Raw genomic sequence first — 121,896 nt, forward strand, 5'->3', positions numbered from 1 at the left:
TTGATATTCGTTGAAATTCATCTCTTCCAATACATTCCACCAAACAAAATTACCAGCATAATTGACCCACTTGGGAATAACTCGCCTTTATCTCATAGATGTAGTATGAGCTACTGAGGTGTCCTTCTGTGAGCTAAGACATGAGATATCTCCGATGGGACCAAGGCGATCTATAGGTATGTACAAGTAGTCACTGTTCTGAATTTAGACTGAAACTCCCAGAGGACTGAACACAGTGAATTTGTTGTTGTTGTTGATTCAACACGGAATGTTGGCAGGTCGCTTTAGCAGAAGGCATCTTTAAAGAAGACATCTGTAAATGCCTCCTCTAAGTCATTTCAAGTTAGTAGTAATTCACTTAGTTGATTTGATGGGGGCAGCTCTTTTTCAGTTACCAAGGCACTCCAGGTCCTTGCCTTCATAGAGATGGCAGCACCAGTCAAGAAGTTTTAAACTCACTCTCCTGCATTAAAAGGTTTTTGCATTGTAGCAGTTTGGTTTCAGAGTGCAAATGACATTTGCATAGAGTTGTTATGAGTCATGGTTTGACATCTTTAGATGGGATGGGGTGGTAGTTCTGTCTCAGGAATAGTAGTGTCAGCATCAATAGCTCAGGTGTAGTGCTGCTTAGCTTGGTTATCAATAGAGGACTCTGAACTCTATGATTTCAGCTTCTACATTTCATTCATGTTGAGTAGTGAAACTTCAGTGCTCCCTTCCCATGTATTACGTAGCCACTGAAAATTAGAAGCAGCATCTATCAAGCCACGGACTAGAAAAGAGCTTGCAAGGTCATCTGATCTGTCATCTTCCTCCAAAGAAGAATCATTGCTGCTCTAATCGCAGAACATGAAAGGTGACACAAGCTCTTCCACAGTCTGAAGACAGGGGTATCCATCAGAGACAGTTCTGTGAGACGACTGTGGTATTTATAGTTCTGAATTCTCTATTTTGCTCCAGTTTCCTGTCACATAGCCTTTGGCAATCGCTGCTGTCTCAACTGTTCCCTTCATGTTTCTTAAGATAAAAGTATCTCTGAGGCCAAGCCGCGAATCCTCTGAATTCAGCAAAGTGGAAGTAAGGAGACTGCTTACTGGTGTGAGCGAGGGAGGATTTGGAGTCTGGACATTCTACAAGTTGCACTGTTTGACCTTCAGCTTGGGTGGTCGGACCGATCTGCCTGGCTCCTGTTTGGTGCGTGGGAGTCGCGCCGTGCAGGATCATGCGTCTGTTTATCCCTGAGACCGACGAGTACATTAGTGAAACTGCATGCACAGCACTGGCTAATGATGCCGTTTCTGCTGGTGATGGAGTCAATGGCTCGAAAGGGATTATGTTTGTTGACAGAGAGCACATCTGGCTGCCACGCAGCCGTGTTCTCCAGAGAGCTAATTCTGTCCCGATTTACTCCCATCCGGTTCATGGCTCCAACTCTTCCAGATGTGCCACATGTTGAGAAATAGAATTATTTTATCAGTGACTAAATCTGGATAGAACTTGATCTTCTGTTTGTGCCTGTAGGTTTTGACTTAATTTTAGTGATGCATTTTGAATGGGGAGGCTCAGTACAGGTGCTTGCTGTATGTCTACGTCTGTAATGTCAGCACTCCTTGACAGAAATGCAAAACTTCTCCAAGTGCCCTGTTTTATTTAAAGCATTGTCTCTCCTCTTTAAAATTTTAATTTCTGGGTTAGAACAGCTGCACTGCTTAACAAAAGAAGTTTTTATGTGAATATAAAGAATGATACTAGTAATAATCTCTTGGCTGCTTTAATCTTAGGATTGCTTAATGTTGCAGCAGGAACAGAACTGGAGGATGGCACTTTTGGTTTTCTTTTGTGTGTTTGTATGGGCAGTTCTGGTACTACATTGTTAACTAAATATGAATTAAATGTCTTATTTACCTGTGTCATCATTCATCCTGGTTTTATTTCTTTTATGATAACATAAATTGCTTCTTCTTTCTAATGGCAGCTCCTCCAAGTTATAAAATAAATTGTACCTAGAATGTACTAAAGGAAATTCAATTACACAGTTACATATCTTAATTTTCACCTTGCTATGACCGATTTCTCTGTGTTTTCTCACTCACTTCAGCACATTCTCAGGAAGTCTTTTGTTACATCTTCATTTGCTTTTAGGAATTTCCCACTTCCATCCTGCCAAGATCTGGCTAGGAAGCCAGGTGAAAATCTGAACATTGACTGTTGAATTTGGGGAGAATATCCTGTAAGTGTGTTCTACCTGCTTGTATGCCTTCTCTGACAGTGCTACTTCTGCTCTCTTTTTGGCCCTCTAGTGAGGTAGAAGATTGCAACCATCACTTTACAGATGAGGAAGGTATTTTTGACCAACTAGTGAAATTTTTTTAAGCAAGTTTCAAGCTTCTTTGCTCATTTGTATACTTTTGATCTTTCGTATTATATTTCTGTAGAATCACAGGATATCCCAAGTTGGAAGGGACCCGTAATGACCATGGAGTCCAACTCCTGGCTCCATGCAAGACCACCCAAGGCTTTCATCAGAGCTAGACAGCTTGCATTTTCTCTGTCCATGTCCTCATCCAACTGGCCACCCTGTGTGCTCATATATAAATACAAATAGTTCTTGCACTTCTGATTATAGGTTACTTCTGTATCTGCACAGAATTGAGATTATGGGATCGTGAATGTAGAACAAATTGAATGGAGCTCATCTAGTAAGCAGGAGCCAAAGGAATGAAGATGAAACTTAGAGCTGTGTACTTCTGTGTTTAAATTTAAGTAATGACAATGATGATTAATGTTTCTGCTCCATCTTTCCTATCTGTGAAACAGGCATGGATGTGTTTATACCTTTCTAACAAAAGCTCTGAGTGGCTTAATTACTACATTGAACATGTCAGCTGCTAATACGGGTGTTGCATCACTAATTCTCTAATTGCAGCTTTCTTTAGACTTCCACAGTGATCCCAAATGCGATAACTCACCCCCTCCATTTTTTTTTTCCTTAAGAGAAATATTCTAGCAATGCTTGTTTTCTGTTTGTTTGTTCCTTTCTTTTTTGTAAAATGTCAGTGATTTACAAGTGTACTGTAACTAATTCTCCACTGTAATTTCCTTATGCTGAACAGACTCATTCTTCAAACACCAGCCACAGTGAGCTTGCAAAGGAGGTTAAAATACATTTTAAAATTAAAAATACATTTGCTGCTTTGAATGAAACAGTTTCCTGGTGTCTATCCTAAAGTCATTTAGGGAAGAAAACAGCAGTAATACATACCATAACCCTGCCCACTGCAGGCGGTTGGACTCAGGGATCCTCAGGTCCCTTCCAACTGAAGGCATCCTGTTATTCCATGATTCTAATTCAACACCAGTACCAGAAAGCCTGCAGACCGAGTTCTGGTCTGCAAGAAACAAGGCAAAATCTCAGTTGAAAGAAAAGTACAGCATAAAGGTCTTGGTTCAGATGAGAACCTATGGCCTTCAAACATCCTTCTCATCAGTTGAGTAAGTTTTAATGGTGTGAGTTAGAGGTGAAGGGGCAGATGGTTGTGCAAAACTATAAAACCAGAGGTTCTAAATCTCCTTCCCACTACTCTGAGTTCAGTTCAGCTCCCTTTGACCTCCCCAGAGATGTGTGTACCATTGTGTAATGCATTAGAGAATCCTGTCTACACAGATTCTACAGTTGTTTAAATCAAAATGATGTTTAATTAAATGTCTGCTGTGGGCGGCCCTGATAAGTGTATTGGAAATACAGCAGTACTAGTGATCTTAAGTAATCAGAAATCTAATCAACCATACTAATCTGCAGAGCCATAATTCTGGTTGTAATGACTGAAAATTATTTCTTTGTATACTGTGCTTCTTTAACCTACAGCCATTTCAGGCTTTCCTTTTTTCTTTCTCCTCGTACTTAGCCAATGAGTTCTTCCCTGTCTACTTCATGCATTTCAATTAGAATATATTATTTTACTAAATCTGTTCTCTGACATATTCCATGGAGTACTTTACAAGAGCACATCTGCATGGGGGCTATAAGAAAGGATGGATCTTTTAGCTTTGAGATGATCATCTCATTAAGAAATAGGTGAAGAAATAGGTTACTTCTCAGCTCTGCTCTGGCCTTCTTGATTCCTGCTAATGTTTAGCAGTCTCTTGGACCTAAAAACTCCTTTAGAGAATCAAAATTAACCAAACCAATAGTTCATCTTAGTCAAAAGCGTAGCCCATCTAATATTTATTGTATCCTCCTGAAATAGTACAGTTAAATGTACCCAATAAATTTGGTTTGTAAAGAATTAGCTTGATCACACTCATACTGTTCAAAGATAATAAACTCTCTGGTTTCTCTATTCACACTGAGGACAAGCTAATGTTCATGGATGCTGTTTAGCTCTGATCATCTCACCATTTGTCCCCATAGGTAGCAGTGAACTGTGCCACTTCTATGAGGCAAACTCTCAGCCATAACCTGACTACAAAAGACCATCCTACTTAGAGTAAGTGAACATTGCCTGGAATGCATCTTTTACCTGGGAATAATATGTTCTCAAGTGTCTTGTGCAAAGAAAGTGGCAGGCTGCTTTCAAGTAATGCAGTCCGTAGGAACTTGTCAGCTCAGGGCAGGACAGTTCTGGCTGTGTTTTTCTGCACTAGAAAAGCAAACTGGCTGGGTGCACTGCACTGTGGGGCTTTGCTTCCCAGCTTAGAGCAAAGATGCTTCTCCTGGACTCTGCTGTGCACAAATAAGCTGACAAACCTGATGAATGGAAAATCCTTGTACCTCTGAGTCAAGAAAAGCACAGAGGTGATCTCAGCAAATGTTCCATTCCAAATGCACTTGGATTATCAACTGTAGCCTAAGAGCAGCTGAGCAGCATTCAGAACACACCTTTGGAACCAAAGCCACTCGTGCAGCTGGGGATCTGTCAGTCAGCCTGAAAACAAAAAGATCCCACTGGCAGCATGCAGTTGCGATACTTGGGGTCTGTGTCTGTTTTCTTCAGGAGGAATACTGCAAATCTCCTGAGTATTTAAAACTTTCTAGTTCTTGCCCTGTATCCTTTTCAAGAATTGAAGGACAGTGTTTCTCCTCAAGCTATACACTCCAGAAAAGCGACCTTGCTGAGCATGTGTTCCTGGTATGCTTCTACTTCTGATCCTGAGATTAGACACCTATGTGTGTAGCATGGGTCATGTGCATGACTTCTTACCTGACAGAGCAGGGGAAGGAAGCAACACTGAATCCCAGGCTTCGCTGCACGTCTGGTGCTGTAACCTGCTGTAATTCTGGCAATTTTTCATCCTGATTATTTCAGTGTCAAAATGCAGTAGATATGAGCAAGGTAGAGCAGTGTCTTCAAGGAGGAGCTGAAAGAAGCAGACTTATGTGAATTTTGCTAAGACTGCAGAAGGGGGAAAGACTGCAGACAGAGGGGAGTCAGCCCTAAGGCTCACTGCTCTGTCACTTCTATAGAACTGTATTCATTACAGCAGAGTATTGCATTTCTTATCCAGATGATCAGCATGTCACAGTTTTGCCTGCCTCTTCCTGTACATAAGTCTCATTTTATGAAGATGTGAGTCATCTTTAAAAATATTTAGAGCCATTTTGATGTTCTCCTTATTGCATTCTCATTCCTTATCCTGCCTTGTCTCTGGTGTATCCCACCAACCTCTTAGCATCTCCCTGCAGGGCATGCAGCCTCACATCTCACTTACTTCGTACAACCTTCTGCCTGTTGCACATACATTGGCCCTCATTGCATTTTGCAGTGATGATGGCACAAGGCATTATTCCAAGCACGGAGGGAAGAGAATAAAGCTGGGAGCTGAATTTCTGCTTTGTGCTTCTGGCTTTGCTGCCAGCTGCCTGGCAGTGCAATCATCTAGTTGGGAATGCTGAAGCAAAGAGGGATAACTTCCAAAGCGGCTTCACCTTTCTAAGGAGATGCTGATTTTGTGGTTGTTCAGCCTTGTTCAAATAAGCTGCAGAAGGCCGGAGGTCAAAACTCCCAGGTGGGGGAGGTCAAGTTGTTCTCTAAGAAGGAGAGACAGGTTTGCTTCTTTGGCCTTCCTGAATTCAGCTGCATGTGGCAAAAGAAGCTGGTTGATAACACAGTTGCCGAAGAGCATGCCTGTCAAAATGAAGACCTTTCTCTCAGTGATATTATCTTCATTTAGTAAATGAAAACCTGCCACTCACAACTCAGGGCATGGGAGGAGATGGCCTCTTCTGGTAATGATTTTGTTGATTACTTTATCTTGGATTTAATTGCAACATGCACGATTGGTATGTTCCAGGCAGTGTGTCATCTGAGAAACAGGGGAAAGTGAGTTGTTTGCTCTGCTGAGAGGTCAGGCATTTTTCTTCTTTTCTTCCTGTGATCTATTTTGTGTGCTCTCTACTCATGCACATTAATCAATGTAGGCAGCCTTTAATTATAGGCAAATTGTACTTCCCAGATCAGCACATATTCTAAGGGATGTGCTCACATACAAGAAAAACTCCACGAGCAAAAACGAAAAACTATGCTTTGCACTGGAAGGCATCTTTGTGACCTCATGAAGTCTCACCCTGACCTTTCAAACAGGTGGACTTCAAGGAAAGAAAACTTGTTTTCCTACCTCTGTAAAACAAATAAGTGATCTACAGTCCAATACTCTTATGATCAGAAGAAACAAGGAGCAAGCACATCAGTGAAGTGCCTCCCAGCAGGTAGGTTTCAGTGAGCATGTTCAGTGGACTCAATGAACTATGTTGCATTTTGGCAATTTTTTTTTTGATGCTGAACATGTGTCTGTACGGAGGATCAAGAATAGGCTTGCAAATGGAGTTTCATGACCCTGAATTCCACAGTTTTGCTTTTGGCTGCCCGGCAGCTGCTGGCTCTATCCTCCTAACAACAGCATTAATCTGCCAGTCCTCCAAGCTGTAGGTAAAGTTTGGTGGTACAGAGGAGGTGTAGGATGTTCAAACTGTATGGAAGCATAGAATTGTTAAGGTTGGAAAGACCACTGAGATCACCAAGTCTGACCATCAACCCATCCCCACCATCCCCCAACAACCATGTCCCTCAGTGCCACATTTCTTGAATCCCCGTGGTGCATCCAGTGTGTTTCAAATAGGAAACCAACCCATAATCACCCTGAAGGAATTAACTCTTTGGGCTGTAGCAATGTCAGAAAGGAAGGAAGAGATGTTAATTAGTACACAGGCTGTTACTTATGAATACAAAAGGGTCTGAAGTTTGGAGATGGGGGAATTACTGATGAAGTCATGCATGCAGTTCTTCGACACAAGGTTCTTCTTCCTTGGAAATCTCTCCCTAACTATTTTAGAATTCAGGGATGACTGGGAGCGTTTGAGATGTTTACCTGGGGGGAATGCTTGCTCTGTAAACTGGTGCACTGTGAGCCTGAACAAATGCAATGCTTGCACCAAAAGCTCACGTGCTTTCCAATCGGTATTCTGAATTTCTGTTCCTTTGTTCTTTGGGCACTAACCTGTACCTAAAGAAGTCATATCTAAGCCCTTGCCTTGCCATATCAATAGTGTTAGATACCTGTGCCATGTTTTGCACTGCACTGTGGAGTTGAATGCAGACAACAGCAAGGAGTTCTGCCTATTTTCTGTTGATACCTAATAGGATGCCTATATTCTCTTCATTTTACGTGATTTTGCAGCGTTTTCTTGTCACACATGAGCTTTTTCAGAACAATTCAAAGTACAATTGACAATAATACAAAGTGCAATGTGACATTGTCACGCTGCCTAGATTAAGCAGTGGTGTAAGGGAAGAAAGGAAGGCATGAAAGTGCTTAGGTTTTTGTACCAATGCATTAACTATTCTCCATTGTCCTTGGGTCTGTAACATCCTCCTGCTTTACACTGCCCACAGACCACACGTGGTCAGGGATCTGAGCTGCAGCTCACCGTGTCTGAATCCTGCCCAGAGACAGCATTCAACAGTTCTCTTCCTTCAGAATTAAAGCTGGTTTACCTGGCAAATTATACAGCTGTAAGTGCAGCCATCAAAAAGATAGTAAATATGTATCTCGTGTAGCAAAACATCACTGCAAGTTACCCTGACAGCTCATGACAATCTGATGTATTACAAATGCACATTTTAGAGTGTACTTAACCCTAGCACAGAAGTATGCAGGAAAAGCTCAGCTCAAATGGTACAAATGAGTGCACATTGTAGAATGCAGCAGTGATGTGTTAGAACCAGTGATACGATTTTTAAAGTGAGCAGGCTTAAAGACTTGATGTGTGCAAAGAATTTATCAAGTGGGCCAAAGGTAGAGAGGGAACTGAACTGCACAGTCTGAAAAACACTGTCTGGCCCCTCTATTTCTATCCTCGACAGGTTGGCACAGCTACCTGTAGCCATCAGAGATTTCAGGAAAGTCACTTGTTCAAATGGCTTGATCATTTGGGAGTTCTTCAGTTAGACTGTTAAATACATGCAGTGCCTCTAATAATGGATCCCTCACACAAACTGCTTTATCAGATAGAATTCCAGGCACCAAAACTGCAGGACCTGTTGCTTCCTCTTCCTCTTGTTGCTCTTGGATACTGCAGAGACATTGGGATATCTGGTCATGCAGTTGTTTGCAGCCATTTGATTCCTGCTACGTTCTGTTTCATCTCACCAGCAGGAGTTCATTATTCACATTAATGTGAAATGCACGCTGGCTAATAGAATTCATCTAACTTGTACCAAAACTAGGGTTAATACCACGGCCATTATCACTGCAGCTCTGAGAGGAAATGCTGTTAATGTGAATAATCTTATAATGAATAGTCTTTTTAATAGCCTTTGGTTTTGTATCTCATCCAAAAGGCAGGCACATCGTTCGATAAATTAAAGGGCTACCTGGCTCTTGTGAAGCTGTTATCACAGAGCTTGTTAATTGCCATATCCAACATTAAGTGGGCTTCCTTAAAAATCCCAGGTTAGTCACCTTCACTTTGGCATCATCTGGCCCTTATCTGACTGCAAAGAGTGTTCTTTCCTACTGCACCACTCATTGGTAGTGCACTGGTCGTGATCTTTGCCACTGAAAGTTCTGTAGAATTAAGAGCAACAAATTTATAGCTGAAAATGAAATAACATGTTTCCTTAGCTGGAAGCTAACATGCATTCACATCGTCTGTGAATTTGGCATAGAAGGGAAAAAGCAATGCAGGCTGAATAGCACATTACATCACTGTCTTCTTAAAGCTTAGAGAAAGTAGAAATCTAGGTGAAGAAAGTTTCATGTACCTTAGTGCAAATTTTCTAGAGGATACAATGTCTGTGTTTGATGAACTTGTTTATTAGTTTGCTTACAAGACTACTATACATTGATTTATTCTGAGAAAGCCCCTCCTTTTGTAGACAACTAGTTTACTACAGACAACACTTAGGCTCTTGTTGTCTCGTTATGGTAATCTGCATCTAAAGGACTCTAAAAATGTCTTCAGTGAGTCCCGTAATTATGAAAATAATAGTAATAACAGTGCATTATAAACACTTCCTGCATTCTGCTCCTGGCTGGAGAACAGAAATGAATTGGAGGCTTGAGGTTGGAATGGAGATGATCTGGTCGCCTGCTGGACTTGGTTTCTCTTCCTCATACAACAGCTGTAGAGAAGACTAAAAAGATGATCAATGGCAAGAATGGATTCATGAATGAGACTGGCTGTTCACTAGAGCCTCAGATCTGTTTGCACCTAATTCTGAACCAACATTTTGTTTCATTAGCATCCCCTTGACCTCGTCTTCCAACGCGTGCATTGCCTCGCTCTACCACAGCCTGGCTAACTTCTACCTTCACCCTGTTTTATAAGAACAGGATGGATATTTCTGTGCAGTTCTTTCAAGATCTGAACAAGATAACTAAAGAAAACTTCAGATCTTACTATCTGCCCCAGAAGGGTTATCGTTACATTAGTTAGGAGTTAGACTGATTAAAATCTGTGTCAATCCTTAATGAGATGCCCTCTGTGACTGATCATTTTTAATAGTCCCTTTATGACCCTCTGGGAGAAATTTAATTTCTTAACTACATTTACAGCAAAAGGCTTCCATGTGGGCACCAAGAATTTGTTGGATTTGAGTGCTAGCTCTAATTTTTTTTCTAAGGTGGAGTAATTTGATGATGATGATGATCTCACAGTTAATCTTAGTGGATGTTTCCTGAGCTCTTCTAAAATTCTGAGGTGGGTCTTGCTCAACACGACTCATTGCAGAGCTTCTCTCCTTTTTGTTACTGCCAAGCAAAACCATGCTACAAGCCACAGTGATGCACCGAATCATCACTGCCCGGATAGAGAGGCAATCAGTTTTTATCTTCTCCTCTCTGTGCTTCTCAACGTCTGAACAAGCTTTGGCAAGCTAATTTGCCATGGGAATTTTCATCTGAACGTACCTGGGGAACTGGTTGAAGTGGAATCCAGGTACTGGGTGTAGACAGCACCTCAGCAAACTGCCTGAGTCAATCAATGCCACTCGGAAACAAATTTCCCCTCACCCATCGTGTTATACGCAGATCTCCCATCAAAAGGTACCAGAAGCTGCCACGGAAATCTTCACATGAGAACAGACTGAATGTGGAACAACATCCAACATTTTTTTTTCCACACAATTAAAAAGGATTATGGACCAAGTTTGGATATTTTCCAGATCCCTTGAACTCTACTTTGTCAAGAGTCTCATTTATCTGAAGGCAAGGAGATTATTCAGTCTCAGTCCTACAAAGAACCTTCTTTCACCCAAACAGCACATTCCTATTGAAAGCTCAGGGGGTCCTTTCCAGGCTAGTTTGCATGACACGCAGGAAATGCATGAGATCTGCATAGGTATGTTTAATGAATCATGATTTTTGCATGTCAGCAGTGAAATTTGAATAATGGATAATGCATATAATCTGTGCACATCATCAGGGGGTTTGTTAGAACACTAGGATACTGATCCCCAACCTCTTCCTGCCTACCACAGCAGTAATTTACACAGGCTGCTCTTGCATAATTGGTTTAGAAGCACAGGAGATTTACCTTCTCTACCCATCTCTTCCACCCAGCCTTGCAATCTAGACAGCATAAAGCCCCTCCTGTCTCATGGATGCAGTGTGAGGGCACCTGCCTCTTACATCATGGCTGTGTTTTGTACGGCTTCTCTCTGCACATGCTGTTCTCTAAGATTTGTCCTCACTTCTAAGGCATGACACAGACTTCAGCACTTAGAAAAGATGTAGAAACAAAGATTTAATTGATTAGCAAATGTGGAAGATTTGGGATAAACTTCCAGTGGAAAATTTGCAAGATGGAGAAAGCTCGTGCTCATCTCTTTTCATCCAAGTTATCCAGAATATTTGTATCTACAGTGCCTGCACTCAAGACACAAGACTAAGGTAGAATCTTTTTCATTATCTCTGTTCCCTTTTATGTGAGTGCAGGGACAAAGCTTCTCAAAGGCATTTATTGAATTCCTCCCTTTTCAATAAAGAAAAGAAAAAGGTTAGTAAATGTTTTATCTGAGCAAGAAGCATCTCAGATGAGCCACTGTGGAAAGAAACAGCTGCAGCAGTGATGTTCACAGGATGAAGAGTTTGAATAACACATGCTCCTTTACTAAGAAAACTAATCCGAAGGTCAAGTGTTCATGCATTTGGTAACAATTCTTCATGGAAGGCTGTACCTCAACTCCAGTAATGCTTTCTTTCTAACACACGGGAGAATGAAATGGAAGGCTATCGAGTTTTGAAGCCTCCTGATGACTCAGCTCCAGTGGGAATAGATGGCTTATTGCTGCATGTGGGCAGATCTCGATCTAGATTCCATTTCTCCTCAACAGAAAATTCATGCTCTCAATAAAGAAATATCTGTAAGAAACTCCTCCTTGCAACGCTCTTATCTTCGTGCAGACATCTCTCTCCTATCATGGTCGTTTTAACTAATCAGTCATCTCTGAGGTTTGAAAAGAAATTCTACATTTGTTGCAAAACATGGCTGATCAGCTGTTTGGTAACTGGTTCTCTATGTAAGTTGTGCTGAGGGCATCCATCGATCTGCAGCGCTTGGACACGCGGTGCTTCTGTTCCTGATTATCTTAACATAAATAAGTGAAGAATGATTTGAGCTCTTCTGTAAGGAGAAAAAAAAAAAAAAAAAAAACAGGATTTTGAGTTTCCTGCAATTCATTTCTATCCAGGATCATGAGATATATGTCAAATTTCATACAGGCCACACGTGTCTTGGGAGCTTGTTTCCCTTCCAGAGTCAGAGATTAAGTGCAGTTGACTCTGCATGCTGTTTTGAGGTTTTAAGTGGTTGCAGATTGAATGTGGCTAATGTTGCATGTGCAGATTGCAGTATTCACATAATGAACCCTGTGTCAACCTTTATTTCTTTCTAAGTGATGTATGAGCTCTTCTTTGACAAGCATGTTACACCAATTGGAGCAAGTGAAGCACTACCTAATGGTTGAATATTATTCAAAGTATTTTTGCAGCCTGTCCTTTTAATTGTTACGTGAAAAGGTATTGAAGGGTTGCATTGCCCTCTTTGGAGTGGGAGTTGACCAAATTTCCTGTGTAGGTATTCTGACAGGAGAACCATTTCAATGCCAAAGGTGTAGGCAAGTTGTAATCTCAACTAGTTCTTGATTTCTTGGCCTCATAAAAGCAGGTGGGGAACTGGAGCCTTGCTTGCTTGAGTTGATTGTGCACAGCCGTGCTGCTTTCTGCTCTCTGATGCAGAATTATTAGCAGCAGCTTCCCTATTATCCTATTGCTGTCTGTAAGCACCTGATAAGGAGCAGGAAGCACTAGAAGATAAGGAGATGGAAGCTGCCACAGTTTTCAGCCCTGAGCATTTGGAGAGACACTGAAAATTGAGTGCTACATTCTTGTAATACCTGTTTGGAGAGGGAGAGCCTTGGCAGCGTGGTGCTTCTTTTGACTCATCAGTGCCGTTCCTTGTGCAAAATATGAAGGTAGAATCTTCAGCTGTATTCTTTATTGTCTGTTACACTTAGACACGTTATGACCCAGTTTATAGATTGAAAACAATACAGCCTCATATAATTTACTAAGAGATGTGGCTGTCTATTTGTATTGTTTAAAGTACGTTTTTTAGTACAAGGGAGCACTTGGCTAGGGGGAAAACAACTGGATGGTTTCCTGAGAAGGTTTTGCTCTGTACAGCCAGGAATAACTGGTTTGGGTTACAAAGCTGTATCTCCTTCACTGTTAGCCTTCCTGAACCACCAGGAGAGTGTCAACGTGACGCATGATTCAACAACGTGCAATGCAATGGCACTCATGCTCCTTTGCACTTCATCTTTCAAAAAACAGGGAATTCAATAAGAAATCACTACTCTCACCCTATCGTGTTTCAGAATAAATTAATTTTTTATTTTGCTTTGTAATTTGGTGTATTACATGGTGTCCAGTTAAACTCACTGGAGGCTGTCAGGCTCAAGTTAACGAGATCTTGAAATACCAGTGAGGCCAATGAACCTTTTCCAAAAAAAGTCCACTGGTGCTGTTACTTGTAAGCTTTTCCCACAAAAACTGTCAGGTCAGCAGATGTCCACTGTGTAGCCCATTCTATTGGTGGTTGCTATTGGTTTATCAATACAGATATCTATTTGCAGAGGTGTGGGAATATGTATCATTTCAGGGGTCACAGTTTTCCACCTGCCTGAGAATATCAGACAAGAAAGAATAGCAAATGTTCTTCTCGTTTTCCTCCTCATTGTCCCCACACCATGCCTTGGAGGAGTAAGTAGAAGTGCAGGCAGTTGGCTTGGCCAAGAGCTGCCAAGGTAAGATGTGCAGATGGCAGAAAAATCTCAGTCTTTTGGAGCTGTCTGACCTCTGATGGATGTGGACAGCCACAGATGGCTGATAGTTCTGCAATAGTCCTCGAGCTGAATGAACTTTCAGCCATGCACAGATTACTTCTCGTGTAGAGTACATTTATCTGAGGTTCTACTTCAATTTTTCCAAACAACAACAAATGCCATCTTTTGCTCTTTAACAAAAGAAAAACAGGGAATATGGCTGTGCTGTTTGTGTCTAGAAGCTGAGATAGTGGTGTCCCATCACTCCAATACAGTTGGATGTGAGAACAGGTTGCAGTTGTTTTCTCCTTTCTGTTGTTCATGACTTTTGAACAAAATGCTCATGTGTTTCTTGGACTGTATGTTTATAACAATGGCCTGGAAAGTAGTGAATTGCTTTGGGGGAGACTTCACTGCCCATCTTAAAACTTCTGAAACATCTCCATTGCACAGTGGGAGAAAAAAGTCAAAGACAAAATACACACGGGTACTGATTAAGAGATACCTTGAATAATAGTTGCACAGCAATGAGAATGCTATAATCATATTGTTTTTAAAAGCAGGTCTGTCATTTTGCTTCATGGCCCTGCTCACCATTCCTGAGTTTACTTGGGGAACAAAAGGAAACTCTAATAAATCATTGGCTGTCAAATGATACAGAGAGCAATAAAGGAAAGAAGTCATCACTGTTTTGGTTCCAAAGCCAAGAGCACTCCAACAAATTCAAGGTCACCCATGGGTGCTGGCTGGAAGACGAATGGCTCAGTGTCACTTGCAAGAGGGTTTTCCTGCAGTGCCCAAATCCAGACCAGCAGTCAGAGTTATCTGTCTTCTGGAGGCCTCCTGAAAACCACAGTGAGGCCAAGGTCACTGGAAACTGCTTGGATAATGGATGTGTTCTCCATTGTAAAGGGTAGGGAATTGCTGAACAGGACAATTAATGGGTACTGCTTGGGGGTGGGAAGGTGAGAGGAGAGGGTCAGGAGAGCTGCTCTCACCAGAAGGTTTATCAGTGTCCTTTCACAGCAAAGGTACTTTTAATGCTGAATGGAATAAGGAACAAAGAGGAAAAAGAAAAAAGCATTCAGAGTAAATCAGCTACCAGCAATTAGGTGCAAATATTCTGCTCTGTTGCCCACGTGCACCCTATGGATGTGCTACATTTTCTTTACTACTCATACTTGGAAATGACAAGTTCCATTGAAGCTGACACATGCTAGATGCATCTGGTAGTCTGCAAATCGAGTTATCACCTCCAAAATGTACTATGTACAATTGCAATCACAGCTCCTGCATAATGGGAAACAAACAATGAGAGTAGTTTCTGTGCTTACTTGTTAATTATTGCCATGCTTAACTTTTAATTTATTCAATTTTTAAGATGCATCATCTTGAACATCTGTTACAAGGATATTTGGGGTTTCCAAATGTGAACAGAAGCCAATGAGATCAAAGGATGAAAATCTCATCAAAAAAGAATGTTCCCTCCTGCACTGTCATACAAAATATCACTTCTAAGAATTACTAATAAACGCATGTGAAACTGAGAATCCTAAATTTCCTTAGCATTCTGGAAAACATGATGGTCACTGTTTTGCCCAATTCTGATTCTTCAGTCCCAGCAGATTCATGTAATGGAATCAGTGAAAGAGAGACTACAAAATAAATTCTTGCTTTTCCCTAATGTTGATTTAGTGACCATTTCACAACTGTTCCCTTAAAAAGAGAAGAAACTTCTATGCCAGGGAAAATTCTTTGTGGCTCAGCTGCTGCAGAATTAACTGCTCTCGCACATCTAACTCTCTTTCAGAACTCAATCAAAAATTAAAATAACTTTTATTTTGCAGAGGTGTGTCTGAAGCTGCTCTGGGTGAGTGAGCTGTGCTGGAAGGAGTTGTGTGAAGTAGTTGCTTTGTAGTTAAGGAGCTCGGCTTCCCCAAGGCCTGAGTGCCTCCAAAGTCCAAACAGCTCTTTAAATAAATCAACATATTTCTTTCTTGACATTCTGAGAATCTGAATTTGAAAATCCAGCCAGGTGATGTATGTTAGAAGTACTCTCCATCTTTAAGGAGCCTGCATTTCATTAGGAAAAAGACGTGTGAAAGACCTTCAGAGTTGGGGAAAATGCTTAACTGAGCTGTAAACAGAAGAAAAAGCCAAAGCTGTTATGAAGAATACAATTGAGAAATATTTTCCCATTAGATACCAGAAGATACTCTTGAAGTTCTACCAACTCCTTCGCCATCTTTCCTTCCCAGGGCATAACATGGATTTCTAACAAAATAGGATCTCAGTAAACCCAGATCTTAGTTAATGGCGAGTGAGTCCCGTTTGTGAGGGTTTGTTGAACCTCCTCGGAGATATTTGTTGTCTTTCCTTGCTGCCTTCAAAACCAACTTCTCAATCTACAGAGACTGCAGTCCATCAGACCCCGTTTAAGCATCAGTCTGTGCGCTGAGCAGAGCCCTGAGCACACGCCACGTCCCTTTGCTATCAAGAAGACTTTCAGAGGGGGTTAACAGTCAGCATGGGCTGAAGTGCTCTGGTAGATGGGTGCCAACAATGTACTGTCACTGTGTTGGACAGCATCACTCTGTTGTCAGCACCACTCCTGGGCCAGAACCCTTCTCCGACCAAAACCACCTTTAACCCTGTGGTCAGACCTGGTGTCTGTGCAGTTGGCTTTGCTAGTCTCAGGGAAGCTTGCCCTACACAAAGAGAAACTTGTTGTTGAAAAGGGTCTGTAATGAAAGCTGACTGCAATAATTGCAGGCTGTTACATCTGCACATTTGAAGGTTAATTCACGCACTGCATTCCAACAGCCAAATATCCAGGACATGACTGTTTTTAAAAATAGACTGCTTGGTACAAAACAAAACGAGAGGATATGGATGAAACAGCAAAAGCCCACCTGATTCCAGTACTACAAAGCCATCAATGACATACAGCAAGGAAACTTGTGCCTATTTAACTACTGGTTTTGTTTTGTTTTTTTCTGGCATGCAACAGAAACAAGTCTGGTGCTAGAACAGGGGGTCCACAACATCTCCTTATGTCTGAACCTCCTCTTTTTTTTTTTTTTTTAATTCTAGATGTGAAACTTGTGTGTCCAAGTGTGATTAAGCAGAATACAGCCAGGATGGGTGTTCCAACAGTGCTTCCTCAAGGCTTGCAGTCAGAAAGTGGAGGGTTGTATGTACAAAACAACACATAGCACAGCAGGGGGAGAAAACAATTTTCTAGCAAACATATACACACATATCTATATGCAGGACATTGCTGCGAAATGCTGACCTTTTCATTCCCTCTTAAAGTACTGGCAGTACTAGCTTCATTTCCTTCTCTGCTGTTTGCAGTGTGGCCTGGCTGCTGCTTTGCAGTTTGTGCTCCCAGAGCCAAATCTCAGTCCCAGTGAAACTAAGGGAGTTCCTCCCTGCAAGGGAGGGGTAACCTCTCCAAGGAAGATTACAACTTGGCCTTGTTAGGATCCAGAAGATCCAGCCAACAACATAAATATAATGGCAGAGCTCTGTGTTTCCTCCTAAACGCAGCTCTCATGAGGATGAGTGGGTGGGACGTGCATTTGTTTTTATGTTTGTTAGATTATATTATCATGACATAGAGTTGTTTTTTTTTGTTTTTTTTTTTAAACCAGATACTGCATTTACACAGATATTATGTACCTCACTTATGAAGATAATACACCCTTTGTAACGAGCTGAAATTGGATGCAGAGCCAGGGAAATGAGCTGGCTGGCTGCTCTCTGGGCAGAACGCTCCCCTGTGGGCACTGGCTGTGGTCACTGTTGTTTTTCTGTTGATAGGACTGTGTGTGGAGCATGTGGAAAGGAAAAGGAAAGGTATTCGTGTTTGGTCTTCAGCCTTCCAATAAACGGCGTGCTTTTTCTGTATTTCTTCCCCACCACTACCACCACCATGGTCTTCTCAACAGCAGGATTCATTTCCTTTGCCTTGATCTAGGTTACTGCCCTCTGGTTTGTGATGAAGCAGCCTCAGACCCAGGCTAAGGGGAGGAGGGATGAGACTGGGAGCAGTGGGCTGAGTGATTAGTAAGTGTTCTTAATTCTACTGGGCTCCAATCCTGCCTTACCTGTCTGTGGCCTGCTTGCAAAGCATTCAGCTCCTGCTGAGCTTGGAGAGAACTGCAGTGGCCCTAATGCAGTCACCTGCTTTGGAAAAGAGATGTTCATGCATAACTTCTCAAACCAAAAAGGCAGCAAAATTGCAGCTCTCTTTCTCATCGAACTCCTCCAGTGTTGTTAACATCTGACAGAGCAAGGCTGAGTGTTTGCCCTGACCTTCCAATGTTCTATTCCTGTCTTTCTACAACAGACCGGCTTCATGGGGCTGTATGTTTGGACCCATAATAGTGAAGGGTTAAAAAAAAACAGGAAAATTCTCACCTGCTCCAGTGTTGCAGTGGTTCAGAAACATTTCTTTGGATCTGAATAAAAATGCAAAATTTTCTTGATAAGCTTCTGCATTTGATATGAGTAACGAGAGACTTCTCACTGTTGGGGTCTTGATGTGTTATGTAGGACAACAAGGGAGCAGATCACGGAAGCAGATACATCCCTGATATGGCCTTATGAGCCTCATTTATCCATTTCAGGCCCTCATGTGTGCCTTCCTTCCCCTCCTCAGTGCAAACAGCAGAACACGGGACGTGGTCACTTCTCTCTTCTGAGGCAGAGCTGAATATAGTCTTGTCTATAAGGCCTGCCAGCTGTGGAAGCCTGAGAGATGAATGAAGGTTACAAACAGAAGTTTTGGCAGGCGTCCTTAACAATAAGTTTTGGCTTAAAAATACTCAGGTGAATGTTTTCAATGTGTTCGATTCCTTGACATGTCCAAATTTCTGTTCAACAAACCACCATAGATGTGACCTTCTGGAACTATATTAACCTTAGTCTGGCAAGGTTTTGGCATTTCATAATCCGATAGTTATTGCCAACATCCTTTTCCTTCTCTCTATTCATCTATTAACGACATCTGTATTCTTTTAAGGTTTTTTCTATACTTTGCTGCTGCGTAGTGAGTATAGAAAGAGACAGAGAGAGTTGTGGGCAGTCCTTTATCCACCTGCCCAGAGAAGAAATGTGTGCAGGAGTCAGTAGTAAGTCCTGAACTGGGGGCACACGGGGAGGGGAGGAGATAACTGAAGGGCTGGCGCTGGGAGATGGCAAGTGGGAGGTCTGGCCTATTCTCTTGCCCAAAATATGAGAGTTTTCCAAGTCACTGGAATAACTATGGAAAGCAGACAGCAGCACGTTTTGTTGCATCAGCTGTAGTGGAAAGCTTTCATCACAAAAATGTAATTGAAGCTTTCGTTTTCGTGGCAGCTCAGTGTTGCAATGGCTGCGTACTCCACTGATGAGTGGAATCTCAAGATTCAGAACACGTTTCCTTTGAGGTTAGCAGGGGGAGTTGGGAAGGAGAAACAGCCAGGTGGTTTTGAGCACATACCTATCTGTAGCACCCTTCAGCTTATTCCTCAGTATTTCCAGCCTCAGAGATATGTCAAAGGATGTTCCTCCTCCAGAGGTTATTGGCAGGAATTAATCAAGGATTTCTCATTGAAACGTCTCTGTTGTAAAATAATTCATTAAAATCAAGCCTGTTTTCAGGAGAGGGCTTGTTCTGAGGCTATCCTATCACATTCTGTCTTTTTTAATCATTCTTGCAGGGGAGGTTTTGACATTGTTGAAACATCTGCTTTGAACAATTTCTTTTATAAACTATGCTCCTTGAAATATGTAAATGGAAGTCTAAATTGAAAAAGATAAGACAAAATGAAGACTTGCACTGGAAAAAAAAAAAAAAAAAAAAGAGAAATGAAGGTGAATTTTTCATTCCAATATAAATGGGGAAAAAAAAATAAATAAATCACGTTCATATTGGATGGAAGGATGTTTCTCCTTTTGTTCTCAAAATGGATGGGTAAACATTTAGCTGGAAATAAGAGCACGGAGCAAATTAGCAGTTAATTTCTGCTGTGTGTAATTCCTGATAGCAGTGTGTTATTGTGTGATGTGACCATTCACTGCTCCTGGAGCACTGGCAGGAGCACTGGGCTCGCTGCTGGCCCCTGCCATCACCATGTTGCTGTTGATGCTTGATCTTTAATACTGAGTTCTGCACACCTCAGTCAAAACCCTCTGGGTACTCCAGCTTTGTAAGGACTGTGGGGTCCACACAAAGGATTGTTTGCTGTAAATTTGTGTTTCTCACCCAATTTCAGATGCAGCTGTTGCACAGTGATAGGTCAGCAGAGAGAATCAGCTTCCAGCTTCATTCCAATACCATGAGGGCAAGATGGGTTAATAACTGAGTCAGCTGGAAATGGGGAAAACATGATGCAAGAAAACACAGGGCAACTACAGAATGATGCCAGTCTTTTCATTACATCTCTCACAATTGTTTCCATGCAATCATTCTGGTAGGTTGAGGGTAAGGCTGAAAATCAGAGCTGGTGTACATTAATGTCATCCCAGCAGCCTGGTGGAGTTGTGTTATCTCAAGCAGCTTCCCAAGAGGGGCTTGTACAAAAAGGACAACAATATGGAAGTGACAATGTTATCCTGACTGCTTAAATTTGCTCCACCTGCTGCTGCAGCAGATAAAACTGGAGGTAATGTGAAGAACTTGCTAGAAGAAATTTCCTTGAAAAGTCTTTGCAAAAGCCGTTGGAGCTACAGCAACATGCTTCTCATTTAATTTGGATTTGGGGTCATATTTGATATGCTTAAATATAAGGAACAAATGAGGGAAAAGAAAACAATTATTGTTTACTTGAACTGCTCTTATGCAAAACCCAGCACTGGTTTATAGCTGCTTGGAAAAGCAGCCTGAACACAATTGCCTTTCTCTGCACAAGAAGATACAGACTATGGCTGGGAGGCAGCTGGTGTTGTTTGCTCAGCTCTTTAGCAGTGCCATTCTCTCCAAACAGTCTGGATAGACTCTCTTTAAAGGAAGAAAGAAGGCAAAAAATACAAACAAACAAACAAAAAACCCGTAATCATTTCCTCAGCAAAGGCATCTAAAGGAACTTGAAGCCATTTCCCCTTGTCCTATCACAACAGACCCTGCTGAAGAGTCTGTCCCCTTCTTTCTTACAGCCCCTTTAGATACTGAAGGCCACGCTCAGCTCTGCTCAGAGCTTTCTCTTCTCCATGCTGAGCAGCCCCAGCTCTCAGCCTGTCCTGCAGGGAGGAGTTCCATCCCTTGGGGCACTTTTGTAGCCCTCCTCTGAACACACTCCAACAGGTCCATGTAATGCTCATATTCTTCTTGCCTATCAGACGATGCCACCTGTGAGCATGCTTGATACGTACCTTATAATTTGTCATGGATATTTCTGTGTTTCCAAGAAATTATTCTGACTGCAAGTTAGTAAGAAACAGACTTAAAAGGCTTTAAATACGTCAATGATTTTAAATACGGAGAGAAGACAAGTATGCCAAAATCTGATTTTGAAGTGTGACTGAATCAAACTCCCCAGGATTTTATTATAGTTCTCATAGCCAAACTTCAACATCATGGAAAGCTTATAAGTATTTAGACTGGATTACCTACACAAGTGTGACACCAGCATTTCCTGAAGAAAAAATCTTATGAAGCAAAATGAAATCAATCACTAATATATTGTCTTCCATCACACATCTTCATTGTCGGAGCAAGATAAAAGTGAGGCAATAGATTTGCTATTCTTTTTCTAGGTGTACCTTTCTAGGTGCGAAGCAGCACTGAAGGAGGGTACACACACACTGCTATGGAAATCCCAGCCTTCAGATCAGTCAGGTATGGATTTGTGGGTGCTGGACGCCTATATTGTGGTTGGACTTAATCATCTTGTGGGTGGACTTGATGATCTTGAAGGTCTTTTCCAACCTGAGCAATTCGATGATTTTACATCCTAACAGTGGCACGAGGGCAAGGTAGTGTTACTGCTGTGATCTGATCTCCTTGTCCCACTCTTTGGGAGATCTCCCATCCCTCTCATCTTTCTTGCCCTCTTCTAACCTGTGACTCTTACAGCTCAAACACCCGATGGGCAAACAAAGCTTGGGACCAATGTGTCCCTGCTAGCCTTTCTTTGGATAATTTCCTGTGAAGGTTCGATGGCACAGCACCATTCACTCTCCTCAGCCCTCTGTATGTGGCTCATGTGTGGGTTGCTGCTTTCTCCCTGGGCAGTTTCCTCCATACATCAGCAAACCCTGATGTGCAAGGCACTGTCACTCACTGCCACAACAGCAGTCATGCGTATGAAATGAGGGGCATAAAAATGCATTTGCATTTGGACCGTTCCATACATTCCATGTAAGTTTTGGGCCAAAGCTTATTTTGGACCAACAGAAGGATGTGAGATCAGCTCATGCAGTGGTTTTTGGAACAGGTGTGATTCAGCTAACAGTGTGCTTGTGTCAGGTTGGCTATGGGCTCAGGGCTCCTTTACTTGGAACATCAACTAATTTAAACTCAGCTGCGTTCCTGCACACAATACCTTGAAGACCTTGCCGTTGTTATCCAGAAGGTAATTCTTTCACTTGTTTTTGCCCAAGTTTATAGCAATTTGAAGCTAGTTGATAGTGCTGCCTTGGAAACAGATTCAGGCATAAGCACAGTTCTTTCTGGACTCTGAACAACTACAATGAAATGCGTATCACCTGCCTTTAGCAGGGATGCTGCAGAGCAGCACACCCAGCTCTCCAACCCTCAGCACAATCAGAAGCATCCCCCAGTATGGACAAGGGCATAGCCAGGCTGAGCTAACTGGGAATTTTCCAGGCAGCTGAGATGTTCTAAAAGATTTTTGGGGCTTCTGAACATCGAGAGAAAATGCAGTGGCCCTGGTTTGGGGGCCCATCTTGCACTTTCCACTGATTGAGTGCAGTGGGGCTGGCAGCCAGTATAGAATGTGTGTGTAAGGGGGGTCAGCCTCAGGCTGAAGGGTAGAAAGGGAGGCAGGATTTCGTTCATTTTAAGACTTAGGCTTAACCCTTCTAAATGTAGTGCTATCACACGGAGCTGCAAGGGTTTGTTCTTGTTTAGTTTCCCTTAGTCAAAATAATTCTCAAATCCCTAGTGCGAGTACAATGAAACCATTTATGTTAAAACTAGAGTGGGAATGGGAACTGAGTGCCGTTTCATGACAAATTTCATGGGTTTGTCTTTTTTGTTTCCTCTCTTTTTTTCTGAAACAGAAAACCAAAATGCCAGAGCTCATTTTCTTGAAAACAGATTCTGAGACAGGATCCAGCCCCTTACCCATATGGCAGTAGCCTGGTGGGAAAGGTCAGGTTCAAACACCTCCTTTAAATCTGGCCTTCCACACTGGAGGTTGGCCTTTCTGGTTTGTGTTTATGTCTGTCTGCTGGTCCGTCTGCCCCCACAGCGGATGGATGGTGGAGAAGAACCCATAAGGAATGCTTTATCTGCCTGGCTCTGCCAAGCAATTGCACTGTGAGCACAAGAACCTCTTCCCAAGTAATATTTCAAGGGAGCTGATGTTTTTCCACAGAAAGCTTTGGTTTCAACAAATCAGCACTTTCCAACGGGGAAGTTTTGCCAAAGAAATTCCCCAAATATTTAGTTGTGGTTGTGGTAGCTCCTCAGTAGGGGGAGTTCTGGTATGCTTAGTTATAGGTTCACGTCCAAGGATTTGGAGAACGTCACAAAGTGCTTCCATGAGTGTGGCTGGTATATGAGGAAGGAATGAGAGCCCCTAGGGTTTCTGCTCTTCTTTAGCCTTCGTTAACTCCCATTTTGCTTTTTTTCTCACGCTCCTACATTAAGCAGACACTGTGTACCAGTGTGCTCCACTCTGATTCCCCCTTGGGACAAGTTATTCCAGGGCAGACACCTTTCTACCATTCATTCTGTGGGAACAAAAGCAGCGAAATAACACTCCGATGGATGTGTTGCTTTTACCTTCGACTCATCTGTTTGTTCTGCAAACACGAGAACCCATTTAAAGCGTTATCTCTGCCTCAGAAGTTTATCCTGCTTCTAGCTCTGCCCCTGAAGCAGATCATGTAAGCACTGCTAATTCCACAGCAGGAGCAATCAGAGCAGGAATGGAGTAATGTGGGAAGAGAGGGAGGGAGGGAAGATGGTAGGCAATGCCAAGAACTGAGAAGGCATATTCCTCAGGTAAGAAGCAGATTAGGAAGCAGGCGTTGGTCTGAAGCCTTTTTTTTTCTCTCTCTTTCACTCCAGCTGTTTCTTCTCTGCTTTCTGCTAGTGATGAACAGCAACGCAAAACAAGCTGCTACAAGCAATCTGCTTTCAGCTCAGAAAATGGCTCTCCCTGCCCTCCCACCTGGCTGCCAGACCTGGCTCTCCCCACTCAGCAAGACCTGTCCTCCCTTTTACGTTTGTCAGGCCCAGAGTGCAGCAGGAGACATTGGGTTTCAGTGCACGGCATTTGTTCCATCTCTGCTTTTCCCCACCCATCCCCCTCTGCTCTCTCCCCTCCCTCCTTGTTAGACGTGATTACATGTTGTTTGGCCTCATTCCACTTAGGTTACTTTGCTGTATCATCCTGAATTTGTGCATAGCAGAACAGCTCCGAAGATCTCTCAGTTTGACCTGAATGATAGAGTAAGCAGAGTTCGTTAAGATAAATAACAGCATGGCATGAAACGTAGCCCTGAAGTAATCAAAACTGAAGTTTGAAACAGTGTCTGAGTGTAAAGAAGTCTGCTGCGCTGCTGTCTGAGGCAGCCAGAAATGGGGTCTCAAAAACAGCCTGTTTTATATGCTCTATTTAAACCTGTCAGCTCTCCTAACAAAGACATGGGCAGAACGAGGGGAGAAGAAGCAGTTGGGAGGGGGGATATCTGTGACCATATTATACAGCACCGAGCACATAAATTCCTCCCTCGATCCCTGAAGCTGGGATGTCTTTCATGTTGTTGTTGCTGTTGTTTTTACTGGGGCCAGTGGCAGAGGAAAGCTGTGATTTAAGCCCAGGAGTGGAAACGTTTTCTATAAGGCAAACTTTCTGTGCCATTAAATGCAGCTGATTGCCTCCTCCTACTTGCTCTCCCGTGTGTGTGCCTGTCCTGTTTCTTTAACCTGCTTGTTTGCAGTGTTTGGAGTGCTCCATTTTAAACTTCCTGTGACTTTTCCCCCGCTGTCTTTAAACCTCTTTGTTCCTCGATTCAGCTTCTTTTCCTCCAAACGTTGTGTTATTACTACTAAACTTTTGCTCTTAGAGCAAAGGTTAGAGGTCCAAAGAGTAGTTGAGAAGAATGTGAAGTTTTGTACCTGTGAGGCACGAGGCAGGGTGCAGCAGAGGAGGCCACAAAGCTGACTTATTCTCTTGCATTCTGCTATCAGCATTTACCACTGTCAGAAACAGGATTCAAGGCGAGACGATCCAGTTCTGCAGCTCTTTATGTTCATCACTGAATTTATTTTGGCAACTCCTCCCCTGCAGCTTCCATGAATCTACAAATATGGTGTATAAACCAAGAGGAAAAGTATAGCCTGGTCATCCTGAAGGAGCACACAGTGTAAAGATACAAAGACAGGCATGGGTTGATGGTCAGATTAGCAGATGTTAGAGATTTTTCCAACCTCAGTGATTCCATAATTCTAAGAAAAACTCATTTCTAATTCTCTGCAGAGCTATTCTTCTCACAGCTGAGACATTTCCAGTCTTTGTGCTTGCTCACTGGAAACAGAAGCAATTACACCTGACTCACAAGTGCTGTAGGAGCAGGCATTGTGTAGGTAAATATGTTTGTGTTACTCAATTGTGAAAAGATTTTGGCGTCCTCTGACCCCATCCTTCGTTTTGCTTTGGGTCTACCACTGACATGAAACTCCACAAAGCACATGAGTAGTAGCTGTGCCTGCTGCTGTATTCTGTTTTCAAAGGCTAACAAGGGGTTAAAAGCCTTGCATGGTCTGAGAGGCAATGGGAGGAGTGTTTTCAAGTATTTGCTGGAATGTGGTGTGTGAAATCAAAGGCTGAGACACTTGAATCAGTGAATCACAAGGTTGGAAAGGACCTACAAGATCATCTGGTCCATCTTGGAGGAAGACTCCACGTTAGGGCCTGCAGGAACAACTGGTTTTATCCTCTACACTATTCTAGGAGGGTCCTCCCCTCTCTCCAGTGACCAGGGCCCCATTTCACCCCAGCAGGAACTTATTGCCTCACTGCCCCAGTGCAATTCCTGCAGCTTGCCTCAGCTCATAGAGGCACAGGCAGTTCCAGTATCTGCTTCTCTTTGCTCATTCTCTGTTGCTGGAGCTCTCTGCCTGTCCTGCAGCCAGACAAAAGCTTTGACTAGCACAGCAAATGTGTAGGAATTAGTCCCTTAGGGCAGGATGCAACTTCTAAAGCCAGCTTCGACAGCAGTAAATGCATTCCCACAGCACAGAACTCTCTAGCAAGTGAAGAGCATGGCACTTGTAGGCCAGCAGACAAAATTAGAGAAGCCCCAGGACTCATCCAAAGGTTATAACAAGGTTTGGTTACGCTGAGAGATTTCAGAGGTGGAAAGAGCAAGTCCTAAGCAAAACCCTGTGAGCCCAACTTAGCACACCAGCTGTAAAAGAAATCATAGAATCATTAAGGCTGGAAAAGACCTTTAATGTTGTCTAGTCCAACCATCCACCTACCACCAATACTGCCCACTAAATCATGTATTTAAGTACCACATATCCACGTTTCTTGAACACCTCCAGGTTCAGTGACTCCACCACCTCCAAATCTAGAGTGGTCAGAAGCATACTGCCTTCTGTACTCATAAGGCTTCTCTTTAAATACATGAGCAAGTAAAGCCTACTCACCATCTAGATGTGAAATACAATTTCTTGAGTATGTGAGAGGTGATACGTAGGGAATTTTTCTACGTGGTGTTTCATCCAGGATTAAATCTCAAGGATACCTTCGGTAGAGCATACAGAATTTTCTCTTACGGAATGAGATCTTTCCAGAGTGTAGAAAACTGTTCTGGAAGAATTTAATAGCTCATATTTTAAGTTGGTCTACAGGAGGTCCAAGACTGCTGGAGAGTCCTACCTAGTCTGCCTCTCCCTGAGCATCTCCCCTGTGTGGGGCAATCAGGAAGAGACGTGTTCTTCTTCACTGAAGGTTTAGCAAAGGACAATCACATTGGATATTGGGAAAAATTTCTTCTCCAAAGGAGAGGTGATGCAGTGGCACAGCTGCCCAGGGATGTGGTGGTGTCACTGTGCCTGGAGATGTTCAAGAACTGTGGAGATGTGGCACTGAGGGACGCGATCAGTGTATGGTGGGATGGGTTGGGGTTGGCTAGATGACCTGAGAGGTCTTTTCCAATCTTAATGACTCTATGATTCTATTCAACAAGATTCTGATCTATGCTTTTTAATGAAACCTTGTTCCCACCAACAGGAAACATATTGCAAAAAATGCATGGTTCACTGCCTGCTGTGGTGTCAAGAACTGGTCTCTTGTTGCCTTGGGTTTCTATGTGCAAGAACAGTGTTGGATTCAGTGCAAAATGGTGAGGTTAAGGGGGATTGGTGGATAAACATCATCACGCGAGTTCCAAATCCTTAATTTGCAGATCATCAGCTTCACACTGTAACTCTTGGGAGACAAGGTCATCTGCTCCATGTGCTGGGAAGGTGCTTCTGCAAATAAGGGTGTTTGTTCAACATTGCTGATCCCTGCTGATCCGTTATGAAAGCCACATTAGTTATTGTACCCACACACTATGTGCAGTCATGTGATGCTTGAGGCCTGAAATACATTTAGCGAGTCAGAAGAGATAAGGCAGGCTACAATCTGGCTTTCTTCCCTTAGGTTTGCAGAACGTGTTTGCAGATGTGTTGATCTTTAGGAGGCTGGCAGGAGGAGGGGGAGCATTTTCTCCGATTGCCTATTTCAATACCAGAAGATGAGGTCATCTTTAACACCTCCAGTAGCTGTGAAGGCGTCCCTCCCACAGCCTGAGCTGTGCTGTCTCCATTTTGCATCAATAATGACTTCCAGCCATCGTGAAGTGGACGTGGCTGTGGTCATTTCACCTGTTTTCACGCGTGATCTGAACAGGTTCCATCTCAGTAATGCCAACTGCAGCCAATGGGTCAAAGCAGATCACCTAATTATTAAACCAGTGTGCAACCAGCATCTCATCTAAGACACTATGCCACATTATATTTTGGTTCAGCAGCACACGCACAGCTTTTCTTCCATTTGTAAATAATCCTTCTCCCTCCCAGACTTTAAATGCTTCCTGTAAAGCCATAGATGCAACTTACCAACACCTCCATGCCTTACTGCAAATGAAGGATTCATAGCAGTGGCCGAAGCCATTGAATATTCAAGGATGTGGGCAAGCTTTGTCAGTCACTGGCTAAGAGAATGGCACAGATGGGATCCAGGAGGGGAGGTATTCTCCTCCCTGAGCCAGCTATGCAGGTGCAGTCTCTATTCCAGCTCTCCTATGGGACATTTGTGCTCTGAGGTGTTGGTGCATCACCAGAGGCTCATCTGCACCTCTGCTGCCCCAGGAGCATGCAGTGCCTGACCTGCTCGGCCCACTTTGCACTGCAACAGTAAATTAAACATCTTCATTAGCTTATTTGATAGTTGAATAAAATGCTTTGAAACACTGGCACATTAACTGCAATCAAGTTTTGAAAGGTCTCTGGTTGCTGGAAGGAAATTAGCCTGATAAATCGCTCTTTTCAATTAAACAAATGGGTAATTTTTCACAAGCAAGCCCAGAAGCTATATCATTTGGGAAGGGTGGTTTTGTGTTGTTTTTCTTTTTTTTCTTTTTTCTTTCTTTTTTTTTTCATATTTTACAAACCATTTTTGTTAAAGAATGGATTTATTTGGGGACTGATTGTCACCAGACAGCAGCACGTAAAGCCATCCTGTCCGTCTGCCCCACACAACCCCGTGGGGTCTCAAATTCAGCCTGCTGAATTGTTCTCCCAAAGTGATAACAGCTAATGGTGTGACCTTGGTTCTTTGCCTGCCTTCACGCTCCTCTGTTTACATGTTTGTGTAAGGAAGCATTACCCTCCCTGGGTCAAAAAGGCCTGTTTAACTGAAGCAAAGAGTCCCAGGATAATTATAGTTACTAAGTAACTTTCATCTCAGAATGAACTGGTTAAGGCTATTGAGATGTGTGTTGGCTTCTCCTTCGGTCCAAACCATCTGACCTCAATATACCTCCAGTCCTCAACGCTCTGAAGACAGCCTGCATTCAAAAACTGCATTCCCCGAGCTTAAAAGCCAGCACAGATTGTGTCCATTGTGTACTGAGTCTGGATGGGACTCCAGAAATGCACACTGTCCCCAGTTTCACACCAGAGCTTTAGACGTGCTAAGAACTTCATATGCTCTATGGCAGAAAAGTGAATGTTAGTGTAAACAACAGCGGCTCTGGATTTGTCTCGCCTTGGGCATATTTATCCAGGGCACTGCCATTACATCATTCACATTAAGACTTGTATTATCGGCTGTTTCAGATCCTAGAGGCTGACACAAGCTCTAGTCCATAGGTCAAGATGCTGTCAGACTTCAGATGATCCTGAAAGAATAACAGAATGCTGCCAACAGCAGGGAAATAGTAATTGCAGCAGTGCCGTGTCAGACAAATTGCGTGAGGGAATCTAAATTATATTTATTTTTTGAAAACGAGGCTTTATTGCTGAGAATTTAGATACTGCGTGTTAAAATCCATCTGTAAAAGGCTACAGCTTCATCTTTGAGGACTGAATACGGTAATTTGGGGCTTTTTATGGTGTCGGAAGAGACCACAAATGATATAAGAACTTCCTTCCACCAACTACATAAAAAAAAAAAAAGCAAAGATATCCTACTGTACTTTGGAGTAACTGCATAAAACATGATGATTCATGTGATTAGAAATTCTCCTTTATTTTTCCTCTGTGCACAGCGCTGCTCTTGGTGAACTGTTCATCACAGTGCGTAATTACATTCCTTTCACCTCAACTGTTTCTACGTTTTTTCATTTCTTTTTCCTGAAATGCTGATTGTTCTGGAGTGTCTTGATGTGCCTGGAAGCAATCTGTATGCAGAGACTCGGATGTTGGCTTATGAGAAATTCAGCCCTTGGACAAAAGACTGCCAAGATGTGGAGTCCCTTAGCGGCCTGATGGTGCCCAGCTCTATGTGGTTGCTGCTGAGATAAAAGTTCAAGGCAAAAGTACAGAGCATCTTCTTGAACTCAGGGTTATTGTACAGCCCTGCTTTCCTCCTGAGGACCTCCACTGTAGGCAAACAGTGCCCTGGGGTCAACAGGAGATGGCTCTTGCCCTGCTCACCAGCATGAAGCTCCATGTCATCATGAGCAAAAGTGGAGGTGTCTGAGAACTGTTCGAGTACAGCTTGCACTTCCACCCACCTCAGCCTCAGGGCTTCTGCACTTAGACTTCATTAGTGTCACTGGTGGTCTCTAACCTGGAGCACTCATCTACTGGGATGGTCTGTCAAGGCTCTGCTCTCCCTCGAGCAGCAGGTGACTCACAGTGCCTAGTCCTAGAATCATAGAATCACAGAGTCATTACAGTTGGAAAAGACCACTAAGATCATCTAGTCCAAGCACCATCCCATCCCACCATAGCACTGACCGCATCCATTAGTGACACATCTCCATGCTTCTTGAACACCTTCAAGAACAGTCACCCCAGCACTACCCTAGAACTGCTGTGCCAATGCATCACCACTCTTCTAAGGTGAAGTTTTCCCTAACACACAACCTGAAACTCTCCTGGCTCAACTTCAGCTCCCCGAGCTCTGAATGGGCCGTGCCTTTCATCTGAAACACAAAAATGGCATCTGTCCAAACCCAGATCACAGCCTCACACTGAGGTTTGTTTTGCTGCTATCTCATCTTCCTGTTTTCTTGTCCGCTCTCCCCATCTCTTTGTTCTGTTTGCCCAGACTGTGCTGTGGTAACTGACGTTGGGAGCTGTGTGGGCAGGGAATGGGTTTTGTTTTTAATAAAAAGGGAAAAGAAAAAAAAAAAAAAAAAAAGAAGAGAAAAAAAAGAGCAGCATGGTTACATCATCTTGCACAACAGGTCCCCGCTCTGTGGCTGGGCCAAAAGAGCCCGTAAGAGCTGCAAAAAAAAAATTACGAAAAACTCAGAATGGCAATAATGAAATGATATCACAGCGTGTTGTATGTAATAACAATACGTTCTAGTCTGCTCCTTGCATGGAAACTCCCAGGTATACCTGGCAACAAGGGAGAGAGAGAGAGCAGAATGCTAATGACAGCGGAGGGGGGGGGAGGGGGGCACCTAATAGCGCTTTGGCTAATTGCCAGTTTGCCTGCTCTGGAACAATCTGCCCGTGCTGAGCTAGGCATATTTTTGGCGTGTAGAAAATGGGGTTGGGTGTTGATATGGGCTGTATGTTTTCCTAACGCTTCCTACAAGTCGGTGGTGTAAAAGGTCTGAGGAGACACGAGGTCTGCGTGCAGCCCAGAGAGGCCTTCAGGGTTTGGAAACCCATAGCAGCGAGTCAGACCCAAGGAAAGAAACTGCAATTGTGGAGAGCACCAGATGTAAACTTACAGAATGGAGAAGTATTTTTGTGTTCTGTGGGTTTGGGGGGGGGATTTTTTTTTTTTCTTTTTTTCTTTTTCTTTTTTTGTTGCTTGTTTGCTTGATTCTTCTTTTTTTAGTCAATCCAGATGACTGACTCAGGGCCTCTTTTCTCCTTCCCCGCAGGCAGAACAGAAGTCTCTGCTGATTTGCTTGTTGCAAAAGGTCCCCGCTGACTTTACCTTTGGGTCTGTTTTACCATCTCTCATTGTTTCACGTAAGCATTTCTCTGGTAATTAGACTGGTAATGACACAATCCCTGGTGGCCCTCTTGGAGCATCAGCCCTCTCTGGTTGAGAAAGCTCTGCTCAGAGGCGGCGTATTTTGTCTCTAAGTGAGGAGTCCGAGCGTTGTGAATGTTGCCCCGGTTATGATGATTCCTTTTAAAAGAGGAAAGTTTTTGCTGCGTTTCCTAGAAGTGATTCAAAATGCATTTGTTTGGTTTCCTCTGGAAGCTCACAGCAACCTTGGAGGTGAATGTTTTGTCCCTGGCTGCTTCCTTCTGGACTCTGAGGCCTGCACTGTGCCGGAGGAGCACAGATAGCTCTGCGATTTGCAGCTGCAGGTGCAGGCACTTTTTGTAGCTGGGCACAGACACGTTCAGAGCTTTGAAGACCAAGACCTTGAACTAGCAGTGGAAGCAGATTAAAAACTCTCTTCAGCTTCCTAAACTGCAGCTGAACTTCTGCATGAAGCGACGAAGGAAAACAACCCCCTGGTTTCCAAGGGCTTTTTTAAACACAGCAGAGATTTGATGTTTTATCTTTGTTGCCTTTCCTCTAAATGATTTCAAACTACCCATGGATATGAATGCCTCTAATTTCAAGGTTTTCCTTTTGGAATACAACAAAGTGAAGGCAGCATCTCAGAAGTTTGGCTGCAGGCAGGAGAAGAACAGACACGTCCATGAGGGGACACAGCCATGTGTGGGAGCTGGAAGAATAGAGAGGGTTGGGAAGTTCTGGTTTCAGAAGCTTGTCCTCAGAGCTGGATGAAGGGGGGTTCTGCCCTAAGAACACAGGCTCTACAGGCTTATTGTACAGCAGCAGCTCCTTTGTCTGTGCTGGAAGGAAGAACGGCCTGGTGATGAGAGGCTTGGCCATTTGCCCTGGCCACAGCCTGTGCCTCAGTTTTCCCCATGTGTAGAACATGTTACAAAACCCATTTGAGGTCTACTAATGAAAAGTGCTGTGGTACTATTGGTCTGACTTTTATTCCTGCAGAATTAGTGCAGCCTGAAATCAGAGGGAGCCCTTCTGCAGGGAGGTTAGGATCACCTTTGTTCAATGTTCTAACAGCACTCGCTTGCCCTTGATTCCCATTTTAGTCCATGTGGTGTCAGTAGGGCTGTGGGGAACCATAGGCTGGGTCTGGTCCCTGGGTTTCCTCTGCTCTGCCTGCCATTGCTGATGAGTGGCAGGGCCTTCCAGTTGTTGGCTGCCATACACACAGCCTCTGAACAATTGTGATTCCACTTCTGTTACACTTCCATGGAAAGTGGGCTGTTTCTTGTCCTTTTTTCTCCGTTTTCATAGAGTCATAGAATCATAGAATGGCCATCTGGTCCCACTACTTGCAGTGCACAGGGGCACCCACAGCTCCATCAGGTGCTCAGAGCCCTAATCCAGCCTGACCTTGGGTGTCTCCAAGGACGGGGCATCCATCACATCCTTGGGAAGCCTGTGCCAATGCCCTAGCATCCTTACTATAAAAAACTTTTTTCTTGTATGCAATCTAAATCTCCCCTCTTTTAGTTTGAAACCGTTTCCCCTCATCCTATTACAGCAGACCCTGCTAAGGAACCTGTCTCATTCTTTCTTATCACTCCCCTTTTTTTTTTGTAGGGAAACTAATGCAGGCTGCATATCAGCAGTGTAGGAGAATGAACCGGACAAGAGGAGAATATTTATTTATTATGAGAATGTCTGAAGTTTTCCTTTCTGCTGGCTTTTGGGTCGAGAAGGAGCACCCTGCGCGCCACCCAGAATCAAAGGGTCAGTGCAGTGAAAAGAAAAATCAAAGAAAAAAAAAAAAAAGAACAGCAAGGAAAAGGAAAAAAAGAAAAAAAGAAAGGAAAAGGGAAGAGATAGAGTAACAAGTAAAGCTTAAAGTTTTACATTAAGAAGGAGAAGAAAAAAAAAAAAACACAAAAACGGTGAGGGTGGTTACAATGGGGCCGACTGGGCTCCGGGTCCCGCCCGCTCCCGTCCCGCGGCGGCGCGGACTCCAAGGCCCGGCATGCGGCGGGGCGGCGCGCATGCGCGTTGCGGCGGGCTTGAGTGGCAAGTTGTTTGTTCAGCGAGCCCAGCTGCTCGCCCCGCGCCGCTGCTCTGCCCGGCTCCGCTCCGCGCCCGCCCCGCAACTTCGGCACCCGCATCCCCGCCCCCGGAGCCGGGTAGGGGGAAAAGGAGCCGAGGAGAGGGGAGGAAAAAAGGAAAAGAAAAAAAAAAAAAAAAAAGGAAAAAAAAAACCGAAAAAAAAAAAAAAAACAACCACTACCAACAAGGCAGCGACAATAACAGCACCCCCCTCCCCCTCCCCATTCAAAAACACAAAATAAACCCCGGGGATAGATGAACTACAAATGAGAAAGAGGAAAAGATGGAACTGCACATCCTAGAGCACAGGCTCAGAGTGGCCAGCATAGCCAAGGAGAGCATCCAGTTGTTTACCTATGGATTAATCAAACTTGCTTTCCTGTCCTCCAAGACGAGGTAGGTGCCGGGGATGGGATCCGGGGGGCTGTCCTGGCCGGGGGGGAATTTGGGGGGGGAACAGCCCCTATTTGCTGAATGGGGCAGCGTGCCGTGGTGGGGGCAGCCCCGTCCTGCTGGGTGCGAGGGGGTGGGGGGAACCCGGTGCTGTAAGGGTGGGGGGCTCTCAGCTTCCTGCGAGGGTCACCCTCACTGCGATGGGGCGGGGGGCTGGGCTGGGGGTACCGTGGATTTAAAGGGGGTTGGGAGGGGGGGGGGTGTGAGGCAGCCCCCGAGGCGGGGGGCTGAAGCCGGGGGGCAGCTTCCTTCCGTAGGGTTTGGGGGGGGTTAGCGGCTCGCTGGGTGCCCCCCGCAGCGCTCTGTCCCCGTCCCAACCCGGGGCTCAGCGCTGGATTTGGGGTCCCGCAGTCACGTCGGGGCGGCCCCGTGGGGTCCCATTGCTCGGCCCGGGCTGGGAACAGGTGGGGGGGCCGAACAACAAAGGACAACAGCGGCAGCAGCGGGAGGAATGGTGCTGCTTTTTATCCTTTTTTTTTTTTTTTTTTTTTTCCCTTTCCTTCCCCCCCACCCGGTTGTTGTTGCTTGCAGCACTTATTCCAAAAGCCGTGTTTGCCTTACGAGCGCTGCCAAATTGGTGGATGGATGGGGGTGGTGGGATGGGAGGGGGGTTGGGGGGAAATTCTCACCTTGCACTTGGTCTTCTATAAAACCCGTGCTGTTGGGATAGCTTTGTGGAGAGAGAGGAAAAAGAGAAAAAAAAAAAAAAAAAAGGAAAAAAATGTAGTGGAAGGCACCGGGAGGAATTTTCCTTTTTTAGAGGAAGGAAAACCCCATCGCTCTGCCCGGTTCCTTGCACGCATTTCAGCGCCTGGGCCTTCCCCAGCAAAACAACTGGAATTGCAAATGCTTCTTCTCGTGGCTTCCCTCGGCTGGTTGACTTTGTGGCTCTATTCAGAAAGAGGAATGGCAATGTAAATAATACAACCCGAACTCTTCTTGCTTTTCCAGCCTGGTAATTAGTATTTCAGCTTTCTCCTCAGATTGCATTCTTGTGACGAAGGTGGGAAATTTTCTTTGGCAGCGGGACAATAATAAATAGCTAATAAATTTCCTTTTTATTCCTGAAATTGTTTTAGCCCGAGCTGTAATTCAATCCTCTCCCTGCAATAACGCTCACGGATGAATGGATCTATTTGTGGTGTAATTTGATTACGGTCCCTTATCTTCCAGCTAAACTTCATGCATTGAAATCTCACTCTGATTTGGGGCTCATCCCATTCGGTTCAATGCTGTGCAGTGTGTGAATATCAGCTCCTTGTTTACTGCCATCCCTGAGTGCTCCACGGGGTACCCAAAGCTCTTCAGGCTGATATTGCTCTTTTTCATGTGTTTTTTCATTACTTATTGAAAAGTGGTTGCTGATTAGGGGATGAGTGGGGGGGTGCTAATGCATAAAGTATCACCATTCACGTCAGCAAGGAGACCTTTAAACCTGTCTCTTCTATTGCATGGGCTGGGTATTGGTGGGGTATTGACTTATTTGTGTATTTCAAGTTCACGGCCACTTTTGCTTGGTGTTAAATTCATCTCTGGTGTTGGAGAGGGGTCAGGGCAGCAGGCAGTGTTGATCCAGGTGTGCCATCCCCTCCTGCACGCAGCACTTGGATCAGAGCTGTGCCTGGTTGCTGCTATGGGCTCCGAGCCTTTCTGTGCACACAGAGCACCACCAGCAGTTCCGTGGAATCTCACTGGTCAGGAAAAGCAAACTGTTTGTGGAAAGGTTTTGCTTGGCTTGGGAAGCTTGTGTTTATTTCTCTTCTGCTTGGTTGGTTTTTTTTAGAGGTTTAGGAGAGAGGAGGGAAAGCTGGTGCTGCTCTTGGGACAGCGGGTTGTACCACGTGCAGATGGGATGCCCAGCCCATAGGCTGGTGGTGTGAGAAGGGTGGAGGTCTTCAGTGCACCAGATCCCCCCCACTTCTTTAAGAAGTGCCCTGGGGATGGCAGCTTACAGCAGGGCAACTGTCCCCTCCTGAGCACCCTGCCTGAAAAGGACCTGGGAGTGTGGGAAGGGAAAGGAGAGGGTGCCCTGTGTCCCTGCTGCTCTTTTCGGGTGAGGTTTCAAAGTTACTTACTTTCACCACCGATGCTTTTCCCATTGAGACCTTAAACAGAGTGTTTATCTGTGCCCATGGGAGATAATGATCTGTGGGATGGATGCAATCCAGAGAGGTGGCAATGACATCGCTGGTATCCTTGTGTTAGGAAACGCTACGGTTTTACAGAGCCTCTTACTTCTGAGGGGTTATCTGGGAGGAGTATTGGAATCTCTTTCACATTCTTACACACTAAGGAGAAGGGCTGGAACAGATTTTAAAATCTTGAATGTTTTTCTTGATCCTCTCGGGAAGGAGCAGTAACAAATACCCTTCTCTTTAGTTGGCCTTTCACCACTTTGTCTGCCCCTGTTCGTGTCACGAGCCTTTTAATTTAGCTTCTGTTACAACAGCAGTATTTTATTCAATTTTTTTTATTATTATTTTTTGCACAAAGAACAGCAATTTTGGAACGGTTCCGATGGCCAGAAGCAAGAAAGCAGTTAACGAGGTGAAGAGGTGAGAGCAGCAGTGAATAAAGCAGCGGGGCTGAGCGGAGCTGCAGGAAAAACAGTGAATCATAACTTTGCATTTTATGCAAAGGTGCCTTAAGACAGGTAGCCCGGTGGTAACTGATAGTGAAACTCCAGCTTAGTTGTGCTGCTAGTGCTCTGCTTGTGCAAATGAGCACAGATCTATTGATTGTAGCTCTGCCGGGCACCCTAGTGGAGGATCTGCTCCATGTCATTTGTAGTTGCATACTGAAATTTGCATCTATCTCATCTTCTTTGCTCTTGCTCTCCTCTTGATCCTCGTAGTGCTTTACTGTGTTTGACTTGAGAGTTCCTCAGTGCCAAGGATCTCCAGCCTGTTCCGAAGGTGTGCATTGAGTTGCTGGGTGTCAAAACACTTGTAAGGACATCTTTGCCCCATCCCTGCAGGCATTCAAGGCCAGGCTGGATGTGGCTCTGGGGAGCCTGGTCTGCTGGTTGGCGACATTGCACATAACAGGGGGTTGAAGTTAGGTGAGCATTGTGGTCCTTTTCAACCCAGGCCATTCTATGATGATTCTATGATTCTCTTTTTACTACATTAATTATGAATGGAGAAGGAGGACTTGGGTAGCTCTGAGCCACCAGCATGTGTGGTAAGGAGGAGTAAAGAGAGCATGACCTTCTCTTTTGGGTTCATAAAAATGTGCATGGAGAGTTCGAGTCCTGGAGAGCAAAGTGGGGTTGGGGTTCTTCCAAGCACTGTGTCTGTATAATATAATTAGCCTCTGTTTGCTGGTATCTGGGTAATGCTGTGATGGACTGTTGATCATCAGGAGTCAATGAGTTACCAAGCAGCCTGCCCTCTCTTGGTTCCACTAATATAATGCTTCGGTGGTAACCAAGGAATTACAGTACCTGAGAGAGAAAGGTATCCCTTAAGGTCTAATGATGGTGAGTTACAGCTAGGATGAAGTTGAGTGCAGTGAGAAGTGAGGAATGATAAACATGCAGAACAACCTGGATTTTCTTCCGTCTTTGAACAAGCAGTGGAACCAGGTTTGTTATTCTTGCTAAGTTTGTGACAGTATTTTTGGTGATCTGTTCTTTTTGCTTGCTAGTGTGTAAGAAACTGACACTGCTATTGAGAAACAACGTGGTGTTGCTATTAATATGAGTGTTTGTCATTACCTGATCACTTGCTTGCTGCCCAGGTGCCCTAAAATCAGAGGTGCTGTGATAAAGGTCCACTTTGGGTTTCAAAGCACGAAAGGACAAACAGATGTTTAAAATCTGTGCACTGTCTGAGGTCAGTTCAGGAGATCACCAGCCCTTTCCCTTTCATATAAGCTCAGCTAAATGAAAGGAATCTGTGCCCCTTATATAAAGTGCAGATCCGTCTGCAATGTGAAGTGATCTTCTGGCAAGGATGGGTTGCTCCTGCTATTAAAACCCCCTTCTCTTGGCTTGTGCCATTCAGTGTATCAGAGGAAGGCCACTGAATAAAGGCTTTGGAGGTGTTCTCTCACCCAAAGCAGGTTGCTTGTGTTGTGGCAAAGACTCCCAAAGGACTTGAGTTGGGTTTTATTTGATGTGGTTGCTGAGGTTTTGAGCCTTTCTCAGCCCCACCTGTTGGCCATCTGCTATGGAAATATCCACACACTGTTGTCCAGATGCCCTGGGAAGCCTTAAGCTACCTGCCTGCCTTCCTATAGCATTCCCATATATGTGTGTGGGGTGCAGAGCTTGCTGGTAGGCAGTCAGCATCATAAGAATCCAATGGATGAGAAGGACAGAATAGATAGTTTGTATTGGAGCCTCGTGAAGGGCATAAGCTCTTGAATTGTGCATGTCCTTCGTTTTGTGTTCCGGGCTGCTGGGTGTCCTCACTGGGCTGTGAGGACTCACTATTTTAATACACTGAACCTTTTAAAGAGCAGGTTTCCTTCCTGGTGGTCTCTTATTGTTCATCTTCAAATGCTGTTATTATTTCCCTTTCTTTCCCTCCCCTGGTGGGGAGGCTGCCTGGTGGGGCCCTGCTTTGTTTTCCTCCTTCCCTGCCATCCATCCCAGTGAACCAAATGAGGTTCCAAAGGCAGAACAGCAACTCTGGATCAAACCACAACCAGGCTGCTCCTGGTTGTAGTGGGGTGGTGGTTGTTCCTCGTTTCCCATGTTAAGCTGTTTCCATCCTTTGGTAGAGATATTGCACGGACACAGTACATCACTGAGGTACAACCCTCATGCCCACCAATGTTGAGCTGAGAAATATATATAAAAAAAAAAAAAATGGGGACAAAATATCTATCTTTTGCTACGTACCTCATCAAAACTCCCTTCAGCTGAGTATTTATTACTTTAGGATGGAAGTCAGTATTTAAATGGAAAATGTGGCTTTCATTAATTCCTGGATGGCTCCCTCTGCAATCTCGGTGCTTCAGGTCTGTTAGGGTAAGTGTGACAGCTGTGCATTTGTCATCCGGAAGGAGCAGTCGAGTTGTTCATTAACACAATAGTTTGAATCCACAGGCAGTTCCTACCACTGAGTTATAACTTAAATTAGGCCCCGTTTGATGGCTGAAACTATTTGACAATGCCTTGCTTGTGCTCTATAAATACGTAAATCTTTCCACTTAATTCGACTTTTTTTTTTTAATCTGTTGAGCACACTACCTCATTTATCTCATACACAACTCCTTAATCGTCCTGCATGTTTTAATGCGTGTGGACAAGGGCTACAATTCCTTTTTTCAGGGGAAAACAGTGCGGATTTGTTCTTTTGTTTACTGCAAACTCCAGAGTAAACTCCAACTCTGATCTGCTGATAGCTGAGGGCTGGTGAAGAAAGGATTATACAACAGGAATCTGAGGAAATAACTCCATTCATTGCAGCACCAACAGAGCAAAGCCTGTAAGTTGCAGTAACCATCAGTGCTTGCACTGGATGGTGTTAGCCATCTTTCCAACCTTAATGATTCCATGCTTTCAGAGTGAAAAAGATCACTCCCCCTGAGCTCAGCTTGGGTTCATAGAGCTGAATAGAAGGTGTAGTTGTTGGGAGAAAGAACAACAGACAAAAATGATGGCACGAAAGAAATGAAGATTGATACAGCCTTTTTTGTGACTGTATGATCCCCTGTTGCTATTGGACTTACTGTGCAGCGTTCTGCTGGGCTGACTGTGGAAATAAAGAATGATCTCATTTTCCTGGTCTGATGTATAACAAACATTTCGTATGGGTTAATAACTTATTTGGTTTTTTTTTATTTCACATCCTATTTAAATATGCCTAAACTTCTCACCAACCAGGACTGACTTCCTTGCTTTGATTAAATATGTTTAACTGGAGGTTAATACCATAAAGTATTTCTGACCTGCTGTTTGGAGGGCTCGCTGCAGTAGTGCTGCTGAGCACAACGTTGGCACAAGGAAAAGATGAGTGGTGAGTCTGTTTGGTGACAGCAAACCATTTGTTAGTCTTTGAGGGACTTCTGAGATACACTTGTATGGGCATGGCTGCATTGCTTGGAGGCCAAGTGCTTGTTTTTCAGACCTTTCTGGTCCAGTTCAGTTTCATTAATGTGATGGAATTGATGCTTTTAAGATGCATGTGCTATTGTTGTCTGGTGCTTGTAGGGATATGTAGGCTGTTAGTGTTGGTAGGAAGTCCTTGACCCAAATACTTCCAGTACAAACTGTTGATTAAGTGGGAACCCAGCCCTTTCAGAAGTCTGGATGTGTGGTTGATTAAGATATATCTGTAAAAGAAATTTCTTTTCCTTCATTCACAATGTGTTAGCATCTCCATCAAAGAGGATGCTGGGGATGTCGTAAGGAGTCGCAGGCTATGCAACGTAAGGACAGATTAAAATGCAATCTTGGGATGTTATATGAAATATTGAAATATGTGAATTTAAAAATAAAAGACGCTGGGGGAGCTTCTAAAGCTTGGAAGGGAAAATTTACAGGTTTTAATACGGATAGGACAGTTAAAATGGAGGTGTGACTTTCTTCCCATCCTTTTCTGTTCAGGCTTTATGGAAGCACTGTGTCAGAGAATCTGGGTGATGATACGCTCTGGTTTTGGTGATGCCTGAACACTTATCCTACTTTTGTGGTTAAAAGTTGTGTGTTCAGCACTGTATTATGTCACAGAACATACCCTGACATACAGAGGGAATTGGTTGCAGTTGACTTGGAGACCTTGATGGAAATGGCCTGTGTTAATCTTCCCTAACATTCGTAGTTTTTATTCCTTTTCCTAAATAAAGATTGACTCTCCTCTATTGATAACCTCTGAGGCGCTCGCTTGCACATAAATACGGTCTCAGCAAAAAGAAAAAAGATTGTTCTTAATAATGAGAGATACTCTGTATGCATCTAAGCAGCTGTATGCATTTACATAGATTTACTCAGTCTTTATTTTTTGAAAGTGATGGATGACTTATTTATTACATGATTAATCTTTCAGTTGTGATCTTTTTCGAGCAGCTTTTGGGTGGAAATTGAAGCTTGAGTTTAATGGGGTAACAAACAAGCATTTTCATTTGCTGTTTTTTAAGTAATAAACAAAGGCAAATGTGCTGAGCGCTTAGAAAAATATCTGAACCTATTTAGTGTTGATAGCTAAGCAATTTAATGTGATCCGTACTGAACAAACTGAACTGACAGTGACTTGGGACCATGATGTCAAGACGTGGGGCGGTCGGTCTCAGCTGCCCACAGAGTGGGAGAGGGGGAAAAGCAAACAAACAAACACCGACTTGCTTGCATTTTCAGTTCCTGATTTGTTTCTCAACCTGGAATGAACCAGTGATCGTTCTGAACTAAACTGAGTAATTAGCAATGAGAAAACATTCTCTTTGCAGAAGATGCTCTCGCTGTCAGAATGTGGCTTATTGCGTAAATGGACTGGATCCAGTTGCCATGTCACCCATTCCTCCTCAATTGCCTCGTTACGTGTGCTGTGCAGTTTCAGCAATAAATACACTTCCTTTGACAATTCTTATTCTTAAAGCCTCGGATGTCATCGCCCCAAAAATGACTTCAGGTATCTTCAAATCAGACGCGTTGATGTTAAAACGAAATCATACTTTTGTTCTCAAGTCTTAACTGAAGTGGGCAGGTTAGAATTAACATCTCACCACTGTGGAGATAAATGTAGGACAGATTATGATAGACTGAGATGGTGTGGCTCTGGATTTTGTCCGGTTCAATCTTGTACCTGAAGCCATGCACGTGGCTTTGCTATTTTTTGTGTTGTGTTGATCCTCCGGACATCACAGCTCCTTGCTCTGCTGGCACTGTTTTGTATCCCATATAATTTGTGATTTGATGCCTTGGTTAAACAGGACAGAGTGTTTTTTGAAGTGAGGTTATGTGACCTCTCAGCTTTGGAGAGATCCCTCAGTATGGAGGAATAACTGCTGTGTTGGTTTATTGGTCCTTTTTGTTTCCTTGTGAGCATTTTACTCCAAACTGCATATTGGCTCACACTGCTTAAAGGGAAGAAAGAAGGAGGAGAAGGAAAATTTAAAAAAAAAAAAAAAAAAAAAAAGCAGAAGTTTGAGCAGCCTTAAGCCTGCTCTGATTTAAACAAAGTAGAAGCCAAAAAATTCCATAGCTGGATAACAGCAGAGCTGGCCTTTGGAAAGGGCACGTGCTCATGTATCAGCACAGGCATGGAATTACAGTTTTAGGAGTGTTAGATGGATGTATGAGGCCAATGGAGCCTCTCCAACCCAGGCCTCTTCGTGGAAGTTTGATTTATGTCTTTGATATAAGTAAGGGAAAGTATTAGATTGGCCTGGAGTCCAGCTGTCCCCTGGTTTGACTCAGCATACAGCACTGTGGATGCTGTGCCCTGGTAACTCTTGTGCTGTCATAGGCCAGAAATCCTCCTCCTTTGCACAGGAGTGTGAAATCAGCCTGGAATGACAAATATAAAAAGACTTTGTGCATCCTGGACCCGTTTGAATGGCTTTGTTCATTCAGATGGTGGCTGAACTGTGATTTCCGGCAATGATTTAAATATGAAATAGTCTCAAAACAATATGGTTATCTATTAGCTCCTAATGGGCTCGTGAAGCAGTGTATTTTCAGTGGGTGTCTCATTATGGAAGTGATAATGACCTACTTACTGGGAGGGGGTGGGGAGGGGAAAAAGTCAGCGATGACAAATAGCAGGTATGTGTAAAATGTTTCGTGTCAGATTGGTGTCCTTCTGCGATACACTTGTACATCAGCATATGCTTCATGTTCATTTTCTTCTGTGTTCATAGTGTATCACGTTACGTACATCTGTGGCTGTTAATCCATGTCTGAGAGCCTTCTGTGCCACGTTACTGCTGCTCACCTCCTTTGGGCTGGAACATAACTGTGTGCTTCCTTACTGTTTTATAGGCAAACACTCAGAGCAGGTACAAGCTCTGCCTTTGGAATCATAGAACAGAACCATAGAATTGCTTGAGTTGGAAGGGACCCCAAAGGTCCAACTCCCTGCAGTGCACAGGGACACCCACAGCTCCATCAGTGCTCAGAGCCCCTCCAGCCTGACCTCGGCTGTCTGCAGGGATGGGGCACCCACCTCTGGGCAGCCTTTACCTTTCACGGTCCTATAGGTGCAATCTGGGTGCTGTTGTTGGATGAAATTCCCAGCCCTGAGACAACAGCTCCCACCTCCAGTGTTGTGGAGGTTGCTGTTAACTTGCTGTGATCCAAGTTCAGGGGATTGAGAAAAGGAAAAAAGGCACCTTTTGAAGGCAGCTCGTTTGGGTTAGGTTTATGGCACGGGCCCACAGAGGTTGCTGTAGTGCAGCCATGGGTTAGTTAATTTTAAGAAATCATTGTTGGAATTTTTAACCTTTATTACAGATCAGATGGTTAGATCATCTTGTAGGGATAAAATTAACATGTGAAGGTGTGAGTAATGTAGTAATGGCTCTTCCAAACTAATAGGATAGACACAGCTTACACGTATTACTAGTATGCTCTGAATATTACATTTGCTCCTTTTATGTTTTTAATTCCAACAGTAACACTTTTTTCCTTTTACTTGTCTTTGAAAGAGCTCAGTGACAGGAATAGAACAGTTCCTGGATTCAAAATAGAGTGGTACTTTTCCCTTGGCTTGTTTAAACATACGACGGATTATGTATTCCTTCCAGGATCAGCACAGAGAAAAGGACAATGAAAGAATTTTGCACTGTTCCTTAAATGAGTCTTCCACGAAGCAGAGCTTAAATTGGGTTGGAACCTTTTAATCGCTTGTCGAATGTACACAGTGTCAAGTTTGCTTCCCACTTAATGTTCACTTTAGATCAAATCTAACATGAGTTACCTGATGCAGTATTGTTGGAGGCCAAAGCACTTGTATCCTAAGGCTCGCTGGGGGCAGTGGGCCATAGATTCTGCAATACCTGCTACTGTGGGAGGGAAAGGATGCTTAGGGATTTCTTAATAATCACCTTCTGGACAGACACATGGCACACTGACAGCTTTCCAGTGCACAAGCATGGTAATGATGTGCCAAGGTTCATGGTGCTTCATGCAGAAGAGAGCAAAGATGCCTTGCTGAGAATTAGTTGGGTTAATCAAAATGGGAGTCCGTGCTTTTTGGTGGGAGAGGTGAAAGCCATGCTTCCACTTTGTATCAGCCACTTGAAACCCCTGTTGTCCTGCTGCCCCTGCCTTCATTTTGCCCTTTTCAGGCCCTGGTTTTTCTGGGTTCACTAGTGAAAGCATGCTCTGTTGTTTGCCTATATGTTGAGTTGAAAGATGTCCATCTGAGCTGCCAGTAATAACAGCAGTCTTCCTGAACGTCAGAAAGGAAACAGGAATGTACTTGCACGAGTGTGCTTGTGTATGTACGTATTAAAAAACCACACGTATGTAAGCGTGCATATAAAATACATACGTATATATGTTATTGCACAGTCAGAGCCCCCTTTTAATAGGAATTGCCTCAACTAGAAACGAGAGCTTGTGCTGACAAACAAAACCACATGCTTTAGGGGCTCTAATAGCTGTGCTTCAGGATGGAGGACGTCTCTCTTCCCGATCCCCTTCAGCTGACAGCTGCTACGGCGGAGGCTGAATGTGAAGAATACATTTTCAGGCTGTATCCTGGGCGCTGGGAAGGCTGTGGAGCTCAGAACAATAGCAGAATGCGGAGCTGCCAGCAGGGAGTCTGAGTGGACAAGTATAATCATGCACCGCTCAGCTTTCAAGGAAATTACAGTTAGTGCACTGACTTGCTCATAATAGCGACGCATTGTTTGGCTTAATAACTTATCAGCTCTCCAGGAACCAGCCAGCGATCACTGTCATCATACCCTGCTAATCATTCTGTTCCCCGTCTGCCCTGCCATGAACTGAGGACCTGTCACATCACCTAGAAAACTGGCAAATTGAGCACACTGTAATTTTTTTTTTTTTTTTTTGCTCAGAAAGAACAATATCGCCCACCTTTTTTGTTCTTTTTTCTGTCTCGGATGTGATTTCACATTTAAGGGGATTTTTTTGTTTGGTTTTTGTTTTTTAAATGTCAGGTTAAAAGCCTGAGCTTGAAAGGACGTCATCAGATTGTGTTGTGGTGGTGTTTTTTTTTTTTCCCCCCCATCTGTAAAGCCTGTGTTAAATTGCTCTTCTTTGTAGTAACTACCGGGGAACTGAATCTGAAATCTGCTTTTTTATGAACAGTGCTTTTCTGTAAAGCATTTGGTGTGGAGGGGCAGTTTTCTGTCTGCAGTGCCTGGACTTCTGTCTGTCACTGGTAAGCAGCTCTATAACAGCAAAGAGTGATTATCCCTGCTACAAAACATGGAATTTAGGCACAGGAAGGTGAAGTGATTTACCCCCAGGCACGCAGGCAGAAGCAGGCTGGTGTGAGTCCTGCTCCCAGTAGGTCGTATATCCTCCCTGAGTGCATTGGCTCCTTGTCAGGGCTGTTTGTCAGCAGCCAGCAAGGAAGGAGCTATTTCTGAGCGTTTGTTCCAAAGGAACAGTGGCCACTGATACTCAAATGCATTTTACTGGATAATATATCCACGTCTTTTCTTTAAGAGGTAATGCTTTAAATTCTTCTGGCTCTGCCTCTTGTTGCTGCCACTGCTTGTTTTCTTACAGCCCGGCTGTGCTGTGCAGCTGAAGGGCAGGGAGGGGGGTCAGGGCAGTGGAGTTTGGGGTTGTGCTTTGGTGTTGCCTGGATGTGTGGCTGGGGATGGAAAGCAAAACTTCCTGTCTGAAGACTAATCCACCCAGCAGTAAGGTATCTATAGCTTTAGACTAGAGCTTGGGTAAATCTGGTGCTGTAACCAGCTCCGCATAGCCTGGGATGGGCTGGATGACCAAATGTCAGCCCTGCTTTTAGGTGGGTTTTTGTAGTCCGTGCCAATCTGTGCTGCTGCGTACACGAGGAGCCTTTTCTTCGTTCACTGACAGCCACAGTGGCCAGAAACCAAACGAAAACCTGTCTTGTGGAGTGCTGCAGAAGAGCTCTATTTGCTAACCTTTAGGTGGACAGATCTTCCCATGGAGCAAAATGTCAGAGCTGTGAGGAAACCCACCCATGGTCTCAATCTGGGTCCATCCTTGGGACTGAAATGATGCATCTGAGAAAAAGGAGGGGGGAAACAGATGGATGTGCCCGAATGAAACAAGCCTCCTTGCTGCTCTGAGTAGCACAGGCAGCTGTAGGGATAATATCCACTGATCTCAGGGATTGTGCAAACAGTGGGGTGGGCTATTTTTATTAGGCCAGAATGAGTACACTGGGATTTAAATGAAATCCTGAGTATTTCAGTGTGTTGGGTTGGTTTTCAGTTGTTTGGGGTGTTTGCTTTGGCTTCCCTTCTCTTCTGTCTGCTGTAGCTTGAGAAAGACAATTGTATCTCTCCGCTGGTGACGACCAGAATTAAAATAGGAAGGAGCCTTCTGCTGCAAGATTTATTGCCTGGCACATCTCCGTTGTCTGATGAAGTGTCATCTCTCGTTGTGTTTTGAGAAGATGCTGCCTGACTGTGATATCTCCGAACCATATGAGAAAGCAGTTGGCCACATCTATTCTTGTCAATTATTGGAGATTTAATTCATGTGATAGAGTCCTTGTATGCAGTATTGAAGGATTTAAGTCCAGCCTCTGCTAATAGACAGAAAAGATCAGGTTGTTGTGAAGTGATTGTCTCTATAGAGACTTAGTTTTTTGCATGCTTCAAATGAATTTGTGATTTCTGGCATCAAGAGGTGGGAAAAGTGCTGAGTAAATCTCTCTCATTCCCAAGATCTGGTTTCATGGTAAGGAAATACCTGAAGCTTACAGGTGTGTCTGTCTCTCCCATATGAAAGTTTCCCACTCAACCAGCAGTTTGCTGTCTTCATTTGAAAACGAATGGCAGTTCTTCAGGTTGTTCCTACTGCAAACATGTCCTGTTTTGTTGCCTTCGGTTGCTGTAGGGCTAACAAATGGCAGTGCTTTGCTCCTTGCACAGAAAAACAGCTGATTTTCAGGTTATGCTTGACCAGAGTTTTCTCATGCAGGAGCTATTTTTTTTTCCCCCCTTCCTCGTGCCTACAGATACAAGAGTGTAAATGTCAATATCTGAGCCAATTACTTTGCTATGGATCTGCCCTGTTAACCTAATTCTGCACCTGGCAAAGATAGCAAATTTCTTTGCACTGATTGCAGCGAGCTGGAGCCCAAGCTGAAAAAATGGTGTAAGAGGCTCTGTTCTTGTAGACTTCTGTTGTCACAAATTGAACATCAGAATGGTTGAGGTTTCTGGGAAAACAAACCATTTTTGCTCGATTAAGCATGCATTACAGTTCTTGGATTAATTCATGCTATATTAAAGCCAGCTCTTGATTATCTCTGGGTGAATTATGTAAATGGAGAAGTTCCTGTACCAGAATGGCAGAAACACACCCAGGCTGGATCTGGGTGGGCAGGCTGAAAGCAGCATGCTGTCTTCCTGGCATTGCATGGTCCGTTTCCCAGCTCAGGAAGCTTAGCATGCAACAGGATTGGTGACAGTTCTTCCCCACCAGCCCATTCCAGGCTCATTTATATCATTTCTGCTGCTTAGTTTTATCTTGCCAAAGCTTTCCCAACCTGTTGTTCTGCATAACTGAAGCTTACAGTGCTCCCATCCTATTGCTTAGCAGCTCCTCTGCAATTTGAAGCCATTGCACTTTGTGCTGGGCTTAAAGATGCTGATAGAAGCACCTGCACCTTCAGTATCTTCCCCATAGATGTTTTCTTCCAGCTCTCATCACTGCTCAGGAGCAGCTTTGCACTGAGAATAGTCCACAGTACTTCAGAGCATCTCAAACTGCTCAGCAGTGGCTGGATGCTGTGCTGGGAGAAGAATTCAAGGAAGACAAAGTATTAGAATTCACCAAGAATCCAAGACATCTTGCATGTAGCTTTGGTTTTTTTGTCAATATATGTATTTTTTTTTTTTTAATAAGTAATTATGGGGAGCATGTCTTCTGCACATCTATCCTACTAGCTTAAGTGAAGGGATTGTTCTGTTGGATACGATACACGGTATTGCCAAACTCTACCTACTTTGCTGAGGTGCTTAAATAATTCCGGTTAAGACATGCAGTTATTTTCTCTTTGCCAGATCTCTGTCACCTCTATGATTTCAGTGCTTCGTTTGGTGGTGTTTTCCAGGAGCCCTGCATGGTTGTGTTACAGCTTGGTGGTACAGGGCCACTGCAGTCAGGGCATTGCACCCAAGGATGAAGTCAATGGGAGCGTGGCTCAACACAGAGTGGTTTTGGTAGGCAAGGAGTGAGCTAAGCCTGTGTAACAGGAGAAATCATTATTTGATTGAAAGCAGTGGCTTCATTGACATTAATGTAATCGAAAGGGACAGACTTTGTCCCTTTCTGTTGATAGACTGAAGTGTTGGTTTTTTTCCAGCACTTATGTTCAGTTCTTTAGGGTCTTTTGCATGGTAGATGCTGCCTGTTGTACACACAGCTCCAGAATGACAAAAACTACAGCAGTTGCAGCTTTGTTCATTCTAACCTCAAGTTAAAAATGAGGCTCATCTTACAGAAATCAGTGAATTGTGGTTCAATTCTTAGGATTGCCAGGATGGCTCATCTTGGCCTACCTCCACGGCTGCAACACTGCTATTACACTAATAGCAAACTTCAGTACAGGTTTGAAGGAACAAGCTCTATTAAGCTTTTGTTAGTATTTTTTTTTTTTTTACCCATGGACCTGTTTAGCTAAGTGGCATCTCCTCCTGAAAGGTCTGTGTGTGTAGAGCAGCTTCTGTCCTCTGCAGACAACACTGGGAGCGTGTTTCCTTCTTGTTGCCATATGGAAAAGCAGTGCCATTTCATGCCATCTCTCCTCATACGCTTCTACAAATTAATGGCTGGGCTCAGACCTGGGGACGTGGCAGTGGAAATACCTGATCTTTCTGATTAGTGGGTTCATTGCTGAGTTTCTAAGGCTGCACCATGCCCTGTGGTGGCTTTCTGTCAGCGTTAACCTCTTTTTCTTGATCTGGATTGCTGACACTTAAATAATGACATCCTTCATGAAAGCAGTTTGCACCTTTCCCAAGCAGAACAGTGTTCTCTGTGGACACACAGCAGGATTAGTTCTTTTGGGTTGTGCTTTTGTCTTAATAAGAGTCCAAGGCGCTCGAGGATTCGGCGATTTATGTTTATTCATTTTCCAAAAAAAGAAAAAAAAAAAAAAAAAAAGGAAGAAAAATAAATTTAAAAAAAAAAAAAGGATTTTGGTCCCTTGGTCCCTCTGCTGACAGTTTGTCTTCAGCTCGCTGCCTTTTGAAATCGCCTGCAAATTCTGCGCTGGCAATCCGTCAATCTGTCGTCTGAGGCAGGGGATGAGTGACACTGCTTGTTTCAACATATCATAACTGTTGTGCTTGCTCCCGCTAGCCCTGTAAAGTCTTGTTATGTCAGGGCGTGTGGGAGGGGTTGTATATATTTTCGTAGTTGGAGGGATCTCCTTTTGAATCCTTAATGTTAATACATCTCGGGCTTTGGAAGGGTTTGGTTCTGCCAAAACTGTGTTGTTTTGAAGAAGTGCCACTTGTGCTCAGCTGGCCAAAGCCTTTGCTGTCGGAGCAGTGGGGTTTGGCTGCTTGGGGCAGAGCCTGTCCCTTTGTGCAGGCTGGAAGCTGTTGCATGCAGATGATGATGCAGCAAGCAGGCTTGAAGGCACAGAAAAACTTTGCGTTTGATATAGCAATGACTAAATCAGGTTTTCCAGCCTGTGTTTTGCAGGAGGTCAAACTGTAATTACAGAGCCTTTCATCTTCTTTCTCTCCCTCTCTCCCGCTCTGCTCTTCCCCTGATCTTTTTTGTTGATCTTCTTTCTCTTGAGGATGCAGAGAGCAAATTCCTGCAAAATTCCTGGCACGGAGGTACAGGCTGATAATGCTGGGTGTAATACCAAAGCGGGAGCTTTGTGCTGTTCTGTAGTTTCCAGCATGGGCCCATTGCAGTGTAGCTGCTAGAAGATCCCTGAGCAAAGCATCCTCATGCTCCGTCAGAGCCCAGTTCTGTGCCTCAGTGCTCAGAGCAGGCAGTGGCAGTGGTCTCAAACTGAGCATGGCAGGACAGAGCCCTTTGGTAGTGTTTGTGTCACAGGTACAGAATTGCAATCTAGGATCCTGATGTTTATTCTTAGCTCGCTAACCAATTCATTGCCAAGCCTCCTGCACATCATTCAGACCTAATCCTGACCACATAGCAGCCCTTTTGGTTATTCACTTGGGGATACGAGATCAGCTTCTTACCTGCTGTTTTTCTCTCATTTAGTAGGACTGGGGGAACGAAAATCACCCTCGTGCAGAAAGTGTGATAATCCATTAATGTTTGTGGAGAGATAATGTGGGCATCACCGTGTGAGGCCTGGCATCCGCGAACGGGACTGATTGATGGCAGTTATCAGCCGGGCCTTTGGAGCATGGGATTTTTGGCCTCTTTCATCAGAATACAGTTTTACGTGATTATAGAGGATAATGCTGGAAATGCCTCTGTTCTGGGCTTGCCACACGTCCAGATGGCAAGGTCAGCACAGCGTGGACCTGGCTCAGTTGCTTTGTGTGCCGGGATAAGTGCTGCTGCTTTCCCTCTGTGTGCTTCTGGCTCAGCTAGAAACCAGGCAGTTCTATGGCTGTCAATAAATCCAGAGAGCTGGAAATCATTATCTGCAGCGAACTCTGCTTTTATTGGCCTCCAATTAATTTCCCACCCCTTCTTCTAAATGTAGTTCTGAACCCCCAGAGCTCGGCAGTGGATATTTTTCTCTATTTTTTAGGATGTGTTTGTCAGTGTAGCAGTGCTTCATGCTCTCGCCTGTGGAGTGATGGGTCTGTCCCATCCCTGTAAGCACCATCCCATTGCTTACATAGATTTGATTAATAGGGCTTTAATGCAGGTTATGTGGGGAGGTTCAGAGGCAGAACTATTCCCTCCTGTGCCTTTCAGACTGGGAGGCATCCTCCTGTCCTCCTTCACTCTGAATGGAAGATTGTCCTGACCTTTCCAGCAATCCAGTCTTGGGGCCAGGGGTGCAAAGGGGCCATGGCAGCCATAGCCAGCAGCTGGAAGATGGCTTTTGGATGACTAAGGGTACATTGGCTGGCTTCCTTGTGTTGAGGGGTTCAGGGGTAGGTGTGAGCCTCCAGTTCCCTTATCTGTTCCCTTGTAGAAAGGTGACAACCCCAAATGCTTTTCACCTCAGAAGAGCAGGAAAATTCTTCCCCAACACAGTGGGTATCAGAAGAAGAACCAGGACAAATCCTTTGCCCTGCTCTCCGGGTGCACCTCAAGATGCACTCAGTTGTTGCCCAGCGTTGACTAAGCTGTTGTGTAGATAATACTTGTAGAATTTCGACCAAACTTGCCTGAAGACAGGGAGGCTCCTTTGCACTCTGATAATTTTTTTTTTCCCTGTGATTTGTACTGTGTTTTCAGCCACTTTTTCATTTCCTTTTGCTGACATTGGAGTATCGTATGATTTAGGGCTTTGTTTTTAAGCTTGATATGAAGGCTAATTACTTCCTTCTTGCATCCTCTCAGTATGAAAACATGGGACTTAATCTTTTACAAAAGAGAATGAGGAAGGGTTGTTGTGTTGGGTTTGTTGGTTTTTTTTTGAGGTGCGTGGAATTCTTTGGTAGATTTGAATTTATTTTTCATAGCACACACGACAACAAAACATTAGGAGCTGAGCTCCTAATGCATAGCTTTGTGTGGACAGATTTCTGTTCATTTTTGTACTCACTGCATCTAATTATGCAGTTACATTCAGCCTGCGGTGAGTACTTTTAGTAATTAGGGGTAAACTATGGATATTTGATGTTTATATAAAAGTCAGAATGTATTTGTCTTGTTTTCAACCCTGACTTGCTTTGATTATCCATCGCCTTGTAGGTAATTAAGCTGTATGCTTACTCCATGTCCTATTTTCTCATGCTCTCTCTTACCTTAATTTGAGAAGAGAGGGGAAAAAAAAACTACAGCAGGAAACTTGGGAGCATAAGGAAATTGCTTCAGTGGGAATTTGTGGCAGTGTTGTACAGAGGTGCAGGGTGGGCAGCCTGCTGTCTGGGCAGCTTGGCAAGGAAGAAGTCGTTGCTTTAATGGTCCTCATCAACTGCTAGCTTAATAGAGACATGGGAGCATCAATTCTTGGTATCACTCGTGTAATGCAAGACTGGCAGGAATCATTTTGCCTCTGATCAAAGTAGCTGTTGTTCAGCTTTTATCTAAGACTTCTGCTAATGGTCCAGCCAGTTATCTTTGTGGGCTGACTGAAGGCATGGCTTAGAAAATAGCTTTTTGGTGGATCAGTTTTTAGGGAACGCTACCTTGTTTTATGTTAGATGGGTTGTTTTTTTTTGCAAGGTCAACGTGCATAGCTGCCAGTATCCTGGGTTCATCAGGAGGCCTGCAGGCATGCCTCACTTCAAGCACATGAGTCACTCCGTTAAAATTTATTGCCTAGGTATGTGATTAAGTAACTTGATAAATGGGGAATGCAAGTTGGGAGCGGGGAGCTGTTCCCCAGTTCCCTCCTCTGGCCGGCCGTAACCCTGTCTGTGGTGGTGTAATTGCAAGGTTCGTTTGCTTCCAGGCTTTACTCATTAACTTTTTCAAAGCGTGTACCCTCCTTTTGGCAGAAGAAAAGCTGGGTGGTACTTCTGGAGACAGTCCTGTGGGATTCCAAAGTGATAAAAGCAGAGGGCTGCGTTTGAAAGCAGCTAAGTTCCGTAGGGTGTCATTGAGGATGATGTTTTGTCCATGGCTGGCTGAGCCATCCTCGTTGGTATAGAGGGATTGCAATTCTTTGAATACTTGACAGAAATAGTAACTTCCTGTAAGTGTTTGATATTCCTCAAGACTTTTTGAGCACGATGCATGAAAGACATGAAATAATGAAATCAGTGGTAAAAGCTTTGTAGCAAAGGAGTTTGCACAACCTACTCATGCCTGTGGCCGTTTTCATTGGAATCTAGAATAAAATTGCAGGATGGATGGCTTCAAATGTTTTCACGCAGATCTACTGTACATACACAATCAAAACAGAAACATTCATTTTAAAATCTTGATTTATTTTTTTTACTAAGAATTGGATTATTCTTACTGATGTTCCAGTCTGAGCCTCTTTAGTTACACATGTATCAGGTTTACTTTTTTTTTTTTTTTTCCTCTTGTTCAGATGCCTAAAATACGTACCGTGAACTTCATATGATCTATTTTTATGATCTGGAGTTAAAAACAAACAACTCATACGATGGGGTCAGTGACAGCAAAACAATCAGACTGGCATCACTGGCTTCTTTTCTGAGTCAAATCCCAAACTGTCATATCTACCTTTGAGAATGAAAAGATAAGGTTGTGGTTGGACCTGATGATCTTTAAGGTCTTTTCCAACCCAAGCTATTCCATGATTCTATAAGGAAATTGGTTGTTTTTGTTTTTTTTTAAACACGATAAGTGTGTAACAATATCTTCAGCTGAAGGTAGGCACAGATCTTACCCAAATGGATGGGCTCTGTTGTGAGCCTTGTAGGGCTTCTCATATGACTCTCAGCCAAAGCTTGGGGTTGAGGTTGGAAGGAAGAAGTCTGTACAGCCCTTACCAGTGAAGGGCCTCTTTGTCCAGCATTGCCTCTCAGCACAGTTCTACCAACTGACGTGGACTTCACAAATGTATTTGTAGTGTGTCAGCTGTTGGAGGCAGCATTTAAATGTAGACTTGTACGCGGTGATCTGGTTGGTAAATGGTTTAATGTTTGGCCATCTTCTGCCGTGAAGTTCAGGCTGTAAAAGCTGGTTTATTCTTTTAAGCAGAAGAAGGGTAGAATAAGTAGGAAAAAAAGCAGCACAGCACGACGTGGACAAGTGCTGATGGCATCTGTTCAAACAGGCAGAGACTTGCCGGAGGCCAAATGGAAAGAATGCGATTCAGTGGGCTTGCTGGAGTGGCTTCTCCAGGTTGCTACGGGAAATGATCTTTTTTTTGATTATTGCTGCATGGAATGTGAGCACTGAAGATGTGCAGACTGCCTGCTGGGCTCTGCTGCCTTCTGCTCGGTCGCTTCTGACCTGGGTGTGCAAGGAAGTGCTGCACAGTGGCCATGTAGATTCAGAGAAGATGCTGCCTGGAGACCTCCCATAGCCAGCCACATATTTTAGGAGCAGCATTACCACCAACTCTGAATAGGAATAACTGTCAGAGGACCAGCAGCATTTCATTAAGAGTGGTTAAGCCACAGAACACCTGTGTGAGGTAGGTGTGGGTCGGGCATGTCGTTTTCAGAAACAACATCCCCACATATCCCCAAAAAAAGCAGAAGGCTGGGCCCCAGCAAATAGGAAGACTGCTTTAAAAGTTGAGTTTTATTTAAATATATTCAGTATGTAGTTGTTGTTTTTTTTTCTCTGATTAGTAGCCAGACTTTCAATTTAGATTTATCTGCAAACAAGCCTGAAAATATTTACTTCTTCTGGTTGGTCTTGCACAATCGTGTTATTCTGGGTAGAGATTTGAGGGAATGATGCTTGCTTTCTTAACCACTTTGCAATGAATGATGGCATGGTGTTGTGCAGGAGGTGGGAGAGGTGAGTGGTGTGTTCCACAGCTGCAGTACCACAGCAGTTCCCTCTCTAGATTTGTGGAGATCATTCACTTGAATGCGATCCACTGCTTTTGCAGATGGTAATTCTCTCTCATTTCCAGCTGTGTCCTCTTCCCTCCTACCCAAAGGACCTTGGAGTAAGCTCTGGGTGTGAATATGTAAAGAGAAAATGGGAGGCTTTGGAGGAGGGGGAGGACTGATAAATTACCTTTGAGATAGGAATAATAAATATGTGGCTCTTGTGATAGAGGTTTAAACTAAATACTTACGACTGTATAAACGATCCTGCTCAGAAGACTTATTTGACATCTGAACTTGAAGAGCTTTTATTTCTTGTCTTGAGCCAAGTTTTGACTAAGTCTGGAATTTCCTGCATGGGAAACTGCAGGGATGTGGCTTCTTGGTACTTCATCAACATGTTTAGCCAAGGGCATCTATTGGCAACTCTTCCTGGAAGAGTGGCTTCAGACCCTTTTGCCTTTGAAACAGCCACTGTTGCAAGTTTTGAGCCTGTGCAGTTAAAGGGTAATTAGTCCAATTGTATTACTTGTGCTCAGATGATATGTGGTTGCACACCTTTGGGTCGTGAGAGCTCATTAATGCTCCCAGCAGAGTAACTTCCATGAAATCCCTGCTTCTGAGAGCTCCCAAGCAGATGAATTTTCTTCTTCCTGTCCTTCATCTTCACGTTTCCATCTTCCAGCAGGCTTCATGCTGCAGTCACAGGAGGCTGGTCCTGCCTCAGCCTCTCCCTTTGCTAGGGGAATGGATGATCTCTTACCCATGTCACCATGCCTTCCTCCTGCGGGCTGCTGTGTTACGACATGATGAAACCTGGGTTTGTTTGGTGTTTGTCAGGGGATGTGCAAGGAAATGATGAGCAGGAGGGAAATGTCAGAGGAGGAAAGCCAGACCTCCATTCAGTGTGAGTAGAGGGCCCACTTCTTCCCAGTGAGATGCCCAACTGAAGCATGGTTCTGCTATCAGAATGGCTCCCTGCCACGATTCCACATCCTGTAGGGGAGATTTAAAATGCACTTGAATTTTTATGTTGTTTGTGAGCATATATCCCAAATATTTCCTCTTCCCCACATCCTTCACTGGGCAGTCTGAGGCAGCTTTGTGATGCCAGGCACTGAAAGTCCCTGTTTTTTGACACCAGGTGTTTTTAAAGTTGTGCATGGGTTCAGAGAGCATCTCTCTTTTCCCAAAAATAGGCTGTTTTTTACATGCCCTCTCAGCAGTCAAACCCTGCACAAAGAAGCAGTGGCCCTGTAGCAATGAACTGGGCTGTTTACTGCATTGTTACAGTGTTGAATCAGCTTTCTATTTTGATGAGTATTTCACTGGCTTGCGAGGTATCTGTTTTCCAGAGACTTGCACTTTGTGTATTTTCATCTGCACTGCCCTCAAGTGTGAGAAGGAGCTTTTCAGTGGGAGAGATGGACCCAACCCTTAGGACCACCTCATATCACTGAGACCTGTCTGAGCACACAGTTTTGTCAAGGGTGTGAATGTCATTGGGAAAGGCAGTTTTCCAGGCTGTCACATTCAGTGTATACAGAATATTTTTATGACACAGAGGAATCCTTAAGCCCACTCTGAGTTTGCACTTGTTAGCTTACACAAACAACAGAACAGTTCAAACAGAAGCATGAAACCATCCCTGCCCTTTCACGTGCTGAACTGAGCTACAAAAGAGAGTTTAGAGAGCATATAAACCTGTAATAATTCTCCATTGTGAATGTCTCTGGTAAATTAAGCCCTCGGTTCCTGACACAAGCACTTCTTTGGAGGGCAGTGCTGTGGGTGCAGCAGTTGCCCTGGGTCTTCTCCTTCAGCAGCACAAGTCTGTGATTGTAAAAGCTGTAGGTGAGAAGCTTGGAGGAGTTAAACCTGACAAAACTGTGGGAAATAAACTGGTGATCGAGCTTAAACAGAGCCCAACTTCCGTTTTGTTTTTGCTGTTAAAAGTTTTACGGTTTCCTAACAAAATGCTTCCTGGAGTATATTGAATACATAGGTGGTTCAAACAAATCCCCTAAGCTTTCTGTATTTTCAGAGCCAGGGAAGTCTGCTTTCAGCTGCTTCCTTACAGCCATTGCAGAAAATGCTCTTTTGGAGAGGAAATGTTTCCTAATATCCAGCCTGAACCTCACCTGGTGCAACTTCAGGTCATCACCTCTCATCCTATCGCTGTTACCTGGGAGCTGAGGCTGACCCTTGCTTTGCCACCACCACCTTTCAGGCAGCTGTAGCAAGTGATACGGTCTCCCCTGAGCCTCCTCTTCTGCAGACTCACCTGTCCCAGTTCCCTCAGCCATTCCCCATCAGATGCTCCAGACCCTTCATGGCTTTGTTGCCCTGCTTTGCACATACTCCAACATCTCTCTTGGAGTGAGGGGCCCAAAAATGAACGCAGTAAATGCTCATTTATATATAATTCTATATATTTTTACATTTTTAGGATTATCCATATGAAAGCCCTTCAAAAACTACCTTTGAGCCCCCAAGGCAACTCGAGTCCTGCTCGTGGGCCTGGGTTACCCACCCGTCCTCCCAGACCAGAGAACTGGGAGAAATCTCTCATTACCCAGTAGAACTAACCGATTAATTAGTGGGGGACAAAGTGCACCAACCAATCTGTTATGCCAGATGGATGCTTCAGCATTAATTTGTGTTCTTGGAATAACTGGACACGGATACGTTTAGCACCGCGGCCTGGAGCCTGCTTCCATTGTGCTCGGTGGTGAAAATGCAGTTGGGTTTTAGCGATGCAAATCCATAAATCTTCAGGAAAAAATGCATTTTGGCATCAAGTGGTAGCAGTAAAAATGAAATGAATAAAAGCTGTCCAAAGCATTGGACTTTACCACCTTAAAGCAGGCATATTAGTGTGAAAACTGAAGTTATGCTTCTATCTCCCCAGAGCATTCCTACCACCGAATGCCAAGAAATGAGTAATCTGTGTTTTTGTTGCTTTTTTGTTCTTCTTAATAACTTTTAATGTATTTTCATAAGGAAGTCAACTAAAGCATAGTGCTGGAAAAGTTAAGGTGTGCATAATTTTCACTTTGGGAATGAGATTGAAGGAAGAAAGCAATAAAAAAAAAAAAAAGGTTATGGTGATTGCTTATTTGGCCACATTTTATTTTGAATGAAAGAAGAACAATTCTGCCCATATTTATCTTCCTTTGCATTCCTTTTTTTTTTTTTTTCCTCCATTTTTTTCACAGCGTGTCTGACAGATCCATTTCTTAGGCTGCTCAATGGAGAACTACAGGATCCCTGCCCATCTGTGGTCTTGTTTCAGTGGGAGCTGAGAGCTGTTGCTGTTTGCTGGAGGGAACGCATGATTACCACCTCTGTGGCATTGTTGGGTTCCCGGGGAGGATGTAGAAGAGCTCAGTGTGGTACTGATTGTTCCTCCACCTTTTGTACGAGGTTGTCATGCTCCCATAGGAAGCCAGGTATCTAGTCCAGTTGTAATTTGTAGAGCTTGAGAAAAGGCAGAGCAGACAGACAGGAAGAAATCTGCAGTTGTCTTGTTTTTTTCTTGGGAATTCTAACGAGCATCATGGAATTGTTTGAGTTGGAAGGGACCCTTTATGGTCATCTGGTCCAACTCTCTGCAATTAACAGAGATACCCACAGCTCCATCAGGTGCTCCGACCCATCCAGCTGACCTTGAATCTCTCCAAGGATGGGTCTTCTACCACCTCCAGTTGTGTCTGGTAGTTTTTGTTGGGTACTTCCAGCATATATATTACGATTTAAAAGCCAATTCAAATCGCTTCTTTCATTGCTTCATTATTATGCTTGAAAAATAAAGCATTTGGAATGCACAGGGTGAGCTCACAGACTGCAGCTCTGTTTTCAGTGCTTAAGCAAAGCGTTGAATTACTTTTACCTTTGTGATACTGCTAGGTTTATTTTTAATTAAGTGAAGTGTTTTAACATGCTCTAATTTGTTTTTCTGCAAATGTGTCTAGCACTTGATAGAGAGGGGCTGGTTCTGGGAACAAGACGTGCTCTGTCTTGCCTCATTTACCTGAGAGTTGGGTAAATATTCCTTGAGGACCTGAGTAGGAGAGGTTATTGATGAATTGCCTGCTATTACAGCCATGTGCAGACCCCGGAACACTTGTGTGTGGACTTCAGGGAGGAGGCAACGTGTCCAGGTTAAATGCTCTGATAGTGAGTTGTATTCTAGGAGCAACTTATTCCCTCAACAAACGGTGCAGAAAGCAGAGGTTGAATCTGAGCAAGTCATTAGCTCAACTCATTCTTACTCCCTGATGTACTCTCAGCCTACTTTTAAGGTTATACTCAAGCTTGAATATATATTTCCCTGAGAAAAACATGCCATAAATAATAAAAAAGTATTTCTTCAGCAATGCAACACTGCACAAGAAGTTCTGTACTTCTTAAAGCAAGTCAGCCCACGGGGGTGTGGGGGCCAAACCCACTGCAGAGCAGCCCATGTGCAGCTCTTTCTGCCAAGCTTGTGGGGTCTGGCATGGGCTGCATGGTGACCTTGTACCCTAAGTGGGGCAGCATAAGGATTTCAGAGTGGAAAAATAGGACTTGGCCTTTTCATTGCTGATTGTTCATGCGACTCTGTAGCATGGGGAAGAATTGTGGCTTCTACACCTGGCCTTGGCTTGGCTGTAGAAGATGGGGCAAAACTGCCAAATGGCTTAATCCGAAGGTGTGAAGGTCCTAGGGAAAAAGAGGTTCACAACAGTGGATAGAAGTATGGCAGAATCTGAGGAACCCTGCAGGGTGAGAGAATTCACAGAGCATCAAGGTCTGGGGCAGAGCTGAGCCACAGCAACACGTGCTTTGGTACTGAAACCTTCACCGTTCCTTCCTTACTCCCAAAAAGTAGATACAGGCTTAGATTAATCCTACCCTCACATCCTCTGCTTAGTGCAGGATTTGTAGAATCATTACGATTATAAAGCGCTCTAAGATCATCCAGTCCAACTGTCCACCTTCCACAATGCTGCCCACTGACTGTGTCCCTCAGTGCCACATCACCGTGGTTTTTTAACACCTCCAGACCTCCCTGGGCAGCTGTGACACTGCTTTGCCACTCTTTTCTGAGTTATTTTTCCTGATATCCAACCTGAACCTCCCCTGGTGCAGCTTGGAGCCATTCCCTCTCTTGCTCTATGTCCTTGTTCCCATCAGCTTTTAGTGTGTCTCCTGGTGTTACAGCTGTAAGGTACAGGGCTGAGATGCTCCCACCATCCTGCCATCCCATGCTTTCACTACAGATGAGTGAGGCTTGCTAAAATGGAGGCAGTGTGTGATGATGGTGTTTCTGAAATGGTTGCCTTCAACATAGAGTCTGACCAGCAACATTTTAGGAGAGGGAGAGGGAGTAAGGATGTGTCTGCAAAACAAGAACTGGCCGTGTTGTTCTGCTCTGCTTTGGTAGCAGGTAGGAAGTTTACCCTTATTTATTTAGTCTGCATTCAGGTGCCTCTCAGTATGACTTTCTTCCTGCCTCTGTGTTGGCCAAAGGTATTTAAGCAGAATATACACCTAGGTAGTAATTTTATGCTTGGTAGCTTCCAAAAGCTCAGAGGGGCTAAAGAAAGTTTGTGTTTGTTGTTTGTTTTGGAGGGCAGGAAGAAGGGCAGATGGGTGATGTTGACCTTGTAAGCAGTGTTTAGAGAGGTAGGCTGGAATTCATGTTTATAGCTACCTAATGCCAACTTGATCAATAAAAACCCTGTTAGGTTTCCAAGAGTATCAGGAAACCCAAGGTAGCGTTGGGAGAGGGATGGGAAGCCAGCTGCTTTTTATAGATCAGGTTGCAAGAAAACTTGGATTACCATGTGTTGTATTTATTGCCATAGTGGGGAGTGTTATGCACAAGGAGACGGATGCATTGCACGTGGTAGCTGGAAGTCCCTGCTGGTATGTGACTGAATCAGTGAGTGGCAGCAAGATCATATTAAGAAGTGAGTGCTTCCCTTTGCTATGTGGCAATGTTCTCTGTCTTCCATCCCAAGCAGCCTGTGTTGCAAGCACAAACTTCTTGCAGCACTCAGTGCACAGAGCTGCAAAACGGCACGCAGCCATTCGGTGTGCTGCAATGCCAGACCCATGGGCTGCTCTGGGGAAAGGCTGTCCTCAGGGTCACAGAGTGGTTTTTGGTGTCTCTATCAGGGTATGCTGGAGTGCAGCTTTTGAACTACTGCAATAAACACGAGTACCGTATTTGAGCTCTAATCACAGTTCTGTAGCAACACTGCTTAAATGTGTAACAACACATCCATGGGGGGGAGTGTAGAATTACACAGTTTATTCATTGCACAGGTAGGAAAAATTGCTCTCCTCGTGTGCCTCCTCTGTGGCTCAGCTGGGATTTATTGTCATTACTAAATAATGGCTACTTGCAAGTACAACATTTTCTCCCATTGTAACTGGGATTTGGAGGTGGAGAGGCAGCTCCCAGCTCCCCACAGCCACTGCTCCCTCCCAGCACAGCAGGCAGAGGCCCCAGTGTAGTTGTTCCTTTCAAATTATACATCTCTTAATGGCAATAAACCTGTAGGGAACTGGAGAGGTCTCCTGCAGCCTTCCTGGTGCAAGGAGGTGGTGAGCACTGCAGGAAGTGCTGTTCAGTCCTGTCTCTGTAGCTGCTTGACGGCTTTCAAGTGTATCTTTGGGCAGCAGAATCTTCCCTGAAGCCAAGCATTGGCGTTTCTGGCCTTCGTTTCTCCATCTCCCTTCCCTGTTTGCAAAGCAGGAAAGATGTTCTTCCATCTCTAACCTTCACTGCTGTGTCTGTCTAGGCGAGAAGATTGCTCACTTTGCAGTGGTAGCTTTGTAGGGGACACACATGGGACACAGCTTCCACTTCCCCGTGTTGTCATCCTCCAGCACAGCCTTGGGACACCACCAAGCACAAAACAACTTCAGGACCAGCATCTCTCAGTGTCGCTGTTGTTGCCTGGGCTGTTAGATTTGTTTGTGTGTTTTCTACTTCTTTCTAATTATGCTGATGTTTATGACTCAACAGCTGTAGTCTGGGAAGGGAAGCGGTGAGCAGCAGCTCTGCAGCTGACAACTGCCTGGTGCCTTGGCTGCCTGTCAGCAGAGGGCTGGGAGGGCTGTTTGGCCACTGCCTTCAATGGCTGAAGGCAGTTTTGGGATAGGTGATGCTCTCATGTCTTCCAGTCCTGTATCATCTGCTGTGTGTCAGTCTGAGTTTTGTTGTTTTCCCTTTGTGTTCCCTGCTAAAGCCTCTGAAGGTGCTCCTGGAAATTCTTGTACAGAGTCCTTCGCTTTGTGTTCCCTGCAGCCCAGCTTGCTGTGATGCTGACACCACAAGGGCTCTGGATCAAGCAACGGAATGGGGTTTTTTGGCCTTAAATGCTACATTTCAGAGTTCACTAATGATTTGCCACTTGATTCTGCAGCAAGGCCTGTTTTATTTTTTAAGGCAGATTCACGCTCTTGTGACTCAGGGGGTCACTGCTCCAATTCAGGAGCTGCTTCCACTTTCTGCTTCCAGCAGTGGGAGTGCAGAGGGATGGCAGGAGCAGACAGGGGAGTGAAGGGGCTGAGTGTCAGAGCTGTGCACAGGAGGGTGTCCGCATTAACGTTAGATGTGGCTCTGAGCTGGGCTCCGCAAGTGGGTTTCGCCTTTGTATCCGTGCGCAGAGATGAAAGTGATGAAGTTAATGGCAATTTACGCCTGATTGCTTCAAGGAGATGTGAAGACGTGTTTGTAAAATACATTTGCAAAGGATGCACGTCCCAAATTGCCCTTGTATCAGGTGGTAATGCAGAAGGGGCTGTTGGGAAGCCTGGTGAATGGTGCTGAGCGGGCTCTGGGCCCTGTGTTTCCCTGGCAGCATTTCACATGAGTTATCCCCTGCTCTGGTGGCTGTGTGCCAGCACACGGCTTTGTACCCAAAGCTCTGGGCCAGCATACAGTAATTGGTTGGTTTTTAATTTCTTCCCTTTCTTCAAAAAGGACTTCAAATGCTACAGCCTTGCCACGGGGGTATAATTACATAAGCCATGGAAATGTACTTCAGTGACCAGTCAAATGACTTTGTTTTTGCCAGTAGTTTCAGCTTGCCATTTATTAAGCCGTTGAAGGAATATAATTGAAATTCATTGGGGAGTTTAATTTTATCAAGCCTGCTGTAACTGCATGCTTTTGCTTTGTGTCTGCGTGCATTTGGGCTGCCTATAAATGGCTTGTTTGCTTTCATAAAGGCGTTAGCACAAAAGTGCAGCTGCGTGAGGAACAATCCCCGATCCCTGCCTTGTGCTGTCAGGGTGCAAAAATATTGACATAAACACGTGCAGAAATGGCCTCTGAGTGTTGTACTTGGTTGAGAAGTTGGATATTTTTATGAGCTCTGCTACAGCCCTTTGCCTCGCTCTGTTTTCAAGCGTAAAAAGGTGCTGGAGGCCCAATGCCATGGAGGTTTAGAGGCTGCTCTGGGGATGTTCCCTTGGTTTTGCCCCTCTGCCCATGTGTAAGCGCTGGGAAATGGGAAGGGAGGAGCCAAGGGACTTGCAGTGCTCCCACTGGGATTTCTGTAACAGGCAGATCCGGGGAGGAGTTCAGGCATCGCTGTCTGATCTCAAGACATGAATCTGCAGGAACCTTCTCCACCAGCTCCCGCTCTGCACGCAGCTCTGCCTCGATGCTGAAGCCTGGATGGAACCCTGCGGTCTGTCGTTCTGTGGCTCTTGGGTGTTGTGGCTCTTCTGTCATCGGGGACTCGGTGTGCTGAGCATGTGTGCTGCCATATCTTACAGCTGCTAAGCGTGCAATCACCACCATCCCCATGGAAACACGGGAACTTCTTTTGCTGTGCATGGTAGTGCCTAGTCTGGATTGTGATGCTTTGGCAGTGTTGGTCCTTAAAGCAGTGACCTTAGCTGGGAAAGGTGAGCATGTGGGTTACAGAGAGTTGGGTAGCAGCTCTTGCTTTGGGATCTTCTGCTCGGGGGGGTCAGGAACCCAATCCCTGGCAGGTGGGAGGGCAGTGGGGATGGGCTCGGCTCTGCCCCACAGACAGAAGGGGACTGGGGATGGGGGGCTCAGTACCATGCTAGGCTTTGGCTGAAGTTGGACTCGAGTCCTTTGAAACGTTGTTCTGTGGTCTGAGCGAATCAGCTCTTGCTGCTCTCCTTGTTTGCCTGGCATCCCTGCAGTTCTTCATGCTAAAAACCAAGCTGTTGGGGGCTGTTTGCACGGGCTGAGCCAGCACTGCAGACCTGCTTTGTAGCTCAGTCTCTCTCTTTTCTTTTAATCAAACTTTACAGTGTTCTAATTGCTTTCTAGTGGTTGTGCTCCACTCTGCTGACTCCATCCCTGAAAGGGTTCAGCCTGCTCAGTTTGCATCAGAGCTTCTGGGCTTGTTAGCCAAGTGCCAGTCCTCCTCAGGGTTTGTTTGGGTTGTTTTTGAAGTAGAAGTGCAAGAAAGGGCAAAACTACCCAAGAATCCTGCAAGGATGGTGCAGGAGGCAGCTTTGAATTCTCAAATTTGATTTGTATAACTCAGGGGGGCAAAAAACAAACAAACAAAACCATCAGTTCACAGTTGCATGAAGGTAAATGCATCAAAAACAGTCGAGAAAGTAAGAAATTACAGTTCTGCATGTAAATAGGTTGTGTTTCAGGCTTGGGGTTGCTACTGTAATCTGAGATGTTGAAAAGGGCAGAATGAAATAGGAGGAAATGGGTGGAGAGAGGGAGTCTTTGAGCAGCCTTTTGTTTCCCGTGAAGCAAAGGCATTGATTATGGGGGGATCTGCTGTACTGTTAGAGCAGTGCTGCAACTAAGTCCATCCTTGTAAGAGCCTTGGGATAATAAGAGCGTGAGCACAATTAGCTAATATGTTAATCACTCTCTTCTGCTTTATGTATGCTTCTAACCAAGGGGATCCAAGGCCCTTTTTGGTTGGTTGATGGCTCTGTGCTCTTTTGCCTTTACTTTCTGTAGTGTTTAAGTTCAAGAAGTGCCCTAAGAACAGCAGATGTGAATGCCAGTGGCATTAAACCAGTAACAGCAATTCAGTGCTTGGGAGTTAAGCATGGGGCTGGCTCATAGCTGCTACTGCATTGATCTCATTTGATAGGATTGTTCCAGCCCAGTGAATCACAGGCTCTTGCCTCTGATTTCCCTCCACCCCTGATGGCCTAATCCTCCACTCATTAAACTTGGTGGCAAAATTCCTGTTCCCTGTGAAGTTGCTGAAGATGCACCTTTTCCTGCCTGTGGTATTGTGCTGCCAGGACCGGTCTGATGGAGCTGGCAATAGAGAGCAGAGAGAAACCCCAGCTTTTGTCCCTGTGTCAGACAGGACTGAATCTAGCCCAGCATCTCTGATGAATTTAGTTGGTGAGAAACCTTACAAAAACATTTATTTTTAACCAGGAGTGATGCATTTGTGCTCTTACAGGAGTATAATGCTTTTCCAATGATTCCTCTAATAACAAATATGCATAGAAAGGAGCAAAAGCTCCTCCCAGTAAGAGCAGAGCCTGGTTTCTGCTCTGCTGAGAGGACCATGTGTCCAAGCACAGGGGCAGATATTAGCAGGATGGAGCTCCCATCTTGGGTTTCAGAGAGCACTGCCTCCACCTAGCAAGTCTTTCTTGTATCCCATAGCAGGAGGGAGCTCTAAGAGAGAAAATGTAGAGGTGAGCACTTAATATAACAGGCTTTGCACTGAAGCAGCAGTGCCCTCATAGATGCCCTAGTGTATGCCCTGCTCTTATTCCTCTGTAAGCTAAGAGGTGAGGACATCATCTCCAACAAGTGGAAGAGATGAAAGTTATCAGGAGTATTCAGTGGGACCTGGTCAGGCTGGAGGGTGAGTGGAAGGAAACTTGCGGGGTCCAAAAGGGGCAAGTGTAGGGGAATAACACATGGGGAATAACAACCAACTGCACCAGCACAGGTTGGGGGCTGACCTGACGAAAAGGAGAAGGACCTGGGTGATCTGGGAGAACAAGACAGTGCTGCTTTGTGTGAAGACTGCATCAGAGCAAGAGTGTTTCTATGCAAGAATGTGCAATTGTTATATTTTAAAGCCATAACTAGCTGTACTTGGAAACCCTGACTCTGTCTATTGCCTCCTTCTCTTCCCCCCCTCCCACACCTTGTTTATTTTTTGCCATTTGTTCTCTTTTATGTGCATAAATGCTTAATTCTCTCTGCAGATTTTTTTCCAGGGCAAGCAGTGATGTTGGTCTGGACATCAGATTTCTCTTAACTGGGGAAATAATTTGGCTCATACAAATCTGTTTCTTTCATCTATACAGTCCCCTCCTTCAAACGAGCTCCAGGTCATTTAAAGGGAAAGTAGCATTTTTTCAGATCTCCCCTGCCAAACCAACACTTGCTCAATTATCCTCTGAAAGAAAACGAGTGCTCATTTGTTAAATGATAAAAAAGCTGTGTGTTGGGCATGGCAATGTTCCTGGGTGGTCAGGCATAGGGAATGGGTTAGCTGCTTTCTCGCCTTGATTTTGCTATAGGTGAGGCTGATTCCTAGCATCAATAATTCCCGTTCCATTGAGCTGGCAGTGTTTTGTAGGATGGTGTATGCTATTGGGAATGGTGTTTTCCAGCATTTACTAACGGGTTGACTGAATACAAAGGGTGTTAGAGACTAATAAAAGCAGAGGAAGATAAGTTATTTCTTTGTTGTTATGGCTGGTGTATTAATGTGGAGTGATGCAGATATGAATTTATATAGAAGGATGTAAATGGTGTTTAAGATAACTGCTTTCCTTATGAAGATGAGGACAGGCAGTAATGGCCTTAAGTTGTACCAGAGTAGGGTCAGGTTGGGTATTATGGAAAAAATTCTTCTCTAAAAGAATAATAATGCATTGGCACAGGCTGCCCAGGGTGGTGGTGGGATCACCATCCCTGGAGGTGTTCAAGAACAGTGGAGATGTGGCATTGAGGGATGTGGTCCAGAGCAGTCACAGGTGTGGTTGGTGGTTGGACTGGTTGATCTTATTGGTCTTCCCAACCTTAACGATTCTATGGGTGAAATTTCCCCTTCCTCTCTTACCTGCTGTGGAGTGGAATTTCACGAGATGATCATGGGTGCCAAGAGAAAATTAGCAATATTAGATTCAGTCATGCCTTTAAATAAAAGCGAAAATAAAGCTGTCAGTCAGCTCCATAGCTTATATTTAGTGTGTCTGTTCAAAGATCTGCGGCTTGAATCAATCTGAAACCTATGCAGAAGAATGAATAAGAAGCCACAGCACGGATGAGTGCAAGATGACGTTCTGTTCCACGCTCATCATGAAAGTGTTTGGCATCACGAGCTCACGTTGCTCTCACTTGTTGTGTCTTCTGCCTCCTACCAGCCTGGAGAAGTGCTGGAGCCTGTGCCATTGCTTCACCACCCTCACTGTAAAAAAAAAATTCTTTCTTGTATTGAAGGAGATGTAATCACTCAAAGTGCCTGGCTCCTTTTGCACATCACAACCTGCCATGCCTGCTTTTGGAAGTCTGAGCGCTGGCTTTTGGTTTGGGCTGGTGTGCAATGTGGAAAAGCTTCTGTCAGCAAGGCAGAAGCAGTCAGAGTTGGTTTTCCCCTTGTGTCAATGACTAAAAGTGTACATTTCCCAATTTAACTACTGGAGTTTCTCCTTCAGCCTTGATTGCTCTGCAGCTTATAGCTAATATGCAGAAGGTCCTGCTACCTACACTTCTATGGTGATGCCTGGTGATGCCACTAAGAGGCATTTCCAGCCTTCTGGGCAATGACATCAGTGGGTAGCAAAGGTAACAACAGGCTGCTGTTGTATTTGAGAGAGATATTCTGTATACAGTCTCATGTGGAGGTGACTGAAAACCTTCAGACTGCTGAAATGAAAGTTTGCCATTCCTCAACCTCATACGTACTCCGGAGTCACAGAGTTGGTTTTTGGCCTCTTAGCAGAGGAAGGCTCCTTTGGAATGAATTGCTGCTCCAGCAGGGCCCTCCTTCATCCCAAAGCAAGCACAGCCACAGCCCCTGCCTCTCCTGTTGGCATCCAGGTGCTGGGGAGGCTGCTGGGCTCGGTGAGGCCTGGTTCTCATTTTGGGTGGAAGCTTTAATGCTCCCCATCAGCACAGCAGGCCCCGTGCTCTTCCCTTGGCTGAAGACACTGTTGGGTTTCCACCTTGTTCAGACAGCTTACGTTGAGCAGTGCCCCAGCTTTGCAGGATTTCTAACTCAAACAGGACACTGCCCTACAAAGCATGCCCATCACTGATAGAAATGGGCAGCAATGGGCTGGTTTCCTCTTGCTATCTCTTGCAACAGTTTTGCCTGGAGTCTGGCACAAAGGCAGCTCCAAGGGCTCTGTGGTTGGGATGTGCCCCTCTGGGTTCTCTGGTGTCCAAAAAGGTTCACATTTGTGGAATGGCCTTTCTTCAGTGCTGCTGCAGACAGGCTTTCCTCTTCTGTCCAGCACCTCTTTGAGCAGACCTTATTGCAGCTTGGTGCCTTTGCATTCTCCTGCATTTACTGAAAATTAGCCAGTAGGTAAAAAAATTATATGGAGGGGAGAGACTGCGCTTGCACAAATCACTTTTCTCTTTAAAACTAGGCCCAAAATAAGGGATTTGTCAGTATTTCCTTCCCAAGTCCCCCATGTCCTGCCTGTGGGAAGGATGTGATCCTCCATGCTCCGCTTGGAGAGTAAGAAAACAAGCAGAGCTTCTCATCTTAGCAAGACCTTGGTTTCTTCTGTGGGTTGCAGCTCCTCTGCTGCTCTGGATAGGAGCAAAAGACAGAATGGCAAAGAAAGTAAATAAGTGAATGGCAACTTCCTTCTGTTGGATTTATTCAGTACTTTGAGATATAAACATGTTCTTGATGACCAGAGAAATTGGCCATTCTGCATTAGGAAGCTTGATTGATGTTTTCAGCCAGCCTTTGTAAGTGGATCTTGAAATAACCTACAGGGAAAAATACAGCGTGGTGAAGTTCATTTAATACATGAGTACTCGATTATGTTTATGTTGGTTTTGTTTGTGTTTCTACTTAAGAAAATTTTGATCGTACAGATTTATAACCAATAAGTTACTTCATCCCTGAAACGCTCCTTGTGTGACATTAATAACCCCCAAACTAATGCAACTTCAGCCATGTCTGAATTTTAATCAGCGTACTGTTTTATTTCTAGTTGCTATCTCACTGTGACAGGATCAGATGGGCTTAATTATGGAACAAGATCCTGCTGTGTCTTACACAGGGGTGCTTGCCTCAGTGATGCTGCTCTTGAAGCACAGGGCTTCTTGGCTCCCATGGTCTGTACAACCTGCTGTCCCTATGGGGAGGGCTCAGCAGAGCTCCAGCAGAAGGACAAGGGACATCAGCATGGGGCAAACAGACCAGCATTGTGTGTTGAGATATCCCACGTTGAGAAAACAGTGAACTCTTTAGATTGGGACTGACGTACTGGAGTCTGAGGTCTTGTTTGTGGTGATGGAGTAGATTAATGCAGTATCTTGAACTGGAATAACAAAGAAGATTCTTGGGCTGGAATCTGGGTGCACTGTCACATCTCTGGAGAAGGCTGTTTTGTTCCTAACCTTCCAGTGGGATCTGAATCTTGGCACCAAGCAAAGAAAAGCTTGTTCAATGACCAGTGGGTTTCTTAGCACCTTCTGTGTTGCTCCCCTCCTTGATTTATAGCAGCTCCTAAGATCAGAGGTTCATTTCTGATTGTTCTCTATTCTTTCAGCAGCATCCACCCCCTCACTCTTTGATCAAAAACCCTACGTTGTTTACTTACTGACACAGGTCAACGACAGCAGGAAAAAAAATGGTGACTAAGCCAATTAATTGCTGCCTGAACAAAGCTTGCAGACTCTCTCAAAGTGTGAGCTCAACAGCAAAGCCCAGGGCTCAGCAGAACAGTAGAAGTCCATACCGAGCTGGAGATCTACCTCTCCCAGATCATTGTGTGCCCTTTTGAAGCTTTTACACCATTAGTTGGGCTGATCTGACAGTGAGGACATCAGGGTGCTGCTGGTGCTGTGGGTCTGATCCTGCTGTAGGACCGTGCTGTCCTCTGATCTCATTGTTGCCTTCTCACCCTGTAGAGGATGCAGACAGCAATACCTGGTGGTTCTGTTTCTTTCTGCTGTGAATAAAGCAGAGTCCAGGCTTGAAAGCAAAGTCTTGTATATTGCCGAAGGCTGTCCTCACTTTATCCTCAGCACAGGTTTAAAATGTTCTTTAACTGTTAGGAAGCAGTTACCAACAGACTTTGCTGGATGAGCACTGAATGTTCAGACCTGCCTGAGCTCTCTGAGGCTGGGGAGAACTGCTTTGTGCTTTGTCCTGCAAAGATGCAATAAAAGCTGATATCGATGCTGACTTTCTTTAGTAAGTGCTTTGAGGTCTATCTGTGAAAAGCAGCAAATAGGAGCCAGGTGGAATTGTGCCTTTCTAAGAGTCTTCTTCTCTTGTTCCTCAACAGCAGTGATTTACTGATTCCCTATCAGGTCCACTCATCACCTAGCAATAACCTGTGTTCTCCAGTTTTTATTCCAGCTGTGATTATTGTAGTTCAACACTGTACTTTGTTGGTTTGGTTTTGTTGTTTTTCTAATTGTGTTTGTTTGTTTTAATCCTCTCTGTGACCTGAATACATTTTAAATACATTTAACTTGAGGCCTCCCCTGGAGGAGCTTCAGGTTGGATATTAGGAAAAACTTCTCTGAAAGAGAGTTGGACATTGGAATGGTCTGCCCAGGGCATGGTGGAGTCACCAGTCCTTGGGTGTTCAAGAATCATGGAGATGTGGCACTGAGGGACATGGTTTAATGGGCAGTTGGTGGTGGTGGGAGGATGGTTGGACAAGATGATCTTAGAGGTCTTTTCCAACTGTAATGATTCCATGATTCGAAAGAGAGGACCTCTTGATGGCACTAATCACAAGTGTGTTTTGGCCACCGAGAGCAAGAACTGTGTTGTGTGGTTGAGGCTGTAATCTCTTGTTGATATCTTTGTGCTTTGTGTTATACCCAAAGCCCTGGGCTGCATCTCATCTGAAGTCTGCTGTTCATCCTGATTTATCCTGAAAAGTAATAGAACTTTCACTGGACTCTTAAGCATTAAGCTGTATTTAGAACCTAGACAAACCAATTTATCCTCTGTGTTATGATCATGCTCAGAATTTTTTGTTTTGGAACATATCTGTCAGAATGGGCTCTGGCAGTTGCTGAAGCCAGAAGTATTCCCAGGGATGGAGGTGATGCTGACACTGCACAGCCTTACCTTATTCTGCTTTGGTGAGCATCAGCACCAAACCAGGAAGATCCAAGACTATTCCTCATTACAGTCTCACACTTTGGAGGTGTCTTTTGAAACTCCAGCTTTGTATTCTCCTGAGAGTACTTATTCCTCCCCAAGCCCTTAAAAGAGGAAGCTTGTGTAGGTTGTTTGGTTGTTTTTCACCCCAGTTAGGGATTTCACAATTTTCATTTTTTGCAAATCTTTGTCAACTGTTATTCTGCTGCTTTAATTGTTTAACATCTATTGTAATACTTACACCATATAGCACTTGCTGAGGACAGGACACAGAAGATTCCAGCCTGTTGGGTTTCATCAGGCCTGACTGTTTTGCAATCTTTGGTTGCCTGTTTGCAGAGAACATATTAATGGTCTGTACCAGTTACTAAAGCAGCTCTTCTTTCCTCTCCTCTTCCTCTCCCTCTCCATGGGGAAGCAGGGAATGGACAGTGCAGTAAAGCACAAACTGAAATGGTGATTGAAAGTGGTATTTAAAGTGATTTTGCACTCGATTCATCTATGTTTTAAAGCAAAAAGGTGGGGCATGGGTAGATCTGTGCCTACGGCACAGCATTTCCTTTCGCTTCCAGAATTCCTGTCCAGTGCAAAACAATTGGAAATGGAAAGATGTTGTCTATGCCCTCAGGCTCTTACTTAGAACTACTCAAACTTCTTCCTACGTCTGCTTGTGGAAAGGTTTTCCCAGCATGCTAAATGTGTTGTATTTGTTCTCATAGACTTTAAAGGCCCCTTTCAAACACACAGGCTGCTGCCATTTAGAGGCTTTTAAATTTGACTAAGATGACAGCTCGTACCAAGCTATCTCTGGTAGCTGAAAGCTCAGAACTGTTACTAAAATGTCAACTTTCCTCCTCATACATTCTGTCCTATTCCTCTTCCCCTGCACAGTTCATCTCACTTAACTTTGCATGAATTTAGTAACCTTTGAGAGCCATGCCAGGAGAGGATCTGTCTGGATAATGGTCTTTACCTGGTGTTTGGCTGTTCTTTTACCCATCCTGAAGTATATGAGGTCAGAAGTCAGAATTTGGGAATCAGGAGTTGAATCTTGTGGCTGTCTCTAGGCTGAGGGCTGTAATTTATCTGCAGCAGAAACTTAACAGCAGAGGAGCTTAACTGCTCAGTGCTGGCGGTTCTCTCCTCACCATCCTGATAGAGGAATGGCAGGCTGCTCCCAAGGTGGCAGCTCCGCATGAAGAGCCCTTGTAGGATGTGTGCCCAAAGGCAGGGAGGGCACAGGTCCCACTTCACAAATTGTGAGACAATGAATAATTCTTCTTTAATCACCTTGGCCATTAAACGTCTCCTGTAATCCCACAGCGCACCATTGCTTCTTGCAGCTGGATCGCCCTCATCTGTTCGGTTTTCCATACCTTGGATCACCCTTGAGGTCCCTTCTGTGTGTTTCTTCCAATTTGATTCCAGCCCATTTGGCAGCCTTGGGATGGCTGGGTCATGGAGTATTTGACAGCTGGGTTTGTGCATTGGGGTAATGAGATGTTCTTTGCTCCCTGCCTGGTGTACTCTTAGCCTCTGAAAGTCACTGAACCTTTTGGAGAACAGCCCATAGCATCTCCAAGATCTCTTTCCTGAGTGGTAATAGCTCATTTAGAGCCCGTCATTCTTCACACAGAATTAAAATTATTTTCCCCCAGTATGCATTAATTTCCATGGATTGACTTTGCATTTCACCTGCTATAGTTGGCAGGCATTATAAGATCTTTAGGTGCATACTGAGTTTTAGAACCCTGTTTTCTCATCACCTATTTCAAGCTGAACAACCTTAATAAAAAAACATATGAATGAATGAAACACATGAATATGCATGCTTTCCTATCACTTGGATGAATGCTCCCTAGGAGTGTTCCCAGGTAGTGGAAATCTGGCCATGTTTCTGACCCAAACACTGCATTGTCAGTGGACTTCACCTCTCCCAGGGCTCTGGCTCTTGATTTGAGGCTGGTCTGACTGCTGGGCTTAAGGGGCAGCCTTCGGATAGAGCAGGATTCAGCCCAAGCCCACATCACACTCACTTGCTGAATAATGACTCAGTAGTTACTCATGTTTTTCTTGGGTCTGCTAGGCCTGGGGGGAGTTGTGGTGCTGGCTCACCGTTCCACAGGTTCTTCCTTGGCAGCCTGAAGAGGCTGATATAGAAAAAAAACCATTTTGGAAGAACATTTTTAAAAATAATACTGGCTGACATTTCCAAAGCTGAAACCTTGTGGGTTGTCAATACTGATTTATTTAGGAAAGAATAAAAAAAAAAAATTCTTGGAATACATTTTACCCCTTTGCTTGTGGGTGGTTTTTTTGTTCATGCTCAATGATGGCTCTTAAATCATTGATGTGCATTGAATTTGGGTTTGATGTGCAGACACAGACAGCGTTCCCCTGTGGATGGGGTTATAGTGTGGGGTTTGGGACCCGCTCACAAATGGAAGCTCTTTGAAAATGATGAGGACTGTAATGTGTTCCTCCTGCAGCTCTGTTTGGATGGAGCCCGGCTCGCTCTCCTCCCCCTCCGATCCTCCTGCCACACATGTTCTCAATTACTGCCTGCATTGAAGCTGCAAACATTTCTTGTGCATCTCGCTTTCTATATTGAGCACTGGAAATATATTTTAGTAATCTGTGGGAGAACTATTATGTCCCATGCTGGGAAAACTGTATTTATGGTTCCTGCAGGGAAACAAGTTCATCAATTCCAGTCCACAGTGGCTTTGCTGTTTCTTCGTCCCTCCTTTGTGTCTTGGAGCAGCACTGTAAGAACCTCTTGCCCCTGTTGAGTCGAACCCGGGTTTCTCCTATCTTTGAAATAAAAAGCACATGCTCTGCAGTCTGTTTTTCAGTGTAGCCCACACAATAATGGCTGGGTTTTGGCTGAACACAATGATTGCTGCTCCATACCCTAGATATTTGGGTTTGGATGTGCAGTAGCGCTCCACTTACAAAAAGTCGGTTCTATTTTATTGCTGGTAGGATTTCAAAGTCAATATTCTGCAGCAGGGAGCATTGGAGGAGTAACATAGAGGAGACCCAGTCTGGGTAGCACTGATGTGCAGTGCCTGGTTTGGAAAGGGAACTGGGCTCAGTTTTTGTTGGTTCTCAGCATTTGCATTGTCCTCGTAGGATAATCCTTCTGGATCCAATCAGTGGAATGTATTCACAAGCCTTTGTTGTATGTTAAATCATGCATTGTTTTCAACTGCAAACCTTAGGTCCCACACCCACATCTGTAACGCGTTTCTCAACTCAGTTGCTGATGTGTAGAAGATATTTTTGTGGTTATTGAGGACTCTTTGTTGCACTCCACCTCTCTTGGTTGGGCTGAAAGCAAGCTCAGCTATGATAATAAAGGGCTGACTGGGGGATGCTGTTGCTGCTATAAAGGAAAAGCTTTTAAAGCATAGTTCCCTTCAGCTTAAATAAATGAGGGACTGTTTCCAGTGGAAAGAAGAGCTTGTGCATCTCCTGTGTAGATAAGTTGGGCTGTTAACAGTGCTGACAGGCTGGAACAGCAGAGAGAAGAGGAAAAGGTGTGTCTGGATCAATTGGTTAATTGTTAGATAATAAATGAATCCTTTTCCAATGCACACAAATGGAGCTTCCTTTTTATTTAATACTCCAGCTTCCCTTCCAAGATCTCACTGCAGCATTCTGTCCCAAAACAAAGAGACCTTGCCATCTCGACGTCAACATTTGTTGGTTCTCTGTGGAGATTTGAAAAACGACTTCCCTGCTATTAACAGTGGTAAAACTGTAAACAATATTGGTAAAGATACATTGGGGGAGAATCAAGGAACAAATTAAAGCATTCAGATAAGATGTGATGTGCATTATTGCCATCATCCTAGGAAGTTAGTACAAGAAGCACTGTGCTGCACTTCAGGTAATAGTTTTTAATTCTGCAAATAATGTTATGATTTTTGAAAGTTTGAGGATTCAAACATTTTGCTGCTGCTCTATTGCTTTATTTCAGGTGCTTGTTCAAAAAATAAAGCTGGAGAAAGAACAATAAAATATCAGTGAAGTGATGCCTGAGGTGCTCATTTAATTCCCATTAGCATAGTAAATGAGAGGATGATGAGCTTTGCTTTGGCTTTATGTTGCCAGATTTCTCAACAGGGATGCTCACAGACCTGCTTTGCAAATGGAAACTGAGTGCTGGCCCAGCTCATAGAAGCAAGGTGTTAGGTTAGAGCCTCTGGAGCCAACATCACTGATAGGTTTTTTGAGTTGGGTTTTTATTGCTAATGATGCTTTTTGGTTGTGGCGGTGCTGCTGTTTTTAAAAACAAAAAACAACAGCATTTCTGGTGTAATTTATAGGTTTGCCTGTAGGCTCAGGGCAGCGTGCCTGCAGCTTTGGGACAACCCTGGTGAGCCAGGAGTACCAGGTTGGTGCTGCTCAAGCAGGAGCTGCCGTAGTGATTGCAGCCTGCTTTGTGCCTGGACTCACGTAGCTGTCAGGAGTAGCACGTTGCTGAAGGGCTGCTTTATCTTCTGAATATTTCTGTTATCAGCTGCTCTCATGTCTCTTGGGTGTGAGGGCTGTGACACTGCCGTTTGTGCTGTGAGGATCATAATCCCTTTTCCCAGTTGCTCCTCATAAACTTTTAGGGGACAGAGCTACAGGAAAGTGCCCAGAGCCCACGCTGTAACACAAATACAGGTGGAGTGAGGTGGGCCTAATGGGAGTTTTGTGTGATGCACAGGCACTGCGCTGCTGCTCCTTCAGATAACAGCATTAAAGGCAGATTTCTGTAAAGAAAAATACCCTCTGCTTTTCCCCTTTGCCCATTTTGTATTGAATGAAGCCAGCGTTGGGTTTCATGAAAATCAAAAGGGTTGGGAAGAGAGTGCAGACCACGAACTGGGTTATGTTCAGTGAATTGCACAGACAAAAAACACATTTCTGTGGCTTCCTCTTAAATCAGAAAACCATGCTAATAAGTCCTGGGCTTTTTTGGTTCTATTTCTGTGAACATTGAGAGCTTGTTGTTGCAGTTCTTGGTTTGATGTTGATGTTTTCCTTCCAAAATTAGAAATTTGCGACTGTCCCTGAAAGTTCACTTTTCAGGCTGAGGTTCTGCAGCACGATACACGTCGATCAGCAGCGATGGCTGGAGGACAGCATCTTTCCTAGCTATGTTTTCGGTGCTCAGAATGGAAAAGCTGCTGTCTTTGCATGCTTTATTGCTTGGGAAATGTGAGATAAAGACTCCTCACTCCATACCAGGCCCTTGGGAGTTGTGTCCTGTGCCCTGGGCTCAGCACCACGTGCCCTGTAGGCCCAAACGCGCACCCTAGGCCACAGATCTGGCAGCCTGCTGAAGCTGTGATGGCCGTGGCTGTAGCCAGGTACCCAGCTGTGTGAGACTCAGGAGGCACAAAGTTGTCAAATGTCTCTATTGTGAGAAAACCGGAGATCATTTGGGGTGAGGAAGAGCACCTCTTACTGACTTGATGGCCCTGGTGGCCTTCAAGGAGATGTGCTGATGCTTTCTGTACGGATAAGGGACAAAGGTGCATGTTGCACTGCTGGTAAGCTGATGGATTTGGGCTCAGAATTGCTGTGTGATGACAGGAAGGAAAACTGGTGCTGAGTGGCCAGTATTAAACAGCAGGTCTTGAAGTTTGTGGGAATAACAGAAAATGAACAGCCTGGTCGTTCTGTCTTGATTTCTGTCCCTTGTGGTTAGAGCATGGAGAAATGCCTCTTTTTTGTTCTAATACCTTTCTTTAACCTCAAAATTAGTGGAGGATCTTATTCCTGTCTGCAGCACTGAGCCAGGACTGCTGTTTTCCTCTGCCCCTGTCATCCACTGCGCAGAGGTGAATGGACATTTCCCAAGCAGAAGGCATTAAGCAGTGAAAATTCTTTATGGATTCCTTAAGATTTAGTGATCTTGTTGTTGCCAGCCCTGCCCACAGCAGGGGGGTTGGAGCTCAATGAAAACCCCTTCCAACCTAAGCCATTGTATGATTTGAGAGGCTCAGTTATGTCAAAATGAAGTAGTGGCTTTCATGAGATGTTTTGTTGCTGGCATGATTTTTTTAAATTACATTTTAATACCAAAGGTGGTGTTTCAACTTGAAACTATAGAAAGGTGACTTCCTAGTTTTGACTCATCCAGAACTTATTCCCTCGATTCCTGTTGCACATTTTTGAGAAGTGAGATGGGAGAGAAGAAAAGAAAATGATGAATGAGAAGTGAGAGGTGAAGTAATCCCATTTTACATTATTTTTTATTATTATTTTTTTACTTCAGGAAGATCGAAATGATGTTGCTCTAGTTGATTGTTAAACTCTAATAGTTTTCAGGCTAAGAGCTGCTTCCTCTGTGAGCACCAGGCAAGCTTTCAGACACATCGTATCCACCAAATCCTATGAGCACCACTGTGCAGTGCCTATACACACCCTGTAAGAGCACTAAAACCTGTAGAATTAAGCTTGTAGTTGCACAAAGTGAGGTGCAGCATGGGTGCAGTCCTGCTGTAGGCTCCTGTTCCTATGCTTTGCAGCCCCATGGAGGTGCCAAAAGCCAGACTGGATGGGACCCTATGCAGCCTGGTCTGGTGGGGAGCAGCCAAGCCATAGCAGGGGGTTGGAGCTCAATGATCTTTAAGGTCCCTTCCAGCCTAAGCCATTCTGTGGTTCAGTGATTCATAGAGGGAGCTTTCATGGTGCTTTGAAAGAGCAAATGAGTCACTTGGAGGTGACTGGGTGACTTTCTCTACATGGAGGGACTTCTCCCAAGCACCTGGCACTTGCATCATCTGAGCACCAGCCAGAGCAGCAAGGTTCAGATCCAGGCTTTTCATGCTGCCCTGTGTGCTAATATAGGTGGGGAGCGCTGACGTTTGAAGTAAAAACTGCACAGCAGAGCTCATTTGAATTAATTTATGACCCAGGAAGAAAAATGTGCACTAAGAATAACTTTTAATTACATCAGGTCAGTAAATTACTCTGCAGATCCGTGCCTGGGATGAACCTCGGATGTTGTAGAAGTCTTAACTTCAGTATGTCTGCACCTGAAGTCAGTGGCTTGTGTATTGTTCTTAAGTTCAAGAAGAAAATGCTATATTTATTGCCCTCGTCGGACAAGTAACAGATGAGCACAGTTACACTTGCATAGTTTTAAACTGCATTTCTATTTCTTGCAGTGCATCTCAGATAAGCACTACAGGCTTCTTGCTGTTGGCATTTGCACTGGGCTGGGAACCCAACACTGCCCACATTCTTTGGACAGAGTGGTTTAAGGAGAGAGCTGCACTTGGATGGACTTGCATCTTCTCATCTCCTTCATATAGTTCCCTTCACCAAGCAGAGCTTCCCAGTCTGTCCCAGCATGTGACACATCTTCATTTCTTCACTTTCTCTTACTACTACTTCAGCATAGCTTTGGCTTTTCTCGCTGCATTTGGCAAGAGTTTATTTCTACACTTAAGTCGAGTTAAAACAGATTTACTCACAGAATCTTATCTAAATACGATGGAGGAAGTCTGTTGAAAAAATAAGCCAGCCAAGTTGCATGTATTTAAAAAAAAAAATAAAAAAAAATGCTGTCATGACAAATGAGGGAAAAATTTAATTCCCAAGAAACAGCTTTAGAAAGCAATACTGCAGAACTGACTAGTGAGAACACCGTGACTTAGACCTCGCTACTCCTACAAAATAAATGCCAGTGTGTGTTTATAGAACCAAAAAAATGTCTGCTGTGGTTACATTGCGAGATAACTCGAATATTGAAGCTTCATTTAATCCACAGCTTGGGAAGTCTGCAGTGACCAAGTCTGGCTCCAGAAAAGTGGAAATGGTACCATAATTACCAGTCAATATTGTTCCAAGATACTGCTGGTCTTTCATTTGCAGCAGTAATTTGATTTGCTTGGACTCTTGTGGTCCAGAACACCTGGAACTGTTCTGATGAAGATCAGAACCGTGGTTTGGTACTGGTTTAAGGAAGGCAGGTACCCTAAACACTCAGCTGGCACTTCTTGCATGTCTGTACTTAGGATCAGTGTCTTTTTGAGCACATCCACATCTTTCTGGGAAAAAAGATTTTGTTTCCTGCTTTCTGCATTTCAGGGCATCCTTTCTGTGTCTGCCCCTGATCCATTCTTTCAGTGATGCAGATCATTTTTTTATTATTATGTTCCCAGTTGTCTTAACACCTAAACAAAGGGTTTAGATAACTTCTCCAGCTACACAGAAGTCACAAGGAGATGGCTTAACCAAAGGCCCCCCCTTCTTAATTGCAAGCAGTGTAATCTGTAGCCTAACCTGCCATTAATATTATTAGGGATTAGACAAGACGGTCATGGTTATTGTGCTGAAAGTTCTGACACAGCACAGGCTGTAGGGTTTCCTAGAATTTATGTCTGTTCATGAACACTTGCTTTCCTTGGCCATGGATCTGTTAGTTTTGCTCTGTGTTGCTTTTGAAAATGATTAACTTTTCTGTAGCGACCCAAACTCTGCTATCATGGGGACTCTGCAGGCGGCCCCTGGTTGTGTTTGCTAACGTCTGCATTGCAGGTCTGAGCACAACTAATGGCTGCAAGGAATGTGACCGCTGTCCTTTGACCGTTTCTAGCCGTGCTTTGACATCTTTTGTGTTTCCTCTGTTTGTTCGGCAGCTCATACGAACTGCTTGAAGTTTCCAGTGCTATCTGACTGCGTAGTCTAGCAATTAGATGGTGTAAAGTACTTAAAATATTACACAAATATGTCAAAAGGTATTAACAGCACAAGTGTGATTTACTGCTGTTGTAAGTAGGTTTCACAATATGCTGTACTAGAATCCAGCTCTTGTTGTGACTTACCAAACTGCACGAAAGTGAAGATGACCAGGAATGAGGTGATTAGCATCAGACTTTTTCTGCACGAAGAATGTATGTTGCCATGATAATGTACAGAGTGAGGCATATAAATCAGGAGACAGCCTGGAGTAAAACCCAACAAATTATGTTTTTCCGTATTTGCTCAGACCTCATCACTCTCTACATCCAACTGCCTGAAAGAAGGTGGTGATGAGTGGAAATTGGTCTCTGCTCCCAGGTAACAGCGATAGGATGAGAGGTGATGGCCTCCAGTTGCACTGAGGGATATTCAGGTTGGGTATTAGGAAAAATTTCTTCTCCAAAGAGTGATGATGTGTTGGTTGGCACAGCTGCCCAGGGAGGTGGTGGGGTCACTGTCCCTGGAGGTGTTCAGGAACTGTAGGGATGTGGAACTGAGGGTCAGTGGTGTGGTGGGGGTGAGCTGATGGTTGGACCTGGTGATCTTAGTGGTCTTTCCCAACCATAATGACTCTCTGTCTTGTAGTTCACCATCTAAGGTGGACTTTTTCCCATGGTGATGTTCCCACAGACATGCTTGGTGTGGGACCCCATAGTGGGGACATCATATGGGCTCCTGGTGCTCAGGGGAGGCCTGAGGAACAAACACCTCCAGGATTTGCTCCTGGTGCCCACTTCACTGGCACACTTCCCTGCTTGCTTGCTTCTCCTACAGAGACTTATGTGCTGTTTGCAAACGGGAACGATGCTGTTGCTGCATCCTACACATGCTTTCCTGCTCTGTGCAAGCTCGGGTATTGCTTAAATACACAGTGTAAGCATTGCAGTTTCAAAGATCTAATCTAATAATAGATTGGTCTACATTTGCTGCGTTGCCAGAAAAAGACATATGTTGTCAGGCAGTCGAAGTCAGCAACAGTACTGAAATGCAAATGTGCTGATACATGAAGAAGGCAGAAATCCAGAAGGATCTATCAGAGGTTTGGCTATTAGGGAACTAAAAATATTTTCTTCTTTACATATATGCTTTCCACACATACTTAGAGAAGTTCTGTTTGCCTGATGTCTCAACGTGGTTAAAGGGCATTTCCTTTCCTTTCTTGGCTTTGGTGTGAGAGTAAGAGTTGGTGTTGACATTCAGCTTTTCTAGAGCTGGTGTAAGAGGACGGAGATGGTTGGAAGAGTTTGAATGGGAGAGGAGCATGTAGTATGGCACAAGAAGAAATAAAGTATTGGGTTCCTTCTGGCACTGATGCTTTGAGGCAGTGGGCACAGGTCTTTACATGGCCTATGCTGGGACATAGGGTTATAGGGTGAGGACGTGGGCTTTGGTTGCATGCAGTAATAACTTTTTGTGCCATATTTTATCACACAGTGTTTGCAATTTCATTTTTAGCTTTTCCCTGGGGAAGAAAAAAAATGCCGAATTGGTTTGAACAAAGTGAATGTATAGTCCAAGAACTGATGGTCTTTTGTGGGCTGCTGGAAAGGCTTTGCTTTTAAATTCACAGCTCTCTGTGCTGCTGACCTTTTTGCAGAATTGCTGTGAGGTGGGGATTGAGCTTGGCGCTGGTGTATAAAGATGTGAGGTTTTGACACACTTTCTGAGCCAGCAATTACGGGATTTCATCTGTACATATCCCTTAAATATCATCATTTTTAGATGTGCATTACGAAAATGGCATCTGTCAATGCTAATACTTTTTCTGCTGGGTCAGTGTGTGCACACAGACGTGTATTACCGTTCTGGAACAGAATTGCTCTATAAATATCATTGCAGATCAGAGAAAGGTAGTTTGGGGATTTGAGGGGTTCATTTTGTTTTTCAATATTCATGTTTCTTCCTAGCTCTCCCCTGGTCAGTCTGCATGTGGCTAGATGGGCTGGTATTGCAAATAATTTCATTTCAGCAATGTGTCCAGGGAATTCACCCCCTAAATAATCAATGCTGATCTCTCTGGGGAGCCACCTGGAGCAGAATCCCAGGAATCCCTGCCGCCCAGATCGCCTATCACAGGTTGCATCCTCGTGCAGTTAAGCAGTAAGAATTAAAAAAAATGGGCTACCACTGCTTTCTGCTTCTCTTGGCACAATTCCTGGAGCGAGTTGAGTTAGTAAATGTGGCTGTCACAGTAGCTATTACCAATGACACAAAATAATTAAGTTGTGGTTTTTGTTGTGGTGGGGCCGCTGCTGTATTTTATAGTGATACATCTGTGCTAGGAGGGAGGATGTCATGCTTGATTGTCATGACGGATGCTTGTAAGGAAGCAGGGTGAGTCTGTAAAGGCAGGCTGTGCAATGCGTCCATTTACGTGGCACCCTGCGGGCTGCATGCAGGTCAACTGATGGTGCTGTGTGTTGTTTCTCCTGGTTTCCCCAATGAGATGATAGAGAGGGTGGCAGCTTTCTCATTTCTCTCCCTCTTGTTTTTGGAGGGGGCATCTTTTTTCAAGCAGACGTCGCTGTGCGTTCTTCGGTGCATGTCAGGAAAAAAATTCCTTCAGCTGTCTGTGATGTTAAACCTTAAGGCTGAGGCTTTTTTTATTTGTGTCTGCAGTGGAAGAATCTCATGTCACATTTGTTTTGTATCTGGTGGTAGGGGTGACATTGTATGCAGTACTGAAGGAGATGGAGAGTGTGATGCGTGTGGTCTGGGTATTAGAAGATGAGCGTAGAGCAGGGGCAGCAGGATATTAAGGCATAGTGCCTTAGTCTCAGGTTGGATATTAGGAAAAACTTCTCCAAAAGAGTGGTGATGCATTGACACAGCTGCCCGGGAAGGTGGTGAGGTCACCATCCCTGGAGGTGTTCAAGAACATGGAGATGTGGCACTGAGGGATGTGGTTAATGGGCAGTATTAGTGGTAGGTGGGTGGTTGGGCAGTGTTATCTTAGAGGTCTTTTCCAGCTTTAGTGATTCTATGCTCTTGTGCTTGGTGGCTTGCTGCCATTTTTCTCTTCACCTTGAGCTCCCCTAGGAACAGAGGCTTCCCTCTGAAGAAAGGAACAGGGACCAAATTGGGAATCAAGGTGATTTGGCTGAGAGATCTGCCTCCAAACCTCTGTGTGTCAGGAGGCTTTGGGGACAAACAGGGAAGGTGCATGTGTGACACATGGGGAAGCTTCTGAAGGCGCTGGAGCGAGCAGGCGGTGAGCAAAAAGCCTTTTGGTGTAACACAGCAGCTCCTGGGCTGTGACAGAACACCTTAAGGGATGTGATGATTAAGAAAAGTAACTAATAACTAAATCATAAAAATAATAAGTGTTTTACCAGCTCCGTTGTGCATAGGCAGGCAGCAGGGAATGTGGGTCACGCAGCGTGAACAGCTGAGCCAGGAATAAAATCTGTGTCTCTGAATGCCTTGGGCTGCTCTGTGCAGCCAGCCCGTGGCTCTTTCCCCAGCACTACCTATTTTAAATGGAAGACCAAGCTCTGCTCACCTTGGTACCTAATCACATTCTGCTGTTTGCCTTTGCCAGGTGCAAGTTCTTCAGCCTCACGGAAACCCCTGAGGACTACACCATTATTGTGGATGAAGAGGGCTTCCTAGGTGAGTGCCAACGTGTGCCTTTTCAGCATCCAGCCTGGGGCTGAAGGAGGAAAATGTCATTTCTTGCTGAGATCGGAAGGTAAAGTGTTTGTAAAACAGGGCTGTTTGTCAGTGCTGGTGGTACGGCTATGAAAGGTGCTTTGATCACTTAAGCACGCTGTCTGTGCTGCTGTGCTGTACAAGGTGTCTCGCACACAGAATATGAATGTATTTTAATGCCAAGAGAAGAACACACGCAAATCTCAATGAGCAGCCTAAAGATATTTGAAAAAGCAAAGCCATCTGTTATTATCTTGTTAAAATTGTGTTTTGTGCCCAAACCTCTACGAGCACACCACATCTCACGTCTCCTGCTCGTTCCTCCAATCTACCTTTATAAGGAGCTCTTGAGAATGAGCGCTTTGCATCATCCCCACACCCTCCCAGTGCCATGGAGTTGTGGATCAGCTACTTTGATTCATCACTGAAAACTGTGACTTCTCCCTGTTCTCACCCACCTCTCCCCAACTCAATGTACCATCGTTGCCATGGGGTGAAGGTCATGATCAGTGGACCATGGCAAAGGACGTGACTTTTGTCAACTGGTGGAGTTGGTCGGTTGGGTGTCGAGGAAGGTGGTTGGTGTGTGCTTGGTTCTGCAGGCAAGTGCTGATGGAGAGAACGGTTTGGCTTTGCAAATGGAAATAATTTGTAATACCACTTACTGTGTGGGGAGGTTTTGTTTGTAGCAGCGTTGTTGAGATGGTGGAATGAGGAAGAGTGCAATTATTATTATTTGTGTTCAGTGGCTGCTTTCTGTGGTTGGGATTCAAAGTCTACACATATTACCGGTTTGGAGAAAATTCATTAAAATATGAAAGAGGAGGATTTCATTCCTGGATGGGAATTAACTGTCAATAGCTGCTTGTGACACTGTAACATTCAATGCTTTTGTCACATCCAGATCCTGAGGAGAAAATTAGAAACTATTTAGTACAGAGTTGAAGTTTTATAATCAGTGTCATTGCTGAATTATTCCCCTTTCTGTTTCAGGAGTACTCATAAACATCGAATAAATTACTGCATTTTGGAATACAATAATGGTGGATTGAACATTTTCCTAAAATAATCACCGTGTTGACAATAGGTGAATGGATCTTTACAGCTACTGCTGTGAATTGGGAGTAGTAGGGTTTGCTTGGAAGTCATACTGCTGTGAGTTGGGAGTTGTCGGGTTTGCTTGGAAGTCACATGTCCTGACTTTGTTCTCAAAAGAGGGGGTGACTTATGATCCTCCTGCCTGAATCTCTCTTGTTGTGCTTGTTCAGGTGGCATATGCATGAACCTTTTATTGCTGCTATTGATAGTATTGGCCTTTCTATTACGGGTGGCAGCTGGGGGAAATCAATTCAAATTTGGTTTCCCCATTATAACAGGATGCAAAGCGTTCCTCTAAGAGCTTGATAGTAACAGAGAATTCACCAAAGTAAGAGGAAAATTGTTTTTCGTAAGTACTGCACTATGTGGCTGAGCTTCTTTTCCCAGTTAATACAAAGTAGATTCCTCAGTTTGGTCACTGATGGCAAGCCCGGATGGCCAGCAGCCCTGCAAGGCCTTTGCCATTACAGTCTGTGCTGTTACTTATCTCTCTGGAAGTGATTCTGTCTTGAAACAAAGGTAAGCTCCAGCAGCAATTTGCTCATCAGCAGTGAGGATGTGTTGCACTGTGTGTCAGTGGTTGTGCTTAGAGCAAATCCTGGGGCCAGAATGCCATGTCCTTGTGAGGCTGTGTGTCCTGCTGCTGCCCTGGGTTATCTTTGGGAAGCAGACTTCAGAGCAGCCATCCTTTCTGCTTGGACCCATCTGACTTTGTTACCTTGGCTGTCATATGCACATGAATTTGCTGCTGATGCTTAGAGTACCCTCGGAGCTTCCATTGGGCTGTGGTTTTGGCAGCATGTCACATCCTTTTGGTCAGATGTGCAGCATGCAGATGGGGTGTTAAAGCAGAGCTTTGCAGGAGCAAAGATCATCTTCCAGGCAGTGCAGGGGAAGGAGGGAGCGCACTAAGGCCAGTGAGCCAGGTGCACAACCCAGCACAGGCAGTAGTGTCACAGGTCAGCAGCTTCATCACCTTCTCTTTGCTGGGAAGTGTTGGTGTGATGACAAGGCTTGGATTGACTGCACCCTTCTAACTCTCCTAACAACCCCATTCCCACAGGGCCTGTGATCAGCCCAAAATCTTTCAGAACAGTCACCACCATGTTCAAAGCTTCTTTCTCAGGATCAGCCCTGCTGGGATCCCCGCTGTTGCTCCATCCCCGTTTCTCATTTCCACGTGCTGCAGTGTTTCACCATCCAGAGGAAATCAGAACCTTTATCTCTCAGGCACCTCTCTGAATTTTTGCGGTGGCAGCAGCAAGAGGATTGCCCTGCTAGCCAATCCCTGCCAGGTTGGCCAGGCCCCTTGTCCTACATAGCACAAACAATACTGGAGGGAGAAGAAAGCTGGGGAAATGCTGGCACTTCCAGCAATCCTTGAGGTTAACACTTCAAACACACTGACATGCAGTAATCATTCTTAACTGCTTTGTCAAAAAATAATCCTTGTTTCCCTGCAAGAAAAAAGTGAGTTGGGCTGGCAACCAAGTCATTATTTCTCCTTCCCAGAAAACATCCGTAGCACAAAGTCGTAACCTGCTTAAGCATTCCTTGCTCTGGAAGGGAATGGCCACAGCCTAATTCTTTCTTTAATTCCTTGGCGCTGAGGTGGGGGATTAGGTCTGCACAGAACCTCATTTGTTCCGGTGGCCATTTCTTGGACTTTGGCCTGTTAATGGGGAAGAATTCTGTGCAGCACAGAAATGTTCTTTCCTGGCTGGTGCTGGTTCTGCTTATCCTTTGTTTCTTTTTTCCTCTTGGAAACGCACTGCTAGGTTTAGTGATAGTTCTGATTTGGCAATGCCATTCATCTAGCCTCTCCTACGTAATGCCTCTAACTGTACAGCACAGTGTGAAAGGAAGAACTAACACTCTTCCAGAGCTGCCTTCAGGACTACAACACCAATGAAGGAACAACCCACCAAGGGTAACCTGTTTAGTTGATCCAGTTGTATGAAGGTGAGAGGTGTCTATGGGTTACCCTCAGGTATTTCTTTGTTGCATGTCTTGCATTTGCTTGAAACAAAGCCGTACTGTTGGAAAGGACCTTCAGAGTCACCACTGCTGGGACCTACGGGAGTAGGAGTTCCTCTATTGTACCACCTTTGGGGCATGGTAGTCACTTTACATCTAGAAGGCAGCAAGCTCTGCTCCATTTATGACGGCCCCTTTTTAAGACCCTTGGAAAGGCAGTGGCTGGAGTCTTCAAGCTTCCTGGGAGTACACAGAGCCTGTTGCTGCACTGACTGAGCCTCATCCATGACCTTGGACTCTCCATATCCCTATGATGGAGTTCATCTGCAAAGAGGAGGTAGCAGTCCTTCCTTTAACTTTACTGGGCTGCCTCAAATGGACAGCAATTTCCTTAAGGCCAGAAGTCTGTGTATTTACACAGCATCTAGAATGAAGAGGTGCCTAATCTCAGTGCAGACCTCACAGTAAATTGCCCAGTACATTAAGAATAATGGAACTATTTGGAAAAAAAACTCGACTAGCTGAAGTGGCTGAGAGATTTTGTCAGAATTCATAAAATGTTTACCTCATTCCAATAAAAAGAAAGGATGAAAAGGAGAAAAGCCCTCCTGCTGGCAGTGCTGTGTTTTGATAACCATCATCCTCAGCCAACCTGTTCCCTGTCTGACCTTGGATTCAGGACCATCATATACTTTAATACTGCACTGAGTTCCCTTTTTCAATAACATCAAAATGGTAAATTGCTTTCAGCATTCTCTCTCTCATCCTGTATATAAAATGGGCAAGAAATCAGCTTATAAATAAGTGCAAGCACAGAACCCATCTAGCTGGGAGCAATCTGTAACTTTATTTAAAGATAGTGGGGGAAGCAAGCTATTAGATGCATCTGTTTGGTTTGTTTAATATTTCTCCTATAACTGTTTTTTCTTTAATTTTTTTACTGCCCAGTGACTGGGCCTTTGTATCTCAGGCATGATGGCTTAATTTGCCTGCTGACATTTATAGCACTGAATTCCTTCCCCTGGCCCGCCAGGAGAGCTGGCTGGTTGCTAGGCAGAAGATGTTTTTCTCTATTAAACACGTGCACAGTCGCTCTCTTTCGGATCTCTGTATTGGCCAGACTATGCTCTGCAGTGTTCAGGTTGTTTGGTGTTTTTTAAGTAATGTGGTATTAATGACCTAAATACAAATTAAAAGCATGGGGACTTGACTGGCTAATGAGAAATACGTGCTTGGTTGGGAAGGTTTTTACTGCAGTGCTGATGCAGATCAATATGCATGTTAGGGGGTTGTGATTATGTGGGATTTCTGCCCTCTCCTGAGAGGCAGTGAGGTTTGGTATTACAGTTTTTGGGGGAAGGGAAGGAAGGATAAGAAGTGTGTCATATTCCAAGGCCTGGTTTGTGTCACTAGGTAGAGGAACATCAGTGTGCACACACAAGTGAGTTTGCACATACTATTCCTTATGGTAACCTGCCACATAGAGACTTCTGGTCCAGTTTCTCTGCTTGCTCCTGTTTAAAGTAATACTACAAGCATAATAAAGATTTTTCACCCCTTCTTCCTGCAGACGGGTGTGTATCAGTATCTGTTTTTGTTTCACAGCCCGTGGTGAGAAAGCCCAGACATCCCTTCTTGTACCATGATTTCTTCCTTCAAATTTATTCCATCTTGGCTGCTTCCTAACATTTTCCAAAGCCTGAGACAGATGAGCAGATAGATACCTGTGGCTTACCCTCATCAGCCCACTCTGGTGAATGCAGGGCCTTAAGAATGCTTTTCTGTCCGAAATGATTTAGGTTGGTATCTAAAAGCAAGATCTCAAAAAAGAAGTAGCAGCCCTGCTTATTTGTTTCCACTAGAGAGCATTTGGACATTTGCTTGCTGTTGCATTGGTGGATCTTTTAGTTATTATTTAGTTATTTTTTAGGCAGGACTTCAGGGTTGCTTGCCTGTATCTGAACAACCTTCCCAAGAGGGATTGGTGATAGAGCAGCTTTCTGTCAGCCCTGGTATCAGATCTCCAGAGCTATTGATGGATCAGAAGTTGCACTGATAATCTAGGTGCAATGTGTCTACTTGTTTTGGTTTTTCTGTTACTGGAATCAATTGAATTCTTTGTTTCTTACCTGGGAATGTAGAGGCTGCTGCACAGGTTTGACTCCAAGCTAACAGGTCTTTTCTGAGGGGGATGGGAGGAGGCTTGAGCTAGTTGTTGTGGAATTAAAACAGATAAAGAGGAGATGTTGGCTCGTTGGCCAGCCGTGATTTTCAGGATGTTGGCCTGGTGATTATCAGGTATCCGCAGGATTCATGGAAGGGCTGTGCGGGGAAACAAGCCTCCCTCATTTGCTGTTGCAGTTGCAGGAAGAAGGAACAGGGAGCTGGAGCTCCCAGGTGTGCTGCAGGCTTTTTCCCTTGACTTTGGATAAATCTCTCATTGTATCTCAGTTTCCTCTCTGAAAAATAGGGATAATCCCATTAAATCACCTCAGAACAGGCCTTATAAAGATTAATTAGTAAATGTGTAGAAATGCTTTGATAATGTAACAGGCAAGGGCTGTGATAAATAACAACTGAGGTAGCTTCTGTCCCAAAGGATTCACAGAACCTTTTACAGTGGGTACGCTTGCAAACCTGCTGAATAAATCATCCCTCCAGTGGAACAGATTGGAGATTGCAGTGAAAAAAACACCCTTTTATGGAAAAGAAAAAAAGAAGAAAAAAAAAAAAGAAAAATTGCATAATCTTTTTAAAATCTCATATCTTAGTATTTAATCTTGCTTGGGATTAAGTCATATAGCCTCAAGGTTACAGTCATACAACTGTTAGGAATGTAGTGGCTCCATCTCCAAGCCTCGTTTGAAATGTAATTATTTGCATTTCTCTGTCAGCCCTGTGAAATATCGCCTGAAATGCAATTTTAAAAATGCAGGAAAAAGGAATTCCTTATGCTGTTTTCTTTGAAAATAGTGAAAGAATTGAAAACACGAGCCCAACTGCATTGGTTGCCCCTTTTTTCATCTTTTCTTTGTGTTTTTGGTTTCTCAGCAGCACCTGCTGCGTGCTTCCCTTGACAGCAGTGCCCTGAGCCGCTGGCCCTGGCTCCTACGAGCAGAGCTTTGCCAAGGTATTTTGAAAGACGGGGAAAATTCTGTCAGGAAGTGGAAAATGTGCTGATTCTGTGATTTCTGCAGTTCCCACAGCCTGATTGTCAGAGCCTTTGGTGCTTTCAGCCTGCGGGCCCTGAACGTCACTGGGGAGAACAGGGCCTTGTGAAGCGCTGTGTAGGCCGTGAGCGCTGTGTAGGCCGTGAGCAGTGCTTGTGAGCAAACGGACCTCGAGAAGAGCCAGGCTCTTGGTCATGGCACAGAGAGGGCCCGTATCTGCACTCTGACCACATTTGGAGCCAGACTTTGTTTTCCTTTGCTTTGTCAGAAGCGTGGGTTGATGGTTGGACCGACCTTTATGATTCTATGGCTCATTGGAGAAAGAGACCAAACTCTGCTCCTTTCTCCCTTCTCTCAATCCCCGAGCTGGGATTGGGTTTTTCCAGGTTTGCTCATTAGTGGCAGTGCGTTGTCCCATGAATAGGAAGGAAGAGAGCAGCCTGGTTTCCTGCAAGCAGAGCAGAGCCCAGCCTGGGTCTGCCTTCCCAACTCAGCTCTACGCTGAGAGTGAACACAGAGATTATTTTTGGAATCCACCTTGCCATGTTTTTAGCCAAGCATAATAATGATGCTTTGTTTTTTGGATTGCATTCATACTTCCTGTCTTATGATACCCCTGTTCAATAAGAAGTCGCTTTTTTTCTTCTACATACGAAGAACCCAGTAAACAAAGGAGGTTGAGTACACATTTTTGTGGGACGGTTCAGTTTTTGCCTCAACTATAAGCCCATGTTTCCAGTGACTTTCAAAACTGGACATTTTTTACCACTGCATTCCAAATATTTGAGTCCCTCTTCTGAGAAACGAGTGTGAAAATAGGATTTTCTGGATGAACCTCCCAGCAGTCTGCAGGTCTGTTGCTATCAGTCGGAGCTGTTGATGTAGAGAGCTGAGAAGGGAGGGCACCATAAACGTATTTTCCAAATGGACATTTCTGTAGGTTTCACATGCTGATGCCAGTCCTGTTGGAAATACACCTCTCCTTTGTGTTTAATTTTTAAAAAGTTACTGTAAAAGTGTAACCAGCTTAGATTTCAGATTTCTGTCAAAGTTTGAGGTTGCGAGGATTGCAAGAGGAGAAATGAATGGAAAAAGAGACCAAAGCAGGGGTTTTTGCCTGAGCGTTTCCTTTTATCAGCCCTTGATTGCTCTCTTAGTGAGCACTTGTACTGAAGGTCTTTCCTCAGGAGGTGCTGATTATTTAAGTGGAAGGAAGGCAGTGCCTGTGCATACATATGGATTCACAAGTTCCCCATCTCTAAATGCCTACACGTCAGCCAGTCAAGAAGGACTGAGATCATGTTATCCTGTGGCTTGATAGAAAAGGATAGCTGCGTGCCCCAGTTAGATGTTTAGTCCCTTGGAAAGCAGAGGAGCTATTTGTCAGAGTCAGGATTTCAGAGCTGGGCTATGTGTTTGTACAGCTTCATTTAATTCCAACTTACCCTTGGGTTATTTAATTTCCTGACAGCTGCAAAAACAGTGTTCTCAGATAACAATGGCCTCTAATTAGGCAATGCGCCTAAAATGGTAGAATGTTTTATTTGACCATGGCACTAATATTTTGCATGCAGCTTACACATGAGAAAGTTGAGCAAGTTGCATTTCCAGCTTCCCTTGGCAGAAGCATTTCTATCTTGTGATACTCAGTGCATAATGCTAAAGGCATGCCCGCTCTTCTTCTGCCCCTGCGGTTAAAACACTTCTCATCTTTTTGGACTGCGTCATCAGTAAATCTGTCTTTCAGCTGTAACCACCTTCCAGAAATATGTTTTATCAACAGGACTTGCACAGCTGAGGATGCAGAGCATTTTAGAGACAAGCAGGCAGCAAGAAACTGTATGACATTTACCTGCAGTTGAAGGATGTTGCTTCTTGGGAGTTATATTACCACACAGAGGTGCCCACATGTTGCTTTTATGGCTGATGCCCTTGCTACACCACCAGGCAGTGATGGAATTAAACATGCAAGTCAACTGTTCCTCCAAGTCTTTTATTCCATTTGGAAAAGGTGTTAGTGTCAGTTATGTTAATTAGATCTTGACTCATGATGTGTGCTTACAGATGCTTTATGTGCTGAACTGTAGGAATCGATGATTTCTGAGTTCCCTCCTGTGACAGTGATTGTTCAGGAATCTTTCCCCTCTTCTAGCTCTTAAGCTTCTCTTGAAGTCTTGAATCCAAAAGAAAACAGATATATTTATAAATACATAAATATATATATGTATATATATATATATATATATTTTTTTTTTTTTTTGCTACTTTACTCTCTATTCTAATCCACTGCCAGAACTCACAATTCTGACAAATTCCCATACCTCACCACTGCAGTTATTTAAGCTCTTAACTTTAAGTGCCATTTAAATAACCTTGACACAAAATTGCATTTCCTGATGTATTGGGTGCCTATTTAAAAGTCGTGCAGCCCTAATCAGCTGATTGCTAATCTACAGTCAGAGTGTTCAGTTGAGCAGTCTTACATGCACGCCCTCTACCACGGACTGGAGGGCTCTGTTGAAGGTTTCTGGTGCGGATTCTTTACATCCATTTCCTTGTAGGTGACTGATGTCCTACTCAGGCACCGCAATGTGATGAAGGAGACATTGCTGCATCAACCACAGTGGATAATAACAGTGAAAATTTCTTGTCTGGATTTATCCAGTTCTGTTGAGGCATTGGTGTATCTGAGAAAATTGGGGCCTGGTAATATTTTTTATTAGCAGAAAAAGAAAATCCTAAAGTATGAATCACAGTATAGCCAGATTCATTGTAGTATGTACAGGTATATATGTCGGTCAGAAGTGCAGCATTTTTTAGATCCAAACCTGACTCCACCAACCTCATTTTGGTTTAAGAGGTGATTGACAGCAGCCAACTTCCTCCCGAGAGTCATAAAAAATAGGTTGTTTTCCCTTTTCTACCATAATCCTTCTCCTAGCTCTTTACATACCATGTAGGCAAAAAGGAGTAGACATCTCCAGTTTTCTTGGCGTGGATTTTGTTCATTTGCTCATGCTGGGATCTCCATCACTGTATTCTACCGAAATGTTTTCCTCTTTATTTTACCAGACTTACTGCTCCCTTTTTCAGTTCTACTTCCATATCTATTGCATTTCTGAAGCTGGAACAAACCCTATCTCCACAGTCACAGTCTGCATTTACTTTCAGTTAGTTTGGAGTACATGAAATTAGAGAATTCCATGACACGAGAGGTGATGTTTTGACTGTATGGCTCCCCTTGAAGGGTCCCCAGCAACCTGATTTCCTCCTTGCATGTTGCTGAGCAGATTGTAAGCACTAAATGAATGGCATTCTCCAGAGTCATGCTGGAGTAGCTGTGTATGTAAGGTATTCATTTTACACTTGTTTTTCTCTTCTGCTTCTCTGGGCTTGGGAAGGGTATATATTTACTGAATCCCTTTGTGCTGAACTTGTGTAATGAAGAGTTGGCAATTTCTATTATGGCTGTATGTATGTATATGAGCATAGCTATATTTGTGTATTTACACATGTATATTTCTTCAGGGATGAAGAAGGGGATTAAGTGAAAGCATTTTAAGCTGTTCTTCTCCAGCAATCTCTCCTTAAACTGCAGCTTAAACCTGCAAAGTGTATTGGAATTTCAAACTTTGATCGATGTACTGAGAGCATCTGCCAGGATTTAGCAATCCAAGATCAAGCCTAAGTTTTTCCTGTGTTAGTGAATTGGATGGCTCACGTGAGACACCAGCGTTTGTAGCTGAGAACAGTCCAATGGAGCAGGGTATCCAGGGGCTTGGTGGTCCTGGCCTCAGATAGCAGGTATAAGCTGGGTGAATTGCAGGTGTTGTTTATTTATTTGTTTTTAAAGTTAGTCCCGAGCCTTGGGAGATGAGGGATGAGTATTTCTGTGGTTTATGGTATGGATCACCCCCTGGTGGATTTTTATTTTGGCATTTCAACCAGCAAAAAAGCAGCCTCTCAAACAAGCTCTCTGCTGTTTGCAGCAGGCAGCAGTGCCTGCTCTGGAGGATGTTTACCATGTTTCTTTATGCTCTAAACAGAGATCATTTTCCCCCCAGACAAATTCATTTTTAGAATTTGTGTAAACAAATTCTTGACCTAGATGAATATTCCAGCGTGCCACAATGTGCCTGGTTTAGCAGCTTGCATGTACCTTTACAAGGAAATGTATGTGTGTCCAAGGACCGAGGACAATCCATGCCAGCTTCTCAGATTGCCTCCCAGTTGGATGAAAGGAAACCACTAACTGAAACCAGTCTGCTGTCAGAAGTACAACCTGTGTCTCATAAACATGAAGTTCAGAGCAGCTGCAGAGCATGCTTCTCCAGCCCCAACAGAAAACACTGTTGAGAACCAGAGATTTGATAGCGGTGCTCTTTGTGCAGCGGTGGCTGCATCTTTAAGACATGTGCACCTGCTTAATTTTAGGCATATTCTGCCACTGGGGCTCAGGGGCTCATTCATGTGCTGAAGCTGAATTTGACTTAAGTATCCAAAACATCAGGACCCCTCACAGAATCGTTAAGGCTGGAAAAGACTGCTGAGATCATTTAGTCCAACCCTCAACCCATAACCACAGTGCCCACTAAGCCATGTACAGTCCATAGAAATGTACAGCTTTGGAGGGAGGGAGGGGAGCTGGAGCAGACTGGCTCTTCACAGTGAGAGTGAGGAAGCATCAGCAAGGGTTGTACTCATGTGAAAGCCTCATTCCCTCTGTCCAGCTTGGGTTATGTGACCAGGGGAGCTGACGGTCTGTTGGCACAATTGGATTTTGAGCAGGGCGCATTACTACTGCAGCACTGGTGCTGGAGTGCTTGCAGGGCTCTGACAGCTCAGGTTGTGCTTGTTGGCAGCCTCAGTCTTTCCCCAGCTGCTTTAAAAATTCAAATGTTTCTGGAGGGAAATCTAGTATGAAAAAAAAAAAAAGAAAAAGGATCCTCTTCTATCGAGATTCCTGTGGTTGAGTTTGGCATGTTTTTGATGAGTTATTCTAGGTGGGGATGCTGCTGTTGTCAGTTTTGATTGAGTTGAGCTGCTGACATGAGGTGCAGCTTCCTCATTTGAAAATGGAAAGATGATGCTTAAAAAGCACTCGGTGGAAAATTGGGAAAAGAAGAATGAGACATTGCTTTGCATCCGCTGCTCTTCCTGTTTTTGAATTTTTCTGATTTTTTTTTTTTTTTTTCCTAGTGGACTAAGTCTCCTTAGCCTCTCCTACAGCACAAATAATCATAGTAATGTGGTCCAGGAAGCAAAAAGCTGGAAGTCTTTTCGAAGCAGCCATTGCAGCTAGAACATTCCGGATGGCAAGGAAGCACGAGATACCTGATTTCCAAGATGAGCAGTCAGCAAGGAGGATTAATGTAAAGAATTTTCCGTGCAGAAAAGTTCTGGTTAAATGGGCAAAATGTTCATGATGCAGCTGTGGGTGACCCTGTTGGTTGCAGTGAACTTGGCCTAGACAGCCTTTAAGGGTCCCTTCTAACTCAAACAGTTCTGTGTTAATGAGCAAACCATCTCTGTTGCTGGATGGCATCAATACGTTTAATTTCTACAGGAGATAGCAATTCCATAACCGATTGTATTTTTTTCTCCCAGCTTCCTTCTTCAATTCTTTAACAGCCAGGCTCCCAAGAGGAACTCATGGATCAGAGAGTAAGATGGATTTGGCCTTTTTGCATTGAGGTGAAGCAGTGCAGGAGTTGCAGGAGTGAGGAGCACTTGATAAAGAGAAGGCCCTTGTACTCAGAAATGCCAGAGAGAAATTGCGTGGAAAATTCTTTCAACTAATGGTCTGAAAAATATTCTGCAAAGGCTATTTTCTACCCTTACTTCTAATTACATCTTAAACATTAATAGCCTGAGCGACTGGAGGATCACACACACTAATGTCACAGTTCACTTGGAGCAATTTGTTTTGTAAGATAATGAACTGTGTCAGCAAAAGTTGAAAACTTGTTCTAGGTGGAGCTGGTAGTACTGCTTCGTGTTAACTGTGCTCAGTGCTTCCCATGGAAAACCATCAGCCTTTGGCCTGATTTCTCTGCTGGATTTGGTCCGTGCAAGGGGATCTGAGTGTCTATGCATGGGGCTGTTGGGGAGGGCAAAGGAGGCAAAAGGAAGCAAAGCTGGGTCTGTGAACAAGCAGAATGGGAGGAGGCAGAGCAGTCCTGGAGGGGAAATGGAGTGGGAAGAAGGGAGAGAGGAGGAGCAGGCTGGTGGCATTGGGTTTGTGGATGAGCAGAGCCTGCCAGATCCTAGGCTGTCATGTCATTCCATGTCCATAAACTGTCCATCACCAGATAGGTGATGACCAGCAAGAAAAGGAATCATCCTTTTCACTGAGGACACATTCACAAGGAACTTTGTAAATGTGAATAAGTAAGTAGATAAGTGATGATGAATGCAGTAAGTTCAGCATATCTAGACATTGCTTTTACCTGCACAAAGGGCCTTCCCTGCTGTGGCTGCTCAGCGTTTAGGGTTTTCTTTCATCTTTGTGATCGGTTGGGATTCTTGGGAATGGAGAACCATCTGTGACCAGGTCTGCTTCAGAAGTCCAGAGTTGTTTACCCTGAGGAAGAGGTCATGTGAGTCCAGTGCAGACACAACAGCTTTGTTCCGCAGGGCGCTTTGCTTCTATGCCCTCTTTCATACCAAGCTATCCCATGGCATCCCACAACAACAGTGGGATGCAAAGAGCTGGAAAAGTTACCTTGTCTTTTGATTTGTGTTATGTTTTTAGGAGCTAAGATTGGTGACACTTCACACAGAGCAGGATAGCACTTTGGTAGCCATGTGCCCATCTCCAGCCATCGATGTGCCCAGCTCAGCCATGGAACCAAGTGTTCAGACTGCAGTGCTTGTAAGGCCCGTATCTGGGAGTCAAGCAGTTCTGTGTTTATACAAGGATGCCTGTTTTATTTCTTTGTGCTGAGCTTTCTGCTAAGTCCTATCATGGGACTTTAGCTTTTGATTCCTTGCAATGCACAGAAACTTCCACTTTGCACCTCTCCGAGTACGTCTGTAGAAATGAATTGAAGCTGCTCTAGTCTGTCCTTACCTCCTTCCTCTCCTAACATTGCTGCTCACTCCGTGCTCAGCACCCATCTGCAGGCCTCTTGCACCCTTTAAGTGCTTATTGCTCTCATGGAGTTCAGATGAGCACTGTTTACCCATTTCCTTTCATGCAGACCAATCTGAAAACCCCTTAACTGGCATTATTTTCCAGAGCCTCCTATTTTTCTCCCCCTTGTTAAACATTTGCTTTTCTGTTGATGATGATCTGCAGTAATGCAAACAATCTCTCACAGCATCTCAGGAGAGAGTAAACACTTTGTGGAGGGAGTTGTTTTTTTTTGTAAGTAATCTTTTTTTTTTTTCATAATTTGAATAGAAAGCAACATTTCACTAATCTTTTAAAACTTCAAAGCTTAATTCTAGTTTGTTGCTATGTTGTTCTTGTTGCTGTAGCATTCCAGGCTCTCCTGGCCCAGCCCAGGCAGGTTTTGGCACACCCGGCGTTCGGGGGATATCAGTGTGTCTGAGAGATGCTCCCAGTGGTTTGTATCAGTGCTGTGCCAGTTAAGAGGTTTTCAGATTGGGCTGCATGAAAGGAAATGGGTTAACAGCTCATTTGAGCTCCATGAGAGCAATAAGCACTTAAAGGGTGCAAGAGGCCTGCAGATGGGTGCTGAGCACGGAGTGAGCAGCAATGTTAGGAGAGGAAGGAGGTGAGGGCAGACTAGAGCAGCTTCGATTCATTATGCACTATTAAAGACCCTACAGAATATCACTGGTTGGTTTCAAAGAATGCATTACATTGAGATAATTCCACTGGGAATGGTGTGGAAGTAAAAGGTATTGCCACAGACTGGCTGCGTTATGCCTGAAGATCATAGAATCATTGAGGTTGGGGGGACCAATAAGATCATGCAGTCCAACCATCAGCCCATGACTGTTACTGCAGTAGGCCATGTCACTCAGTGCCACATTCACCACCCCCCTGGGCATTCTTGCTTTTCTGTTGTGCTTATTGCAGATGCATGCACTCTCGTCACCAAACAGGGACAGAGTAGCATTTCACGTGACATAAATATAGGAAGAGGTGGCCCATGCTCTGCACTTTTGGACTTATGAACAAGGTAAGCATTAGGAGATGGCATAATATCCTGATCTTAGTGGGGGAGAGCTGAGATACAGAGAGATGCTCTGCAAGGGAGTCTATAGGGTCAGGTCCCAGCACCTAGGACTGGTGTTCTGGGCCCTAAATGACCCTGTCTTTGGGAGAGCTGGTTTAAAAATACATGTCAGTGGAGAAGAGCTCACAGACCACTGTGGCTGGATGCCCACAGCTGATCACTTGTTATTTCACAGGGAGGTCTTTCAGAGTGTCTGCTAGGTTAATGGTTCCTGTTTTGCAGATCTGAAGCTTTTTATTGTATTCTTAAAGGTACAACATCTCACTGATAAGAGATAAATATATTTTAATTCTGACTTAAATACAGTGAGACAGTTCCTCCACCTGGCAGCAGCACGTGTGCAGGGACTTGTGCTTGGGTGTGCAGCTGGGTAGTTGGCATTCCTTGCCCTCCTGTTGTATGCACTTTCCCTAAAAGTAAGAAACCAAGGAGCTCTGAAACACAGTTGGTATAATCATCTGTGCCTCAAGGTTCTGAGGGGTAACTGCTGCACTGCTGCCCTAAAATCATAGGATCAGCGAGGTTGGAAGTGACCTCTGAGATCACCCAGTCCAACCATCCTTCTAGCACCAGTATTTCCCCACTATGCCACGTCCCTCAGTACAACATCTGAATGTTTCTTGAACACCTCCAGGGTTAGTGACTCCACCACCCCCCTGGGCAGCCCATTCCAGTGCCTGACCACTCCTTCAGAGGAGAAATTTTTCCTAATATCCAACCTGAGATCCTCCAGGGGCGGTGACATCCAGGGCTCTGTGCTGCTCCGTGGCACTGAGGGGCACAACTCAGCATGGTGGGGATGGACTGACAGTTGAACTTGGTGATCTAAGTGGACATTTACATCCTTAATGATTCTATGATTTTCCCTCATTTGCATGAACAAGCTGCTGATCTGTATGTATGGTACAGCCATGTGGCAGCACTCAGTAACCAGGGATCTTGCTGCTGGGCCATCTTTGCCTGCAGCACTTTGATCTTGAGAAGGGCACTCAATAGCAGAAACAGCACTGCACCCAGAGCTGTATCAAATGCCTTCATCCCAAGCACCTGTGGTGGAGGATCAGCAGGGCTGGGTGGCTTTGAAATGAGTTAGGAGCATTTCTCCTGAGAGCCATGAATGCTTGTTTCTTTTAAGCTTGTTTTTGCTGTTTCCCAGTGCTGCAAGTGATCGGTTATTGTGCAGTCCCTTAATGGCTTTTACAGAGGTGAAGAAAACCATGACAGATGCAAACAAACTTACAGCTTTTGCTTGTTTTGATGCTTGTTTCTCTAATATTTTCAGTCCTGAATGACAAATGGCTGTGTTCTTTGTATTTAGCATGGACTACTTGTAAAGCACTGCAGAGCACAACTCCTATGCATTCATATCTGCAGAGCCCCAGCATCTTCCAGAGGCAGCTCTTCCAGCAAATTACCTTTTTCTCAACTTGATTATTCAGAGTCCTCATACCTAGGTGTCAAAAGCCTGCCAACCAGAGCAAGGCAGCATCCCTCATGTAATAATGTATCTTGATGCGTTGGGTAAGTTTTCGTCAGCTATTCCATCTTCTCCAAACTGTAATATTTTAGCCCAAACCGAGTGCTGGCATGCCAGCTAATTCATTTTCCTCCCTTCTGCTCCCTCTTTGTCCTGTTCTCCTGTTGGTTTTTTGCTCCTGTTTACACGAGCAGCCCTGCCAGGTTTTCCTTTTGCGTGGGGCTGTGATTGCTGCCTTCAAATCTGCACTCAGCACAGGGGTCTGCTCTGTGCCACGGCAGCTTTTAAAGCCAAAAGAACTTCTCTCCGGAGAGATTTAGCATTCTGCAAGCAGCTGCATTTGTATTTTTTCTCCCCTCTCATCTCTCTCAGGGTTTTTGTTCCTGTGTGACACCCAGCGATGTGCTCAGCACAGTGCCTTCCCAGCGAGGCAGCGCTGCTTTGGGTTATTTATAAAGCTTGTATCAGTGGTGTTGCTGGGTCTGGGGAGTTGGAATAGTGAGACAGCAGAGGGGAGCAGTTTGCTAGCAAGGGACTGTGTCAGATGATGTCTTTGCTCTTTCTGGAATCGCCTCATTTGTTTCAAAGAAGACCAGCCTGCAAAAGGCAGCGTTACTGAGCGCCGTGTTTGTTAGAGAGGCTCTGTGCTGGGATGACAAAAACAAAGCAAGCCCTCTCCTAAGCCCTCAGGGCAGCGTGATGTGGGAGCTCGTGTTGTGCCACTGATCTGATTTTTATTTTTGCACTCAGAAGCTGAATGCCCGCCTCGGCTTCGCTTAGGTCCAGAGATAGGAAATAAAGGCAAAGAAATATTCCTTGCTTTTAGAAAGTTTCTCTTTCTTTTTCTTTCTTTCACGTAGCACCTAGTTGGGAAGCAGAAGTCTCTGCTTTGCCAGTACGGCTGTTCAGAAGAAAAGATGTAAAAAAAAAAAAAAAAAAAAACCCACAGCATCTCTATGCCAGGATTTTAAAGGAGCACCAAGCAGTGCTGATCTCATTGGAAGATAAAGAAAATCTCCTTCAGCTTCTCAGCATCTTTCGTGTGGTGCTCTCCCCCTTTATTTTTGTCTTCTGAGCTATCATCGGTAAGAGATAAAGTAAAAAAAAAAAAAATAATCCTTCAGTATTGAGAAATTCAGTGTCTGCACAGAATCACAGCCTGTCCCTTTAAACTACAGATAAGCCTTAGTGGAATTTCTATTCTGGGAATAGTTAATTCTGTTTGAGGTTGGGCAAGAGTGAAGCGCACACAGGCTCGGTAACAATATTGTTACTCCGTTTGATTTTTCTCTGAAGGATTTGCCTCCCTCATTTGATGGAAAGTGCAATTATTGACCAGTTTCCCACTAAGGGGAAGATGAAAAAAAAAAAAAAAAGAAAAGGGAGAGAGAAAAACAAACAAACAAAAAGCCCAAACGAGAGTATTTGTAGCTGTAGTGCTGTTATATAATAGCCATTATGTAATGCCTGTTGGTGCCAACTAAAAATACACTGGAAGATAACTTCCAATTCATTGAAGCATTTAACAAGCATCATCCCAGGGTTTCTTGTGCCGGATTCAGACCTCCTGCAGATGTTAAGTAGAGCTCACAGTTCCCCTCGACCTCACAGCAACCTGTTCTGCCTCTTCTCCCTCTTTCTTCAGTCTTGTTTTTCCCTTCCATCCAGTGTTTTAGCAGTGCTTAATGCCTTATCCATCACCTTTTTGGTTTGCCCATCCAACTGACCGTGCAGCCCCTTTCTAATGCTCTGTTCAGCTGAGCTTTAGATGGGTGACCTGATCTGGTGGTCGGCAACCCATGGCGTGGTGTTGGAACTGGGTGGTCTTTGAGGTCCCTGCCAACCCCAGCACACTATGATTATGTGATCTCTGTGGGGACACTGCATTTTCAGAAGGAGGTGAGAGGACAGTGGAGCAGAGAATAGATGCTTCAATTGCTCATCCAGCAGCCATCAGACATGCAACAGCTTCATGGGTTGTGTTACAGGGAGCTCTTTTCCTGCATTTGAGCTGCAGCTAAAGGTGCACTGTCTTTCCCATCCAGGCCTCCATTGAGCTACCAGTGCCGAGATGCCCAGCCTAGGCTACAATTACAGAAATTGAGCAAAATCTCCAAGGAGTTCCTACCCAGCAGAACGGCGCTGTGCCACTGGGATACAGATCCCAGTGCTGCAGGGTGGCAGTGCCTTAGCATTGGTTTGGCATCACATGCTGGGCCACAGGAGGTGATGTGGGCAGCAACATGAGCTGTACTGCTGGTGGGGACCTTGCAGGGTTTGTTGTGTTGACAGGAGAAGTTCAAGTAATCCTGGTTGAAAAAGGTGTGAGCGAAAGCACTCCACATATTCAGGATTTCAGTCTTCACAGAGATTTATAGCACTGTAAGTAACACTGCAGATCTCAGAATGTTTTGAGTGCTCTAGTTAAAGCTGTAGTACTGGGAGAGGGCAGGGATGTGGTTAGTGGGCATGGTGGGAATGGGTTGGTCGTTGGACTTGGTGATCCTACTGGTGTTTTCAAACCTTAATGATCCTGTACCCAAGCCAGTAGCACCAGAACATCACCTTTGATAACAAGGAATAAATCTGTATTCAGGTCTTTTGCTGTAGTAGATCATCCTGTTAAGGAACTATGGTACCTCCGTAGTCAGTGGGACCAGTGGTTCCTTTGCAGGAGCTGAAGGTGCTCTGCTAAGCACCTGCAGGTCCCATCCAACTGGCTGAGCACCCCAATGTTGCTGGCTCAGTCTCCATGAAAGCCAGTAAAGGTTTTTGTTTTTCAAAAGAGCAAAGGTTTGAGTCTATCTATTTTCAAGACTTACAGAGCCTCTGATGTGCAAGACATGGGATGTGGTTTAGTGGACAGTATTGGTGGTAGGTGAGTGGTTGGACTAGATGATCTTAGAAGTCTTTTACAACCTTAATGGTTCTGTGATTGTAAGAATTAACCAAGATTGGATTGAAACAAGGGTTATATACGTTGTGTGGCACGTTTTGCTCTTGAAGGTGCAGCAGAAGTTATTAGAACCTATCATAATTAGTGTTGCTGTTGCTTTCATACAGCAATATAATGAAGTATGTGTGGAGATAACTCCTGGTTAAACTTAATTTCCTCTGTAGGAACAGAAACATTGACAAACTAATGAAGGGAACCAACAGTGCTTTGCACTTGGCTTGGCCCTGTGTCAGTCTCAGTGAGTGCAATTACGTTTGTCCAGTTTTAAGGAGGGGAAAATCCTAGTCAGTGCAGCTAGAATTTTACCAACCATAAATCACCCAAGGGGTGGAACACCTCTGCTATGAAGACAGGCTGAAAGAGCTGGGGCTTTTCTGCCTGGAAAAGAGAAGGCTGCAGGGAGACATGATAGCAGCCTGTCAGTATCTACTGGTGAGCTACGGGAAAGAAGGGGACAGACTCTTTAGTAGGGTCTGTTGTGATAGGACAAGGAGAAATGGTTTCAATAAAAAGGGGAGATTTAGATTGGATATAAGGAAGAATTTTCTTACAATAAGGGCAGTGAGGCAGTGGCACAGGTTGCCAGAGAGGCGATGGTGCCCCATCCCTGGGGATGTTCAAAGTCAGGCTGGATGGGGCTCTGAGCTCTGATGGAGCTGTAGGTGTCCCTGTTCATTGCAGAGGAGTTGGACTAGATGACCTTTAAGGGTTTCTTCCAACTCAAACGATTCTGTGGCTCTATGAACTACTTTTTTCTGCTTGTTTTTAACTAAAGCTGCCTGCCTTCAGCCATGTGGGTGTTCTTGTGTCCCAGGTGGAAGAAGTCTTTCTGCAGGTAGATCCCCATGTGGGAAAGGTAGGAGGGTTAAGGCAGTGGATGGAGATGTGAAAATCCCATTGCCATGCGATGGAATAGCCCAACCTGGCCTGTTTCTGGCAGCTGCTAATGGGAGTGATGTGAATGCTTACTCAAAACCACAATCAATTAGATGAGTGATAATTATTTAGCACTACGGGATAAAGATTTAGGACTCTGTGCCTCAGGCCAGCATGATTTGCTTTCTGTGGGATAAGATATTGTCTGCAGTGTGTAGCTTACTGCTTTATTGGTATAAACAGGGATATAGAGCCATGCAAAGCAGGTTTTGCTGTGTGTTAGCAGAGGCCACTCCGTTTCCCTGTGCCTCTGTGAGTTAAATGCCAGGAGTGGAAAGGTGAAACATGAAAGATGTGGAAGAAAGAGCCAGTGGGGCCGAGCCTGGTTCCAGCAATTACTGACTTTGTCTCCCATCCCTCACTGGCAAATGGAAATCGACCCCTGTGGTGACCTGTGAATCTTTAAGCATTTGAATGAGTTCTACAAATTAGGCTTTTAGGATTAGTCATCGTAGATTTGCAGCGTCATTGGTGCGTTGCCAAGGACCCCAGTTTTGTCACCATGACTACTGCTGCGAGTTACAAGAAAGAAAGTTTGTTAAACAAAAAATTCCTGTGCCAGAACACCAATATATGGTCCCTGCATGGCTGGGGGCACCTGGTTGATGTTTCCAGCAGAGGAGTTCTGAGCTTGGGGTCTGGAGAGGGGAAGATGCCATTTTCTGCCCAAGAAAAAATCATTCTATGGATTCCTTGTGCCTGTTAAATTAAGGCTGTGGTTTTAGAAGCTGTGGGAATGCTGAGCCCACAAAGTGCTCTCATCCTGTGGGGACAGTCCCCTCTTAGGAAAGGCTGTACCAACCCGTGGGATGCACAGCTGTGGGGAGTATGGAGCATCTGTGTTAATGATGTCCCCTGGTGCTGTGTTGTGAGACCAGTGGGCACAAACAGTCACGTTTGGGGGATTTTTTTTCTAAAGCTGAGCATTGAAAAACAGGATGCTGTGGTATGTCTCCAGTGGAGAAAGTATAACCCAACTATTCCCTGCTTTCACCTCTTTGGATACGTGCCTTGTGTAGGGGAACATGTCTAGCAAAGAACGTGGACACAGGCCAGACATCAGATGTGGGAATAGGACGCTTAGAAATAGGGCTGCCAGACACTCTGAAGTGCTTTTGCATCATTTGAAAAGCCAGCCATTTAGATTTATTTTTTTCTTTTTCCCGTTGAATGTCTTCTTGCAGGACTTTGAATGTTCATGCCTCTCTCTCGACAGAGCTGTCTCCTCTTCTTCACTGAGCAACACAAGGAGCTCAGGACCAAAGTTTCTCCTGGCCCAGCCTGCTGTCCTCATTGGCACACGTCTTGGTCTCTGTTATTCATAGAATCATCAAATCATGAAGGTTGGAAAAGACCTCTAAGATCATATAGTCCTACCCCAACCTGCCCCCACCGTACCTCTAACCACATCCCTCAGTGCCACGTCCCCATGGCTCCTGAACACCTCCAGGGATGGTGATCCCACCACCTCCCTGGGCAGCTGTGCCACTGCAGCACTGTTCTTTCAGAGAAGAAATTGTTCCTATTATCCAACCTGAGTTGGATATTGAATCCTTGAACACAACAATGCTAGAAACCATCTTGATGTTCACCAGAACCTGGTGGTAGTGTCTGCGTTACAAAACATCCTTTGTAGACCTGGATGGAGAAGGAAGTCCAGAGGATGGTTTTCAGCTCTACTGAGCTCTGCAGGGACTTTGTCCTGCCTTTGGAGGCACTGGTAGGCATATTTATGTGCATGCACACAAACTCTTTATGTGTTTACGTGCTACCAGGCCACCACAGCCCCACTGCTTCCTCAGCTCGGAGGTTTCCCACTTAAACCATTCTGGTTTCCCTCGGATGTTTTGGTTTTACCTCTAATTTCCCACAAATGGGCAGTCAGGGAGTTCTCCTGCTGCTCTCCTGAAGGTTTCCTTCCCTTGAACTAAACTGCTTTTGCAGAGGATTTTCACTTATGTAGTAAAGTGCTTGTTAGAGGTCTGTGTGGGTGACTAAATGCTATTTGCTTTCCAGTGTCAGTCCTGTTCCATATTTGTAGTTGTCTTGAATGTTCTGGAGAAACAGAGGAAAATGATGTTTTAGCTTCAGACCCATTTCAGCATAAGTGAATTCTGCGTCTGTTTCTTCTAAAGCTGGCTGCACTGATCTCATGGTTAAGGGAGTGGAAATAAAGAAGTAAAATCCTGAGCTATCCTAATCCTATTTGGGTGAACTGCCTGCCTCCAAAGCACGCGGCCCTGGAAAGCATCTCTCTGTTAATTATTCCTCGTGCTGCTGTTTTGGTGGCACTTAGTGCTGGATTACCCCAAAGCCTGGCTGCTTCAGGAACACTGTAAGAAAGTGAGATTTGCACACGTGTGACGACGAGCCTCTGTACTTTGCTGCTTTCAGCCAAACTGGCCACAGTCAAGTGCTGCAAATGAGTGGAAAACAACAAAACATCTCAGGAAAACCATGCATGCTGCTGTTTGCTTTTCCTTGCTGTGGGTTGAAGCAGGTTGGCTGTGCTTCTGCCTCATGTTGCAGGGACAGGCAAAGCACAGCTGCCTGCGGGTGCTCAGTGGTGCTGTGCCCTATCTGGAAGGCTCCTTATCAGGGCTGGCTTTGTTTACTGGCATAATTCCCTCGGTGCCTTATCAGATTAGCATGACTTCGAAGTGTTAAGAGCATCAGTGCCTGAAAGAGTTTTGCACTCCGCTTGCCTATGGTCTGGAGAGATGGAAATGCGTTTGTGATAATAGAAAGCCATTTAGACAGAGGTGGTTTTCCATTCTTCCTGGATTAATAATAGAAGCATGGAGACCTGTTAGCAAGGAGCAGGGCTTCTCAAGTAGCTGCTTTAATCCTTAGTACCTGTCTTTGGTACCTGTCATTTTTGGGGCTTGCATTGAGGAGTGCTGGAGGGACCCTGCATCCCACAGCAAGGGCTGTGTCCCTATGGATCCCTGCAGGCTGGGAGCTGTTCTGAGAGCACTTCATTGCTTCTGGGTGAGTTCGGAGGTAGGATTTGTTTAAAGAAGGACCACAGGCAAGATTACGCTGGAGCATTCCTCCCTCTTCCTCTGACAGCAGTAGCAGAGCACACTATGTGCACCTGGGACAGTGCATATGAAACAGAGAGGTTGTCCTGTTCCTAATAGCAGCAAGAGAAATTAGACTGGGATCTCTGGAACATCCCAAACACGGAACAGTTTTGGTGTTGGTTAAACAGGAACAGTGTTGGCAGCCCCTCTGTTGCCTTGCAGAAGCATAAGCTGGCTGACCTTGCTCAACTGGAGCCCAGCACTGAGTGCTGCATCAAGAAAGCTCTGCTCTCACCCCCTCCCAAAACCCCCACCCTCGGTTTACAGAATAATTTCAAGGTGCTAATTGGCCTGCAATGCAGCTGATCCATTGATCTGGAATGCAAACAGTCTCAAAGTAATTTTCTATCTGAGCCAGTCTGGGGCTTACACGAGTGCTGGTGTTTGTTTCCTTGTTTTTAATTTCCAGCAAAGTAAAAGCTTTTGTGTTGCTCTCTACAAGATGCCTGCGCCTCTATTGGCAGCGCCACGTGGGTATCAGGGGAAAATGGCTCTCACAGCGTCCACTTCTTGGGTAGCTGAATTATGAGGGTGGGCATGGAAAGGTGAAATCCTCCTCCAGCAGCGATGTGCTGTGCCTGCAGGATCTGCTGGTTTGATCCACGCAGGGTTTGGGGTGTGTGGTGATGTCATGCACGCAGCTCCCAGTGCTCTGGATGCAGGAGGCTGTGCAGAAATAAACTCATCCGCAGCTGTTTCTCTCCCCAGCTTGCAGGCACAGGTTTGGTTTATCTGTAGGGTTTGCTCTTGTACCTTTCCAATAAAAGTGGTGGTGGCTTTGCTGGGAAGGGAGCAGGGCTGGGGCTGCAGTTATGGGCCAGGGGGTAAAGGGAAGCATGGGATCAGACCGGGGGGAGCTGCATCTTGTACACTCCAATGTCTTCCCAGCAGAACCTTGTGTCCCATTCTGCAGGTGGTCTCATCTCCAGGTGCTGTGTGTATGTAAGGATTGTCACAGACCCATAGAGCAGCTCAGATTGGAAGGAATGTCAGTGGTTGGTGGGACACGTGGAGACTCCAGGCAGAATTCCTGGCTCTGCCTGCAGCACTGCAAAGTGCAGAGCTCAGCTCTCCATCACATCGACGTGGAGATGTTAATTCTCTGCTGGAGCGTGAGGAAGCTGAGACTGGGAGGAATATTTGCAGGTTTGAGAGCAGATAGATCTTGCTTCACGTGGCTGAAGATCCCTCTGGCAAGGGGGACTTGCATTGCAAAACACATTCTTTCCCCCCTGGGCAATCCTGGCCTTTCATTAGTGCGAGGTGATCCAGCTGCACTCCAGATGCAGACTGAAGGAGCATTCATTGTGGTTGTAGGCTGGAGCCTAATGGGGGGGGGGGAGGAATCAACTGATTGGGTTGCTGCAGCTGTTACTGTTTTTCGTGCTTCAGGCTTCAGGGTGAAAGGAGAGGCCTGGAGAACCCTCACCTCCAATGCCATGGCACTGTAGTCACAGGTGGCTTTGGGAAACTGAATGGGAGGAAAATACCTGGAGACAAATATGGGGAGCTCCTGCCTGGGTGAGCAGCTGGCCAGGATGCATCTCCAGCACGGTTGCTCCTTCTTGGTTGTGGTGTTATTTTGCTCTTCCCCAGGGATGAACTTTCCAAGTTCTTTTCTAGGAAGAAACGTTGTTTTCTGTACCCACTTTATAGATAGGAAACTGAGGCACAGAAATGCCGAGGTTAAATACATCAAATGTCAAGCTGTCATTTTTTCGCTGCAGTGTTGGAGTTTGTGAACCTAACAATGTTCTTCTGACAGTTTTGTGAGTGGGATAATACTTAAATGGGAAAACGAGTTGGCAGGTTTCACAGCTTCCCTATTGAGGGGGCACAGGATATAAACCTCCGTTTTGCGCCTCTGTTTTGTGCATTCAGGGTGTTCTCCAGAATAAAAGCTTCCCAAAAAGTTTTCTGAGCAGGGACCTCCAATTCAAACCCATACAGCATCTCAGGTGTCAGGAAAGCAGACTGGTGGTGCTGGAAGCCCATCCTGGCTCTGTGTGACCCTGCTGGTTCTCTGTCCATTGCACGCCCTTCTCAGCAGCACCCCCAGCCCTCCTTGCTGATGCAGAAGTCAGGGAGATGCTTGGGCTTTGGATCAGCCTTTGCCACCCGACGTAATCCCCCGCTTTGTGATAAGATGGGATTTGAAAACACGCACAGCAATGAGCACCTTCTGCAGGGCAGTGGGGAGGAAACCTTTTAATAAAGGTAAAAAAATCAAATTAAAAAGATGTGGCCATAAACTCTGCTGCCACGCAGAGAGACGGGCGACAGCTCCCCCCATTTGTCATGAATTTTGCAGCTGGCAGCACTTTTATTTTTAATGCCTGACCGTTGGAGCCCTACAATTGCAGGAGCTTTTTCCTCTATCTTTTTAATATAAGCAAGACTCCAGCTGTCATTTTTTGCGGAGGGAGGCTATAAAAGGTGAAGTGTAAGGGATGTAAAGCCAAAAGGCTGCTAAAAAAAAAAAAAAAAGGCGGTTATTTTTAATTGCATTATCTTTAAACATTCAGAGTTAGCCCTGTGATGATGAACTGATGAGCAATTGGTTCATTCAGAGCACCAGAACAAATCAATGAGCAGCACATCACCCGGAGCGCTCTGCTGGAACGCGAAAACTTCTGTGCTGACTGAAGGTAAGTGCTTAGGAGATGATCCAGCATATCACACCAGAGAAACAAGCCAGCTTAGCATCTTCGTTTCCCTCCAAGCACAATAAATCCTTCCCATATCCGCCGTTTCATTTGAGAGCTAATGGATGTCTTCAAGTGCGTATCTGATCGCCGTCAGGTTGGAATGAACTCTGCAGAGAATGGTGGGATGGTTTTCCAGTATGGAACCTTTCCATTCCCAGCCACTGGTTTGGCCCCTTAATTTTAGCCTCTTTTTTTTTTTTTTGAGATCTGAACGTATTTGTGTTATCCTAAAGGGATTTTTGAGTGCCTCATGGGACCTGAATGTGGTGTATGTCCTGGCGTGTTGGTGACTGCAGCTCAGCTCTGCTTGGGTGTTGGCCAGAATTTATTGTCCTGGTGAAAATGCCGTTGGTTATTTCAGCTCAAGAGCCGCTTATGGCTGATCTGATGCTCACCAACACACATCCTGGAGTGATGATTCTATGATATTGCAGTTCAACCACAGCAGCTAATTGGGATGAAGAGTTCTGGGCCAGTCCTCTTGCTTTTCACTCCGTGGGTGGTGATGCACTGGAACAGGTCACCCAAGGAGGCTGTGGATGCCCCATCCCTGCAGGCATTCAAGACCAGGCTGGATGTGGCTCTGGGCAGCCTGGTCTGCTGGTTGGCGACCCTGCACACAGCAGGGGGTTGGAACTGGATGAGCATTGTGGTCCTTTTCAACCCAGGCCATTCTATGATTCTATGATACAATTCTTTTTAGTCACTCCAGGTGTGAAAAACGAATCTAACTTGTGCACTAAGCCTTATTGTTGGGCTGTGCTGCACCTTGGACAAATCTTTGCTTTACTCTATATCTGTTACCTTCCTCTGCCTTAACGAGTCCACGTTAACATTGCATCTGGTGTTTTCAGCTTTCCTTGCTGCTTTTACAAGCTTCCTGCACACAGCACCTTCCCACGTGGCTTATTTGATGCTATTTAGATGAATTTGTTGAGCTTCTAGACTGGGTTTGTTCCATCAGAATTCGGGCTGTACTTTTCCATCTGGCTGCCTGCTGGAAAGTGATGTTTTCAGTCACTTTTGCAAGGTTAATTGAATTATGAGGAGCAGATTATTTAAGCAGACGGAGTGGCCTTGTCACACTTGGTAGGGCCTGTTAGACCTGCAGTAACACAACCAGAAATGCCCAGGAGCTGCAGGTGCCCCCGAGGAAGAGGTCAGTGAGGTTTGCCAGCATGGATTGCCTCCATCCACTGCAAAATGCCACGTCTGCCATCACATCCCTGCCCTGAAATAGCTGATGGGATGCACTGAACTGCAGCCAGGTCACCCGTGTAAGGCAGCAATGCCATCCGCTCCGCTTGCAGGGAGGGAGACGAGCTGTGATGTCCTCTGCAGCATCACCACAGCCCAGGGTGTGCTGGGATGGCACTGCCGTGGCTCTGGGGACAGTTCTGGGGGGAGGAGCAGTCTTTTGACCTTTCTGTGATTTAGGTGCCTGTCTGCCTTAATGGCTTTGGGATGCAGGAGGTGGAGGTGTAAATACCAATGACGTGCTGCCAAGGAGCAAATAGGCATCCGATGAAGAAACGCATCCTTTTTTTTCCCCCTTCTTATTTATCTCTCAGGCAGGGAGCAGAGGTGGCAATAAAGGGAGAAAGACGTCAGCCGCCTGGTAGATCAGCAGCTGCTCTGAGCTCCTCCACGCCGAGGAGTGAGCTGGATTTCTGGGGTGCTTGGCTGATGCAAAGGGCAAACCGATCACCAAATGGCATTTGGCTGCAATGATTTCCCACGAGCAACTCACAGCGGGCTCTCCGAGGTGACGTGCTGGTGATTAATGCACAAACTTACCCCTCTCCCTGGTGCATAGTTTTCGTTCTGTGCAAGCTCTGATTATTCAGTAAAAAAAAAAAAAAAAAAAAAGTAACATTGGCCTATGAAGCTGAACATCAAAATGCAAAAGCAGAACCCTCAGCGTCCCCACTGTTTGCGGTGTATTTGCTCAGGGTTATTTTCATGCCACACACAATTGAGGTTATTGAGGAGAGCAAAACGAACAGTGTTTGTTATTCAGTTCATTTTGGGTTTTCAGTGCCGTCGTCGTCTCGTAGCAGCAGTGCCTGGGGATTGGGGGGTGAGGGAATGAATTTATTACACAGAGTGTGGAGCTGGACAGAAACAGCTCCCAGAGGCCTCCCTGAAGGAGAAGGAAAGGATACAGGCTGGGGGATGCTGTGGGGTAGGGAACGTGGATATGGAGACGTGGAACAGCTGGTGCAAGAGCAGCAATCCTTGGGTTTGTGTTTCCATACTGCTGGCTGTGTCGAACCTCAAAGCAAAGTGTGTAGGTTTCTGCTGGGAGCTCCGCTGTGTCTGTGCTGGCTGAGTTTGCAGCTGAGGTCAGGTTCCTGAAGCCAAGGAGGTTTAACGGGGATTATGCATTTGTGAGGCTGGATCTGGCTCTGAGCTCTTTCCTTCTGTAATTTGCCAAACCAAAATCCAAAATCCAGACAATCTTAGAGAAGGTTATGCCATCATTCCAGACTACGTGCCTGGTTTTACAGGCTGTTAATACACAAAGGTTATTTTAAAATGGTGAAAGATCTGTATGAGGTGGTTTAAGTACAGATTTTGAACTACTTGCTACCATTGGACTAGAAGCAGATGTACTGGCACTGGTGTTATTCTTAAAAAGGTTTCCTTTATCTCAGTGTGTGATCACCTTGTAGTCTCATTCGACTTGGAAGGGACCTCAGAGGTCATCTGGTCCAACTCCCCTGCAATGAATAGGGATTCTGCTGTGGGCTCTCCTGCTCTGGGGCTGCAGGCAGCAGGAACCTGCTGTGCATCTCCAGGTCTCAGGCTGCTGCCCAGGCCCCTCTGTCAGCCTCCATGTCAAATGGATTTAGAGAAGGAAAGTAAAACTAGATGAGAAAAGCCAAGCGAGGCAGCGTGGGATGCCGGGCAGGCTGCCTGGCCTCATCTCTTGCTTTGCATTGACCACGTGTGGACCAGGTGATGGAGCTGGCTCTCTGTTACTCTCTAACAAACCTCTGTGCTCCCCTTCTGTCTCTGCAGAGCTCCCTTCCTCGGAGCACCTGAGCGTGGCCGATGCCACATGGCTTGCCCTCAACGTGGTGTCCGGCGGAGGCGGCTTCTCTGGCTCCCAGCCCATCGGCGTGACCAAAATTGCCAAGTCAGTCATAGCACCACTAGCTGACCAAAACATCTCAGTGTTCATGCTCTCCACCTATCAGACAGACTTCATCTTGGTAAGAGACATCAGAGGACCGGGCAGAGTCACCTGCCAGCACATGGCACTTAATGACACTTCAGTGACACTTGGGAGATCGTGTTGCTTGAGGAGCAGCAGGATCACCAAGGTTTGCTTTCCCCAGAGCTCTGACATCTCTGGAGCTTCTCTGTGGAGCAAGGCACTTGTTGGTATGGGTTATGTGGCAGATACACATATTTGTACCCTGCTTATGCAGTCATAGCACCGAAAGTGCTTCTCTAGACGCACACCTTGTGCACCTGCTGCTTCACGTGGGAATAATGCGTCCACTTCCCTGTGTTCTTAACCTCCACTGCAGCATTTTCATCCTTCTGCTGCATGCCATCACCAGCTCACCCTGTCATCCCCCCCAGGTACGTGAGCGAGACCTGCCCTTCGTCATGCACACGCTGGCTGCAGAGTTCACCATCCTCAGAGTAGTGAACGGGGAGACGGTGGCCGCCGATGACCTTGGGATAACAAATGGATTTGTCAAACCAAAATTGGGTAAGGAGAAGCCTGGATTCAACCCCTTGGGATGCTGGTCTTTGTGCTGCATGGGGGAAGAGGAGTTTGTTTAACACGTGACCAAGTATGTCCCCATTCACCAGGGACTGCGGTAGGTGTTTAACTTTCTGAGCAATGCTGATGAGCTCTGTGGAATTTGAGCCTTTTAATGCTGGTTTAATACCTCTAGAGCAGACATGCCTTTTTGTAGGATGGAAGGTTAAAATGTAACTTATTTCAGCTGCAAAAAGAAAACACAGTCTGTGGCCCATACTTCCATATTCTAACACTGCAAAAGAAAACAGCTTCTACAGAGGCTTGGTTAAGCATTGCAGTGATTGATGCACAGAGAGTGGTGGTGTTCACCTTTCACACTTCAGTACCAGTCAGGATCAAGGCCACAGTGAGCCTGCAGCCATACAAAACCTTAGGATGTTTCCAGTCTGCAGGAACAAGCATCAAGCAAAGGGCATAGTCAGGAAAAGCAACTGCTTAAGTACATCTGTTCCTCCACACCCAGGTGCAGTTGTGTGCCCACAGCCAAACAAAGCAGGGATCCTCTGTGAAGTGCCACTCATCCTCATCGCTCAGTAGCTGTAGGTCTCTTCTTTAAGAAAATGAGCCTTATAGAAAAAAACAGGGCTGTAAAATAAAATAGGCTTTGAAAAAGGAAGGATAAGAAGGCATACTGCCAGCAGCCAGAGGAATGCCCCTAAATGGTGGGAGCCTGACTTTATTTCAGCCTGATAGCCCGCAGGGTTTCAGTAAGGAGAAACTTCCTGCTTTTACCTTGCCAGCACTGTTGGTTTTCTCTGTGGCTGCCGTGTGGCTGTCACATCTGGTGGGACGTGGCTTCATGGCTGTGTGTGTGTGTCTCTTGCAGTTCAGAGGCCTGTCATTCACCCCCTTTCCAGTCCGAGTAATATGTTCTGCGTCACCAGCCTGGACCCAGATACCCTTCCCACTGTTGCTACACTCCTCATGGATGTCATGTTTTACTCCAATGGGTAGGTCATGGCAGGGATTCAGGCTCGGGGGGGGGTATAAATTCACACCACCATACCAGCCTCGCACTGCTGTGGTGCCTTGTAATTAGAGATGGAGAGGATGGAGGATCAAGAGGGCTGTCCCAAGAGGTGGGAGCCAAGAGACCTCTGCTGGCTTTGCAAAGCTGAGCCTTTTCAGGCTTAAGCTGAAAGCAAGCAGTGTGATCTGTGTGCTGCAAATCCATACGTGACCCAAAGACGCACGGCCAGCGTGCTGCTGTGATGTGATAGTGCTCAGTGACACTGCCCTAAATCAGTGTCTGAGCACCTCTGATGTCAGCGGTTGTATCTTCTTTAAATGCCCTCTTCTGGACACAGTTAATGCTGTTCTCTTCTGTTTCCTCAGAGTAAAGGACTCGGTGGTGGGCAATGAAGACTCGGGACACATTCGCTTTTTCTCCTTTTCTCTCATCGAGGGTTACATCTCCTTGGTCATGGATGTCCAGACACAGCAGAGGTGAGCTTTGGTCTTAGGGTCTCCCAGACTCTGGAAAACAACCTAGGTTGTTCTCAGAAGAGTAGGAAGCAGCTTAAGCTCCCACGTGTTAATTCTGGGGAGCTTCACTGTGTGCCTGTTACGTGCCTGTACGCCTCGTTACCTTACTGAGCATGTCCAGCATGTTGGTCCAGGCCCAGAATGAAATAACAGCATCACATGGGATCTGAGAGCTGTCTCACTGTTGAACACTGGAGCAAAATGATTTTGACATTTTCATTCCATTTTTCACAACTTTTAAAAGCAAAAACCCTCAAAAATCTGGTTGAAGCTTTACTGCCAAAAAAACAGAGTGGGGACTTCAGTGACATTGTCCTCCCACTTTGCCTTCACATGTAGCTGGGCTCGGTGCAGGCTTGTGATGATAATACAGTGATCCCCATGCAGCCAGAGCTCAGCTGCTCTGAGGGCTCGTTAGTCAGGCAAGGCAAAAAGTCAGTGAGGGAGCAAACATCAGGTTTGTGTGTGTATTTCTGCAGCTCCACATCACAGCAGTCTCTGAGGTCCAGATACCAGACAGCACAGACAGCATGATGCTTGAAGATACCAGGCATAGATTTGCTTTTGACACGCAGTGCAGTGTTTAGTTTGATTCTTGCCTGCCCTAAGGACTTGTTCTGCAAACTATTAATTGCTCTCTTGGAAATGTCTTAAACCTTAATTGGAGTAAAACTCTGTCTGCCTTCAAGAGAGGCCTGAGGCTTGGAGCAGCAGCCAGTGCTTGGGGAATCTGGGCAGCCACTCACTGCTGTTGGCCTCAGCAAGTCACTTGGCCACTGACCTTCCTGCTCTGCTACAAACAGGGGATCTGCAGGGAACCCAGGGTCCTCCTAGGGATGGTATGGGAAAAAGCACTGATGGTGCTTGGGTACAGGGACAGTGGGCACCACTGCATATCAAAGAAAGTATTTAGGGGAGCATAGAATCAGTAAGGCTGGAAAGACCTGAGTCCAACCATCACCACATCCCACCATGCCCACTCACCCTCAGTGCTGCATTTGTTGAACCTCCACTTGAACACCTGCCACTGTTGTTGGCTCCAAGCAAGGATACAGAAACAGCAGCATCCCTGCGGGCAGCATCCGACACACCGCTGTGTTTTAATTGCTGCGTTTGGCATTCTCTTTCTTTTGCAGATTTCCTAATAATTTGTTGTTTACAAGTGCATCTGGTGAGCTCTGGAAGATGGTGCGGATTGGTGGGCAGCCCCTTGGCTTTGGTAGGTAAACATTTGGACCCTCAGTTGGTGCACGGGGAGTCATTGCCTCAGGGCCTTCAAAGGGGATGGAAAAATCCATTTGTGTCTGAGACTTTCTAAGTACCAGCAGCTCAACATGACTTTGCAGGCTGAGGTTTCCCAATAGGTGACTCCTACTAATAAGTCAGACTTCTAAATATACTTTTGAAAGTGCTTGACATGCTTGACAGCTCCGCCTAAATTACATCGGTCTGCAGGACTTCAAAGGCAGATGCAACTGGGTTTGTATTTAAAGAGCAAAAATGGACAAAGAGGTGGCACAGGATGCAGATTGCTGAAAGCAGTGGTGTGGCAGCACAGCCTTTGGACACCTCTGGGGCTTTGGTATATTGAGTGTAGATCTATAGAAGTCCAAATTGGAAAACTGTTTTATGTTCAATGCTGCAAATGTTTTCTCTACTCAAAAGAACATCGGACCTAAGAGCACAGAGCAAATATTCAGTTCTGCAGAAGTATCCCTCTTATTTTTATGACCCCTGCAATTTTAAGGAGTTTAATCCGAACTCCGCAGCCAAGACCTGATGCTCACAAAACATAGGGGCTCCTTCCATGCTTTCTAAAACAGTTAAAAATACAGACTTTAAGAACATTTCGGAAAAGTTTTAAATATTTTTCATTTTTGGCCATGTGTCAGATGAACAAAAGTTTTAAGAACACAGTTTTCACGTACCTTCTTTAAATGCATCTCGGAGGCAAAATATGTAGAAGTGACGTGGCGCGTTTCATTGATGGGGCATCAGGACACCCAGTCCCCTAAATATGCAACATTTAAACGTGTTAAATGTGTTTAGAATCAGTTGGATTCCAGTTGGGGGAATGGGCGGTGACTCTTTTTTTTTTATCTCCCCAATAGATGAATGTGGAATTGTCGCTCAGATTTCTGAGCCTTTGGCAGCGGCCGACATCCCAGCCTACTACATCAGTACTTTTAAGTTTGATCACGCGTTGGTGAGTATCCAAACTGCTGCTTTGAGGCAGGGGAGGGCTTCCTGGGAGGCAAACAGTGATGAGAACAGCAGTAGCCAAGCGCTAACAAAGCGGACGGAGCTCAGCTGGTTTGTGCTCTTCGTTTTGTTTCCCTCAAAATGCCCTTCACCGCATCACTTCTCCTTTCATCACTGCACACTCACTGTCCAATCCTACTTGTGACCTTCAGAAGCTCCAAAGAGTCCAAGGGGTTTTTTGCACTGGGTTTTTTCACCTCGTTTCTTGGGTTTTTCACAGCTGGCACAAACCATTTGCAACCCATAGGTCATGTGTGTAAAGAGTAAGAGTAAATATTATTCTAGATAGCAAAGGTCAGAGTGGTGTATGTGTTTGTCTTATTTTCTTGAATATTAACTGTGCTGATAAGATAAGCTAATAAAACACCATTTTAAAATCAATACTGTTAGCTTTACCTCGCATTCCTACCTGCTGCTGTGGCCCTGCAGCATGCTGTGTGCACAGGGCACGGGGTGCAGAGTGCTGCTAATTGTCAGGCAGTCTCTGGAGAGCTTAAAATAGATACTTCACTTAAAACTTGTGCAATTGTGATGACTCTGCAGCAGCTTCACCTTTTACAAGTGGCTGCATCCGACCCCACAGCCTCCAAGCAGCTGGCAGGCTCTTGTTTGGGCCACACATTGATTCCTGTGGATCTTCCTTTCTAAGTCATTATTTTGTCACTTTCCTTGCTACTTTTTGTTTTCTTTTTGTGTGCTTCTACACATCTGGATGGTGCTGTTCTAGCACCAAGGCGTGCTGGCTGCTGGTGCATTGCAAGCCCTCCTTTGCTTTGTTGGCCAAGACCCTCAGCTGGGCTCTTTACTTCCCAATTATCTTTACTTCCAGCAGGTAGTCCAGCAGAAAGGTCCAACTTTCTCAAGGTCTAAGAGCATCTTGAACCTCTTCTCTCCATCCTCTCTTTGTTTAAGGTTGTTCAGTGTTTGCTGTCAACAATTCAGAGTTCTTTATAAAAACTCATTCCCTTTGCCCCCTTCTTTTTATTCCTGTGCATCTTACGGTGTTTTTTGTTGCTTAGTTTTTCCTGAGCTGTTAGCTGCAGGAGTGCTCTGGAAGTCATTCCCTCTGGGAGGCATTGCCAAGATGGGAACCCTCAGCTCTCCATGGATGGATGAGGTGGGCTGGGCTGGAGGCAGCTTCCAGCTCCCTGCAGGGTATGTCTGGAGAGAGCCAGTGAGCTTTTCCAGGTGCTCTGCTCCCTTTGCCTCATACTTGGAGGTTCCTTGCTCATCTTCCCCAGCATTTTGCACCTACTGAGGCTGGAGCTGTGGTTGGGAAGCAGTTTGGAGCTTTGCTTTGGCTCTCCTTGTGGATGTGTGATCTGCCCTCTGGCTGCTAAGTGAGCGTGTTGCACCAGTTGCCCTCTTTAGGGATCTCAAAGGTGTCTTGCACAACTAGAATGTGTCCCACAGATCAAAACTTTGCACATCTTTCCTGGAGAAAACAAAGCCCAGCCCTTTGTTGTGTGATAGATAGTGCCTTGGCATTGAGGGAGCCAGGCACCATTCGACATACAGGGAAAAACAACGAAAGAGGCAGTGGAGCTTCATAGTCCTATTTCATGTGATGGATGTTTGCAGGAGTTTTCTTCCAAACCCAGAAGAATTGTCTCTGTGGTTCTTTTAAGGTTATTTTCTTCCTTTCCCAGCAGACCTTTGTTCACACATCATCAGAGTTAGCAGCTCCTGTTCCATCTTCCTGCTGGAAAATTGAATGTTTTTCTTGTTATTTCTCATGGGTTGTTTTTTTTTCTTTTTTCTTTTTTTTTTTTTTCCTCTCAGTTTTGTTAAAAGCTCTCAGAAAATCACAGCGCAGCCGTATTTCCACTGAGTTCAGAGGGTCTCCAATGAATCCAGGTATTGTGCTCCTGGCCAAGGAGTCAAATACCTCGCAGAGGAAGCAGTCCCTTCATCTTCCCTACCAGGAGTTATGTTGGCTTCCCGCAGCTACTCACAGATCGTTTATTTTCCCTCTATCCTCTTCTAACTTTCCAAGAGCTGTTGGCTGCCCATCTCCTGAGTGCCATCACTGAATGTAGGTAGTGGTCAGTGCCTCTCTAATGGGCCTCTGTGTGTCATCATTTTCCTTTCTGCCTGGACAGTCATTCCAGGATCTTCTGTGCCTTCTGTTACAAGACACCCACTGGTAATTGTCTAGGTGGACTTCTGTGGTGAAGTTCCATCACAGGGCTGGAATAGAAAGTTCAGGTGCTGTGCTCCAGCACCAGTGCTGACCCTCAGCTCCCCATCACTTGGTGTGCTGCCCACCCAACAGCCACGGGTCCAAAATCTGGTGAGTGCCCCCCAGAGGGGCGGGAATCTGGCATTTGGATGCATAAGTCAAAATTAAGGAGCTACAAGGACTCTGGGAGCTTTACATGAATGTCCCCTTTCATAGAACCATTAAGCTTGCAAAGACCACTGAGATCATCAAGTCCAGCCACCCACCCATCACCACCCTGTCGCTCAGTGCCATGCTTTCTTCCTGTCAAAAGCTGTATTGGGAAGTGCAAGAGCAGAGGTGCACAGGGCTTTGGCAACAGCAGGAAGGAGAGGAGGGAGAGGTAGAAGGAAAGTCCCATCACTACGTTTGCATTAGCTCTTCTGAAATGGAGGGTCCCATAGCTGGAGCCCTGTCTCAATGAGTTCAGGTATCCAACAGCATTCCTGGCTCCTTGGGGCTGCTCTGCTCGTCTCCTCCTTCTGCCTTTTGTCATCCAACCCAAGGTTTGTTAGAACCTGACTTCTCTTTTTTGTTTCCTTGCAGGTACCCGAAGAAAATATAAACGGTGTGGTCAATGCACTCCAAGTCAGTCAAGCTGAAAAGCATTAGAAATCTTCTGAGCTGGTTCCAGATGCTTTTTATTATTATTATAATTATTATTATTATTCTTTTTTTTTTCTCACAGTATTTCTTGAAAAATCTGATTCCAGAGAGTGACATGAAAAGAGACTGTGGAAAGTTGAGCAGAAACAGCTCCAAATAGCCTTTGTTTTAATTATTATTATTATTATTGTTATTTTATTAAATTTCTTTATGAATGAGGGGCAGGAGGAGGGGAGGTCAGGATGTTTCCTGAGGCTTAGCTCAGGGTGAGATGGAGCTGCCTGGGAACTCCTGTTGTTCCCCAGCACGGGCCATGGATGGACAGAAGGACACAGATGGATGGACGGATGTGGGCACTGCGCCCTGAGCCCAATAGCACGACCAGAGTGGGTGGGCTGCTGGCTGCCAGAGAGCCCTGAGACCCCTAAAAATGAAATGTGGAATTAAACAGAAAAGACATTGCACGATGCTGGATTGTCTGCTCCCATCAGGCTGTCTGAGGACTGTCCATTGTTGTGTATGTTGGGTTAGGATGGGGTTGGGGTTCTGTTTCCCCCTCTTTGGTGCTGGAAAAGGGGAAGATAAGCTGTTGTCTGAACTGTCCCATTGGTCTGTATCCCTGCAGTCACAGCTTGGCTGCCTGCTGGAAGTCTTTGGGGGGGGGCATTGCTCTGGCCCTGCAGATCACACCACCGGTGTTTCTGTCTGCTTTGAGTCTGGCTTAGGTCTGTTTTCCCTCTCCCAACCCCACTGTCCTCCCCCTGTGTCCCTGCTCCAGGACAGCTGCTGTCCCCATCCACCAGGACCAGCAGAAGAGAGATTCCTTCTTTCCCATCCCAATTTTAGACATTTGTGGGGCACAAAGTGTTGTTCAGTGTCCTGATTGCTGCTCCTCCCCTACCCCACATCCTGGGCCACCTCAGACCTCAGGCTGTCCCCACCAGGGGCAGGAGGTCCCCAAACCCTGTTGGGTCCCTCCTCTGGCTTTATCAGCTCCTTCCTCCCCAGGTTGGGGACTTAACTCATGGGGGTTTTCCATTGGCTTCAGGTCTATGAAAGCTGAACTGTGCTGAAAACTCCCCCCAAAAAACCATATAACACAGCCCAAGGCCTGGGGCTGATGTCACCCAGGACAGGGAGAAGGAGAAGCCACCTGCACAGGGTCTGCCCTCGCAGTCAGGAACCCAGACATTTCTTGTGTTCCGACTCTTCCCATGATGGACTTGGAGAAATGGCATGTTGCACAGTTTCAATGAGCACTTCCCAGCCTTGCTGAATGAAGAGCCTCTGGTGTGGTGGTCATGAGGCTGCATCCTGCAGCTGCAAGGCAGGGAATTGCAGCAATCTGCAGGGGGTACACAGGCAGGAGGTGATGCTGCAGGTGTGGCGTGCAGGACGTGCACTCATTGGTGTTGCTTCCGAAGGAGCAGTAAGAGAAGTACTTGAAACAAGCAACAGTTCTACTGAGCCTTAAGAAAAAGTGAAAAAAAGAGGGGTTTATTTTATTTTTACTTTAATTTTGCACTCAGGATGATTTAGAGGTTGTTTTGGTTGTTCCAGATGTTCCACTTCTTTCCTGGAGGGAAGTGGCCTTAAATTCCTGAAATCTGTGGCTGCAAAGCATCACACAGGGCTGTCCTACCCTGCAGACATAAGCCCAAAAATGCCACAAGGTGCACAACCCCATAAGGGCTCTTTGTGCCCCTCATCACCCTCAGCTTCACCTCCTTGAAGCCTTCCATTTCTCCACAATTTGGGCTACTTTCCCCCTCCTTGCCTTTTTTCTTTTTGGTCTTTTTCTGCCTGGTTGGATTTCAGCTGCAAATTCCTTTCTCCTGTGCAAGTGTGTGCACAAACATAGAAATGCCCGTGGTGTTTTGTGTTGGTGTGCCTGTACACAGCACATACACCTGAGCAATAGAGACTCACAGATGCTGTGTGAGTACATGGGCACGTACAGATGTAGTAAATGCTGTATGCACACATCTACTCACTGTAGATTTTTCATTCAAGTGTATCAGCAATAGGAGTGCGTGGTTCTGCTCCCTCTGCAGCTGGGTGCCTCGTGCACAGTGATGAGAGAAAAGCTTCTCCTTTTCTTCTCGTCCTTTTCGTTGCTTTGCTGACATCGTGGTGGTGCCGCTTGGAATCAAGCACATCCAAAATCCCTCCATGAAAGATCAGTGACGTTGTGCACAAGGCATCAGGTCCTGTGTTGGTGCAGTGCCAAAAAAAAAAAAAAAGAGAGCCAGTCGTCCCACCTGGCTGCTGAGTGATTGCTGCTTTCTTGCTTTGGGTTCAGCCCCAGCAGGGAGG

General features: G+C 44.9%; 1 protein-coding gene across 1 annotated transcript; it reads left to right on the forward strand.

Annotated features, from left to right (window-relative positions):
* Nucleotides 1–33,725: 33,725 nt before the first annotated feature.
* Nucleotides 33,726–120,047, forward strand: CASTOR2 (cytosolic arginine sensor for mTORC1 subunit 2). The gene is made up of 9 exons (XM_031591911.2): nucleotides 33,726–34,156; nucleotides 83,495–83,565; nucleotides 112,247–112,440; nucleotides 112,817–112,949; nucleotides 113,833–113,956; nucleotides 114,342–114,452; nucleotides 115,628–115,710; nucleotides 116,603–116,697; nucleotides 119,521–120,047. The coding sequence occupies exons 1-9, from the start codon at nucleotides 34,044–34,046 to the stop codon at nucleotides 119,584–119,586; spliced, it is 990 nt and encodes a 329-aa protein (XP_031447771.1). The 5' UTR covers nucleotides 33,726–34,043; the 3' UTR covers nucleotides 119,587–120,047.
* Nucleotides 120,048–121,896: the final 1,849 nt, after the last annotated feature.

This window comes from Phasianus colchicus, chromosome 21 (assembly GCF_987193195.1).
Source record: "Phasianus colchicus chromosome 21, bPhaCol1.hap1.1, whole genome shotgun sequence".
In the NCBI taxonomy this organism is placed as follows: Eukaryota; Metazoa; Chordata; class Aves; order Galliformes; family Phasianidae; genus Phasianus; species Phasianus colchicus.

Excerpts from the sequence above, each read along its gene's own strand:
- CASTOR2 (XM_031591911.2), top strand. The coding sequence starts at position 34,044 with ATGGAACTGCACATCCTAGAGCACAGGCTCAGAGTGGCCAGCATAGCC. Across the intron at positions 83,566-112,246 it reads GGATGAAGAGGGCTTCCTAG|AGCTCCCTTCCTCGGAGCAC; the intron begins GTGAGTGCCAAC and ends CTGTCTCTGCAG. Across the intron at positions 112,441-112,816 it reads ATCAGACAGACTTCATCTTG|GTACGTGAGCGAGACCTGCC; the intron begins GTAAGAGACATC and ends CATCCCCCCCAG.